Here is a 121896-nt window from a genome sequence, read left to right as displayed (position 1 = left end):
GCCAAGAGGTAAAGAGGCTCACCTCCTACTTGGAAGGTTGAGGGTTCAATCCTAGGTAGCGGCAGATGTTTATCAGGACACAGAAAAAATATCTGCTGTGAACTCCACATAGGTGTCAGGAAGGGCATATGGTCAGTAAGCGCCCAGCTCCACTCCTTCACCCCGACTCCAGGGATTAAAAGAGGAAAAAATGGGCTCTGGGCTAGTTTTCTGTAATCCCATCCATCCAACCATTCACACAGTAATATATTTCTCTGTGAACTCTACACATGTAACAAGTACTGTTGATGGTGTAGAAGACTCATTATTTCTCAAGGTGTTGGGGAAATCGGCTATAATAGCAAGAGTTCAAGTGTTTAGGTATAGTTTTAATACAATTGAATTTCTGGTGTGAAACTATATTGGAGGATTTTATAACAGAGCTCATGAAATAAAAACTGGAAATGAGTTTTAGTCTAAAGATGCAGTTTTTAACTCAAAGAAAATATATCAGTCATGCCCTATACTTTGACAAACATGTATGATAAATCAAGAACCAAGATCTATAAAGTATGCCATAGATTTATAGATTCTTTATATCCAATTCTTTCAACCCTTGTATGAAGATAGTTGTGGCCACCAAGCAGTGATAGATAAGCATCAATTTTACTCCATCCTCAGATAAATCAGCTGATACTGTACTCAACAAGGCAGTAGGAAAAATGGCTATTTTTCTGGTTATTCGGGTTTTCTCCAGCGTAAAATTGGAAGTGTCTTGGCGACATTTTGACGAAGTCTCATTCGTCATCTTCAGGCTGGTGTTTTCGGCTTCGTGCTTCTAGGAGCAATGTGTGATCGCAGCTGTTTCTTCCTTTTAACTGCCAGTGGGGGTGTGAACTGATTGGGTGGAAGCTTGCTGTGTTCTGATTGGGTGGAGGTGTGTTCTGATTGGTTCGGGGTTTGGCTATGCTCTGACTGGATGGGGGGTTGGCTGTACTCTGATTGGATGGGGGTGTGTTCTGTTTAGGTGGGGGCTTGGTTGTGCTTGGGTTAGTCTGAGTTGCAGGGGGATTTGAGCTGGTGAGCTGCATTGCTGTTGTTTGGCATTGCGTTCGTGGTCGTGCCACATCTTCATGGTGGGTGTCAGTTTGCTTCATGTATGGATTGGAGGGGTTTAAAGTGGCTAATGATGCAGCTGTGGTCTGGTTTCTGGTTTGTGGTCGTGCCTCATCAGTGTGGGTTTGCTTTTTGCATGGATGTGTGGTGGTGACATCCTGTATGGTTTTCGTGAGTGTGGGTCTGGTGTCATTCTTTATGTTAGGGACTCGTTTGTCAATGAGGGCGGGTTTCCAAATGGCTGTTAGGCTTCGTCGAATGAGACTTCGTCGAAACGGCGCCAAGACACTTGCAATTTTATAACCAAAGACCTACATACAAACACCCGCGAAAACCTCAGAAAACACACACACACACACACACACACACACACACACACACACACATATATGTCCAATTTTGTATAAACAAAGCCATGCAAAATATCAGGGTACATGAGCAAATCTTTTTGCTTGCCTCAACTTTGCCACAGCACAAATAACAGAAATCCATGTTTTCCACTGTTCTGCAAACCATGAAGATTAGGCAGCTCTAATTTTGAGTGTAATTCGTCTTATGACAGTCCACATTCCCTTTCTGTATCCCACATAAACATTTTCTCAGTAGGTTCTTAGAGAGTTCTTCAGTGTGACAGCTATATTTTGCCATTTTTATTAAAAATGGTTTTGCAGGTAACCTCATTGCAGCTGTGATGTTTTAAGAGGGATAGCAGTATTGAAGTCCAAGAAAAATGGTCCTTCTTGTTGTGGGAGGAAAGTGCTTGGAATAATATTGTAAGTACCAGGAGATATATTCTCAATTTCCAGATAGCAAAAGCCACACCTTGGAAAGTGAAATATAGAGAAAAGGCTACTGTAATATAAGATTTCATATGATAGTGACCAAATATGCAGAAATCAGATGAGCTATTACCTGTAATCACCACTATTTTTCTTCTGAAAACCCAAAGATCCCGGATCTCCTATTAAAGAGACTGTTACAACTTCAAGTCCAACACTGTACTGCCTATAAATGAATCACAAGTTGGAAGCTTCTGAGTTTAAAGTAAAATTAGAACTTTTAAAAAGTGGTGTATGATTCCATCTGGATCCATATTTGATCCACAGTTTGTGCCAAGTCATAACAGTGTTTAACTTCTCCCAAAGGTGCCATGCAAATCTAGTCACTGAAGTCTGTAATATTTGTTTATGGATTAATGTGATGTATAAAGGCAGCCTCAGAGTTCGAGGTTGAGCTCAGAATGTGAACATGATAAACAACAATTCTTTTAAAAATTACTATTTAGTTCTAATTGCTGACAATATGGGCTGAAAATTATAGATAGTATAATTTAATTCTAACTAGTTAATTTAAATATTTTTAAATCTGAAACTGCAAGTCTTACCTGTAAGTAGTTAACTGTATTGTTCCAATTATTAAACACTATACAAACCTTGGTCCTCTTAGTTCAAGCAGGAGTGGCCCAGTCTTGTCCACTTGAAACTGGTATATAGGGTTATTCTTGCAAGTATCTCTAAAATTTCCACATCCTCCAGCGCTGCGACCTTTCCACTGTCCATTCACCTGAAAGAAAATCACTCCAAAAGCTTCTTAGCCAGCACATCTGTTTTCTTCTTTCTTAAAAAAACTACTTTCAATTTAATTTCATCTGTCCTATTTAATCAAGCCTCATTATTCATTTCAAAGATAAAGTGGAGAATGTGGAAATTTTAGAGATACTTGCAAGAATAACCAAAAATCACTTAATGAATGTCTCAATTAACAACAAATGTTGGGCTCAATTGTGATCATAAGTCGAGGACTATCTTACCTACATTTAAGGACACAAGAATAAATGTTCCAGAAAGGGGAATTGGATTTGAATCAGCAACACAACATTTTTCTGATTATCGGGCTCCTTTCTAGCTCATATCTCTGTATAATCTGGCTGTAATAATACATCAGAAACAAACTGTGAGGGATCATTTAATTTTGGGAAAAGGATATGGAAGCCTACCACGTTTCCCTGAAAATAAGACCCCGTCTTGTATTTTTTTGAACCCTGAAATAAGCGCTTGGCCTTATCGCCATGCGCTCAAAAGCCCAATTGAGCTTATAATATCAGGGCATGTCTTATTTTGGGGGAAAAAGGGTATTTACTGTGGCTTAATGAGAAAACTACTATGCCTTATAGTAGTTTTCTCTCAACCTGGTGACCACTATATTTGTTGGGACCAGAATTTTCAGCCAGTGAGCTATTCTAAGAGTCTTAAAGGTTCTCCTGTTTGGAGGCAGTCCAAGAGAGATCTGAGCCATTCTGACTAACACAGGATTTCAAAGGTTGTTTGCAATTACATTATATCCATGCTATTAAAATTGGATAAACAATTCCAGTCATGCAATCAAATGTTCTTTTAACTACCATGCATCCCAGTACATCTGAACATTAGGAACGGCTTTTCTATTCAATCTAATCCAAGGAGTAGTTAATGCAATATTATGTAATAAAAACCCACAAAAGAAAGCTGCAAGAAATATTTATCTTACTTTGCATGACTATAGATAACTAACATTTATATAATTTGGTTTCTGTAACATATAGTAGCTAAATTTTAACTACAAAATTTAATTATTTCTTACTCTTTTTGATACAGCATATGGTGTTGGAATCTTAGAAAAGGTAAACTTGCAGGCTGAATACACCTAAGATCAAGAAGAAATTAATCTTTAACCCAGAATGATTCATACTATCAAGAAAAAGAAAACAAGAGAAAACTGGAACTGAATGGAACTATACAATTTTAATTTCTTCTCACTGAACAGCCATATAATTATATAGTTTTTGTGCAAATATTAACTTTCTGAAATATATTTATATAATTTTTTTTATGAAGACCTGAAAATAATGGGAAAACCTTATTTTTAAAGTAAACATAATACTCATAAAAATACTATTTCAGAGGACACTGGCTATTTTGGATCCATGACAGCTAAATCAATAATAAATTTTTATCTGTAGTAATCTTCTTCTGGTAGTCTAGATCCCCTAGTGCCCAACATAGTTATGACCTACTTTTTATGCAAAGGAAGTAATTACCTGAAATAAAACTACTTGATGAAACAGAATTACAGATGGAAATTCTCCTTCTTAAAATTGGCAGTAGGATTTTAAGTATCCCTGAGATACAAAAATTCCTGTATCTCCTATCCATAATCCTTTATTTGGCAATATTTTCATGCAATTTAAACTTGTGGCATTTCTCATATGTTCAGATTACAGAGCCCAAAGAAATGAAAACAAAGTTACTGTGGATACCTTAATCAGTGGCAGACAGATGGTCATTATCAAACTTATTACATACACATGATTTTTTCAGAATGGAGGTCATGGAAGTTGAAGATGTGGCAGTACTAATGATTTCCATTTAATATTTTTAAAAGATTACATATACACTTACCCTGAGGGTGTAATGAATTGTGTTCTGTTTTTCGTACTGAGAAACCACAAGTGTAAATGTGTGAGTTCCTGAAGAAGTGAGTGTTATTTTGGTTAGATAGTGGGGACTATTGATTCGAATCCCATCAATGTATGGTGGAGGATCAGCTGGGAAAAAAAAGCACATCTGTGTTTAAAGATAATTTAGAATAGACCAATGTGAAATTACTCTAATTAAAATGATTAATAAATTAATATTCTACTAGAGCACTATAGTGAAGCAACATAAATACAGCACTCTTAACATTCTAAAATAAATTCTCTGCACTAAAACATGGAGAGATAGGCAGATCTTACATTTCTAGTCCATATTTTCAATTCAAGAAATCAATGAAAATATATTTTAAGATGAATGAGTGAAGCTTTATGATCGCCATGGCATTAGTATTGGAACTCTGACCATTTTCTGTCCAATGTGCTGCTGTGGCCATCAACTTGCCTTTTTTGACATCCCTCTAGTCCAGGGATCTGCAACCTTAAACACTCAAAGAGCCATTTGGACCAGTCTCCCACTGAAAAGAAAACAATTGGAGCCAATAATTTAACAACCGGTGTGACTGAATGGACGTGGCCAACTCGACGTCACTCACTCCCACCCAGTCACATGATTCCCCCCCAGCCACGCCTATCGAGCCAGTCATTATGGCAGAGAACCGGTTGTTAAATTATTTGCCCTGCCCAGCCCTGCCTCACCCCTCCTTGTCACACCTAGCCTGAATGTGTTGTTCGCCTTTTTTTCTCTCTCTCTATGTCTGTCTCTCTCTGTCTCTTTGCCCCCCCTCTCTGTCTCTTTGCCCCCCTCTCTCTCTGTTTCTCTCTCTCTCTGTTTCTCTCTCTTCTCTCTCTGTCTCTGTGTCTCTGTCTCTTGTCTTTCTCTCTTTCTGACACTGATGCTGTTGCCAGGAGTGAGTGGAGCAGGGTCGCATTGTGGCTCCGCATTGTAATGGGCTCCAGGAGGAGGAGGGGACCTCGTCTTCCCCATTGTGAAGCGTGCTAAATTTCATTGTGCTGTGTAAGGCGCTGTGAGAGCAGCGGGCAGGCCATAGAGGTGGCAACAGCTCCGAGGCCGAAACGGCTTACAACTCCGAGATGAAAGCAGTGGGAGATGAGGACCGCCTTGAACGCAAATATACCACGATGAAGACAGAATGATGTTGCTGCACAAAGGAAAGTACAGGGGCGCTTTGCTCCCTCTCTGGAATATGGAGCGAGTCTGACAGGGAGCCGCAGCAGAGGGCCGAAAGAACCGGATGAGGCTCCAGAGCCACGGGTTGCTAACCCCTGCTCTAGTCCTAGTGGATGCTGTGGTTAGCAAACATATTTCTCACAGAAAAGTTATATCCACATTGCCTATCTTTCTTCAACAACAAATCAAGAAGAAAGGAAAGTTGTAGGAAAGATTATGTGCAGGAAAGAAAATTGTGATATACGTACCAGGGTAATATACCTTTTTCCCTTCAGTTTTATAGACCACCATTGTAATGAATTCTCGGTTGTGTGCAAAGTCATCCTATAGAAAAGTGATGGCAAAAATTACTTTAATCCTCAAAACCAAATATTTATATACTATTTATGACTACGATTTCATTCAACATTCTTCCTTGTCTAAATTATAATTGTTTCAGACAGGGGTGAAATGTAAAATTTTTTGCTACCAGTTCTGTGGGCGTGGCTTGATGGGCATGGCTTGGTGGTCATGTGACTGGGTGGTCATGGCCAACTAGATGTCACTCACTGTTAGAGCCAGGAGCGCATTGCCTCCCCCCTCCTTCCACCAATTTTCCATACAAACTGCCCACCCCGTATCTGCAAAGGCAGAGCCCCCTCCCCTGCAGAGCGATCCAAAGAGGGGAGGGGGATGCTGCAGAAAAGGCTGCCTTCCACCCGTGCCGGCTCTGCAGGGCTTGGGGCTCCAAAGCAGCCCACTGGATTCCCACCCCGCCACCTGCCTGCCAGCGCCAATCTGGGAACTCGGCCCGCGGAGTCCAGCACTCCAGGGGAAGGAGGCACAGCCACGGTGGCACTTCCTGGCAACGAAGTAGAGTGAAAGGGGCAGAAGCCACCGGCGGGGCACAACCCCCCCTCCATGCAGGGAGAGGGCCAGGCCCAGCCACCCCACTACAGAGCCCGCGGCACTTTCCCTTCGGCCTGGGCACACTTGTATTCATGCGGCTGGCCAGAGCAGAGCATGGTGCGGGCGGACAGGCATATGCAGCTGCTGCCTGGCCAGCATCACCATGCCTCCACAGCAAGAGGCGCGCCAGTGCCGCCTTCCCCGTGTCCATTTGCTGAGCATGGAAGGGGCAGCTGCCACCACTGCTCTCACCACCCTCCCTGCCCACCTGACTGCAGATGTCCGCCTGCCAGAAGCAACCTCCCAAAGTAATCCGCCGCCGTTTGCTTTCGTTTTGCGGTGGGAGAAGGAAGAAAGCAAAAGGCGGTGGCGTAGTGGCACTCTGAGAGGGCAGGTGGGCCACGGACGTCCTGGGGCTGCTGCACATGCGCACATGCATGTGCCACATCCCCGCCTTTCACTTTCTTCTCCTGCTGCAAAACGAAAGCGAACAGTGGCAGGTTGCTTTGGGAGGACACACACACACACACACACACACACACACACACACACACACACACACACACACACAGGCTTGGAACGGCAGTGCCCAGATACCTTCCGGGGCCTTTAAGAGCTCCTGAACGGACCCACTGCCCCAGAGCGGATCCGGGCGCTGCCATTCCGAGCCTCTGTGTGTGTGTGTGTGTGTGTGTGTGTGTGTGTGTCTTTGTTCCTGGTCTTTCGCAGCAGCCCATGCACGATGTCCCGTCCCCAGCTGCCCATCTTAAAGGCACCTCACTCCGCCCCTGCTGCCCCGGGAAGGGGAGTGGGCTCCTTGGCTGTTCCAGCTGCCCCAGAGACCCCTGCCTGGCCTGCCTGGGAGGCGCAACAGGTGAGGCGGTGGTTGCTCCCAGCAGGCTTGGAATGGCAGCGCCCAGATCCGCTCCGGGGCCTTTAAAAGCAGTGGAAATTGGCTGTCACGCCGCACAACCTCCATGGCAGCTCCCCCAAGCAGACCCATCGCCCAAGGAGTGCGATCTGGGGGCAGCTTCAGCCAGTCCGGCCCGGGAAAGGCCAGAAGGGGTGAATTCCCAAACTCTGGTTAAGCCGGCCGGGGACAAGACATCAGACACTGGCTGCTACGAAAGACCAGGAGCAAACACATACACAACCCGCGCACACATCGGTACTGGTGAGGTTTTTAGCAAGCAGCGCGGGAAGCCAGACTTGCCTTCATAAGTACGAAAACTTCCTACAAATGAAGAAACGGCAGGAGCAAGCAAGCGCTTCTTTTTGCACTTGCTCCTAGCGTTTTTCCACTTGGACAGGAGGAGGAGAAAGAAGAAGACGAGGGCGACAATCCCGGGCGTGTGAAGCAAGGCATGAAAATCCACAACAGGAAGCTCAGGGTGAGTGAAAAGGGGGAGCAGCCGAGCGCTTTGTTTCTCCGGAACCAGTAGAAAAAAATGCTTAAAAAGTAAAAAAAAAAAAAAAAAAAAGTTCCCACGATCGCACATCACTCAGCTGATTGTAGGAACTTTTTTTTTAACTTTTTAAGCATTTTTTACTACCGGTTCTCTGGAAGTAAAAGCAGAAAGTAACGACTGGGTGGGTGGGCAGAGCCTCGGGTTGCCATTGCTATTGGTTCTCCGAACCACCGGCCATCATCACTACCTACTCGCCCGAGCCAGTCCAAACTGGGAGCATTTCACCCCTGGTTTCAGACCTTCCAAAGCAAGCAGACTCCTCATATCTACTGTAACTATCTCTGAATTTATTGGACTTCAGCTTCCATAATTGCCAGACATTAGAGCTAAATGCTGGAAACTAGTAGCCCAACTGATCTGGGATATACCTGATTAATGGATTGCAAATTCTCAATAGGAAAAATGTTTCTTCGTTTTAAATAAGCTTTCTTTTTACAGGATAAATATTAATGCCAAATCTTTATCAACCGCCACTGAATCTGAAATGAGATAAAACCTGGTTATCCTTGTGGGGATAGAAGGCTAAAGAATCCCAGTTTCTTCTTTCTGCTTATGTCTAGTTTACAAAGCAGTTAGTGAACTATTACTGTAACTGGACACAGTGTTGTGTGATCAGGCATAAGAACACAGCAACTTGTGGAAAGTGGAGATATACATCTAATATGTTTTTTATATTTGAGCTATGCTTCTGGTAGTTCAATTGTCATAAGGAACACCTGTATCTTAGATCTGCATTTTGTTTCCCTTACAAGTTATTTGGAAAAATGATGAATACCTTGTCAGTAATGTGTCGACTGAGTAGAACCCAAACTGCAGCACCACCTTGTGGGCACTGAATCTCCAGTCTGTACTGTGGATTATTAGCCAAACTGTAAGCATCTTTCACAGGACCCTGTTTTGCATCCCAGGTACTGTTCAGGAAAGAGAAAAGTGGAAAAAGAGTTCTGTGTATTTAAAAAAATTGCAATCAACATTTATACCGTTTCCCCCAAAGACATCATCCGATAATAAGCCCAATCGGGCTTTTGAGCACATGGCAGTAAGGCCAAGTGCTTATTTCAGGGTTCAAAAAAATATAAGGTCTTATTTTGGGGGAAACACAGTAATTACTTTTCATGAAAGCTACCATTTGCTCTCAATTTGGTCTTGCAAATTGGCATGAAATACTAGGGAGAAATAATAAAGCAAAAACAGCTGCAGATGTACAAGTCTTAGCTTATAAATGCTCAAAAAAGTGTCACTTTTCAACAGTTTATACATGAATCATTTATTCTTGGATCAGGCTTCAAAATGTAAAGAAAGGCACCACAGATTAATACTTGAATATTAGACTAAGGGAGGCTAATAACATGCCTGCTGCTTCCATCTCTACACTCTGCAATAAGTATACAAGAAGAATAAGCATTTTATATCCTTTTCTATTGGACAAACCTGTGAATGCAGGTGGATTCCTTAAAAAGAGCTGGATTCCAACTCAAATAAATAACATCATAATACTTGTATAAATCTTCCCAAGCAATCCAGAAAATTCCTATATAAAAACATGCAGATAAAACTCTTTTAATTATTTTTACCAATGACTTATCATCCAATACCAGTGATTGAATATTAAATTATCAAATGGTAGGAAAAAAGGACTAAAGATACTACAATCTTGGACATTTTTACTCAAAGATAAGTTCTGCAGAATTCAATGAAGCTAACTCCCAGAATGTATGCACACTATTGCAAGACTGTATTATATATTAGTACTGAGAAGTTCCTAAATCAAAGTAGCCTACAATTTCCCACCTATTCAAAAGTGGCAATAGATTTCAGTTTAGTACTTAAATACTATGCATTTCAGTATTTGTTTTGTTTTTACAATTGCAGAAATTATCTGTAAAGTAATTTTATCAAGATCTTTTAAAACTGATGAGCACAGATTCCAATTTTTAATAAAGCAAAATTCATCATTTATTTCTTGCATTGTGTTATTTCCTACATTTATATTTCACCCTAAATCTGAGAGATTAGCAAGTATATATTAGGATGAACGAAAGCAGGGCTAAATCACACATAAGTTTGATAAAAGATAAATGATAAAATAAGCTACACTAGCTCTCACTTACTACCTTCCCTCTGCCAAATCTAAAATGCCCAGTGGAGGTGCTTAACTTCACCCACCCAATCAACAACTTTATCCGGATAAAACTTTCATTTGGAATTACAATTTCTTATTCACAATTACTCCAATGTTAATGTCGCTACTTCAGTGGTATTTATCTCCGTTAAATATGCACTAGTCTGTATCATATGTCATTAACAGCCTTGGTCAATTTTAGTCCTGCAAGGGGATTCTAAACAGTTATCGAGCAGAAGATTCATTCAATGATTCAGACAACTCTGCTTTACTGTCTTGCATCCTTGATAGTAAACCTATTTCAAATTGATGAGAGATGTGATTCCTCTGCCATCTCTGCAGTTTTCCTCTTGGACCACAAAGGGGTACCAAAAGAAACAAATCATTTGTAGCCCTGTTTTTTTTTTCTCTTCAAAAACCATTCTGATCTTTTACCGTTGTCTATTTTTTGAGCTGTTCTGGGATCAAAGTTTAAGTATTTCTGAAGTTCAGGAGTCCAGCTTTTGTTATCATTTTCACTGTATCTCCCTTTCCAACGTAGGTGGCTCCAGGGATTTTTCAACTGGAGGAAGCGAAAACCCTGAAAAAGAGGAGACACAAAATATGACTTTATAATACATTTCTTTTTGAGAATAAAGAAAACAAGTTAAATGTCATTAATTTTATTAATCATGGATTACAATAGATATCTACCTTGTTTCTCTCTCTGCCATTTACAGTAATTCCTAAAATGACCTGGTAAAATCAGATTTTTAATAGCATTATATTGCAATATCTGAAATAAGCCACTCTTTGTATTTGAAAGAATTCAACCACCACAGATGAGAAGGGCTATGGAGAAGTCATGTGAGGGATATGGAGAGGACACATGATATCACAAAAAGCAGGAGTGATGTTTTTAAGATTTTTCTTTTTATGTTCAGGTTTTTTTAAGGACATTCAGTATATCAAAACAACTTGAGGTTTATTTTGTTTCTAAGAAGTACTGAAAATCTATGAACCTTTTTCACCAAATTTCAGGGATGAGATGGGAAAGAGGGCTCCAATGGCTTCAAAGAAAGAACTAAGGTTCTTTCTATGGACTTGTTTACCTCTTTAACATTATTCCATTATTTTAAGCATTTTAATCCCACTTTGGGACCAAAAAGATGAATTGGACAGATTTTTCAAAGTTTTTCTTCCCCTCAGTTTTCGAGTAGTGGTACAAGAGATCAGATTAAAAAAAAAAAAAAAAAGTAAACCATGTCAATTTAAGAATAGGTCCAAAGGTTCTTATTTCAGAGTTACCTTGTATTCTCTAATATCCAAAACGGCATAGGCGTGGGTTGGTACTAAACCCCAACGTTCCCCTTCTTCCTCAGTCATCACTCCTGTAGCTGTTGTGATAAGCACATCCCCCTTGTGAAATCTGGCCAAGAACAAAAAGTTTACTTCAGACTTGGCTGCTAATGTTTCCCCATGCAATGCTTGCCTGTTTAATTTTCTAAAGGAAAAAAAACACCACATATAGTATTTTGGAAAATATAACTACATGTTGGCAGAACTGATGTTCCAAAAAATTCTAGGAAATAATGGGGCAATTTTCAACCTCTGGGCAGCAGCCCAATTCCCCCCCCCCCCGGCCAGGCCATCAAGTTACAAAGATTGGGAACTACTGCATTATGTCAATCCATGACAATTGAATCCTGGAATATTAAACATAACACCCCTTTAACTTTACACTTGGAATTGGATTCTTTGATCCTGTTTATAATTCTGCCTCACACTGTCCCATAGATGTTACTTTCAAGACTACATCTCTGGGTCTTGGCTCCCATATATCTCTCCAAAATGGGGAACCACCAGCTGCTTTTCTCATAAAGATAGAATTAGTCAGGCCAGTTCTAGTGGAACAACATAATCATGAAGATAACTTGGAGTCAAGATATAAACAGGTTTAAAATTAACACCAGTCACACCAACTACATGTAGAAGCCAAGAGAAAACCAATTCAAGGACCTGTACAAGTGCGGGTAAGTACAGGTATAATATACTCCACTGAATAACTGCAAGGTAATATGTGGGGTGCTGAATTTTAGGTCAACTGAGTGGTGATAGAGCCATGAGCCATTGCAGCCAGGTTTTCTCATTTGAGGTTGGGCCATAAATAGCACATTACATACAGCTTGACAAAGACTCCCTTGGCCATGGCTTCCATTTCCAGATTCAACAGAAACCACCAGTTCAGGAGGATTTCTGAGTTCCATTAGCAAGTACTTATGCACAGTCAGTTTCATTCTTCAACCATTTACTCTCTAGGCACTGCTTCTCTTGGAAGCTGTGCAAAAATCAGAGGCCACTATGGATTAAAAAAAACCAATCCTTGAACTTTTACAACACTGATTGTGACAACATTTTTGGAAATAAGCAAAAATTACCTTTGGTAAAGCATTCTAAAGGAACTATCCTTGTTAAATGTTTGATTGTCTGAGTGCATGGCAATCCTCTCAGGTATCCAACCAGTCAAAGCATGAAGATCAATATTCTATCATCACCAATAAAAAATGCATAATCCAGATTAATGAAATCCAGGAAACTACAGTTTTTGATAACCATACATTTCAATAATAATTCCACAGCTATGTAAAATCCATTTTTTCTCCAAAGCAGGCATATAAGGAAAACAGAATAGTAATCTTACATTTTATAATAGTTTTCAAATAAGAACTGTATTACATGAGTCAGTTCCTTTTTTCTTCTTTGTTGGATGGCAACTATAATGGTTCTTTGATAAAGAGATTACATTTAAAATGTGATTGTAATAAGGCCAAAAGGATTTCATCACACACACATGTGCACACACACAAACACACACATACTCTCAGAAGGAAATAAAATTTGTTTCTAGAATTTATTTTAAAGCTCAGTATTAGCTATCAAGAATATTTCTCATATTTGCAGAGGGCACCGAAATAATATGGTTAATTCCAAGATACATTATTTGCCATACTGAAAAAAGAAAGAAAACCATAAGAAAAAGTATATATTGTTCACAGGCTTCAAATAGATTAAAGTATTCTCACTACTCTGTGTACATTGAAGCATACTTTTCATGTTCAATCTTTCTCAACAAACTTTTTTGGGACTACAATATTTTTTATACTACAATTTTTTGTATTTTGTTTCTAATTTTACAATTTTAATTATAACTTTCTAACTTGCTTTTTTAATTTTAATTTTTAATTACAATTTTTGTAGTTTTTGCACTACAATCTTTTTGGAGTACAGTTTTATCATCCTTAACCTTGTTGACAGTTGCTCTCAAAATACTTGGGAGGCCAATTCAGTGAAAAAAACTGAACTAGATTAAAAGGAAAATTATCTCCTAAGGGACCTTTGCCAGCCTATTTTTTTCTAACATCTTGCCAAGAGTCACATAATACTCACCGAATTTGAACCTGGAAAATCATAACCTCCCATGACTTTCATGTAAGCTTTTTCTATCAATGATACCCAAAGCTCATTTTTGTTGTTTGAATAGGAGCAGAGAAGTCCTCCACTGTGATCTACTGGTAACAAATCATCAATGACTACCTGCTCAAAACAGATGGAACAAGATCAAACAATATGCAATGCAAAACTGCAACCATTATTCTTTTAGTAAAATCTTTGAGGAAATTACTACAAAGGAAGGTTTGCAGAAGCAAGCTACAAGACTGTTAGAAACCCAGTGGATGAAGGGATAGAGGTCTTGTAAGATAAAGGTAAAGGTTCCCCTCACATATACGTGCTAGTTATTCCCAACTCTAAGGGCGGTGCTCATCTCTGTTTCTAAGCCGAAGAGCCAGCGCTGTCTGATGACAATTCCGTGGTCATGTGGCTGGCATGACTAAACGCTGAAGGCACACGGAATGCTGTTACCTTCCCACCAAGGTGGTCCCTCTTTTTCTACTTTTTACGTCCTTTTAAACTACTAGGTTGACAGAAGCTGGGGCAAGTAATGGGAGTTCACTCTGTTATGCGTAACTAGGGATTCAAACCGTTGAACTGCTGACCTTTCTGATCGATAAGCTCAGTGACTTAGCCACTGAGCCACCACGTCCCCTTCGGGGTTTGTACAACTTGTTAAAAGTTTAAATCTCTACCTTTCTAGGGACACCATTGATGTGCAGCTTGACCATGTATTTTCCACATGGATTATATTCAGGTTCTCCTTTTTTATTTTGTGGGTAAATGATGCTATGTTGAGAAAAACATGTAGACAAAATTAGACTACATTCTGTATACATTTATACTACATATAAATACATCATTTAAACCAACCTTTCCAGCTTGGCAGCGCAACAGGGAGAAGAGGGGATGGCTTCATGTGAGACAGGCATGTGCATGAGCAGTTCCATTGTGTAAGTGGCACATACATACGTTGCTTGCACAAATGGAGTTTCACATGAGTACCAGTACCATTGGTTGCACAAATGGAGCTGCACTCATGAGCACGAGTGCCAGCCATTCATGCAAGTGGAGTTGTGTGATTGCTCGCCTGTAGCTTGTGAAACTTGGTTCTGATCAGACCATGGTCCAGTAATGGGTCCCCTGATTTAAGCTCTATATCATTAACAAAAACTCAGACAGATATTACGCTAGAAGATATTAGAAATGAAAATATTGTATGAAAAAGTAAAATGAAGCATAAAGATAGCACTTACCAGAAGAACTTAATAGCAAATATAGATTATTATTGCTTTTCACTTTTATGGGAAAACTTACTTTTGGCATATTTTTCTTAACAAAATGATAGCATCATCCAATAAAACAACTTAAAAATTAAACAAAGACTATAAATTATAGTGGATTTATCCTGAAGTGTTTTACATTTAGAATTCAAATATTGCCACTGATATGGCAATATCAGGGATGTCATTTTACCAGGGATGTCAAACTAGATTTCTTCGAGGGCCGATCAGCACTATAGTTCTCCTCTGTGGGCCAGCTGAGGGTGGGGAGATGGGATGGATGCCTCCTACAGCACCCTGCCAGCCAAAACAGGGCATGGGTGGCCATCCCGTTTTCAGCCTGGATGGCCTCCTGCAGCCCTCTGGCAGCCAAAATGGGGCACGGGGGGCTGCATGCGCTCCCCCCCCCCGTGTCCCATTTTGGCTGCCAGAGGCACCGCAGGCCGATCTTTTGCTATTTCTAGGCTGGCCCCATGGGCCAGATTTAAGCACCCCATGGGACAGATCCTTGAATTTGACACTCTTGCATTAAACTTATAACCAGGCCAGTGTTTCTCAGTCTTAGGAACTTTAAGATGGATGGACTTCAACTCCAAGAATTCCCCCAGCTAGGGCATTCTATTTTTGAATGATTTAACTCTTTCCTTTTTCACTTGACTAGCAATAAATGTACTCAAGAAATGAAAAAGCAATTTGATAAAGTATGTTGAAACTATCATCTAAAATCAAAGGTATCGACTTCTAAAGTAAATTTAAATCAAAATAAAGTGTATCCCAAGTTAAGTGTTACTGGCAACAAATAAAATTATTAAATAAAACTGCATGTCATTGAGCAGAAAAAAGTGTACCTTGTAATCAATTTCTTGTTGTATCTTCTCTCATAAGCTGCACTGATAGCAAGTGAAGCAACAAAGGAACAATCTGAAACAATTGTCTAAGAACCAAACAGAACAAACAAATACAAATAGAATTCAGGAATTTAGTTCTTACAGTTCAGCATAATAATGGAGACAACTTTGATCCAACCCAAGTCTATTTTTATTTCCTTAGTTGAGTTAAAAACCTGTCAGTTCTCTGACAGATTCAAACTGAATTCAAAAGTATTCTCAATGTGTTTTAATGATAACCCTTATCACTAGTTCTCTTCCCCTCTTCCCCCTCTCCTTGTCACAAAACAAGTGGTTTTAATGGGTGTGACACTGTAAATGGAATAGTAGTTGTACTCTTGGACAATATTCCCAGAACCTATTAACACAGGATGTGATAAGACCAGAGAAGAGATACTGAAGCTGTAGGGCGTGTAAACAGAGAAAAGAGACCGAGTAAGGCAACATCCAATCTTCTTTTTCCAGTAAAAACAAATATAGGTGAAGTTACAGGTACATCTTATCTAGTGACTGCCCTGCTTAGTGACTGTTCAAAGTTGCAATGATGCTGAAAAAGTAACATTACCACTGCTCCTTGTACTTACGACCATTGCAATGTCTCCATAGTCATGTGATTGAGATTCAGTGCTTTGCAAACAACATTTATTTATGGTTGCTGTAGTCTCCTATCATCATTTGATTACTATTTATGCATTTCACAGCTGGTTTTTGAAAGCAGAATTAATGGAAAAGCAGCAGTAAAATCGCAAGTTAATGGTCACATGTTGTCTAACTTAAAAGCCATGTTGATTAGAGATGAAGTTGTAAATTCCAATTTTAACTGTTAAACTGTTAAACTTTCATAAAACTGTAAGTGTACAATATATACTAGAAAGCAAATTTGCAGGCAAGAGATGGAGAGAAACCAAAAAAATAGGCTTACCTGTTTAATGCTGAAGCTTGACACAGTATAGATCATAGTGGGATTATTTGTTATATCGTTTGGCCGCACCCAACGAGAAAACATGGTCTTTTGCTTAGGAGACAACGGCAATGGGCCACATTTATCTCTGAAATCAAAACTACTTGTAACTATATCATCCTTAGCAAACATCATTTCATCAAATATTATTATTCAGGATATTTTTTTTTAGAAAAAAGAAATCTAAGCATTTTCAGTGCATACGACCAGCAACTACATTTTTATGGCTTTCCTCTTAGCTTCCCAGTTCTTAATAAAAGTAATTTAGTTCCTATTCTGAATTAGAGCCTGTTACATTTCAGTCAAACTAGTCTCTTTATTATAGAACATTCCTTATTTTCAATCTGATTTGTTTTTTTAATTTCTGAGGTCCTTGAACATATGTCCTCTAACTTACCCTGGTTCTATTAAGACACAAGCTATTCCCTCATTGGCTAAAATCTACATCATAATAAACCAGGGGTCCTCAAACTTTTTAAACAGAGGGCCAATTCATGATCCCTCAGATTGTTGGGTCCTCCGGACTGGCTGGGTGGGCGTGGCTAGGTGGTCATGTCATGGTGGTCATGGCCAATTTAGCAGTCCATTAAACAATACACACAAATTAAACTTTAATTTGTTTTGCTCCTGGGGGTGTTTTATTTGCTTTTGTTTGCATGTTGTTCTTTTGGTTGATTTTTCTTTTTACTAGATCATTTTTTAAATTGTTTAGGAGTCTAGTGGTCCACTTCAGGAAACTCAGTTTTGCAGCAATTCTTCTCAGCCCCAAGGAGCTTACAATCAACAAGTGTCTTTCTCTCTTTCCCTCCCCTCCATCTCTCTCTCCCTCTTTCTCTCTCTGTCTCTATTTTCTGGAGGCGGGGCAGGAGGGGAGGTAAAAAATGGGGTGTGCGGAGGCCCCAGGAGGCTTCTGCATGCCGTTTTTGGCCGGCAGAGTGCTTCTGGATGCGGGGAGGCCAAAAACCGAGTGCACAGAGGCCTCCTGTGGCATCCACATGCCTGGTTTTTGGCCTCCCCCACCTCCATAAGCATTCTGCTGGCCAAAAATGTTGGCTTTACCTTCCAGTTCCAGCCCATGGGGCTCGCGAAGCTAAGTCCTGTGTTTGGCTGGTGAGGGGCTGGCGGGTGGGTGGGGCAATATGGGTGGGGCAGTCTCATGGTCCTGCGTGGGCTGGATTAATGGCTTCGGCGGACCGTATCTGGCCCACAGGCCGTAGTTTGAGGATACCTGTGCTAAACCAAGACTAACTCTAACACATTATATGCACTGCACTATGTCTAATGCAGTGGATAAACCCTACCACTATGATTTGTAAACCATGACTTATGATCTGATATTATGTGTGAATAAAGCACTATGGCTTATTCAGTAACTTAGCACAACATGTAAACAAGTGTTAGCAGATAGTCTTTGGGGAGATATTTAACTTACAGAAAGGGTGAGCAGAATCTTGGCAACTCAAAAATAAAGTTTATAACTATTATTTGGGTAATTATTTGAGGTAATCCCTCCAAACCTAGAAAGAGTTCTAGCTTAAAAAGAGGAAATAGAGCAGGAATTCCTGCTATACTATTCAAGTCCACATTTCAGATATAAATTGCCTGGAAGAGGTCAAAGGAAGTATGGTAAAAATTCATTATTAATTAATAAATTTTTAATTAATTCATTATTAATTCATTATCAATTAGCACACCTGGCGACTCAACATTTAAATACTTTAATTGAAAATGTTTAGTACGGCCGAGCTCCACGTACTGCATCAAGCCCAGAAACTACTCCTGCCATCAATTAAGGAAATCTATCAGCGCCAAAGCCCACTGTATTTACCAATTTATTTGTAATTGCAGAGACAATTACATTGGCAGAACTGATAGGTGTTTGGCTTTTAGAATGAAGGAGCATTTCCCGAAATGGATCCAGACAGCTTTGAGTAATCCAACAGCAGCAGCAAATCATGGTCAGAAAATGCTTTGGCCATTGCAAGACATTTATTAGCTATGTGCCACCAAGTTGATCCAAACATTGCATTCAGTTTTATTGCACCACAGGAACTCTCATTTTCTGCGGTTTGCCGAAGCAGTTGCCATCAATCAATTGAAGCCTTTTTTGTGTGTGCAGAAACAGCTGTTTGTCAATCTACGCCTCCTGTGGGCGTGAGGTTTGCCATTGGTAGTTCCCCACACATGTTATATGTTTTATATAACGTTTTAAACATTCTTGTTAGAACCTATATTTTATGCTGATTTTCAACCATTTTATTGTAAGTTTGGTACTGATGAGTCAATATGAAATGCTTGCATCTACCACTGTTCGTCTTTTAATTGTACTGTTTAAAAATTCATTAGAAAATACACTGCAAGAGGCCATTGCTTTAACAGATTGCCAAACTGATATGTCAGTTAAATTTGCTGACATAAATTTAAATTATTTTATAATAAGCCTTGGGGGAACATTCCAACAAAAAGAAAACTGGCTAGAGAGTCAGATACAAATGCTTCTCCTCTTGCACATCTGCCCTATTGGCGAAGCCTATCAGAATATCAGTCATCTTGAAAATCGCAATGTCAAAGAATACAGGGAAGAAAGATTGCTTGTGTGTACTACTAATTTCCATGTTTGTTTAAAACATGGTTTATGTACTCATGTGCACCACAGCAATTTTTCAGATTTGCTTAATATTCATATAGTACATAAAATTGTACATATTTTTCCAAATAGCACAATTTGAAAAATTGCTATTGATAACCAAACATAGTGAGCAATTTTTAAAATCCATGTTTGTCCATGCATGAATGGACAACACACACACATATATATATACAGTATGCATACATACATATTAGTAATTGCAGCTTATTACAGTAATTACAGCTCAACAATACTGAAAGCTCTAAATCAGGGCTGTCAAATTCCCTGCCCGTGGACCAGATGCATCAAGTGCTGGCCACACCTCCACCCGGTTTAGCGAAGGGGGAAAAAGTCCCAATACATCTTATGACACCGCTGTGATGATGTGAGTTTGACACCCCTGCTCTAAATAGTGAGCAGTGAAAAAAGTATTTGGTGAGTACAAAGATAAACTTACGAGAAAGGTATTGGAAAAGCAAAACGTTCTCTCAGGTCAACACTCATGAAAGGGACATATTCAATGCCATTTATTTTTGATGTCTTCCTAAATACAAAGGAAACATGTTAGAAAAACAGATCTGTTCAAATTCTACTTCTTTCTCTTCATGCTAGCCGCTTATGAACAAATGTGGATTTGTTCTGCCTAGTATTTGGGTCCCTTCCTGCTATGAGACCTGAATTAAACATATAGGTCTTCAGTGTAATTTTTCTTCAGTTTGCACTGAAAGTCCTGTTTAGAGAGCAACCTATTGTTTTAAAAGTATTCCAATATTCCACCTTTCAAAGTGACAGAGCAATAGAGATATGTGACAGAATAATTAAAACTACATGATGATCACTTTGAAAAGCTTAAAAATTGTGTTTAGATTCATTTCCTGCTGAGAAGACCCTAGATCCCTTTGTTTATGGCAAGTGCTGCCATTAAACAATTTCTATGGTTAAATCCAAGTATTTTTCTTGATTTTACTACAAGGTGGTTCCTATGGTCTTTTTCCAGGAAGATTTTTTTTCAACTTCCTAATCTAAGAGCCCTAGAATTCCATATATAGGTTGTCCTCGAGTTATGAATGTAATGGAGCCTGCCCATTCCATTCATAACTCGAGGATTCGTGGGAGTGAGTCTCATACCTTGAATGGGATCACTCCCTCCTTTTACTCATACATTTGCTAATCAAATGCATGGCTCGTTAAGTGCATGTGAGGTATTACAGGGTGAGAAGACCATGGGAGGGCCTAATGATGAAATAGGCCACCTGCTTAAGACCACCCAACAACTCCCCAACCCAATGAAATACCTCATGCTCCACACAATTGCTTCCCCTCCCACCCAATCTGCCGCATTGGGTCACTTACCATGTGAAGCTCTAGAAAGCTATCTCCTCTCCAGCATCTCAGCTGTATGCATCCGTCTGCAGATCCATTTTGGTATGCGCAGGCCTCACCTGGCATTTTGCCAGCAAAAACAGAGCTCTGTTTAGGCCTGCACAGGCCTCATCTGACACTTTCAGGCCAAAATGGAGGTTCGGAAGAGCGGGCCTGCCCATCCAACACTCCCTTTTGGCCGGCAAAGTGCAGGACGAATGTGGCAGAGCCTCTGTCGTTGTTCGTAAGGGTGAACAATTGCTGTGGTGCTGCAAGAGTCATAGTTTCAGGACTTGTTTGTAAACACTAGGGGGCACTTATTGAACGTTTGCTAAGGAAATGCTCATAACCCGGGGATTATCTGTAGTCTTATTCAAATACTAACACTGCTTACTATTTCAACTAAATGCTTGCCATAGGGTAGCGGTCCTCAATTTTTCCTGCTCTGTGGACTGGCAGCGGTGGGAAGGGGATGATTTCACCTGTATGTAGGCTGCTTGTGCAAATGGAGCTTCCCGTGCTTGCCAACCACTTGTGCAGCTGGTTCCAATAGGCTACAGACCAGTAGTGATCCGCAGACTGAGGGTAGGAGATCTTTGCCATAGGGCACCTTAATGCTTACAGATTTTGAAATTATCTTTTTCCCCCAATAAGTAGACATTTTTACTTCAATTTAAGGTGGAAATGTCTAGTAATAAAGGATTTCTTAAAAAGAAAAACACTTTCTGACAACCAGGCTACTCTACCTCTTTCAACTGAACCAGCCACAGTTCCTGCAGCACTCCCCTTAGATGCTTCCACAGATAGTCCTCCCCATACAACATTCATTTAGCAACTGTTCAAAGTTACAATGGCACTGGAAAAGTGACTTATAACTAGTCCTTGCACTTATGACTATTGCAGCATCCCCAAGATGATGTGATCAAAATTTAGGCATTTGGCAACAGCATGTATTTACAATGGTTGCAGCATCCTGGGGTAATGTTAATTGCCATTTGCAACCTTTCCGCTTGGCTTCCAAGAAGCAAAATCAATGGGGAAAGCCAGATTCATTAATAACCACATGATTAACCTAAAAATTCCAGAGGCACAATTGACTTAATGACCTCCCTGCTTAGCAATGGAAACTGGTGTTCCAGCTGAGGACTACCTGTATTGCTTTAAACAAAATTTTACATTTAATTGTTTAAAACATATAAAAATGTGATGCTAGATCAACTAGATCTAGTCTTTCCCATGCTATTGCTTCCTATCATGCAATGAGTACCAACTCCTCAAATCTCCATGAACTCTATTCTAAATATCTGCAGCCATCACATCTGAAAGGGAGCAGCTTGAAGAAAGCTGGTTCAGTTATTTATTATGCAATATTATAACCATCTCCAAAAAGAGTGGAAGAATCTATCTGAACTTGTTTAATGAAGAAAATTAAGACAGACAATCTGGGAATTTCCAGGCTAATTTCCAGATTAGACCAAGCGTGCCCAACCTGTGGGCTGTGGCCCATTACCACGCTGTGGCCTGTTGACCACTGGACTGCGGCCCCGTTTGTGAAACTCTCATGCTTCACATGTGCACACAGATTAGACAATGGATGAAACCATCCAGAAGGTGGCAGCAATAAACTTCTCTCTTAAGATAGGAAAAATATATGGATGTGTAAATTATCCAGAGCTAAGCTTGGCATGAAGGAAGTTTCAGACCATAATATTAGCAACAGTTTTTCTTCTTTCATTCGCTTCCTGAAGAAAATGTTATTAACTTCCTGATATACACTCATCAATAAGCAAGTCCGCATGCCGATTTTAAGAATTATGAAATAGCAAATTTAATCTATATAGACAATTTGCTGCATTTATCTCTAGGATAGTATTTTTCAGCATTAAAATCTACACTCATTTATTTAAGTTAGCTTATTCAATAAACTAGGCTGTAGCCTAGATTAGGAACTACATCTATATATATATAAGCCAAATACCACTCACTCATCACGAAATCTCCAGAACGGTAAAGCCTACAAATTTGAAATTTGGTATGTATGTTCCTCTTGGCTTCTAGTGCTTGCTAAGAAAGGATTTTTCGAAATGACCATCTGATCATTAGTATTTCATATACAGTATTATATTCGCAGTCTGATGCTAAGGAGTTAGACGTTCTACTCCCACTCCCCACCTGAAAAGAACTCTGTCCCAACTGCCAGTTGTCTTATATTAACACGTTCTGATGTTACCTCTTCGCTAAACTGGGTGTGGGCATGACCAGCGTGTGACTCATCTGGCCTATGGGCTGGGACATTCTACTCCCCTCCCCCTCTGTTCCAACTGCCAGATGCCTTATATTAACATGCTCTGATGCTACAGAGTTACACATTCTACATTATGTTTCAGGCTTTAAGTCTCAATTTATCATGCCCGATCACATAGTTTCATAGCGAAGCATGGGTGTCCAGCTAGTTTTATATAAACATATTGCAGAATATATTTTTCCTCCCTTACCTGAGTACTTGGATCTCCTCCACAGTATATCGCTGACCTTGAGGTTCACTAGCATGAACAGGTCTGATGGACTGTGGCTTATCATTCAAGGAAAAATCAGGTCCCAATGGGAAAAAAGTTCTCACTAGCTGACCTTGCTTCACTGGAGCTGGCTTGTCTTTCTGAGATGCCTTTGAATTTTTCAGTGCTTCAGCTCTACAATTAAGTTAAAAGAAATGGCAACTGCAATATAGCAAAAAGAATGTGTTCATTCTTAAACCTTATATGCTTCCCTATAGACATAAAAACCACAAGGGTCAAACAAAACTCAGCAGAATTGGTGGATTTTGCTCTCACCAATTAAACTGATGAGTACCTGGGAATTAAGTTCAACTCAATTATTCCAAGTTACTTTACACAAAACTTAAATCATATGTATATGAGCTATGATTACATATAAGATTTCTTTTTTTAAAATCAAGTTTTATTAATCCCTCCCCCCATTTTCACCCACATATTTTATGAAGATATGGCATATCATAACTTATACAATTTAACATATTCAAGTACATTTTACTCAGTTACAATTTTTGCCAAAATTTCCTTTTTCCATTTTTTAATCCTGTCTTAAAATTTATATGCTTATTTATATAAACAACATCTTAATTCACCCTCAAATTCTAATTTTTCTGTTTTAACTCATATTTATTCTCTTTTATTTTTTAATAACTCATTCTTTATCCTAGTACATTTATGCATGTTCGGGGTTGCCTTTCTTCCATTTTATCTTTTTTATTGTACAGCAATCTTTCTTCTCAATCTCTCCCTCCCTTCTTCCCTTTCTACTTTCTTCTTCCGGCTTCTCCTACTCCTTCTCTACTTCCCCTTCCTTTCTCCCTCTCCTCCTCTCTTTCTTCCTTTCTAACCCTCTCTCCTACTCTTATTTCCCCTTCCTTACTTCCTCTCCTCTTTCCTTTCTTCCCATTCCTCTCTCTCCTTCTTCCTCCCTTCCATCCCTCTATTCCTCTTTCATCTCTCTCTATTGCTATATCTATTTTCTATTTTCCACTATGGTGTCCAAGCAACCCCAATTTTTTTTTCATTTATTTTCTCAAAATTTCCCTTATCTTTTAATTATTAACAATGTATTTCAACTTATTCCATTTTTATCTTAAATCCTTTACTAGTATAACCTTCCAACCCTTAACAATATCTTTCTTCTATTTTATTTCTTACATGTAGTGTTTTATTCTTACTTCCATCATTTATTAACATTTCCATTTTATTCAATTTTACATTTCAATTTTCCCCTTAATTTCAATTATTTTGTTACTATTATTTCTCTCGAATTTGTATATCTTCCAACAACAAAATATATAGTCCATTCTGTCTTTCACATTGCATCTACTGATCTATTTTATATCAAATAGAGTATTTCTTCTTTTTTACTTACTCACATTTCATTTTATCTTTACTTATATCCCTTTTACAATAATGTGTATTGTACAATAATTCCTTCTAAATTGTTTTTTACATGATTTCTAAAGTTAACATCCTTCTCTTCAATTAGCATATTCATCTTTTAAATTCCTTTTTACTATCTCCTATTTCCTTTTAATTTCTTCACAATTCCATTTCTTGACACTTTCCTCCCTTTCTCCCATTCCCTTGCCTTCTTCTCCTCCTTTTCTTCCCCATTTCTTTCTCTTCTCTTCCTTTTTGAGATGTATTCCCCCTTATCCATTTTTATTCTATCACTATTAATCCCAGTATAATCATCTTTTTTATTCTGTCACTGTTAATCCCAGTGTGATCATCTTTTTTATTTTATCAGTTAATCCCAGTGTAATCGTTTTTTATTTTATCACTGTTAATTCCAGTGTAATCATTTTATTCTGTCACTGTTAATCCCAGTGTAATCATCTTTTTTATTCTGTCACTGTTAATTCCAGTGTAATTATCTGTATCTTTATTTTCATTAATTTCCTTCCCAATTCTCCATGTTATCAATTTAAAAGGCAAGGATTTTTAAGTTTATTATTACTTTACATATAATTTATATTCAAAGTCCATGTAGTGTCTTTTTTTCTTTTTTATCTTTCCAGATAGTGTCCAATTCAAACGTTCCTTTGAGCCATTCCAATTTCAGTCTTTGTTCTCCCTGCTCCTCTTGCAATCACGTTCTAGTTATATAAACAAAACATTGTACAGTACTTCCAGAATTTTATCACAATGATATAAATAAGTTTAGTACGATACTTTCTTTCCACCAGCAGATGTCTCTCTCCAATTCACAAATCCTGCAGCCACAAAATATCCCTTTGTAGATCCACAAAAATGATTATTTCCTCTTCTCCGAATTAAATCCTTTTGTTGTTTAAAGAATACTTCTCTATCTCCCTTTTTCTTGTCTTATTTTAATTTCATCCAAATCCAGTTTTAAATCCTGGTGAAAGGTTCTTTTTAAAGCTTTAGTTTTAGTTTTAAAATTCCTTTTGTTCTTTCGCTTAAATTCCCGAGTGCCAATTAGCCGCTAATTAGTCGTTGGGACTTCTTTCAACCTTTTAAATTTTTTTCTTCTTAGCTGTGAGTTGGCCAATTACTCACCCGGTAACAATACTCTGTTCATTCTCCACTCCTGCTCACATCTTAATCCGGTTGCCCCAGCTTGTAGGGACATAATGGCGGCCTCCCCAACCGTCAGGTCAAAGAGCTGTCTCCGACCTTCTGAGGAGCTTGCCTGCTTCTCTTTGATCTTTCAAGACACCTCTATCTCTGCCCCGTCCCTCCAAGACGGTTCTGGTCCAAAGATCCCCTGACAGCGGTTTGTCTGGCTGGGTTTTCGTGAAGCCCATCGGAGCTTTGCTATTTCCCAGCCAGTATCGCCACGACGCTTCCGGTTCCTCCGATTACATATAAGATTTCTGATTTAATTATTATGTCTTGTTTTATACCAATATTGAACAAACCAGAATGAAAAAATATTCAGCATTATTTTCAAACAGTTAAAATGTCTTCTTGTATACCTCAGACATGTTTTATGCCATAGTTCTGGATCGCTATCTGGATCGTAAGTATAGAAATCTAAGCTCTCCAGACATTGCAGAACAAATATCATAGGGTTCCTAATCAACCAAGTCAACAGTAAATTGCTTAAAACTAGAAAAAGAGACATTTAGAGTGACCCTCATATTCCTGCTTTATATTTTTATTTTGTATATTAAAATAGTAGATAAATTAATTAGTTGTAGGCTGAAAAATAAAAGTGCAGTGATGGTTGTGAATACATTTGAAACTTTTTAGTTGTTTAGTTGTTGAAACTTGTCTCTCCTCTGTTTACCACACTCAGTGTTATAAGCGATGAAATAATGGAAACTATCATATAATATACATGTACAAAATTCCAAGAAGTTTACCTGTCCAATGCCTGTCGAGCTAGTTGCTTCAGTTTGATTTGAAGAACTGTTTCTGATGTTTCATTAGACTGGAATATTGAAAAAATAAGAAGGAAAATAGTCTATTAAACTATCTATAAAATAAATCAGCTCAGTAAATTTTCTTTCCCATTTACTACACAACTGTTTATAGAAAATGGAGAAGGTATAACCATATCAGGCTATTATTAGCACCTTCCGTCACCAATATATAAACTAAAATTGCTCAGATACAACTAATTAGAAGCTAATGTTGTACAGTGAATAAAAACTAAATCCACTACTGTGTTTCTCCAAAAGGAAGGCTGGGTCTTATTTTCTTTTGACCCCTGACAAAACGGCTAGGCCTTCTTTTTGGAGGGTTCTAATTATTGACCCACCTCACGGCGGTGGCACTGACAGCCACGCCCAGCAGGAGCTCACTTCTTCTGCGGCCACTTGCCGCCACTGACACGCATCACCCTGACCTCCTTTTTGCCTTGCGGCAGGCATCTGAAGAGGAAATGGAGGCCGGGGCGATGCATGCGAGTGGTGGCAAGCAGCCGCAGAAGAAGGCAAGTCAGGTGTTGGGGTGTGCGAGGCCTTGTAAGTAGGGCAGCTCCACCCCCCATACCCACCCTAGCTTATTTTTTACCTGTTTGCCTCGCCCCAGCCCCTGCACCCTGGGGTGGGCGGGGCTTAATTTGATCACATGCGCTCAAAAATGTGATAGGGCTTCTTTTCAAGGTGGGTCATCTTTTTGGAGAAACATGGTATTTCCTACCTTTATGGTTTGGTATTCTGAGATGCTGTTGAGACTTTTCCTCATAGTCACTTCACAAGTCCAGTGGTGGGTTACTGCTGGTTTGCCCCTGATCAGGTGAACCAGTAGCAGTGGTGGCGGGAGGCTCCACCCACCCACCTGAATGCTTCTGTGCATACACAGAAGTGTTGCGCATCTATGCGAGTGCCCAGCAAACTGGTAGCAATGGGTTTTGAAACCCGCCCCTGGTTTTGTCTGCTTACCCACAGTTTACCCAATTTGTGATTCACAAAGCACACTATACCATAATTACTGTACCTATGCTACAAAGACATAACAGGTTAAATGAAAATCTACTTGGCTAGTTGTCATACAAATATTTCTATCATGGGTCATTGTTGCTTTCTGAGCTTGGCTGTTTTTTTGCAGACATTACCCAAATTAGCATTGATGCTAGCACGGAGGATGATACAGTTTGGGTAATGAAATGTCTACAAGAAAAGAACCAATTTTAGAGAGCACCAAGGAGCCTAATTCCAATCCTGGGCTACAAATATTCTCCTTTATTGGAAATATCACTACTGTAATCAATCCAACCATCTAAGTAACCATAATTCTCAATTAGAACAAAACAGTTAGGTGATCCTCCAATCCTTGAAAATATAATTATTGTAGACATGTAGAAGGAAAAATATTTCATCTGTAGTAAGTCCAGCTTTAATTAATGAACAAAGCAAAACTACTGATGTTAATGCCAGCAGTTAAAACAGAGAGATTTCAAGAATTTAAGGAAATAAAGCAAACCTAAATTCAATTTTACTCAAAATACCAAGATTCTTTCAAGAAGGCGGAGAAGAAGAGGACAAGAGAGAGTCATACTTGGTGGAGTTACATCATGATTGTGAGCTCTTCCTCTAAGATGTTTTGCCTATAATATTCACTAAAATAGTATAAAAAAATGGTACCTGCAACATTCAAAGTATTATCACTAGACTGAAGTTGCAAATCAAATGTATGCAGCTGTGCTATGCTTTCACCAGAACTAGCCAACTATCCTCCATAACTGCTACCTAATGCAAGGAAAAGAGCTGTTTGGGATTTATAGATATAAATGCTCCTATGTACTCTACAGCTTCTTTTTTGCTTCAGACATGAAACAGTGAAGTTATTGTGAGTAGGTTTTTACAAATTCAAATTCAGTTCAGGGTTGTGTTATAATCTATCTGATCACAAGTTTCACTGAAATCACTGGAGCAAATTTATTATAACCATAGACACGTTTCACTGATTTCAACCACTACTGAAACTTTTTTTTTTGCCCTTAACATTTACCGTATTTTTTGGAGTATAAGACACACTTTTTTGTCTCCCAAAAGGGGGTGAAAATGTCTGTGCGTCTTATAGACCTAATAATGCCGAAGCCCCGCCCGCCCACAGCAATTTTTTGACCTCCACATGCCCCATTTTCAGGCCTTTTTCAGGCCCATTTTTGAGGCTTTTTTCAGCCAGTTTTTCAGAAAAAATGGGCCGAAAAAAGCCCCCAAAACAGGCTAAAAAAAGCTTCAAAAACAGCCTGGAAAAAGCCTCAAAAATGGGCTGAAAAAAGCCTTAAAAACAGGTAAAAAAAAGGCTGTAAAAGGCCCGAAAAAAGGCCCGAAAATGGGGTGCGTGGAGGCCAAAAACTTGTTGTTTTCCTCTTCTAAATTTAGATGCGTCTTATAGTCAGATACATCTTATAGTCCGAAAAATATGGTAACTTAATGGATAAAGAGTAGAAATCAGAGATATTCAGGGAAACGGGCTCACAAACTCTAAAATCTTCTGTTCCTATTTCAGTAATAGTATTGTAACTCATTTGTTGGAAAAAGTACCTAAAATTGTTCTAGAATGTTTTTTTAATATGAAAAATGTAAAAATAACACTGTGGTGAGAAGGGCAGCAAACAATTTAATAAACAAAAATAAAATAAATAAAAAATAAATCTGAAATAAAGGCTCAGGACAATTCATTCTCAGCAGTATTCCAAATCACAAAAACTTTCCTGAATAGAAACACAGGTACCACTTTTTTATCTAGAGGTGAAGGGTATGTGCATACATCATATTTTCTGCTTTAAAAATTAGAAGCTAATTCAAAGGGCTTATCTGATCCAAAACACTGGTTGGTTATTTATCTTATTGAAATTTCCCTCCAGAAAAAAAAAGAGATTTTCTTTATTGCCTTCCATAGTCTTTCTTGTTGGCGCTAACCAGATATAGTATAATCAAGTTTCTAAATCAATCAAGAAAATATGGATGTATGTGCACATCTGCCTGAAAGTCACCTGAATAAAGGGAAGGGTTTCTTACCATAATATAAATCCACCAAGTTAAGTGGTAGCTTAACGTACTGTTTTCAAACAGAGCTCCACCGCTTCCGTGTACAGCTCTATAGCTTCCTCATTGTTGCCTTTTTCATCTTCATCAAAAGCTTGGGTAACCAGGAAATGGGCACGCTCCAAGTCCAGTTGCTGCTTTGATTTCAAGGGATCAACTTTCTGCAATTGAACTAAATTAGGGAGAAAATTATTATCTCGCCTTATTTAGTAACTGATGAACTTTTCTTATTAGAAATGCAATATCTGCATAAAAGGCTAGATATAAATTTTACTAATAGCTAAATAATTAAATAAAAATAATATTCATTAGCAAGTCGGGGGTTTACACATGAAAACTGTTACTGATATGTATTTATGTAAACCATATGCAAGAACAATTTAATAAACTCTCTCAAAAACTGAGAGTTTGGACAACAAAATACAATGGAAGAAACTTCAAAAGGAATAACCACTCAGTTCAAGAGAAATAATGGCATATTTTTGCCCTTAAAAGGAATCAAGACATTTCATACATTACAAAATTCCTTTATCTCCAGAAAAGAAAAAGTGGGACCCCTCTCTGGTAAATTTTGTAAGTCCATGAAAAGTATTCACTTCCCGTATGAAGAGATGTGGTTCTGGATTTGGGAAATGATACTGTATTAGACTGTTGAGTAGCATGGTAGTGAAAACAAAAAGTATTTTTATTATTTACCTGCAGTATATAAAGCTTGAACTCTTTCTAAATATTCACTTATTTTCCCTGGAATATTTTCTAAGGTTGATCCTGCCATTGCAGCATAAATCAAGGCTTGTGCAGCTTCCTGAGGAAAGAAAACATATCCCAAGTATGAAATTTTCTAAAAGCGGTAGCTTTAATGATATCAGTATAAATAGATGTGGCAAGTGGTTTTCAAAGAATTCATTAAAACATGGTACCATTTTAGAATTTTGCAAAGGATTCTCAAAATTTGTATGCTTATACACAACTGCTTTTCTAGTTATGAGTAAAACTCAAATTTTGTTTTTTTTAAAATGAGACTTGAGGGTAGTCAGGTAAATGACATCAGAGAAAGCATGGCCAAAATGTTCATTTAAAAAAAGAAGTTATAAGAACCTCAGTAGATTGTTTAAACTTTAAAGCTTCATTTGAGCCCCTTTAAATATCTAAAAGCAGAGTTTAGATATGCCCCTAAGATGGGATAGTCATCTTAATGAGGGTGCAGCCTCATTAAAGAAGCTATCATGGTTAGGCTTAAAAAGGCATGAACCCAAACAGGATGCTACTGCATTAAGACATGTTGGGCTGATTTATCTTGTAGTAAAAGGTATGTACTCATGCTCACTCAGGGTCAAAGTACTGTAAATAATTTTTATTCCTTGGGGAAGGGGACGAGGGGGATATGGAGAAAAACGTGATTCTCCTCTACGATAGACTGCCGCCAAAACTTTCTTCTTGTCCCTAGTTTCTGTGAGGAACGGATCTAGAGCATCCCCAAACAGTTTCGCTCCCCGAAAGAGAACTGATGCCAAGCGCCACTTACGTCTGGCATCCGCCTGCCAGTGACGGAGCCAGACCAAGCGGCAAGCCGTGACAGAAGAAGCCAAGGACTTGGCCGCGAATCTGGCCGCATTCAGGGTAGAGTCTGCAGAAAATTGAACAGCTGCCACAATCTTGTTTAAGTCCTGTCTGACTCGAGTGTTGACGCAACCAGAGCAGGTTAGTCTGATTGAAGAAGGACGCCGTGGTAGCTGCCCTGATCGCCCAGACGGACCCCTGAAAGGCTCTCTGGAGAACCAGATCCAAGCGACAGTCATCAGGACTAAGACCCTCGTCGGGCTCGCCAGGAACATTAGGGTTAGGTAACAGCGCAACAACAGGAGTGTCAATCAACGGTACCTGAAGGATAGAGTCCAAATCCAAAGCGACCTGTGTTCTGAATTGAGAATGGCGGATAAGAGACCAAGGTAAGCAACACGGTTTATTCACAGCAACAAGCACAAGGGTTAAAATGTAACCTAACATCGGTCGTGCGCAGCCGCTATTTAAATTGCAGCTAGGCTCGCACGGCCAATAAAACACTTTAAAACATTCACACCTCCCGCCGGCCGAGCTATCAGCTCAGCCGATCAGGAAGCCTCCCGTTGCTGGGCGGCCGTTCATCAGATCGTAACACTCCTCCCTCTTTAGATAGTACAATAATCGTCCAGATAACCTGGACGCCTACATATACGCCCGGACCGGCGCAAATCGCCGTCCAAGCGATCAGGGGGTGACGCCATCTCCGGTACTTCCTGAAATGTCATAGATGGAGGTAGCTGGTCTGAAGATGGTGGAATATTTGATGATCGTTCAAGAACATCTACGGGTACCTCTGGCAATGAAGGAGCTGTAATTACAACAGGTGAACGTGAAGACCCCAACGACGGAGCCTCTAGAGTACTATCGTCCACCGGATCAGCCATCGGAAGTGCACCAAACATGTCCGGCTCCTCGTTACCCCAGGTCCGAGCCGTAATGCGACTCCTTAGCTGGTCTATATGGCGCCGCCAGGTCCAGCCATCCTCAAGTTCGACCCTGTAAGAACGGGGCCCCGTGACTAAAATAATACGTCCAGGAAGCCACAAAGGATCACCCCCATAATTCCTGGCATAAACGCCATCACCAATCCCGAACACCCGGGGCTGGCTAGAGGAATCCACGGGTGCCTCAGGTGTATAGTCCGGATGTAGCCCATCTAACACAGTCCTTAGTCGCCGGCCCATAAGAAGTTCGGCCGGGCTACGATTGAATACCGGGCACGGGGTCGAGTGCTGCGCCAAAAGGTACCGCTCCATCTTCTCTTGCCAATCACCGGGGCCGAAACGGGCCAAAGCGTCCTTGGCCAAGCGGACGGCCCTCTCCGCCCGGCCGTTACTGGACGGATGATAAGGTGCCACTAAGGCGTGACGAATACCCAACCCCATCAAAAACATCTGAAACGCTGCCGAAACAAATTGGGGTCCATTGTCCAAGACAATTACATCGGGAAGTCCACGTGTGGCAAATATGTTACGGAGAGCCTTGCTCACAGCGTCCGACGTGGTTGATGCCATATGAACAATCTCCACCCATTTAGAATACGCATCAACCACGATTAGAAAAGTCTGGCCCTGAACCGGCCCTGCTAGATCTATATGCAGCCTGGACCACGGATTCCTGGGTATCTCCCATTCCCTAGGTGTGGCAGCCGGGGGCCCTGGCCGGGATGACTGACAAACTTGACACCTTGCTACCCAATCTATGATGGCCTGATCAAGCTTAGGCCACCAAACATAACTACGGCCTAAGGCCTTCATTCTCTCGATACCGGGATGGCTATCGTGCAGCCGTTTCAGAATAGTTGGCCGCAATACAGGGGGAACCACCACTCGGCAGCCCCACAAAAGGCACCCCCGGGAAATAGAAAGTTCATGTTGGCAGATGGAATATGGCTTAACCTCCGTGGGTAACGGCCCACGCAGCCATCCCCTACGCACCCAATCCATGACCTGTACAAGGGTAGGGTCCTGAAGCAACATTTGAAAAGTTTCTTAGACGCAATTATGAGGATGGATAAAGAGATTAATTTAGAAATAGAGTCTAAAATAAAGGAAGTTGATGATAAAATTGATAATCTGGACAATAAAATACAAAGAATTGAAAATGATTTGATAAATATTCAAGATAATAGCTCAGAAGTAAAATCCAAAATAAAGGAAGCTGATTACAGGACCTATAATACAGATAATATAAAACAAAGAATTGAAAAAGAAGTTACAATGATGCAGTACAGGTCCATGGAATTTGCGGTCAGAATAAGGGGACTACAGGAAAATAACAGAGATGATTTGAGAAAGATGTCTGCTCAAGTTCTGGCTGGGATTTTAAAGGTTAGTCCTGAAGAGGTATCTTGCAAGATTGATAAGGCCTACAGAGCTAATTCTTGGGTGGCAAAGCAAAGGCAGTTGCCTAGAGATGTGGTGATCTACTTTACTGATAAAGAAATAAGAAATGATATTGTGCAAAAGTCTTTTAACTCCACTCTTGAAATGCATGGAAGGAAGATTTGGATATTTAAAGAGCTGCCGCCCAAGATGTTAAAAGATAGAAAGGATTTTGGATTTTTGGTGACTGAGTTAAAGAAACAAAACATCCCATTCAGGTGGGATGTTCCAGTTGGTATAATACTGAGATATCAAGGAGAAAGATATCAACTAAATACTGTTGAAAAAGCAGAATAATTTTACTACAAGGTTCTTAAAATGGGTTCAACATCTCCATGTATAACATATGAGGGGAATGAAGAAAAGCAAAATCAACAAGAGATTGAAATTCAGGCTAAGCAGATGGAGGTGGAGGTAATGGAAAAACAACAAGTTATAGAGGCGTTTGTGGATAAACTGCTTTTGGATTCTCCTTCAGAGGTCACAGTTGGACTACCTATAAATACAAGAGAGGTGGTTTTGGATTCTAATGTGATGACTTATCAAATTACAGACCAGCATGGAAATCAACCAGTTGATATACAACTTATAGAAAGGCAACCAGGATGGAGATTTAAGCCACCAAAAGTTAAGAAAAGAAGAAGCAGGTCCTACAAAAATAAAATTTTTTAGACTAAACAACAGTGTAATGCCAGTTACTTAAGAGACGATTGAATACATGAAAATATAGTTGAGGCAAAGTATTGGTTTATACTATTTTGAGGAGAGTGACAGATCTCTGCAGTGCTGTACTTTTGGGATGTGGAAGATGGCCTTAAATTGAGTGGATTGGAACTTTCTATTTTGGACTCTTTGACAAATGGATTACGTTTATGCTGAGCTACAAGGCAAGAGAACTATGGGATTGGGGCATGCAGAAGATCTGGTTGTTACCCTAACACGGTGGTTGGAATTAATAATCTAGATGAAAAAACATTGCAAAAGACACTATATGGAATATAAATATAAAGTCACTCAGGTGGTTTTTTATATACGAAAACATTTACTATTGATGGGGGCAGATGGTAATTGAAGATACTGAATATACTGTTGGAACTAGAATTTGATGTTACCTTAACATGGGTGATAGAATTAACAATCTAGTTGAAAGACATTACAGAAGATATCATATGGATTACAAGCTTAAAGTTATTTGAGGATTTTATTTACATATGGAAATATTTTTTAGTGGTGTGGGCAGAAGAACAAAGATATTAAAACTATTATGTATGGTAGACCTGTAGGAAAGTGGGTGGAGATAGGTTAGTTTACTGATTGTTTAGTTTAAGAAAAGGGATGTTATGTTATATTAATATACGTAAAAGATTTGAATTAAGAGATATATGCATGGGGGAGGAGGAAAAGGGTAGATTATGAGTTGAAATTGCTAAATTAGGATTTATTATATAATTTTACAGCTGAATGTTACTTTGAAATGTATAGTATAAGGGGGATATAATAATATTGTTAGAAAGAAAGGGTCAGCATATGGAGGGTGGAGTAAAAGGATGGTAAAGTATTATATAATCTGTTATTAATTTGGGTTTTATTTTGGAGAAGCCACAGGGGGAGGGGAGGGGGAGGGGGGTTAGGGAGGAGGGGGAAAAAAGGGGGGAAAATCTGTATTTGTAAAACTTTTTCAATTAAAAAAAAAAGAAACTGCAAAAAATAGCCTTGTAAATAGGTCGCCGCTGCTTGCTGAGTCGCGGCGCTTCCAAATCGGCTGGTAATTAACGGCTCTGTCAGAAAACGGCAGGAAATAGTGGTTTAAAATGGCCGCTTCACAGAGCCCGCAGCGTCTCCAAACAGGCAAACAGCCTGAGCGATCGGTCCGATAACAAAGGGGAAATATCCGAAGGCAAAGGGGCTGAAAGCCCAGCATAGTCCAGCCTTCGAGGATTCAACCCCTAGGGAGACCGAAGGGAGCCGCCAAGGCAGCTAAGGGAACAAAGTCCAAGGCAAAGTAAACTCACAGAATCGAAGTCAGAACAGTCCAAAGTCAGCTGAAAAATCCAAGATAAGAACAAACAGTCCGTAGTCAATGTCAAAAACAGCAAAAACAATCCTGAGTCAAAAACCAGAAATTCCAAATACAAATAAGGTAGATAGCAAAGGGATAGCCAGAGCAAAGGACCCACACGCCCGTTCACGCTGAAGGACTGAGTCAAAAGCTGCTTTACCCTGCAACAAGGGCGTGACTTAGCTTGATTGACAGACTCAGTCCTTTAAGCTGATTGGGCGGTCATACCCCATCCTGGCTGCGGTCTCCACTCTCAATGGAGAACGGACGTTGACTTACCTCTGAACGTCCCTTTTGAGTATGCTGCGACTCCAATCCATGGATTGGGAAGCTCTCCTCACGTTGCTGGGGAACTGAGTGCAGACTTTCTTGGCTGGCCACGCCCCCTCTGTGTCACTCCCGTCAGTCTTTTCTCACAAAGATACAGGAGCGCCAATGTCAACTAGAATCTCAACCAACACAAAAACAACATGGAAAATAACTCCAGAACAGGAAGCCCAAACACGGGCGGCTATGGATTGGAGTCGCAGCGTACTCAAAAGGGATGTTCAGAGGTAAGTCAATGTCCGTTTTCAAGTACGCTGCTCCTCCAATCCATGGATTGGGATATACCCAAGCTCATAGATCCTGGGCGGGAGGCTGACTGTTTCCTGAGCCCCAGGATTCGGCCACTTGTTGCAAAACCCTACGGCCAAAGGATGCCTCCGCAGCAGCAAACGAATCAATTTTGTAGTGTCAAATAAATGTCGAAACAGACGTCCAAGATGCAGCTCGACATATATCAAGAACTGATGCCTGAGTCGCCCAGGCTGCTGAGGTCGCCGCACTGCGGGTGGAATGTGCATAAATACCCCTTGGAATGGTCTTGCCCTTGCTAGTATATGCCGTCGAGATGCAGGCTTTGATCCAGCGACCTATAGTAGTTGGTGTCACTTTCTTCCCCATAGTGGAAGGGTGGAACGAAACGAGCAAGGCCTCAGTACGACGAAAAGACGCAGTTCTTCTGACGTATCTGCGGAGGGCCCGTCGCACGTCTAGAGTATGCCAGTTTTTCTCCCTAGGGTTCCGAGGATCCGGGCAAAAATTCGGCAGAATGAGTTCCTGGGCCTGGTGAAACCAGGAGTTCACCTTTGGTGAGAAGGAAGGGTCCAACCTCAACACTACTCTATCCGGAAAAAACTGGCAAAGGTCGCTTCGAACCGACAAGGAGGTCAGTTCGGAAATCCTCCTCGCTGAAGTTATCGCAATTAGAAATGTAAGTTTGAAGGTTAAGAACTTCAGCGGAATAGAAGCCAGCGGCTCAAAGGGAGGCAAGGTGAGCGCTTGGAGGACGAGGGATAAGTCCCAAGTTGGGAAACGATGGACCACCGGCGGTGAAATATTAGAGGCACCATGCAAAAAACTCTTGATACGAGGGTTCTGCGTCAAGGAACGATGAGGTTCACACACTAGCACAGTTGCAAGTGCTGCCACCTGGCGTCTCAATATGGCAGGCTTCAGCCCTTTATTCAAACCATCCACGAGGAAATCTAACACCTCTGGGATGTCGGCCGAAGTCGGATCCACATGGTGTCCCGAGCACCAAATCGAGAAGGCCTTCCAAGAAGCTTGGTATATACGAGACGTCGAAGGCCGTCTGGCAGATTGGATAATTTCAATGGCCGAGTCAGAAAGTCGGTCCTTCTTCAGCAGCCGCCTCTCAAGTGCCAGACGGTCAATCGGAGCCACTGAGGCTCTGGATGGGCGATGACCCCCTGGCGGAGAGAGACGACGTGCTGAGGTATTGTCCATGGAGGTGACACTGAAAGGTTCAATAGGTCCGCGTACCACGGCCTGCGCGGCCAACAAGGAGCCACCAACAAGATTTCCGCCTGTTCTGACAACACTTTCCGGATTACATGAGAGATCAAGGGAAGTGGAGGAAACGCGTACAGAAGACCGACTGGCCACTGGCACCTCAACGCGTTGTAACCCTCCGCCCCCTGGCACTGGTAGCAGGTGAAATAGTTGTGCGTTGCTGGGAGTGGCAAACAAATCTACGAACGGCTTTCCAAAATGTCGAACTATGTCCTGAAATATGTCCGGATGGAGTTGCCACTCGGCCGGGTCGATGCGTTCCCGGCCGCTTGCACGTTGGAAATTCCGGAAATATGATCTGCTCTTAGAGATGCCGTGTGACGTTCTGCCCAGGTCAAAAGCAATTCCGACTCTATCATGAGGCTCCGGGATCGAGTGCCTCCCTCTCGGTTTATGTGAGCCTTGGTTGTCATGTTGTCCGTCCGGATCAACACGTGACGGCCCTCCAAGACGGGACGGAAATGCCGGCGAGCAAGACGAACAGCTCTCAACTCCAGCCAATTGATGCTGTTCGCCTTCTCCGACGGGGACCAACGACCCTGGACTACGTGCTCCAGAAGGTGAGCCCCCCAGCCCACTAGACTGGCATCTGATGTTAGGACCAGTCGGTCGACTTCGAGGAAGACACATCCCTTGAGAAGTGTGGGAGAGGTCCACCACATCAGTGACGACCGAAGTTGAGGTGGAATCCGAACCGACGACTGAGAATTGCTGCGATTGGTTTTCTGAAATGGGAGTAGGAACCACTGCAACCGTCTCGCATGCCTGCATGCCCAGGGAACGATCTTGATGCAGGACACCATTTTCCCTAAGACCTGGGACAGACGAAGAAGCGAAACCTTCTGGCTGGCTGAAATCCGAGAGACCGATGATTTGATGTCTTTGATGCGATCCAGCGACAGAAATACCTGGCCTTTGGTTGTATCTATCACCGCCCCCAGATGTGGAATCCGTGTCGTTGGAACCAGATGACTTTTCTTGTGGTTTATGGTGAAGCCGTGACTCTGAAAGACTCTTAGCACTGTCTCTATGTCGCTCGAAGCTTGACGCGGAGAAGATGATAGAACAAGGATGTCGTCTAGGTAACATAGAAGACGAATTGGTAGAGATCTCAGGGACGCGGCTACCACGGAGACAAGTTTCGTAAAGGTTCTGGGAGCGGAAGAGAGACCAAAGGGCACTGCACAGTATTGATAATGGTGAGAATTGTATTCGAATCGCAGGAACCTGTGATGCGCCTGATGGATCGGAACGTGCAAATAGGCCTCCTGCAAATCCACCGACTGTAGCAGATCGTTTGGACGGACACATGCCAGAATCGATGAAAGGGACTGCATCCTGAACCTGCGATACAGAATGTACTTGTTCAAGTGCTTCAGATTCAAAACACCTCTGTACCCTCCCGAAGACTTGGGGACTAGGAACAAGTTGGAATAGAACCCTTTCGTCTTTTGGGGCTCGGGCACCGGTTCTATGGCTTTTATGGATAATAGATGAGCAATCTCCGCCTCCATCAGTTGTCTTTGGTGTAAGACAGGAGACACCGGGCAGCGACGAAAGCGGCTGGGCGGGGTCCCGACGAATTCGAGACAAAGGCCATGACGAATGGTGCGCCGGATCCACTCCTCGGTCGTTGAAATTTGCCACTGATGAAGAAACAGCTGGAGACGACCACCAATGGCAACTGGATGTTGCGAGTCATTTGCCACATTTGGTGGGACGGGGGCCGCCACCCCTGAAGGAACGCTTGGAAGATGATTGTGAGCGTTGTCGGTCTCGAAAGGACTGACGCTCCTGGAAACGGTCACCGCCATGACCAAATGGTCGTTGAGCATAGGAACCACTGGATCCCGAATAGGACTGAAATGTCTGCTGATTAACGTAAGGCGTATACTTGCATTCTGGTCTGCGAAAGGAAGAAGGAAGAATTTTATGTTTTTCTTTATCTTCCACCAAAAGAGGGTCTAAGGCGGCGCCAAACAAGGCTGGAGCTTTAAAGGTTGATGACGCTAGCTTCCACTTTGACCTCGAATCGGCTTTCCAATTGCGGAGCCAAAACATACGCCTATTAGAAACTGTAGAAGCGAGAGCGCGGGCTGCGAATTTTGCAGCGTTTAAAGATGCATCCGCCGAGTATTCCGTAGCAGCGACTATCTTAATATCCTGATGTATGAGTTTCTCAGCGGTGGGAAGACGCTCCTGTAGCTGTTTGAGCCAAATTAACGTTGCTCTATTGAAAAAAGATGTCGCTGTTGCAGCTTTTATCGCCCAAGCGGCCGCCTGATGGGCTTTGCGAAATCCCACTTCAGTTTTTCTTTCATCAGCCTTTAAACCGTCCATAGCATCCGCTGACACTACTGAGGACGAAGAAAGGCTGGCCACGGGCGCGTCTACCGTTGGTAAAGCTAGGATATGGTCCAACTCCGCTGCCGCGCAATAAAGCCGCTTGTCCAGGTTACTAGGAGCCGTCAAGGAACCTGGCTGACCGAAAGCATACTGGATGACATCCGCAAAAAGTGGTGGGCAAGGAATGGCGTCTTTTTCCTGCTTAGCCACCTGAAACAAAGCATCATGTGTGGATGAAGACTTGGTAGCTGTGTCAGAAAGAGGAGCAGTCAATAGTCCAATTTGAGTGGTCACTTTAGCTTTGTGCAAAAGTGATTTGAAAACAGACGGACGAAACAGTCCAGTAAACGATGGTTTCTCCAGTGGTAGACCTTCGTCCTCGGAGAATTCCATGTCCTCCGGCCGCTCCTCCTCCTGGTCAGACGCCTCCGAAGAGACACATTCGACTTGGGATAATCCTTTTGCTTTAGGATGAGGTGGGATTTGGGTCGGTGGCTTCGACGAACTGAAAGCTGTTTGAAGAATGCCCATGCCTTGTTGCAATCCGGCCGCTAAGATCTTGGCCAATGCGTCAGACAACATCGACTGTAAGTCCATCTGGCCAGTGTGCTCCTCTGGTCTCAGTCCAGTAACTATCGGGGTAAAGGTAGCCGACGGACCAGGTCTGGAACGATCCGGTTGGGCCATCTGCTCCATCAAGGACACGTTAGGCAAAGACATAGAAACCCCACGCGCTGTTTCCAAATTGGAAGAAGTAGAAGGGTGATGGTCATTGGCCCCAGAAGCCTCCGAACAAGCTGAAGAGGCACTGGAATGGTCTTGATAAGCATCAGACCCTGTTGAAGCCATGGGACAGGTGGTCTGATCCCTGGCTTTCTTTGCTCTGGCGAACTGTTTTTCAAGCGCCTTGTGACGCTGTAATTCAGATCTGTGCCGACTTTCAAGCTTTGCGGCCTGAGATGCTTTGGATGATGCAATATGTTTAGTTTTGGAGCGTTTCTTCCCCCCTTTTTGCTGGTTTGCCTCAGTAGGCGGAGCCACATCCTGTTCCCCGTCGGATGACAAATCCAAATCCGCCATTATGAAAACCAGCTGCAGGAATTGCACCTAACAGCAGTGGCCAGGCAGACACAATAAACGGCCGTAAAAGGGACCCCCGGGCCAGCAAGCAGATATTCCACTTAGTGGGGAATTGTCCTCAAAGCCCTGCGTCCCGGTAAATTCCAGGTCTTATAAGTCTGGCCTTATAAGGTCAGAACAGTCTGTCCCACAAATCGCCATTACTCACGCACGTTTAATGGCGTCAAAATGGCGGTCGTGAGAGAGCGTTCTCCAAAATGGCGACCGCAGCGAAAGGGGCTGGATACTAGCCTTCCTGGTCGTGCAGGGGCTGGGCGCCGACTACTACAGCTGCCGGAGGCTTCGGTCACGCAGGCTTGCTTTTAAGGGCGCCTGGGAAAGCTTGAGGCAGGCGGCGCTGAAAACGGCCAGGTCGCGATGATCGGCGGCGATCCAAAATGGCGGCCAGCAGCCCCGATCGCTAACAAAACGCAATTAACGGCTTGGGGAAGCCTGGACTTCAGAGCCTGTCAAAAGCAGACAGACGCTCCGGAGCCGCCCAGAAATATCGGAGCTGAGGCGCTCGTGGTTATCCCAGCTCGCCAGGAAACCAACGAAGCGCCGGCGGCTAAGGGTGATCGCGGATCCGCCCAACCGGGTCGGAATCCGGATAGCTGCCTTGGAAATAGTTGAAAAGAAGGAACGAAACGCCCTGGAGCCCCAGGCACGTTATCGCTCCCCCAGCAGCCTCACCAATCCCACGCTGCAGCTCCACTCACACAGAGAAGGAATTAAAATAACAAACTAAAATAAAAACAAATTCAAGAATCAGCCAAGAACTTTTAGGAATCTAACAAGAGCTAAGCAAAAAACACAAGTTCCCTCAGTCACTGAGTGAGAAAGACTGACGGGAGTGACACAGAGGGGGCGTGGCAAGCCAAGAAAATCTGCACTCAGTTCCCCAGCAACGTGAGGAGAGCTTCCCAATCCATGGATTGGAGGAGCAGCGTACTTGAAAACAGCCGACTAATCTGCAAACATTAACTCCATCAACTAATCAAGATGTAACAACTCAGCCAACCAACCCGCTTACAACAACAAAGCCAGCACTCCACACTCCCCACCAGTATTTATAGAGAGACGGCATCTCCAATCACACTTTGCTTGCACATGCACGAAGCCAAAGACACCAGCCTGAAGATGACGAGTGAGACTTCATCGAAATGTCGCCAAGATACCCTCAATCTTACACGGGAAAAAACCCGAATACTCCAAGACTTGCATACCTGTACCCGTGAAAATCTACAAAAACAAATATCTTACCTCTACGGGGAGGAAACCTTTCTGCTGACCAGGACCTACGAGAAACTTAAAGTCTGAAGAGCTACCATCTTATGTGACCTTACATTCCTACACAACTGCTAGGACAAAAATGTGATCCTCACATGCTTCCAACTAAAATTCCATTCTAAAACCTCAGCCACCGAAAGGATCCTGAAAAGAACTGAATTAGCCCTAATCAGAAACGAACTCCACAAGAAAAGATTCCTACTAGACCAAACCAACAAAGACCTACTCACTCTTCACCTCCAACTCAGTAACAAAATCCACCCAGCATTCTGGGACAAATCCAAACAACTAGCCCTCTGGAGAGCCGAACAGAAACCTCCCACAAGACAGACACACACACCAACAAACTCCACAGACTAGAAAAACGCCAGAAGCCCAACCCCCCTCCACAGCCGCTCATGAAACAAACAGTACATAACATATCAGACAGGACCCTCACCATAGCAGAAACCAATGTCCTTTCCAAAGGATTCAACTTTGCAGTCACTCCCAAATGCATCCCCACTGAAAACATCATATGCAGAGTTGAAGTTAGCCTAACCAAAATCAACCCAGATGAAGCTAATAAAATCAGACTTGAAGTCACTGTCCTCTGCTCCAGCAATCCACTCAGAAGCAACTTACACAAAGAAGAACAAAAAGCACTCACCAATTTGAGGAAAGACAATAGCAAAATCATTCTCCCAGCAGACAAAGGTAATGCCACAGTGGTGATGAACACATCTGACAACCAAGCCAAACTATCCAACTTACTCCAAGACCCTGCTTACAAACCTCTAAACACAGATCCCACCACCTACCTGGAAAAAACCACCAAATCCGAAATAAAAGCCTCTCCCATCAGCGAAGAGATCCAGCAAAGAATCATCCCCAGAGAGAAATCATCCAGATGCCCCAAGCTCTATGGCCTTCCCAAGATACACAAGAAGGAACACCACTCAGGCCCATAGTCAGCTCCATAGGCTCACCTCTACAGAATCTTGCCAAATTTCTTGCCAAACAACTTCAGCCCTACGCAGAATCCATCACTTCACACGTACAAAACTCATTCCACTTCATAGAAACAATAAAGAAACAAAACCTACAACCCAGTGACCTACTCGTGAGTTTCAATGTCATATTCCTCTTCACCCAAAGAAGGCTTGACAGCTATCCAAAACAAATACAACCCCCCTAAGCACATCCTAGATCTGACCAACCACTGCCTAACCAACACATACTTCATCCACAATGGACAAAGATACAAACAGATAGAAGGAGCACCTATGGAATCACCCCTCTCACTTGTCATCGCAAACCTATACATGGAACACTTTGAAACCAACGCTTTAGATCTGAACACAAACCCAAACTCTGGCTCAGATATGTAGATGACACTTTCGTAATTTGGCCACACGGAAAGAAAAAACTGGACAACTTCTTCACACATCTCAACAACCTACACCCCAAAATACAATTTACTATGGAAATAGAAGCTAACAACCAACTTCCCTTTCTGGACGTCTTAGTCTACAGAAAACCCGATGGCTCCCTAGGGTACATCATCTACCTGAAAAAAACACATACAAACCACTACTTAAACACTCAATCACATCACCACCCTGCACAGATCAACTCCGTAGCCAAGACTCATCTCCAGAACCAAACACCTAGCCGACAAAGACCACCTGAAAACTGAATTACACACTTTCACAAACATATTAATCTCCAACGGATTCCAAAGAAACACAATTACCAACCTAATCCAAAGGGAGACACCCCCCAAGAACCGAGACACAGAACAGGACAACGGCATCGCCCTCCTCCCTTACATCAAAGGCACCACAGATAAAATCAGCAAAATTCTCCACAAATACAACATCAAGACAACCTTCTGCCCTGACCAAAAAATAGCCAACATCTTAAGAAACCCCAAAGACAAGATCCAGCTAGAAAACCAAGGAGTCTATGAAATACCATGCAAAATCTGCCCAGCCACATACATTGGACAAACTAATAAGAGAATAAATGCATGCATCGCAGAACACAAGAACGTAGTCAGAAGAGAACAGGAAGATAAACAATATTATTTGATATGGGAACTATTTTATCAATGGATAGATAATAAAGCATGGAGATTAAATATTATATATGAAATGAAATTTGGATACAATGTTTAAGCACTTGGTTTTTTTTTTTCTGTTAGAGGTAAGAATATCTGTCATATAATTAGAGTTTGAAAATTTTGAGAGCACAAAATGATTTTCACCGATCAAAATACTGTCTGTAAGCGTTTGGAAAGTTGATGTTTTTATGTTGTTTTTGTTTAAAAAATAAAAAAACTTTTTGGAAAAAAAAAAGAATGTAGTCAGAAAAGAAGAAAAACTTCCTCCCTTTTCCAGCACCTTAAAACAACAGGACATGAAATTGATTTTGAAGGAACCAAATTAATCTCCAAAACTGAACACTTCAACAAGAGAATAATTATGGAAGCCATTGAAATAGAGAAACACCCCCATAAAATGAATAAAAGTGATGATACCTCCCGACTACCAGATATCTGGAAACTAGCCCTAGTCAATAAATGATAGAAATATAAATATATGAATATGTATATAAATATGTCACGTTGGTACACCAATAAATCTTGCTAGTAGATGAAATAAAAAGCCTCTGATGGATCTGAAAAGAATTTTTAAAAAATAGATATTTGGTTCCTTTACTCAATTTGACTCTTTAAGAGAGAGAAAGTTCTGAAAATTCTTCTAGGACTCTTATTTTAAATAATTACTATGTCCACTATATCAAGATTTATTTCACTTATGTTTGTTTCTAGGTTTATTGTTAGTAAATATAATCCGTTTTCAATTGGGTGAGATCATCCGTGGCTTTGGGGTGGAGTTCCATCAGTACGCTGATGATACTCAGCTGTACATCTCCACCCCAGGCCACCCCAATGATGCCCTTGAAGTGATGTCCCAGTACCTGGAGGCGGTGCGGGCCTGGATGGGGAGAAACAGGCTCCGACTCAACCCTTCCAAGACCGAGTGGCTGTGGCTTCCGGCGTCCCGATATAGCCAGCTGGTGCCATCGCTGGTTATTGGGGGCGAGTCATTGGCCCCCACGGAGAGGGCTTGCAACTTGGGTGTCCTCCTGGACGCACGGCTGTCTTTAGAAGAGCATATGACGGCCGTGGCCAGGGGGGCTTTTTATCAGGTTCGCCTGATACGCCAGTTGCGTCCCTTTCTGGATCGGGACTTCTTACACCCGGTCACTCAAGCACTCGTCACTTCCCGCCTGGACTACTGCAATGCTCTCTACATGGGGCTCCCCTTGAGGAGTACCCGGAGACACCCCTCCTGCGCAAGCTGCACTGGCTCCCGGTGGTCTTCTGGGTGCACTTCAAGGTGTTGGTAACTACCTTTAAAGCGCTCCATGGCTTAGGGCCTGAGTATCTACGAGACCACCTTCTGCCAATAGCCTCCCACCGGCCAGTACGCTCGCACAGAGAGGGCCTCCTCAAGGTGCCGTCGACCAGACAATGTTGGCCGGCGACCCCCAGAGGGAGAGCCTTCTCTGTGGCAGCATCCGCCCTTTGGAACGACCTACCCCCTGAGATACGTATGATCCCGGATCTCCGGACTTTTTATCGGGCCCTTAAAACTCACTTATTTCATCTAGCCGGGCTGGCTTGATCCCATCTTTCGGTTTTAATTCGTAATTGATTTTATTGGGGGTGTTTTTAAATTGTGGGCCGAAACTATTTAATATTTTTTTGAATTGTTTTAAATTTTGTATGCTATGTTTTTACCTTGGCTGTTCACCACCCTGAGTCCTGCTGGAGAAAGGCGGTATAAAAATCAATCAAACAAACAAACTAATTAATTAATTAATTTATATCTTGTTTAAAAGTCTCTTCTGAAATTTCTGGTACATATAGTCACAACAGTAAAGGTCCAGCACTGTTAACACCGGTTTTCTGTTTTTCCAATATTACTGTCTCTTTAAGTAGCTTTCTTTTTAATTCCAAGATGTCTCCCTTCTATTTCACCAAGTCACTGTTGATGTCAATTTGCAAAGCTTTCAAGTTGCCATGAGCAGGAGGGAGGGAGAACTGATGGAGCTGATTGATTTCCCTAACTGAAACTACATTCCACAGCAATGAGCAGGGGAGTGTTGAGTTTCACAGCCAGCCAAAGTGGTTAATTGGAGAATGTGATTTATGACACGGCCAGGGAGAAGGGGAGAGACAGGGTCATGGGCAGGGGTGAAATGTTCCCGGTTCGGACCGGATCACCTGATCCGGTAGCGATGGAGGCGGGTGGTTCAGAGAACCGGTAGCAAAAATCCCTGCCCCCCCCATGCCCAGCTGAGCCGCAGAATCATCAGAGGCTTTTTTTTTTAATTTTTAAAAGCATTTGTTCTACCTCTTTGGCGGGAAAAAAATGCTTTTAAAAGTAAAAAAAAGCCTCTGATGATCATGAGGCTCAGCTGGGATTGTCAAAGGCTTTTAAAAGAAAAAAAACCCTTTTTTCCTTTTAAATGCCTCTGACAATCCAAGCTGAGTTGCCTGATCGGCAGAGGCTTTTTAAAAAACTCAGCTTGGATTGTCAGAGGCATTTTAAAAAAAAAACCCTATTTTTCTTTTAAACGGCATTGGTCGCGTTGGTGGATGATCTCTGGAGGGCTCGGGATAGGAGTTATTCCTCTGTCCTGGTCCTGTTAGATCTCTCAGCGGCTTTTGATACCATCGACCATGGTATCCTGCTGCGCCGGTTGGAGGGGTTGGGAGTGGGGGGCACTGTTTTGCAGTGGTTCTCCTCCTATCTCTGACCGGTCGCAGTCGGTGTTGGCAGGGGGGCAGAGGTCAACCCCGAGGCGCCTTGTTTGTGGGGTGCCTCAGGGGTTGGTCCTCTCGCCCCTTCTGTTCAACATTTATGTGAAGCCGCTGGGTGAGATCATCCGTGGCTTTGGGGTGGAGTTCCATCAGTACGCTGATGATACGCAGCTGTACATCTCCACCCCAGGCCATCCCAACGATGCCCTTGAAGTGATGTCCCAGTGCCTGGAGGCCGTGCGAATCTGGATGGGGAGTAACAGGCTCCGACTCAACCCTTCCAAGACCGAGTGGCTGTGGCTTCCGGCGTCCCGATATAGCCAGCTGGTGCCATCGCTGGCTATTGGGGGCGAGTTATTGGCCCCCACGGATAGGGCTCGCAACTTGGGCGTCCTCCTGGATGCACGGCTGTCTTTAGAAGAGCATATGACGGCCGTGGCCAGGGGGGCTTTTTATCAGGTCTGCCTGATTCGCCAGTTGCGTCCCTTTCTGGATCGGGATTCCTTACGCACAGTCACTCAGGCACTCGTCACTTCCCGCCTGGACTACTGCAATGCTCTCTACATGGGGCTCCCCTTGAGGAGTACCCGGAGGCTCCAACTGGTGCAGAATGCGGCTGCGCGGGGGATTATGGGAGCGAGGGGTCGCTCCCATGTGACACCTCTCCTGTGTGAGCTGCATTGGCTTCCAGTGGTCTTCCGGGTGCGCTTCAAGGTGTTGGTTACCATCTTTAAAGCACTCCATGGCATAGGACCTGGGTATTTGCAGGACCGCCTTCTGCCGCCGATAGCCTCCCACCGACCAGTACGCTCCCACAGAGAGGGACTCCTCAGGGTGCCGTCAGCCAGGCAATGTCGGCTGGCGACCCCCAGGGGGAGGGCCTTCTCTCTGGCCCCGGAGATAAGAAGGATATCGGATCTCCGGGTTTTTCGCCGTGCCCTGAAAACTCTTCTTTTCCAGCAAGCAGGGCTGGCGTGAACCCCGCCCCCCTTTTTTTAGTTTTTAATGGTTATTAATTGTTTAGTTTTAATCTGTAAATGGGTTTTAATTCGCATTGTTTTAATTCGGGCCAAAGTATATAATTCTTTTAATTGATTTTAAATTTTGTATTGTTATGTATTTTAGTTTTGGCTGTGCACCGCCCTGAGTCCACTAGGAGAAGGGTGGTATATAAATTGAATAAATAAATAAAATAAATAAATAAATAAATGCCTCTGATGATCCAAGCTGAGTTGCCTGATTGGCAGAGGCTTTTTAAAAAAGCCTCTGCCGATCAGGCAACTCAGCTTGGATCATCAGAGCCTTTTGAAAGCATTTTTTTACAACCTCTTCGCTGAAGAGGTTGTAGAAAAAATGGTTTTAAAAGTAAAAAAAAAAAAGGCCACGCCCACCCAGTCACATTACCACCCCCACCAAGCCACGCTCACAGAACTGGTAGTAACAAATTTTAGATTTCACCACTGGTCATAGGGGAACGTAAAACTACATGGGATTAGTTCTAACTGTATCTGAATATTACTGAAATGGTACTCCTAATAAGTGACTGTATTTCTTTTGAAATTTGGCTTGTGGCTCATGAATTAATTAGGGCATCTTTCTGAAACTTCACAGTTGATTCTCCAGCTAGAGTTCTTTTTCCACACCACGTATTTTCTCACAACTTTAATCCAAATTTATCATCAAACATTAAGGTCTTCAAAGCGTGCCTCTATTCTTTCGTACACACCTTCCATGTGATCTGTCCTTTTCAATAACTTTGTCTTGTCTCCGCTCCCACCACTATATCGCCGCTTTTCCACCATCTAGGAGACTCACTCGACAGCTGATATAATCTGTGTTACACCAAATCACTGAGAATCTTTCCAGTATCGATCTCCTTTTCACTCCTTCTCACCGATACTTTACGCTGTTTTACCTCTTTTCTCTTCCAACTCCATTTGAACAGTCAGGTCGTCATGCCTCCGGATCTGCCAGAAAGGCTGATTTATTTCGCGTCTGATCTGAGGGCATCCTCTTGTTGTTGCAGGAGATCGTCCCTCTCTCCGCCAACTCCGAGGATTCCCCTCTACATCACTGCTCCCTCCAAGATCCAACTTTGCCCTGGGGGCCTCAGAAACATGAAAAATCAGACAAACTAAACAGAGCCCCATTTAGTTTGCTCCGCACTAGCACGACGTCATCACCAGAAGTATCTTATAATATAGTTTTCTATTTAAAATACATTAATAATTTAGTTTATTCAGCATGAAATAGAGCTTAATTATGTAGCATGGCACTTTATATTCTGCAATACTAGGACTGTCGGTGAGTCAACAGCAGGTCAGAGGAGAGCCGCTGGACAGAGATGACAGTTGCTCTTTAAAAATTATGATTTAAATCGAGTTAATTTAAATCAAACCTTTTTACTAGTGATTTAAATCGAGTTGATTTAAATCAAATCCACCCTGACAGCAAGTATGTCAAAGATACAGTTTCATCCGTCCAAACCAAATGCGGAGAAAGAAAGAGCAGTTCACAGAAGGGCAAATCCCCTGATCTGCATCTACTAATGGACTTGGCTTGCAAGCAAGAACATTTTCTTAAGGAAGAATGTTCAACATCTCACAGATCCCGGAAGAATGGAGATTCTTCACCAAACACAGAATCTGAAGGCAACCTCAGAGTAACAAGAGCAGTGACGTGCAAGCCTCAAAGCCAAGTCACTATACAGATAACTTCTGACGTGACTTGGGTTCCATTGCCACAGAATGCTGGATATGTATCAAAAGACCTCAGCAAGCCTAAGGGGAAGCTAGCAATGGGATGTTATATTCCGGACTTAGATCACTGTCAAGTTCCCAGAGGCCTCATTGGAAACCGCAATGGCACCACTTCTGTGACAACCATATCAGCAAAAAAGCGATGACAGCTCACCTAAGGCTACCCACCTCAGAACTCAAATAGTGGTATCTGTTCATACCAGGCAGGGAGTATCATGGCACAACAAACAACTTTATATACTGCTGTTGCTCTCTAGCCCCATTTAGTGGCCAGAGAGACAAATATGCTCCAACTATATTGTTTGAAGCTGACTCCACCCATTTACCCATCAGCCCGCACTCTCAAACCAAGTGCACACTGGGAAGCTAGACTCCATTTCCTTTAGCATTTGGAGAATGCAGAAGCACAAGGAAACAGCCATCTTAATCTGTGGCACATGATTATCCAAGGACAAACCTACATCCCACACATAGAGCATCGCTGGTAAGATTCAAACTGCTTGTATTTATTAATTGTTATGTTCAGCAGTAACTTAATACTGTCTATCTTATATTTGATTCTCACTATATGTATCCGGATTTTCCTCAGTTTCACCATATCCTGTTCTCTCAATAAAGCATTCAGATCTACACACATGGTCATTTTATTGGAGGATAGATGAGTTTAGCTGCATGTAGAGCTGCACACAGACTAATGTGTAGTGGGGACAGAACAATTAACTTACATAGAAATATTAACTGTAAAAAACTACATACGTGGAATAAGGAGACAAAGGGATAATTTCCCTTTCACTACACTACATATAACATAACTATACAGGAGGGAGATTAGTTTTCACAATATTTTTTATCTTTGGAAACCAGGTATTTGAATTTGAATATTTACCTTATAAAATATTTACCTTAGAAAAGTGATTTAAGCTGCCAAATCTTAATTAATCCCTGAATTTCTTCAGTCAGGATGACTGAATAAAATTTTGGAAATATTTTAAGAGATTTTTGAGGAATTATATGGTAACAGGAAGAACATATGCTAGTTCTTTGAGCAAGCTGAACCATTATTGAGTACAATATTAATTCAAAATACCAAGAAAGAACACCCACTGCAAAATTACAAACTCCAGATTAGAGCAATAGTATCACGGGGAGGGGGACTATTACCATATCTCCATTCCAGAACCACCAATGTTAATGCCCAATGAGGTAAATATTTTTCTGTAAGGAACAGAATAAATTCTATTCTAAAGGCTGCTGCTGCTACTATGCTAAAAGAATCTACACTGATCCTTCTGAAAATTGAAGTGGAAGTTATGTGGCTTAACTTTATATACCTTCTTCATGCCCCCAATATTGAGGCCAATGAGAATTGTAAATGTTATTAGTAAATTACCTACCTAACACCAGTTTAAGAAATTCACTGATTGGCTAGAGTTAGATCAAAAGCAAGTTTGATCCAGAACAAGTTGATCTACAATAGCTCAATTCATTACAGCATCATGCCAAATCATGTGGCAGAATATTTCTCTTTTTCTAGATATACTTCAGAGATTTGACTCAATCCCCAAGGGGAAACTATGAAATTAATTCATAGATTCACATCAAATTTATCAGACCAATTATGGTGCTCTACAAAAAAGTAGATTATTTGCAGGTGAGATGTATAGTACTTAGATCTTTCAAGCACAATTCTACTGAAGTGAAGTTAACAAGAATATATTCAGATATCTTCTCTATTTAATCTGAAATATCAATTGGACGCATACCTTATCAAATATAAATTTAATCCTCAAATATTCTACAATACTATTTTAATATCAATTTTGCTCTAGAAAACAGGGGTGTCAAACTGGTGGCCTGCGGGCCAGATGCGTCATGCACAGGCCACGCCCACTTCGGCTCTGCAAAGGCAAAAAAGTCACAATACATCATGTGATGCAATTGAATTTGACACCTATGCTCTAGATAGATGATGCTCATCCTTTGCCCTATATAGGAAATCTTCGGTGGAGCCTTCATATTTTAGGCATCAACTGTAGTGAGGAAATAGCAGAAATTACAAACTAATAAGCTGTTTTCCATTTGTGCTAAATTAACAGTAAACAGAATGAGCAAATTAAGTTATTTAATCATAGAAGAATTATCTACTAATGTGTGGAATGAAGAAATAAAACCAACTCATCTCATGCACAGAACTTTCAATGCTAGATTTTCCAATCATTATGGAAATAACTACAATCCACTGTTTGCAATGTAGGGCCAAATTGTTATACCTCACATTTTGCAAGGTGTGGATTTGTGCCTATAAAAAAAGTATAAGACTCATTATACTTAATGAGTATAAGATAATTCTGTCCAAGTTTTTTAAAAACTGTGCTCTCATGCTTTTGGTGCTTTTTAACCTCAGTGCAATCCTGAGGTTAGAGTTCAGCTATATATCAACAAACATTCATGAAAATCACTGGACGGAAATGTGAATTAAAGTGAGTTTATTCATCTAATTATCACGAATAAGTGTTGATTCCCCATGTTTTCTCTATCCAGTTACTATATATACGAATGAAAAAGTTATAGATGGAGAAAAGAATTGGAAATAGAATCACAGACCCCACTAATCACTCACATTAACCTCAGCCAATCGGAGCTACAAATAACGATTTTGAGAAAAAGAAACTCAAGGTAGTTATTATTCCGAGTTCTTAATCCCCAAAGGCTAATTCAGTTAGGAGTCAGGTTTGATGAAGCTGCCGGAAGTAATTTTAGCCCAATAAATAGGCAGCAGAGCAAATACGAATTGCTTCGTCAATCAGCGCTCTATCGTCTCTCGCCACCCGCCTCTTCCGACAGGGTGAGCGCTAAGGCCCCCAGCCACCCCTTGTCTGCACCTTGTAGTAAAACGCCGCTTCTTGGTATTTCCCTTCTTGGTCTTTCTGAACGGCCAGCTGCGCGAACTTCACCGCATCTTGTTCCTGCGCTGCACCGTCCATGGCAGAGGAAGAGCCGCGCGGCCCAGGGACCCCCTCGCTTCAGCGGCCCAGTTACTTTAGGTCTCCGCTTCCTGCTCGCTGACGTCAGGGCAATACCCGTAGCCCCGCCCCATCCCGGAAAAGGGAAAGGCGCGTTTTTCTTGCAGGGATATTTTTTTACTGTAGACGCATGCGAACTAGAGATCCCCGCCTTAATGTCTGGCACCAAAGTGTAATCGATTCTCGTGGCGCTCGAAAAACTCGTCTGTTGATTTTGGCTTGTTTCAGAGGGCAAACATTTTATCACAGGCATTTAAAACAATTTTGCTCTCCAACGCGGAATTTCCCTTATTCTTCCGATTTACAGGAACAGCTGCCAATATCGATTCAAGTTAGATTCACACCTATAATTAACTGTTCCTTCTACCGAATCGTCTTTTTGTGGATCAGATCTAAACTGCACATAAGTGGGCGACCATTAGATGAGTCCCGGAGCTTCAGTTTCCTGCATGTCTTCTGACGGTGGCCTATATATCTTTGCTCCAATTTATGAACTTCCCGGCCCCACTCTCCCAAGAGGCGCAGGCGCAATCGATTTGGACTTTCAGAACTAAATTTCCATGACCCCCGAAGATATGAACTAGCCTGCAACCGGTTTACTTGTTACTTATATCGCTGTTCATCCCCGCTCAAATTCTCTGCCCAATTCTATAATGACGTATCCTTTTGATTTCCAAAGCGTCTCATTATAAAACCTCTTTTGCGCGCGCGCGCGCACGTGCGTGCGTGCGTGTGTGTGTGTGTTGTACAATGGATGAGTAATGAAGAATTTTCATTACTTCACGGTGTTGTATTATTTTGTTTTTACTCTCTGGGCTGCAAATTGGTGTCTAGTGATCATCCGGCTATAAACTGAGAAAAATTTAACCACCACAAAGAATCCTGATATAGCGAAAAGACCACAAATGAATGAAAATTCCAGTACTAATTTATTTATTTGTTTTAATTTGTATACCGCCCTTCTCCAGCAGAACTCAGGGCGGTGAACAGCCAGAATAAAACAGAACATACAAAATTTTAAAACAGTTTAAAAATAATTAAATATTTTGGCCACAATTTAAAACAAACCCAATTAAAATCAATTAAAATTAACCAAAAACTGGGATCAAGCCAGCCCAGCTAGGTGAAATAAATAAGTTTTCAGGGCCCGACTAAAAATCTGGAGGACTGATATTGTACGTATCTCTGGGGGGAGGTTGTTCCAGAGGGCGGGCATCGCCACAGAGAAGGCTCTCCCCCTGGGGGCCGCCAGCCGACACTGTTTGGCGGACGGCACCCTGAGGAGGCCCTCTGTGTGAGTGAACTGGCCGGTGGGAGGCTATTGGTGGCAGAAGGCGGTCTCGTAAATATCCCGGCCCTAAGCCATGGAGCGCTTTAAAGGTGGTCACCAACACCTTGAAGCGCACCCGGAAGACCACCGGAAGTCAGTGCAGCTCGCGCAGGAGAGGTGTCACATGGGAGTGCCCCGTTGCTCCACTAATCCCCCGTGCAGTCGCATTCTGGACCAGCTGGAGCCTCCGGGTGCACCCCAGGGGGAGCCCCATGTAGAGAGCATTGCAGTAGTCCAGGCGGGAGGTGACGAGTGCCTGAGTGACCGTGCGTAGGGAGTCCCAATCTAGAAAGGGATGCAACTGGCATATCAGGCGAACCTGATAAAAAGCCCCCCTGGCCACGGCCATCATATGCTCTTCTAAAGACAGCCGTGCAGGCCCTCACGGCCTCCAGGCACTGGGACATCACTTCAAGGGCATTGTTGGGGTGGCCTGGGGTGGAGATGTACAGCTGGGTGTCATCAGCGTACTGATGGAACTCCACCCCGAAGCCACGGATGATCTCACCCAGCGGCTTTACATAAATGTTGAACAGAAGAGGCGAGAGGACCGACCCTTGTGGCACCCCACAAGCAAGGCGCCTTGGGGTCGACCGCTGCCCCCCTGTCAACACAGATTGCGACCGGTCAGAGAGGTAGGAGGAGAACCACTGCAGAATGGTGCCCCCCACCCCTAGCCCCTTCAACCGGTGCAACATGATACCATGGTCGATGGTATCAAAAGCCGCTGAGAGATCTAACAGGACCAGGATAGAGGAACAACCCCTATCCCGAGCCCTCCAGAGATCATCCACCAACGCGACCAATGCCGTTTCCTTGCTGTACCCAGGCCAGAAGCCAGACTGGAGCGGGTCTAGATAGACAGCTTCATCCAGGTACCGGGGAAGCTGCCGCGCCACCACACTCTCAACAACCTTCGCAATGAAGCAAAGGTTGGAGACTGGACGATAGTTAGCCAAAATAGCCGGATCCAGAGAGGGCTCCTTGAGGAGGGGCCTCACCACCGCCTCTTTCAAAGTGGCCGGCAGGACCCCCCTCACTCAGAGAAGCGTTAATAATCCTCTGGAGCCAGCCTCGTGTAACCTCCCGGGAAGCCAGTACCAACCAGGAGGGACACGGGTCCAATAAACGTGGTCGCGTTCAACCATCCCAGGATCCTGTTCACGTCCTCGGTAGCCACAGGATCGAACTCCTCCCAGATAACACTCTCAAGACCTGCCTCAGTCATCCTGTCCGGACATACCCAGTCAGAGGCCAGCCCTTCCCGAATCTGAGCGATCTTGTCATGCAGATACTGCACAAAATCCTCAGCTCGACCCTGCAAGGGATCATCCCGCACTCCCAGATGGAGGAGGGAGCGGGTCACCCTAAACACGGTGGCTGGGCGATTATCTGATGACGCAATAAGAGCGGCAAAATAGCTAGATTTCGCCGCTTTTATCGCCACTAGGTAGGTCTTAATATGAGACCTCACCGGTGTTTGGTCGGATTCAGAGTGGCTGGTCCTCCAACTGCTTTCTAGGCATCTTTTCCGGCACTTCATCTCCCTCAGCTCCTCGGAGAACCAAGGAGCCAGGTGAGTTCGGTGCTGGGTCAGAGGCCGCAAAGGCACGACGTGGTCCAAGGCCCCGGCGGCCACACTATCCCAGGCGGCCACCAGGTCTTCAGCCGAGTCATGAGCCAGAGTCTCAGGAAATGGCTCAAGCTCCATCTGGAACCTATCAGAATCCATCAGGTGCCTGGGGCGGAACCACCTGGTCAGTCCCGGTCCCGCCTCCCTGCGGCGGGGTGCAGCAGTTAGAAAGTCCAATTGAAGGAGCGAGTAGTCAGACCATGACAAGAGTTTGATGACTATATCCTCTGTATTAAGGCCACTCGACCACTGACCAGAGACAAAAACTAAGTCCAGAGTGTGTCCGCCCGTGTGAGTGGGGTCATGAATTAACTGAGTAAGGTCCATGGCCATCATGGAAGCCATGAACTCTCGAGCCACCTCAGACTAAATCCTTAACATTAATTTTTCTTAAGTTTGAAATAGCAATAACAACTGCGAAGGTTGTTGAGAGTGTGGTGGCACGACAACTGCCTGGGCACGTGGATGAAGCTATCTATCTAGACCCGTGCCAGTCGGGCTTCAGGCGGAGGCACAGCACAGAAACAGGATTGGTCGCGTTGGTGGATGATCTCTGGAGGGCTCAGGACAGGGGTTGCTCCTCTGTCCTAGTCCTATTAGATCTCTCAGCGGCTTTTGATACCATCGACCATAGTATCATGCTGCAGCAATTGAGAGGGTTAGGAATAGGGGGCACCGTTCTGTGGTGGTTCTCCTCCTTCCTCTCCGACCGCTCGCAGTTCGTGTTGGCAGGGGGGCAGAGGTCAACCTCGAGGTGTCTCGCATGGGGAGTGCCACAAGGGTCGGTCCTCTCGCCTCTTCTGTTCAACATTTATGTGAAGCCGCTGGGTGAGATCATCCGTGGTTTTGGGGTGAAGTGTCATCTGTACGCTGATGACACTCAGCTGTACATCTCCACCCCAGACCACCCCAATGATGCCCTTGATGTGATGTCTCGCTGCCTGGAGGCCGTGCGGGTATGGATGGGGAGGAACAGGCTCAGACGCAACCCGTCCAAGACCGAGTGGCTGTGGCTCCCGGTGTCCCGATATAGTCAGCAGGTGCCATCGCTGACTATTGGGGGTGAATCTTTGCCCCCAACAGAGAGGGCTCACAATCTGGATGTCCTCCTGGACGCACGGCTGTCTTTAGAAGAGCATATGACGGCCGTGGCCAGGGGGGCCTTTTATCAGGTTCGCCTGATCCGCCAGTTGCAGCCCTTTCTGGACCGGGACGCCTTGCGCACGGTCACTCATGCCCTTGTCACCTCCCGGCTGAACTATTGTAATGCTCTCTACATGAGGCTCCCCTTGAAGAGCACTCGGAGGCTCCAACTGGTCCAGAATGCGGCCGCGCGGGTGATTATGGGCGCAACTCGGGCCCGTGTGACACCCCTCCTGCGCGAGCTGCACTGGCTCCCAGTGGTCTTCCGGGTGCGATTCAAGGTGCTGGTTACCACCTTTAAAGCGCTCCATGGCATAGGACCCGGGTACCTTCGAGACCGACTTCTGCCACCAGTAGCCTCCCACTGGCCAGTCCGCTCCCACAGAGAGAGTCTCCTCAGGGTGCCATCGGCCAAGTTATGTCGGTTGGCGACACCCAGGGGAGGGCCTTCTCTGTGGGAGCCCCAGCCCTGTGGAATGAACTGCCCCTGGAAATACGTAAGATCTCCGACCTCCGGGTGTTTCGTTGCGCATTGAAGACCCTGTTGTTCCGCCAGGCCGGGCTATCAACATAATGATTTTAAATTGGGGTATTTTAAATTTTTGGGGTTTTAAACCGGCCAAATCTATTTAATTATTTTAAATTTTAATCATTGTTGTGTCTTGTGTTTTTAAATTGGCTGTACACCGCCCTGAGTCCTTCGGGAGAAGGGCGGTATAGAAATAAAATTATTATTATTATTATTATTATTATTATTATTATTATTATTATTATTATTATTATTATTATTATTATTATTCTCCGCTCCTAATTCTATGACTCTGGGAATGGTGTTGAAAATAGTCGGAACTACGTACATATAAGATCCACCCTGCTTCAAGTAGTGGCAGCAAAAGTGAAGCTGCTAGGACCGAGGTGTCAAAATTCAATTTCACTGAGGGCCACATCAGGATTGTGGTTGACTTTGGGGGGGGCGTGGCCAGGGTGTGTGTGGCTGAGATGGTGTGGCCAGGATGGATGTGGCCAGCTCCCACTGCTGCTATGATCACTCTCCTTGGCCAGGTTGCTCATGGTGTGTGGAGGAGGGCAAAGTGTGTAGGTCAGTGATAGGATGGGAGACCACCAGGAGAGGTCAGGAGGAGGGGACAAGGCAGCAGGGCTGCTGGTAGCAAAGTGCTAAAGCAGGGTTTACCTCAGACCCTCACTCTCATTATAATCTTCCTTCCTTTCCCCCTTTTTCTTTTCCTCTTCGTTCTCCTTTCTGTCTTCTTCTTTCCTTCTTTTTCCTTCCTTGCTCTCTTTCTCCTCTCTTTTTTTTTCTTTGTCTTTGTCACTGCGTTATTTTATTTGCCGGCTGAACTCATCATTTCTGGACTGTCAGACTCTCTGTAGTTTGCCAACTTCTTATCAGTAAGCTACGTGTTTCCGTATCCACCCACATTCCTTCACTTGCTTCACACACTTCTTTCCTTTGTTCTCTTTCCAGCAAGGTCTGGCTGAGATAGCCGGCAAGAATTACTTTCAAAAATGTAGCAATTAACTTTTCTTAGTTAGTGTTTTATTTTCTTTATAACAAATAAATGAGTTTTATTAGAAACTTTTCTTCAGGCTTTCTTTTCAGAATATTGCAAACAAGGAGGAGCCACGATTCATCTCCTCTAATTAAACCAGGGTAATTAGTCCCAGAGCCAAACATGGGATTAATAAATGCCCTGACATCTGGTAGCACGAGGACGGTTTGATTTATGGCTTTTTTCCTTGTTTTGTTACTTCTGATAAGAGCGCATAGGCAATTAGTTTTTAGCTACTGAGGTACGCTAATTATATTGCTAAGATGCCGAAACAGAAGAAAAAAGGAAAAATGAAGCACAGAGCTTTATCCTCTTTGGAAGAAGAACAGGAGATAGTAACGCCCTCAAGATTCCAGCCTCTTGCTACGGCTACGCAATTGGAACAAGAAGGTGCCATGGGTGAAGAAGATCTGAAAATGCTTTCGGAAACACATCAAAGGACAGATATCAGAACAGCTGCTTTTGAAGATAATGAACTGCGACTGAGGTTGGTAGCTTTTTCTTCTCAATTTGCATGCTATGAATCTATTCTACCAGAGCCCACAGATTACGATGTGCTTGGTGCCAGGCCAAGAAAGTTTCCACAAACGACAAAGCTTTTTCACCCCCACACAGAGAGAGAAGTAATTAATTATTCTTCTCAAAGCCCTGAGCTCACCCAGCGTGAGATGGCCATCAAATCCTATCGTGAGCATGTAAAATATTATGAAAATGAACTGTCTCGATTTAAGAGAGATTTGTTTATGCTTGAGCAAGATAAGGAAGAATCCCGTGACTTAAATTTTTCAAAAAGCGCCATCTTGTCTTCTTCCTCGGAGCCAAAGACACTCCCCCTGGTGGATTCTGTGTCAGGCCAATTAAGACAGACGGCACTGCATACGTCACATGAAAGTCTCCCTGATCAAGTTACATATAAACCTGCCACGCAATCATTTCTTGTAACTGGGCTGCCCGAAGCTAAAGGTGCAGCACCATCTGCTGGCGAAAGTAATTTACTACAGGAAGCTGAAAGAGAAAGGAGCTTAGATGAACATTTTAAATTACTACAGCAGACCCTGGCAAACCTGTCTCTAACTCACTCAGAGATTCAAGCTGAAATGCCACAAGTGTCTCCACAGGCTCAAACTCCAACACCCCCTGGTGGTGATGGTGCCTTTTTAGATGGAACACAGGCACACTTTATGCAGCAAAGGCAAATGATTGCATCTCCAGCAGGTCATGCCAATATTGCAGCTCAAGCACAAATGGCAACTGGAATACAGCAGATTCCAGTGCATCAGCCACAGCAGCTACAAATGCCTGCATATGTGCCCCAGTCACAAGTGCAAATAGGGCCACCTCCTGGCCCACCTCCAATGGCACAACCAAGACCATTTTTAGGTCCACAACAGGCACAGCAAATACCACAGGCATTTTCTGCCAGCACAGCCAGCATATCAAATGCAGGCTCCTCACCAGGCATTTTCTGTTTCTCCACTAACTGGTGAGTCAAAACTAAAAATGTCAGGACACAATTACAAAGCCTGGGTCAGTGAGATTACACTATTGCTTCTTAGAGAAGGCACTCATTTTATGGTTTTTAATCCTCCTGCTCAACCTTGGACTTATGCAATAAGAGATTTAGAGATAAGGGCTTGCACAACATTATTGATGTCCATGGATACTGAACTGCAGGTCACTTTTCCACCAAACGCAACAGCCCGACAAATTTGGGCTGAATTGGAAAATTGCTACAGGCCTGTCTCAATTGAATCTTCATGTTTACTCATGTCTGAACTCCACGGTTCGAGATTGAAACCTGGTGAACAAATTGGAGGACATTTGACCAAACTGAAAGGACTGAGAACAGAATTGAGAGAAAGAGGCCATAACATTGAAGATATTCAAATGATCAGCATCATTATTAACTCTTTGAATTATGAATGGAAAGATGCTGTTACAAAAATTAACCAAGTCCCAATTGCTCAACGCACAGTGGACAATGTCTGTAGACTTTTAATTGAAGAAGAGGCATTCATGTTGGCCACGCCACATTTGAGAGGACCACCCGCATCAAGAGCTCCAGCTAGACGCCCCTTCCGAGGAAGGACCTACGCTCCAAGGACGCCAAGATGCTACACCTGCAATTGTGTGGGACATGCCACCCGGGATTGTCCCCAATGAGGATTGTCCCCGTCACATACCAGCCTAGAGGAATAGATTCCAGAGGCAGAAGCAGAGGCGGAAGACAAGGTCGTCGTGGTCCCCAGCGTGATCCACAAACTTCACTCGCCACATTGGCTTTAACCAATGATCCACAACCTCAACCAGAGTACGACAGACGACTCCTGTGGACTTTGGACAGTGGTGCAGCATTGCATGTTACCTACAGAAAGGAACTTTTCACAGAGATGCACGAGCCTGAACCTGAGCTACGTGAACTTTATTCTTTTTCAAATCATCCTTGTCAGGTCAAAGGAAAAGGAACTGTTTATGTTGAAGAGCTCGATGCATTCATTCCTGATGTTTATTACATACCAACAGCAACCAGTAATTTGCTTAGTCAGTGTCACTTGTCTAGAATGTTAAAGTTCCAAGTTCACCACCTTGAAAAAGCAAGTTACATAGTTAAAGATGGAGATATTGTTGCTGAAACCATGTTAATTGGTGGTGTTTATTACTTAAAGCCAAAGCCTAAAACACAAACACAGGCAAGTATATAAACTCCAAAAAGGGAACGCACAGGCCCAGAGAGAGATGCTCCAGAGAGAGATCCTGTTGCTACCCCTAAGGCTCCTAAAGCCAACAAAAATAGAATTGGTAAACAGGTTGCTCAGAGCAAGCCTGAGGTTCCGCATAAAAATGTTAATGTTGAGAATTCACTAACTGGTAAACCTTTGCATTCCAGGTGTATCCATAAATGGCATAGAAGATTGGGGCATGCCAGTTTCCGTGTTCTTAGGAAGATGCCGGAGTTCGCAAAAGGTTTGGATCTAAAGGGGTGTAAGGTGTTTTTGGATTGTGCTGTATGCAAGAAGGCCAAATCCAAAGCAGCAGCCATTCCCAAACGCGCTACACACCTGTCAACACGCATTTTTGATTTGGTTCACATTGACATAGTTGGTCCTTTCCCGCCATCATTTGGTGGTAGAAAATATTTTCTAACAATTGTTGATAATTACTCTAGATATGGATATGTATATCCTATGAAAGAAAAATCAGAGACTTTTCAGATCTTTAAAGACTTTGCAACCCTTGTTTCTACCCAACACCAAGTTCGCATCGCCAGAATCCAAAGTGATCGTGGTGCCGAGTTCATGTCTCAGCGTTTCCAGGACTGGATGCGTAAGAATGGAATTATTCATCAGACTTCACCCCCTGACATACCGGCTCACAACGGAGAGGTACTGCAAACCATGATGCGTTGTCTCCTAGAAGACGCCAACCTTGATATGATATACTGGGGTAAAGCTATCAAGTATGCAAATTACATTGTCAACCGTACTTGGAGCAGTGTAATAAATCAGACTCCTTTCTTCATGTTGTATGGCTACAAGCCTGATCTTAAAAACATCCATATTTTTGGTTCATACGCTATGGTGAACATTCCCTTAGCTCAAAGAAGAAAAGGAGGTCCAGCAGCAAAGAGACTGAGATTTATGGGTATTGATAATAATTCAAAATGGAGCAGATTTATTGACTCTAAACATGCAATTGTGATTTCCCAATCTGCTAATTTTGAAGAAGATATTGACTGGTCCAGGATTCATTCCAATGATCCTGGAGTTTATTTTCCTAGAGATGATACTGCTGATGCCACACAGATTGATGATCAAGATTCCACTGATTCTTCTCAACCCGATGTTCTGTCTTCGCAAGCCGCGGATGCTGATGCTAGCGACGAAAGTGAGGACGAGGACGAAGCAGAAGAAGACTGGACAGTTGTTCCGAGACGTTCCAAGAGGGTCACAAAAGGAATCCCTCCACAACGATATTCTTGGCAACTGACAAAAGCACCCTTGCCTTTGATTTGCAATGTTACACTTCCACCTGATAATTTCACACAAATCAAGCAGCTCCCTGATTCGGAGCAAGACAAATGGTATGAAGCAATGCAGGTTGAAATGGACAGTCTAAAGAAACTTAAAGTGTTTATACCTGCAAAACTTCCAGCAAACAAAAAGGTCATTGGCACTCGATGGGTCTACAGAATCAAAAAGAAACCAAATGGTGAGTCACTGTACAAGGCCAGACTTGTAGCTCAGGGTTTCGCTCAACGTTATCCTGAGGACTACACAAATACTTACTCACCGACAGTCAGAACTGAGAGTGTAAAAATTGCTTTAGCAACTGCAACTATCCTTGGTTTAGAAGTTTTCCAGTTTGATGTTGACACGGCTTATCTACATGCAGACCTAGATGAAGAGATCTACGTGAGAAGTCCTCCAGGATTCCGACAGCAAGAAGGGGATACCTGGTTCCTAAACAAAAGTCTTTATGGTCTGAAACAATCTGGTTTAATGTACTTATGTACACTAAATGTACATTAAGTACTTAAGGTACTTATGTCTTACTGACAAACTAAATTCAATGGGCTTTATTAAGTCCGAAACTGATGAGTGCGTGTTCACAAAAAGATCTAACAATGCATATGAGATAGTTCTTGTTTATGTTGATGATATTGTTTATATTGGTCCAAATAAGCAAATGAGTGAAATTTTTGCCAAAGCTTTGCAGAGATACTTCACATTGAAATCATTAGGTCACACTAGCACTTATTTAGGTGTTCAGATTGAAAAAACACAGAAGGGGTTTAGTCTTTCACAAGAAGATAAAATTGAACAAGTTTTGCATCATTGCAACATGAAAGATGCTAACACAACAAAGACACCCATGCAAACAGATTTTCACAACTTGACACAAGAAGCAAGTCCTGAATTCGAGGATCAAACACTTTATCGTTCTGTCATTGGGTCACTATTGTACATTAGTAGTTGGACCAGACCCGACATTGCACTTAGTGTTAATCTCTTATCTCGACACGTAGGGAAGGCAAAACAGTTTCATTGGACATGTATTAAGAAATTATTGAGATACCTAAAATACACCAAACACATGAAATTATTGTTAGAACCAACACATACTGATTATGCAGAATTATGTTGTTATGCAGATTCTGATTGGGCAAGTGATAAGAAATCACGTAAAAGTACTTCAGGTTATATGATGTTCTTAAATGGATGTCCTGTTTATTGGCAAGTACGTAAACAGAATTTTGTTTCTTGTTCATCTACCGAAGCTGAATATGCTTGTGTTTCAGATGCATGTAATTCTCTAACTTGGTTTGATGCTTTAGTCACAGATATCTGGACACACCCGATCCGACCGATCACTGTGATGGAAGACAATGAATCGGTGGTTTATATTTCTGAATCACATTTTACAGGTTCTAGGTCCAGACACATTGACATCCGTTACCAAAACATAAAACATTTAGTGAAAAAAGGTTTTGTCAAAATGCAATATGTATCTACACATGATCAAATTGCTGATATGCTCAACAAACCACTTCCAGCAGCTCAACATGAGTATCTGCGTAAGAAGATGTGCCTTATTTGATGATGTACTGATATTCGCTCAACTGGCAAAGAAGGGGAATGTCACTGCGTTATTTTATTTGCCAGCTGAACTCATCATTTCTGGACTGTCAGACTCTCCATAGTTTGCCAACTTCTTATCAGTAAGCTACGTGTTTCCATATCCACCCACATTCCTTCACTTGCTTCACACACTTCTTTCCTTTGTTCTCTTTCCAGCAAGGTCCGGCTGAGATAGCCGGCAAGAATTACTTTCAAAAATGTAGCAATTAACTTTTCTTAGTTAGTGAGGTGTTTTATTTTCTTTATAACAAATAAATGAGTTTTATTAGAAACTTTTCTTCGGGCTTTCTTTTCAGAATATTGCAAACAAGGAGGAGCCACGATTCATCTCCTCTAATTAAACCAGGGTAATTAGTCCCAGAGCCAAACATGGGATTAATAAATGCCCTGACAGTCTTTCCTGTCCCTTCTTGGATGCTCAAATGCAAAAAGGGAAACATTTCTTGATGCCTCCTTGCCTTGTGATCAAATGCCACTTTTGCTAGTAGTTTGTGGCCACTTAAAAGACTGATAACAAACCAGGCTCAGTTTATCCCATGCTTGCATTTCATGGGAGTATCCTGATAGTTGATCAGAGCAGCAGCTTTAGCATTTAAGAACAGAAGTAAGTTAGTTGCTTTTATATACATAATCCTTAAAAGGGTTGTCCTGTAGGGACCCTGCCATGGTCTAATTCACACTGGAAATATAGCAAAGGAAAATATTTCCTCACTTGCTTTGTCCTGTTTTCTCCACTGGAAATGGTTGTTTGCAATACACAAGGAGTGGATACTTTCCCAAGAGCTCACAATTCAAGAATACCAATGTGCACATGAGGTATCTCAGGGTGGGGAATGCCATGGGGGGAGGGGGGGCTAGTGATAGAACAAGCGCAAAAGGCCTCCTCGACCCACTAAGATGGCGGTCACCAAATTTTCGGACCTCAGGGACCACTAAATTCATAATTTTAAATCCCACAGACCACTAATATGATTTTTTTAAAAAGATAAATGTCAGGGTTCCAAATAACACCCCCAGCAGAAGTAAAACTCCAAGACAGGCATTATCCTCAAAGTTCCATTTTATTAGAGATGTCATATTGGCACATCTGGGAAAAACTGAATCTGAAAGGCCTCTGGGTTTTCCCTACCCAAATCAATATCAAAGTTCCTTCCCCTGCACTCACATGTCCATCATATGGTCCAATCGTCCCTGTCCCAACTGGAGTTGCTTCCCAGTTACACCTCTCCAGGCTGAACATCCTTGACTCCTAGGGAAAAGGATGTTGTTATAGCTATACATCTCACCCTGTCTCCATCCAAGCCCCCTCCTGTTTCCCACAGCATGCCCATCCACCAAGTGTGGCAGCCCTGAAGATCCAAAGTAAAAGATGGCCTCCAGGGCTGACAAGCTGCCCCCACTCAGTTGATGAACGTGTCCTGAAACAAGATAAATGTAGGAGGTTAGGCCAGTCAGTACCTAACTGCCTCTCTCCCCCACCCCAGGAGGACCCTTTGGCTTATTAGGGAATTTATCATGGAATTAGCTATAACATACAGAGGAAAACAGAACAGAAAGAAGAAACAAAATCAAGGAATATTAGAAGAAGAGTATAAGACATTAGAAACAGAATTACAAAAAGATCCACAAAAAAAGGAAATAAAGAACCAAATGGACTTAATGAAACATAAAATGAGCTTAATGCACACAAAAAAATTAGCACAGAAAATTGAAAGTGTTAAAATCTTTTTGAAAATGCTAACAAACCAGGAAGATGGCTGGCGTATAAATTAAAAAAGAGAGAAAAAAAAGAAATAGATAGACAAATTAATGGATAATGAAGGGGAAATTCACTACTGAAATGAAGATAAAAAGAAAGTGATTAAAAATAAGAAATTATATGAGCAAGAGTTAATATCAGAAGAGAAAATAAAACAATATTTAGAAAAAGCAGAAATATCTAAAATACCTAAACAGTTAAAGCAGCGCTAGATGAACGTATATCTATGATGGAGTTAACAAAAGCAATTAAGAGGCAAAAGAATGGGAAGACACCAGGACTGGAGGGTCTACCAGCTGAATTATATAAAGAATTGCAGGAAACTGAGCAAACCAAAGTTGGACATATTTAATGAACTTTAGTTAGAGGCAAAGACACCAAATTCATGGATGGAAGCATATATTTCCCCTATACCGAAAGAAGATGCAGACTTACAACAAATAAAAAACTATAGATCAATATCCTTGTTAAATGTGGATTATAAAATAATTGCATCAATAATTGCAGAAAGACTAAAACAATTTTTAAACCAATTCATACACCCAGATAAAAATGGTTTTCTACCTAAGAGACAAATTAAAGATAACGTGAAAATAATTCTGAATACCTTGGAGTATTATGACACACATCGAGAGAAGCAAATGGCGTTGATCTTCTTAGATGCACAGAAAGCGTTTGACAATGTGAATTGGCAATTTTTGCTAGTACAGTTAAAAATGATGGATTTTGGGGAGAGATTTATTAAAATGATTAAGACAATATACAATAAACAAACCCCAAAAGTGATGGTAAATGGAGATATGACTGAGAAAGTATTAAGAAAGGTACAAGACAAGGATGTCCTCTGTCTCCATTATTTTTATATTGACGTTTGAAATATTAAATAGAAATCTTAGACGACACAGGGATAAAAGGCATGGAGATTAAAAGGGAACAATATAAATTGGAGGCATTTGCAGATGATTTAGCCTTTATTCTGGAAGATCTATCAACAAGAGGGCCTAAACTAATAAAAAAAATAGAAGAATATGGAGAAATGGCAGGTCTGAAAATAAATAAAGAGAAAACTAAGATTTTAGTTAAAAATCTCACTGATAAGAAAAAAAAGAATTAGTAAAGAATGTAGATATTCAGATAGTAAAGAAAGTTAAATATTTAGGGATCCAGCTGACAGTCAGATGTGTAACAATTAAGGAAGATAATTATTATAAGTTGCTGAAGCAAATCCAAGTAGATCTGGAAAAGTGAAAGAATCTGCAACTATCTCTGGTAGGAAAGTAGCAACAATCAAAATGAATATATTGCCAAGATTATTGAATTTATTCCAGACAATTCCGATAAAACTGGAAAAGAAATATTTTGAAGAACTTAATAAAATAATACGTAAGTATATTTGGCAAGGGAAAAAAGCAAGAATTGGTTTGAAAATGATGCAAGAGGAAGCTTTGGACTACCAAACTGGGAATTGTACTATCAGGCTGCAGTACTAGCATGGATGAAAGAGTGGATTGTATTGAGGAATATAAGATTATTGACCTTAGAAGGACACAATTTACAACTGGGGTGGCATGCAGTTTTATGGTATGGAAAAAATAAGATACATGGATATTTTCAGAGACATTATATAAGGAATGCATTATTATGGGAGAAAATTAAAGAACATTATTTGAGGATATCAGTTTGGCTTTCAACAATGGAAGCATTGATTCATTCAAATATTATAAATATGGGAAATATTGTCAGATATAAAGATATTTTGAATGAAGAAGGGGGACTTAAAACAAAAGAAGAAATGAGTGAGCAAGGGATCGATATAATGTGGTACACACGTGCAGATACAGTCTAGATATGAGAAAGATGCTAAATTACAGGGGTTTTACAAAGAATTAATGGAGTTACATAAAATTTTAACAGGAACAGAAGAAAGATTAATAAAGAAACTATATAATTACTTATTGGGTATAAAACTGAAAGAGGAACAAGTAAAATAGACAATGATAGCATGGACGAAAAACTTTGATTATACAATAGAACTAGATAAATGCCAGAAATTGTGGGACAGGAATTATAAATTAACGATGTCAACTGCATATAAAGAGAATTTGTATAAGGTGTTTTATAGATGGCATTTACCACCAGCAAGGTTGGCAAAAATGTTTAAAGATAAATCAGCTAAATGTTGGAAGTGCCATCAAATACCTGGATCTTACTATCAGATGTAGTGGACATGTGGAGAAGCAAAGAAGTATTGGATAAAAATTAGGATATGATTGGAAGAGATGGTACAACAACGTATTGAATTGAAACCAGAAATATTTCTGCTTACCTGGAATCTTACCTGAAATCTATAATAAAGAGAATATATATTTAATTATTCATGTATTAACTGCAGCTAGAATTGTATTTGCACAACATTAGAAAAATGGAGATAATCCTATTGATGAAAAACTGATAAGGAAAATAGTAGAATGTGCAGAAATGAACAGATTAAGGAGAATCTGTTCATCAAGGAGAAAGAACAAACTGAATATTATACAGTATGATATGGGAAATATTTTATCAATGGTTGGAGAATACAAAAGGAGTTTGGAAATGAAGAAGGGTAAAGAACAAGTAGAAAATACATTAAAATAGAGATATAAATAAGATGAAAATTGTTAGTATATGTATGATGGGAATAATGATGTTTAATGTTAATATGGTATCACTAGAAGATATTAAGAAGAAAATGGAGAGCTTTACAATTTTTAAATGTTTAATATATTATAATATTAAGTTTAGAGAAATAATGTGAATGTGAATGTTAATGATGTGGCAAATGGTGAACGATGTTGCACAGAGATGTTTGAACCCACACTGCATAAGGAAAGATGGAATGTTTATCTTTCTAATTGAAAAATAAAAAACTTTTAATATAAAAAAAACAATTGCCGAAACTATATCCTGATTAGTTTGGTACTAGTCCCCATAGCGGTCAAGGTGGAATCAAATTCAGTTCAGGAAATAGGCCAGCTTTCCCAGGGTTCCGTCAAATGTCACCCTGAACCATGGGGGAGGGGTGGCTGGCAGTGCAGGCTGCGGGGCTGGTATAGGCTGTGGGCCTAGAGCTGGTACATCCTCTGGTACTGCACCCATCCCTGGCTGGGGTAAAAGGCCCAGCCAGGAGGGATTTGGTTGGCTGGAGGCAGTCTGATGGCTGACTGGTGATGGGGGGGGGGCGGTTGTTGGGTCTCGGCAGCCCCAACAGTTCCCCCTGCAATCCCGGACTGGATTGGCCTAGAGGCCCTTGCTGTATGGGGCCAATTCCCACAGAAGCTGTCATCCCGGTGGACTGGGCCTGATGAGGGAGGCTAAGGTGCGATCTGCTTTGTGCCAAGTGAAACCAAGTCGGAGCTCCACTCTGGACAGTCACGACTCCTTGATTCAGGAAGGTGAATGTGGGTTGGGTCAAGACCCAGCTGGGCTGGCTGTTTGGGGGAGGCTGGGCAACACTGCCCATACTGAGTTGGTCAAATTGTTCCAGAAGACCTGCTAGCGACTGGCTCCACGACAGCAGCGGAAACTCCATTCCCTAGAATTGCTGGGCTCAGGAAGTCTTGCCGTTCTCCACTTGAAGACCTGTGCACACTCCGCTCTTCCCATTGTGATCCGGGGCTCCTGAAGCGTCACCTCAACTGCCAACTCCTGAGACGGCATGGTTCCCGGGGCTTCACCCCATTGGGAAGGCTCTGGCTGAGCGATCTGCCAGGGTGCCAGCTCTTTGGGCCAGGTGCCTTGCTGACGGTCAGCCTCCACGGTCTCCAGTGCTGCCACCATGCTCTCTGAAGGGGAGATGGTCTTGAGGGTTACCTCTGAGCTAGTCCCTATAGCTCCTTCCGTGGTTGCCATCTTCTCTTCCATCTTTCCTGAGTCTTTATGCCGCCCGGCAATCAAGCTGGTGCCCGGGGCTCAGGATCCCAGACAGCACCCAATAGAGCAGGGAGCTGGGTAGATTTTTTTAAAAGGGTTAATGTCAGGGTTCCAAATAACACCCCCAGCAGAAGTAAAACTCCAAGCAGACATACTCCTCAAAGTTCCATTTTATTAGAGATGTCATAGTGGCATATCTGGGAAAAACCGAATCTGAAAGGCCTCTGGGTTTTTCCCACCCAAATCAATATCAAAGTTCCTTCCCCTGCACCCACATGTCCATCACATGGTCCAATCATGTCCCTGTCTCAACTGGAGTTGCTTCCCAGTCATGACTCTCCAGATGCAGGCTGAATGTGCTTGACTCCCAGGGAAAAGATTGTTATGGCTTTACAACTCACTCTGTCTCCATCCAACACCCCTCCCGTTTCCCACAGGATGCCCATCCACCAAGTATGGCAGCCCTGAAGATCCAAAGTAAAAGATAGCATCCAGGGCTAATAATAAATACATTTGTAAAATAATGGGCCTAGTGAAGGGGGTGGGGGTGGCCAGCACAGGAGGCAGCCTTTCCCTTCCCGGATCATCTCGTGGCTGCTTGGCCCCTTAACCGTGGCCTGCGGATCAGCTGAGCCAGCAAGGGCTGGGAGTTCTGTCTCTGCATGCCTGGAGATGTTTCTGGCACACTCTTGCTAACCCCAGTCCTGCCCACAGCACCAGGCAACCTTGCAGCCAAGGGCCCCTTTCTTCCTCAGCTCATCTTGTGGCTCTGGAGCAAGCAGCGACCTCAGTTTACAGTCCGCCAGGCCTGGAGCTTGGGTGTTGCTTGGGCTGCTGCTACGATGAGGCAGAAAGCCATGCAGCCCATCAAAATTGGCTCCCCCTCTCTACCTGGCTGCTGCTGCTTAAGAAAAGGACGATTGTGAGAAGTGTTTGCTTATGGTAGATGTAAAGTTTCAAGCAATCAAATGTCTTTGTGTATGTGAGAGAGAGAGAGAAAGAAAGAGAAACGATGGAGGGATGTAATATTGTTACAGATGAAAATACCTAACCTGATATCTGTAAATATGTGTGCTTGTTTATATGTCATTGTGTGATGTCATTGTGTCACTTACCATTGGTTAGTACTTACCATTAGCCCCGCCTTCTCTGTATATAAGTTCTTGCTCCTCCCAGATTAGTGCCTGTCTAATTGTGTTCCTGAGGAAGAAAAGAAATAAATATTACTATTACAAGAAAGCCTACAGTCTCTTATATATGGGCCTAACCAGGATAACCAAACTAGCAACAAATTGGTAGCAAGAGGATGGTTTGGTAGGCCCAACCGAACATAAAGATGCAAGACTCACATAACGACAAAAGAAGACCTGCCACCAGATACATAACGAAAAGAATGGCAGCTCAACTAACTCCTGACAAATATACACCACTTGAAAATATTAAGAAACAAACGCAATTACAAGAAAATGAACTGCTAACACCAAACAAAGAAGATGAGGTAAAAAGAAAAATACTAGAATTAATAGAAACAACTACAGCTGAATCAAATCTGCTTGTGAAAATCCGCAGCATAATAAACGACCACGGAACAGCAGCAGATAACGAAAATAACAAACAAGAAAACTGCAAGGTAAGAAATTCAACCCCTGACTTCAAAAATGACACCAAAGATGGCGACAGCTTCCCGCCTTTTTCATGGCAGCCATCTTACCCACCTAATACCTCTAAAATGCCTGACCAATTACTAAAAGAATTCCAAACCTCAAACTACGAAATAAAAAACAAAACCTACCAAGAAGATGATTACCCGAGTCCAAAAACAAATAAAAAACAATTATTTAAACAAAACAAAGCTCAACCTACTGAAGTAGAAATAGACAATGCTATACAGGTGCTAACTGCAGCACTCGGGACTAAACTAACAATACCAAACAAACAACCAGAAAATGAAATAGAAAATTCTAAACTACCATCTACCAAAGGCCAAAAAGAAATAGACTGTCTAAAGAAAGGCCTAGCCACCCGAAGAAAGACAAGCTGGCAATCATACTTACCTACTGAAGAGCAGCTCCCTGAACAACCCGGCTCCATTGGCAATGGCGGCCCGCCTCAAGCTCCACTTACTGACGACCTCAGAGAAGACTCCCCGATGAGCAGAGCAGCACCCCAGGCATTCTTCAGTCACCAGAGGCCCTCCGGAAACAAAGCAGAGCAACAGAAGGCCGTCTGGGACTTCACCCCAGAAGCTGCAGACACAGGAACCTCCCTCATCGACTGCTGGAGAAAAATGAGGACTGAGCATGCCCAGAACGAGCCTGCAAAGAAAGAAGAAGGAAACATAAATACAAGTCAGCGCAACATAGAGATAAGTAAATACAGACATACATCTACCATACCCAGACCTTATTGTGAGTATGCTAAGGTCTTAAATCATGGACAGCTACTAAACATGAATAACACCTCACTACACTCAGGGACAATACCTCCAGACTTTATAAAATTGAAATTAGATGGAAGCAACTTAATGGAATGGGATCAGTGTTTACAGATTGTATATATGAAAGAAAATGTTTTATTTTTTATTGATAACCCACCAAATAAGCCTTGGACCTATGAAATAGACTGCCTCCACCACAAAGCATACTATATGTTAATTGTTTCTATTTCCCCAAGTATACTCCCCAGTATAGAGCATAATTTAACTGTATTTGAAGTATATCAAAAATTATTCAGACTGTTCTATAGCAAAAATGTAGCCACTACCACAAAAATCTCTAGGGAATTCTATTCTGCCAAACTAAAACATGATACATCCATGAGTGAGCATATCTTGAATTTAAACGCTGTAAGAGCAGACCTTATTCAAAGGGGAGAAACCATTTCTGACAACACCATGAAAAGCATTATAATTAACTCACTAGATCACAGCTGGGATAACTACATTACACTAATAGATAACCTAAGTATAGAGCAAATTACTTTAGAAAACCTTACCAATAAGCTTATTACTGAAGATAGACTTAGAAGAGAGCGATATACACAACAAAGAGAAGGTAGAAATCAAAGAAGGACTGATTTCAGGGCCAGAGACAGATACCCACATGAATGTCTCACATGTGGATCTGAAAGACATCAGAGTAGAGACTGTCCCAAGAATATAGGATACAGTGACTCATATAAACACAAGGATAGAAGAATACACTTTTTAGACAGAACCTCCCCAGATTACAGGTATAAGAGAAGAGAATCACCACACTCTAGAGAAAGACAAACATACAGAAATAACCCTAGAGAAAATAAGAAAGGATCACTATATGGAATAAGAAATAATAACACTTTGATATCTGATTCACTCAACACCTGGCTCATAGATTCAGGAGCCACATGCCATACAACTCATAATAGAGAAATATTAAGTAACTTCACTGAAAAGAAATATTATATTAAAGTAGCAAACCAAAATAGAGTCCTAGTGAGAGGAATAGGAGACACGCATATAAAAGGTATAGGAAAAATAGAGGGGGTACTATTTGTGCCCGAAATTCCAAATAACATATTGGCAACCCTAAAGTTAAGCTTAGACAATGCAATAGAAACCACTTTCAGAGGTGGAAAGGTATTCATGACTAAGAACAACAGAAACATAGGTAAACTATTTACAAATGATGGACTAACATACCTACTGCCACAAGATAACGAACTAGTCTATGCAAACTATCAATTAAGAAACAAAAAACCAAATTCAGATAGCCATGATGAAAATAATGATAAGAATGCATCAAACACTGATACTAATATGTCTGAAAATTTAAACAATGGAAAACCTATTCACGATAATTGTAGTCACTTACTCCACAGAAAGCTAGGACACGCGAGCTTTCCAGTCATACGAAAAATGTTAGAGTGTTCCGAAGATTTAAAAATAAAGAACTGTAAAAATTACTTAGAATGCTCTGTATGCAATTCTTCCAAAATTAAAAACAAGCCAAAACCCAAAAAAGCCACCCGCACCACACAATCAACCTTTCAACTAATTCATATGGATGTAGTAGGCCCATTAAAACCTTCAATTAAATACAAAAAAAGATACTTCCTGACCATAGTCGATGACTATAGTAGATTTGGTTTTGTATACACCCTTAACCACAAAAGTGAGGTTTTCAAAAAATTTAAGGAGTTCTTTAAAATGGTAGAAACACAATACAATACCAAAATCAAACAAATAATGACTGACAGGGGGTCGGAATTCCTATCCAACGAATTTTCAATTTGGCTAAAATCACAAGGAATATTGCACTTTAAATCTTGTCCATTTTCCCCATTCCAAAATGGAGTCTCTGAAAGGAAGAATGGTTTGCTACAAACCATGGTTAAATGTGTGTTAGATGATGCTGGTTTAAACCAGTCATTCTGGGCTGAAGCCCTTAATTATTCCAATTACACTATAAATCGCTTATGGTCCAGTACAATCAATAAGACCCCATACGAACTCATGTATGGAAGGAAACCAAAAATTGGGCATTTACACGTATTTGGTGTATCTGCTGATGTATATGTGCCCTCACAGTTAAGACGCAAAGGAGAGAAAGTATCCAAAAGACTGATATTTATGGGGTACGAATCAGGAACCAAGGGATATCGCTTCATTGATAAAAATAATCACTTCATTGTATCCAGATCTGCCGTGTTTCATGAACACATGAACTGGTCAAAATTACATCTCAATGAAATTTACCCAGAATCAAAAAATATTACACACACGCACGCAAAACATCACACATCAGATACGAACCCCAAATCCACATCTACTAACAGAATCAAATGCCCAGTAATAGTTAATGATGAATGGAAAAAAGGACACCCCACTTTGAAAGTAGATCAATTAACCGAAAAAGAAGCTAAGTATATGCATAGCGATGAACATCCCCAGAATAGGCCCATTAGATCCAATAGGGGCATAATTCCTAAAAGATTAGATGATTACGTACTGTCTATCCAAGCTAAACACCTGACTCCTAACACATATGATGACATACTTAAGCTACCCCTAGAAGAAAAAAGTAAGTGGGAGGAAGCAATGAAAAAAGAGATGGACAGTTTGAGAGAACTAAATGTATATACACCAACAGACCTGCCCACTGAGAAATCCCCTATTGGCACTAGGTGGATCTATAAAATCAAGGAGCTAGAGGATGGTAAATTCCTATACAAAGCCAGGTTGGTGGCTCAAGGCTTTGCCCAAAGATTTCCGGATGACTATGAAGACACTTATTCCCCAACCGTTAGATCAGAAAGCGTGAAAACAGCACTAGTGTTAGCTTCTATCTTAAATCTGGAAGTATATCAATTTGACGTGCAGACAGCCTATCTGCACGCTGATCTAGATAAAGAAATTTATGTGAAAGCACCCCCAGGAAAGGATACAAAAAAGGGAGAAATTTGGCTATTAAACAAGAGCCTTTATGGACTAAAACAGTCCGGTAAGCGGTGGTATGAGTGCTTATCAAAGATACTTAAAAATATGGGTTTTGTAGCTACTTCATCTGATTTTTGTTTTTTCACAAAAAAAAATAATGATTCTATTGAATATGTTTTGATTTATGTTGATGATATATTGTATTTTGGACACGACAAAATTAAATGTGATAATTTCGCTGAACAACTAGGCAAAAATTTCAACTTAAAAATATTAGGAAAGGTAAATAAGTATCTAGGAGTCCAAATTGACAAAACAGATAAGGGGTTCAAATTATCTCAGAAAGACAAGATTATGGAACTCATACAAAAATGTAATTTAATTAATTCAAAAATTTGTGATACTCCTATGTCAACTGATTTTTATAGGAATGTGTATAATGAGTACGAACCATTCAAGGATAACACGTTATATCGATCAATTATTGGGTCCTTATTATACATATCTAATTGGACCAGGCCTGATATCACCCTTGCTGTAAATTTGTTGTCAAGACATGTAAGCAATCCTAACTCATACCACTGGGAAGGAATTAAGAGGATTCTAAAATATCTAAAGTCTAGCATTGATATGTGCTTATTCTTAGAACCATTCATTTCTGAAAAACCAACTTTGACCTGCTACGCTGATGCTGATTGGGCTACTGATTCAAAAACCAGAAAAAGTACTTCTGGATATGTTTTTCTTATAAATGGCTGTGCGGTGCACTGGTACACAGGCAAACAGAATTTAATTGCCACTTCCACAGCGGAAGCCGAATATGTTTGTTTATCCAAAGCGGTCAACAATCTAACTTGGTTCGATGACTTGTTAACCAATGTGTGGGATGAACCTGTTTATCCAATTATTATCAATGAGGACAATAAGGCAGCAATTGATATATCAGCTTCCGAAGCAATAGGTCAACGATCTCGACATATCGATATAAAATATAAACATGTAAGACAACTGTCAAGTATAGGATTTATTAAAGCTATCCATTGCAATACTAGTGAACAAATTGCTGATATCCTCACTAAGCCATTGCCAACCAAACAACATATGTATTTGACTTCCAAACTTGATGTGCATATATAATCTTAATAACCCACCATTAGTTAGGTATTTTAGAGGGGGATTTGTTACAGATGAAAATACCTAACCTGATATCTGTAAATATGTGTGCTTGTTTATATGTCATTGTGTGATGTCATTGTGTCACTTACCATTGGTTAGTACTTACCATTAGCCCCGCCTTCTCTGTATATAAGTTCTTGCTCCTCCCAGATTAGTGCCTGTCTAATTGTGTTCCTGAGGAAGAAAAGAAATAAATATTACTATTACAAGAAAGCCTACAGTCTCTTATATATGGGCCTAACCAGGATAACCAAACTAGCAACAAATATGAATTGCAGGTAACACAGGACTTCCAATTTGGCATCGCTGCAGGACTGTTGTAGGTAGCGGGGCTTCATGAACCTCGGCTGAATCCTCGTTGGGGGGCTCTAAGGGGCTAGAGGCACCCTGAAGGATGACGAAGAAAGGAGGGGCACCTTACAGGTCGCAGAGAGCAGTAGCTCTTCTGCTTGATCCGAGGCACCCTCCCATCCAACAACAAAGAAGAGAGGTGGCCATTATGGCTGCTGTGAAGCTGGGACAACTGAAGAAAGAAATGTGCTGGAGTGGTGTGTGAACAGTAGACTGGAACTGGGTGACGTGATTTTCAACTTCTTGACTAGAGATTAACCCCAAAGAAAATAAATTCTGAAAGAAAGATTCTCTAAAGCGATGTGAAAATGGTGAACAATCACATAGAGAAAAATTAGAGACCCAAAAGAAAGTGAAATCTAAGAGGGGAATATAAAGTTTTTAAAATATAGAAAGACTGGGCTTGAATATCTTATTGGTAATACTTTCAAGAGGCATTCTAAAATGCTGGAAATATTTGGTTGACTATTGGGAAAACTGTGAAGAAAACTGAAGAAATTTGGAACAGCAGTAGCTATTAGATTTTGTGTAATGTTGAAATTTAAGCTAAAGGTGCCATCTACTGGTGAAAGAATATACATTATATTTCTACAAAGCTGGAAATAACCTTGGGAATTTGAGGATAGATAAGGCAGAGACAAACAACACCTGGAAGACTGCCTTACTGCATATTGTTTTATACTTATTTGCTTCACAGCTAATGGGGAACAAATTGTGAAACTCTGGAAGATCTCTAAATAGAGTGGATTACAAACACTAGAAATTATTATTATGAAATTTAAGAGTGGACTTTGTAGCCTAAAAAACATGGGGAAATCGGTTAGATTATCTAGGACTATAACTGTTGTCGGATAACTGTTTAAGAGGTAAAGGAAGAAAAAAATGTTTAAAAAGGAAGAAAAAAAGAAAAAGACTTTTCAGAGAACTTAGAAGGAGTAAACTGAGGACTAAAAAAGAACTATAAATATTGTGTCTCCTGAGGAATAATTTTGGGATTGAGAAAACTGTTTAAATATTGGCTCTTTGGTGTTATAGACAACTGAGATTCTGGGACTGTGATAGATTATTGAGTAACTTTTGGATCCATTAAAATAAATCAAAATGCTGCAACAGGGAACAATAAATGTAGTTCAAAAAGAAATATTATTGATGTTTCAAAATATTCATGAAACTATAACAAGGAACCACAGGGAGATAAAGGATCTGATACATGAGATAGATGTGGGACCAGAAAACACTCAGCAAATGACAAGGAAAAATGAACAACCCGCCCCCCCCAGGAAGTAGAGAACATAGAAAGAACAAAGGAAAGGATAGAGCAGATAAAACAAATGAAACAAGAAGACAAGGAGAAGTAAGAGATAATAAATACTTATGAAATAGATTAGGCAGATCACATAAAAAGTGATCAAAAAATAGAATTGGATAAACAGAAAGACATTTCTGAAATGAAGATAGAGGTACTAATATATATATTGCAGGTTTGGCAGCAAGATATATTGCAGGTTTGGCAGAGCAAGATAGAGGAAATAATTAGATCTAATATGAATAATATAGGAAGATACAAAATCACAAGGGAGGAGTATGGGAGACATGCCAAAAAATCAACAAGATTGAAATATTAAAATATTAAGAATTGAATTGAATTGAAATATTAAAACGGACAAGAGATGATGGACAGAAATAGAATACTTTCAGATATAAGATTTGTTATATTAAGAATTAGAATTGAGGTAGAAACTAGAAAGGGGGAAATATTATGCATATTTCTGTATAACATTTTAAAACTAATATATAGAGGTAAAGATTAGAAGTTGAAAGATGATTTTATTATGCATGCCTAAACATTATTATTGTTATTAGTATTGTATATTAAAATATTGAAAAGCTAAATGATGAAGGACTATATAAAGGGTGGAGCAAACACGAACATGTTAATAATTTTAATTTTAATACTTATAATATTATTATAAGAAAATAATCTTACACTCAACACCAAAAAAACTAAAGAACTTATAATTGACTTCAGGAGGAAGAGAGATGTACATCTACCACTTTACATAAATGGTGAGGAGGTGGAGAGGGTGGGTAGTTTTAAATTTCTGGACACTTACATCTCAGAGGACCTCTCATGGACTATGAATGCTAACATGCTTGCGAAAAAGGCACAGAAGAGGCTGTACTTCCTGAGAATGCTCAGGAAGATAAATCTATCTCAACATTTACTTCTGTCCTACTATCGCAGCACCATTGAGAGTGACCTGACATACAGCATTCTTGCATAGTATGGGAGCAGCTCTGTAGTGGACAAGAAAGCTCTACAGAGAATCATTAAAACTGCCCAGAATATCATCGGGCTCCAGCTACCAGCCCTAGATGATATCTTTGAATCGTGCTGTTCGAGGAAGTTGTATAACATTCTCAGAAACTCTTCCCATCCTGCTTACAATCTTTTTGGACTGTTGCCTTCTGGCAGAAGATACAGAACAATTAAAACTCGGACCACACGTTTTCTGAATAGTTTTATCCCAGAGCTATCATTGCACTCAACAATGAACTAAAGGGCCACCATCAAGTGAGCTGTTGGACAGCATTACTTGGTCTGTTGTGTGGATGTTTGGGTGGTTTAGAGGTGGGGAATTGTGGTGGGTGGGAGTGTGTTTGGGAATTGTTATGTGTGTTGGACCTGGTCTTTGGGTGTTAAGTGAATTTTGTTGTATGGTTTTATTTATTTATTTGTTTATTTATTTATTTATTTATTTATTTATTTAGTAAACTTCTATACCGCCCTTTTCCCGAAGGACTCAGGGCAGTGTACAGCCATATTAAAACAAACATATACTCACAAAATTTAAAAACAATTTAAAATAAATATATAAATTTGGCCCTTATGTTAAAAGCTAAAACACCCAATTTAAAATTCATTTTCTAAGCCAGCCCGGCCTGTTGGAACAAAAAGTTTAAGGGCATGGTGAAAGGTACGTAAGTCAGGGATCATGTAAACCTTCGGGGCAGTTCATTCCAGAGGGCAGGTGCCCCCACAGAGAAGGCTCTCCCCCTGGGTGTCGCCAGTCGACATTGTTTGGCCGATGGCACCCTGAGAAGTCCCTCTCTATGGGAGCATATTGGCCGGTGGGAGGCTATCGGTGGCAGAAGGCGATCTCATATATACCCTGGTCCTAAGCCATGGAGCGCTTTAAAGGTGTTGATCAGCACCTTGAATCGCACCTGGAAGACCACCGGGAGCCAGTGCAGCTCGCGCAGGAGAGGTAATACATGGGTGCACCATGTTGCGCCCATAATCACCCACACGGCCGCATTCTGGACCAGTTGGAGCCTCTGAGTGCTCTTCAAGGGGAGCCCCATGTAGAGAGCATTACAGTAGTCCAGACGTGACGAGACGAGGGCATGAGTGACCGTACGCAAGGCGTCCCGGTCCAGAAAGGGACGCAACTGGTGAATCAGGCGAACTGTTCTGTCCCCGTCTCACACACACACCCCCACAGACAGTCAATAGTGAAATAAACCAGCTGACAAAGGTTTCTCTAAGAGCAGAATTGGCAGCAACCCAGTGGTTGGCTGCCAAAAGTCTTTTACTTACGAAGGGAGTGTTTTTCAAAGCCAACACACAACAGATAAAAGAATATTCAAAAGTCCAGCAATGCAGAGAGGTTTGTTCAATATCAGTTTTTGCTCATCACAGAGCTTGAACGGCCACCACACCCCCTTTTATACCCTGTGGGGTGTGGTCCAGTGACTCAGCCTAATCCCTGGCACGCCTCTTCCTCTGCTGTGCGCGCTTATCTCTGCGATGCTGTCGAGGGTCCAGCCAAGACTCATCATCATCATCATTACTGTCCACCTGCGGCTGCGTGGAAGTGCTTGGCCCCGGGCCTATCTCTTGGCCTTTGGAGGACACCGGAGGCATTGCCAGAGAGGAGAGTCCTGGAGAGGGAGGCCTTGCCAACTCCTCTCCTTCACTCTCGGAGTCCTCTCCTGCTGATAACACAGGCTCGGTGATCGGAGCCACAACACGAACCTGATAGAAAGCTCCCCTGGCCACAGCCGTCATATGGTCTTCTAAAGACAGCCGTGCATCCAGGAGAACACCCAAGTTGCGAGCCCTCTCTGAGAGGGTCAAGATCTCGCCCTCAATAGTCAGCGATGGAGCTAGCTTGCTATATTGGGACGCCGGAAACCACAGCCACTCTTGGAAGGGTTGAATCTGAGCTTGTTTCTCCCCATCCAGATCTGCACGGCCTCCAGGCACTGGGACATCACGTCAAGGGCATCATTGGGGTGGTCTGGGGTGGAGATGTACAGCTGAGTATCATCAGCGTACTGATAGCACTTCACCCCAAAACCACAGATGATCTCACCCAGCGGCTTCACATAAATGTTGAACAGAAGGGGCGAGAGGATCAACCTTGCAGCACCCCACAAACAAGGCGCCTCGAGGTTGACCTCTGTCCACCTGCCAATACAAACTGCGTACGGTCAGAGAGGACGGAGGAGAATCACTGCAACACGGTGCCCCTGACTCCTGAAGCCCAACTGGTACGGATTTAGATAGACAGCTTCATCCAGGTACTGGGGAAGTTGTCGTGCCACCACACTCTCAATAACCTTCGCCACAAAGCGAAGGTTGGAGACTGGACGATAGTTCGCTAGTACAGCCGGGTCCAAGGAAGGCTTCTTGAGGAGGGGCCTCACCACCGCCTCTTTCAGGGAGGGAGGGAAGAAACCCTCACTAAAAGAAGCATTAATAATCACTTGGAGCCAGACTCGTGTAACCACCCAGGAGGCCAGCACCAACCAGGAGGGACACGGGTCCAATAAACATGTGGTAGCACTAAGCCTACCTAGAATCCTGTCCACGTCTTTGGGAGTCACAAGGTCAAACCCCTCCCAGATAACACTCTCAAGACCCACCTCTGTCACCCCATCTGAATCTACCCAATCGGAGTCCAGGCCTTCCTGAATCTGAGTGACTTTATCATGCAGGAATTGCACAAAATCCTCAGCTCTACCCTGCAAGGGGTCTTCCCTCACTCCCAAATGGAGAAGGGAGCAGGTCACCCTAAACAGGGCTGCTGGGTGGTTCTCTGTAGTTGCAATAAGAGCAGAAAAATAGTTTGATTTTGCCACCCTTATCGCCACTAGGTAGATCTTAATATGAGACCTCACCAGTGTTCGGTCAGATTCGGAGCGGCTGGCCCTCCAATCGCTCTCCAGGCATCTTTTCCAGTGCTTCATCTCCCTCAGCTCCTTGGAGAACCAGAGAGCCACCTGGGATTGGTACCGGGTCAGAGGCCGCAAAGGCATGACGCGGTCCAAAGCTCCAGCAGCTGCCCTATCCCAGGCGGCCACAAGTTTTTCAGTCGAGTCATGAGCCAGAGCCTCAGGGAATGGCCCAAGCTCCAACAGGAATCTATCCGGATCCATCAGGCGCCTGGGGCGGAACCACCTTGTCAGTTCTGCCTCCCTGCGGTGAGGTGTGGCAGTACGAAAGTCAAGTCGAAGGAGTGAGTGATCTGATCATGACAAGGGTTCAATAACTATATCCCCTATTTCTAGATCATTCAACCACTGATCTGAGACAAAACACAAGTCCAGAGTGTGTCCCCCCATGTGGGTAGGGCCATGAACTAACTGGGCCAGGTCCATGGCCGTCATGGAAGCCATGAACTCCCGAGCTGCCTCTGACACCGACAGATGGCAGATTGAAATCCCCCATGACCATAAATCTGGGGGTATCAACCGCTACCCCGGCTAACATGTTGAGCAGCTCGGGCAGGGCCGCTGCCACGCGGCAGGGAGCCAGGTACGCAATCAGCAGGCCTGTGTATACATGTATAATGACAATAAAGTTATTATTATAATAATTTTGTGAGTATGATAAATGTTATTGTTACTATTATTATTATTATTGTTGTTATTATTATTATTATTATTATTATTATTAATAATAATAATAATAATAATAATAATAATAATAATAATAATCTTTATTCAGCTTTTTTAGTTTTAAAAGGCCCTTTTTACAGCGTTCAGTAATCGGTATAAATTCTAATTACATATTTTCCATTTATGGCCTTTTGTGTTATACATTTATGTAATTTCTGTACTTATACATCTAAATATATGAAACCTTTTACTATGTTATACAGTTATTCACCTTTAATATACATTTTATAAATTCCTTATATCTTAACTATACTTACTAACATTTTTTCTCATATTCATAAATTTATATGGTTTTTCCTTTAACATGATTTCTATATATATTCTATACATTAATTTTACATCTAATTTCTAGCCATTTATACCACACACTCCAGATCTTATAATACTCTGTTTCCTCTCTGTCTTTTAACTCCATAGTTAATTTATCCATTTTGGCGCAATCGAGCACCTTTTTTATTATCATAAATCATTGCATTTGATGGTATGTCTTTCTGTTTCCAGTTCTGGGCAAATGTAATTCTAGCTGCTGTTATGATGTGAAGTATGATTTATTGGTTCTCTTTATTTATATTTCCTTTTATAATACCCAATAAAAATGGTTTCATCTCAGTTTTTTGTTCTGTGATTTCTTCTAACCATTTTTTAAATTTTCATCCAATACTTCTTGGCTTTTGGGCACATCCACTACATGTGATAAAAGGTCCCTTGTTCATAATTACACTTCCAACAGTTTGCTGGTCTATTAGGAAACATTTTCACAAGCCTTGCCGGGGAATATGCCACTGATAAAACATTTTGCATGTATTTTCCTTATAAGCTGCCGACATCGTTAATTCATAGTTTTCCCCTCACAATTTTGCCCAATGTTCCAATTCAATGTTGTATCCAAAATTTTGGGCCCAAATTATCGTTTCTTTCACTATTTCTTCCTCCAATTTAAATTTTAACAAACAATTGTAGGTTTTGGTTATCATTTTTTCCTCTGTCCCTAATAATATTTTATCCATTTCTTGTGTTCTCCTTGAAAGCTATAATTTTCTAAATCTTTTTTATACCTTGTCTGAATTTGTAAGTATGGCTACCAGACTATTTCTATTCCTTGAGATTTTAGGTCTTGGTTAGATTTAAGTTTTCCTTGCCCATCCAATAACTCTTTGTATGTCACTACCTTATTCCAATCTAATATGTTGGGGTAAATCATTGCTTCCGTGGTTCATAGCCACCTTGGTATTTTTGTATAATAATTTCTTTTGATTTTTCCCTCAGACATTTAACAAGGCATCTCTTACCTGATGTCTCTGAAAATATGTATGAAATTTGTTTTTCCTCTTCCAGATGAATGCATGCCAGCCAGGTTGTAAGTCATGGCCTTCTTTGTTAATACTCTTATATTTTTAAGCATTATCCAATCCTTAAACCATGTTACAGCTGCTGCTTGGTGGTAGAATTCCCAATCTGGGAGTCCAAATCCTCCCTTACTTCTACTATCCTGTAAGACTTTAAGTTTTATTCAGGCTTTCTTCCCTAGTTAAATGGGGCTCCGTTTAGTTTGTATGATTTTTCGTGTTTTTGAGGCCCCCAGGGTGAATTTGGATCTCGAAGTCGGAGGCAGCAATGGTGTAAAGAGGAATCCTTGGAGTTAGCGAAGAGAGGGGCGATCTCCCGCAACAACAAGAGGATGCCCTCAGGAGGCATATGTGACACTTATTACCAAAGAAGATACAGATTTACAACTAATAAAAAACTACAGACCGATTTTGTTATTAAATGTGAATTACAAAATCTTTGCCTCGTTAATGGCAAACAGACTAAAAAGACTGTTAAATGAACTTATTCATACAGATCAGAATGGATTTTTACCAAAAAGGCAAATTAGAGACAATATGAGGGTAATTTTGGATACTTTGGAGTATTACGAGACACATTCAGAAAGATAAATGGCGATGATGTTTTTAGATGCTCAAAAAGCTTTTGACAATGTGAATTGGCAATTCATGACAGAAAAATTGCAGAGAATGGACTTTGGGGAGAGATTTATAAATACAGTAAAAATGATCTATGACAGTCAATCTGCTAAAATAATGAGAAATGGAGAAATGACAGAATGTTTGAATTATGAAGGATACTAGACAAGGATGTCCTCTATCACCATTATTGTTTATTCTGACTTTAGAAGTACTAAATAGAAATATTAGGCAAGATAAAGAGATAAAGGGAATGAAAATTAAAAAAGAGGAATACAAATTGCAAGCATTTGCAGATGATCTAGTATTCATTTTTGGAGGAACTGCAAGATACAGAACCAAAATTATTAGCTCAAATAGAGAACTATGGAAAAGTGTCTGGACTGAAAATAAATAAAGAAAAAACAAAAAAATGGTTAAAAATATTACAGAAAAACAAAAAAGAGAGATAGAAGAGATATTAGACATACAAGTGATGAAAAAAGTTAATATTTAGGAATATATTTGACTTCAAGATGTGCAACAATTAAAGAACACAATTATTATAGACTTAAAGAACAGATTGAGAAAGAGTTGGAGAAATGGAAGAATCTTCAATTGTCACTCATGGGAAGGATAGCAATAATAAAGATGAATATATTACCAAGCTTATTATTTTTATTTCAGACAATACCGATAAAAATTGAAAAGACTTATTTTCAATATTTAAATAAGATAATAAGGAAATTTATATGGCAAACTAAAAAAGCAAGAATAAGTTTAAAAATGCTTCAGGATACAAGATTACGAGGAGGATTTCGACTCCCAAACTGGGCAGCTTTGACATGGTTGAAAGAATGGATTGAACTAAGAAATACAAGACTATTAACACTTGGAAGGTCATGATATACAATTGGGTTGGCATTCCTTTTTATGGTATGGTAGAAATAAGATACATTTCATAGACATTATATAAGAAATGCATTGTTATTGGTATGGGAAAAAGTTAGAGATAAATATTATGTGAAAATACCAATATGGTTATCAACAATAGAAGCCTTAATTCACCCAAATGTTTTTAATTTTGGAAATATTGTTAGATATAAAGATTTGTTAACAGATAAGGCAGAATTGAAAGGGAAACAAGAACTGGAAGAACGGGGAATTGAAATGGATTGGTATATGTATATGCAAATACAAACTAGATGGAAAAAGATGTTAAACTACAGGGTTTTTACTCAGAGAAGACTGTGCTGGATAAGATACTCATGGGACCAGAGAATAAATTAATTTTAAAATGTTATAATTTTTTTTACTAAATATAGAACTAGAGGAAGAACAAATAAAAGAAACAATGATAGCCTGGGCAAAAAATGTTGGATATTCAATTGAACTGGATAAATGGCAACAATTATGGGAAAGAAATTATAAATTAACAATGTCCACTGCATACAAGGAAAATCAAAATAAAATGTTTTATAGATGGCATATGCCCCCTGAGAAACTGGCAAAAATGTTTAAAGATAAATCAGCTAAGTGTTGGAAATGCCACCAGTTACCAGGTTCATATTACCACATGTGGTGGACATGCCTGGAAGCAAAAAGCTACTGGAATAAAATTAAGTTATGGGTGGAGGAAATGATACAACAATGTATAGACTTAAAACCAGAACTATTCCTATTGGGTATCTTACCAGAGAAAATTAGTAAAGATAATGTGTATTTGATTATACATGTAATAACAGCAGCAAGGATTGTTTATGCATAAAATTGGAAAGCAGAGAATATACCATTGGAGGGAGAAGTAATTAAAAGTTTTTTAGATTGTGCAGAAATGAATAGATTAACTATGATGATAAAGGAAAGATTCAGAATATTTTTAGATATGGAATAAATTTTATTATTGTTTAGAAAAGATATAAATAAGTTTTAAAAGAGATTGAGAAAAAAATAATTGTAATTAGAATATTATACTAATGGAAAACCTTTGTAATGGACTTGGCAAGATTGAAGGCAGAAGAGATAGAGAAGAGAAGAATTTTCTGAAGATAACACCGAAATGTCACATGGAAGAAATGTATGATGTACTTAATGTTTATTTGTCTTAAAAAATAAAAAAAAACTTTATTAAAAAAAAAAGAGGATGCCCTCAGATCAGACGCAAAAGAACTCGACCTTTATGGCAGATCTGGAGGCGTGACGACCTGACTGTTCGAATGGAGTAGGAAGAGAAAAGAGATAAAACAGCCTGAAGTATTGGTGAGAAGGAGCGAAAAGAAGATTGATACTGGAAAGACTCTCAGTGATTTGGTGTAATATGGATTATACCAGCTGTTGAGTGAGTCTCCTAGATGGTGGAAAGGCAGCGATTTAGCGGTGGGAGCAGAGACCATACAGTGAAAGTTATTAAAAAGGACAGATCACGTGGAAGCTGTGTACGAAAGAATAGAGGCACACTTTGAAAAGCTTAATGATGGTAAATTTGTTGATGTTCTTATTGTTCTTCTTATTATTATTATTTATCAAAACTAATAATATCCAGATGCCACACTGTTCATGCATTCAATACCTATTGAACCTATTATCAAAAAATAAAAAATGTATATACATAAAAAAAATGCAGGCAACGCTGTTTGAAAGGGTTTCCTCTCCGCCATTTCTCTTTCTCTCTCTCTCCCCCTCCCTCTCCCTCTCTCTCTTACACATGATGAGAAATGGCAGAGGGCAACTGGGTAAGGGGACTGACCCTCCCCCGCCTCCAGCTCGGTGCCCCGAGGCCCAGCCTCTGAATGGGCAACCCCTGCCTGGCCAACACTGCACTCCCTTGCAGTGCCTCTGTCAGCTTTGGAAGCCATATTAAGCCAGAAGCTTCCATGCTGCCATCTTCTCATGTGTGGGAAAGTCGGAGGGGGGATTTAGTAGAGGAGTTGTCTTTAGACATAATAGCATTCTTCCTGTCGGTCAAGGTCAGGCCGATCCTGCATCTGGAGAAGGAGTGGTTGGAGTGCTGTCTCGAGATGGGACAGATAGTGATTGGAACATGTGATCAACTGAAGAGTGAGGGGATGGTTTTGGGGTTTTTGATTTACTGAGGGAAAACCCGGGCCTCTCAGATTCGGGTTTTCCCAGATGTGCCAGTTTACCTATTCTAGTAAATAGAACCTTGAAAAATGCTTGCTTCAGAGTTTTTACTTGAAGTTGGGTTTTTTTCTGGAACGCTGACATTAACCCGAATCCCCCTTAAAGAATAACGGCACCCCAAAAGGGGCCTGTCAGAGGTGCTGAGTCCCAGCATCTATCTAAACCTTGGATGGTGCAAAGACTCAGTGAAAATGGAGAAAGAGGAGATCACAGAGGGGGCCGTGGGGATATGTACTCAAGGATTTATCAGCACCCTGTTTTCTTCTTCTGAAGAAATGGTGCGATCCATTGAGGCTGCAGAGGAGGCCCGAAGGCTAGGTGCTCGGCCCAAGGAGTTGGATTCCTGGAAAAGTTGCCTGTCTGATCCAACTCCAAAAAGGGGACTAGAGGAGACCGCCTGGATATCATGATGCTCCCAGCCCAATGAAGTTGCCCCATGAGCCAGAGTGGAGGAGGGGGACAGCTTTGGGATTTGGAGATTCCCAGGACTGGAACCTGTTGCCCCCATCATGAAGCCAATCATTAACTGGGCTCCCTGAATGTTTTGAACAGATGGAAGTAGGAAGTTATGCACCCCCCCTCCCAACCTCAACTGAGATGGAGCTTAGCACAAGGTACATTCACCTTCCCCGATCCAGGACCTAGCAGAGGAATTAGCGGGGTGTAGGCACCGCTCTACCTGGCCAGGGATAAAACGAGGAGCAGCTCAGCGCAGCATGGCTATCCCACAACTGGGAGACATCAGACGCAACTGGCATGGGGAGTACAAAAACCCCCTGCTGGCCCCCCTCACCAGCCTGCCTTTGTGCTACCTCCTGCTGAATGTATCCCCCCAGGCTGGGGATTCTATCCCAGCCAGGGGTGGGTCCAGTGCCAGTGGTATCCAGCATCATCTGCTTCATTTTTCCAGGGATCCCTATGGCCCCAATATGGCCCAACGATCCCAGCACCACGGGGGGGCTAATCTAGCAGCTGGCTGGAGTTCCCCCCTCTCTGCAGCCCAACAAGCTGGCCCCTCTCCCTCAGTAGGCTGCCATCCAGCAACAGCAGGAGCCCTGCCACAGGTTCCAGCTCAGCCACCCATCACCGGGCCCAATCCATCTGCGAGGCCAATGCCACCCCGCTTCAGAGCAACATTTGATGGTACATCTGCCAAACTGGCTTACTTCCTCAGCAGGGTCTGGGCTCATATAGATCAGTATGGAGACCAATATGGGTCAGATTGGGACTTGGTATGATTTCTGATGGGATGAATGAAGGGGAGGCTTCTGAATAGATTAGCCCAGCTGCACAATGAGGGTGCTGAGGAACTAAATGATGCCGATGGGTTTGTTGCGCTGCTCCAGACCAGATTCAAAGACCCAGACTGAATCAATGAAAATGAAGCCACAATAAAGGTGATGAAGCAAGGTAATCAACCCATAAAAGACTTTGTATGGGACTTTAGATGGGTCGCAGGGAACCTGGGCATTGGCCGGACCGCATACTCCTATACTATTTTAAAGAGGCCATTGATCAAGAAGTCAGAACAGCCTGTGGGGTCTGGGGGCTGCCTGAATGACTGCACGACTGGTACACCATGTCCATAGCTCTGGACAGGGAAATTCACCCCAACGCAAAACCCCAGCAGAGAAGCCTCCTCAGAGAACTTTAGCTAGATGGCCCCTTTCAAAACCTGCTGAAGTCTCCCAACCCCTCAACTGGAAGGGGTGATTAAATGCTATTGGTGTGGACAAACAGGACATCAAGCTTCTGAGTGCCTGGCCCCTGCGAAAGGGGAGGAAGTGGATATTTAGCTACCTCCCCTTTTCCGGATTAGCAGCAACAGAAGAGTTGGCCATGTATAAAAATTAATTTTCTCAAAGAATATGAACTGATTTTGAATAATAAATGGAAAGCAGATTGGGCAGAGTGAATTTAGACTAAATACAGATGAATTTTGGACTTTAAATTAGAAACCAGAAAGGTATAAATCAGAACGAATAGACTTTAGATCAGTGAAAATAAGTTGTGAAGGTATACAGTGCCATCTAGTGGTGAAAAAAAATCATTTTTTTTTTTTGGAAGTGTGGAATAAACAAAGAATGACCTTGAGTAACATTTGAGATAAACTGTTTTATGACTTAGTGGGAGTAAAAGAGGAGAAGGGGAAGAAAAAAAAAGATTAACAACTGAATAATAGTTCAAAGACTACTTTGTTGGAATTGTTTTTTTTCTGTCTATACATTATCTGCTGGTATATTATTTTTGCTAACTATTTGGAATGCAAATTTTTGGATCTTTTCTCTTTCTTTCCTCTATTTTTTTCTGTTTAAAACCTGAAATGTGGAAAAGCTAAAATTTGGATATTGTATTTTTCTTTTCTTTTCTTTTCTTTTCTTTCTTTCTTTCTTTCTTTCTTTCTTTCTTTCTTTCTTTCTTTCTTTTTTGATTTTGCATTTCTTGACATTTAATATTTTGGATTTTGGATAATTACTCTTTTTTCTTCTACTTATTTTTTTTTTATTGCATTTCAATAACCGGATTTTTATTTTTTATTCACTTATATTTTTTCTTTACTCTCTTTTTTATAGTTGGGTTTTTTTATATTTTTTGGCTGACCTTTGGACTTCTTGCTTTTGTTTCTTGATTATTAATTTTTTTTGGCAGTTGGTGGTTTTTTTTCCTTTTTCTTTTTTCTTCCATTGCCTGGATTTTCTTTTTCTTTTCTTTTTCTTCTTTTTTCTTACTTTAGTTTCCTTTTAGAGGGAACATTAGTGTTTGGTTTTGTTAATATCATTGTTTAAACATATGGATTAGGGTATCAAGAACCTGAAGATCTGCAGTGACCAGGATGATAAACGTGGATTATAAATATTAATTTACAATATTTGGATTATAAATTGGGTGATTTGAAAGTAAAGATTAAAATGAAGAAGCTACCACAACATTTATCATCACAATTAATAACAGCAGCACCAAGCTCCACAGCACAAAAAGCAGCAGAAACAACAAGACAACAAGACAAAACCAACATGGAATTAAAAAGCATGGTACAGGGAATGCATGACGATCTTAAGGAAATGAAAGAGATGATGGGAAGAAATGAACAAAGATTGATAACAGTGGAAGAGAAAGCAGAAGCAACAGAGAAAAGGGTGGAGGAGATGGACTATAGGCTCACAACTACAGATAAAAGCCAGGAAAAGACAATTATACAGCTCGAGATGGACAAGGCAGACTTCTACTTAAGATTCCAAAACACAGGGGAAGAAAAAGGAGAGAATTTACCAGAAAAAATTGCTGAAATATTAGCGGAAGTTATGAAAAAAAGTCCAGAAAATATAATTAATGGAATAGATGAAATTTGCTGAGTATATACAAGATATGCAATGAAGAATAATCTACTTAGAGAAATACATGTCAGATTTACCAAAAAAACACTGAGAATAGAGATCTTGCAACTTATGAGGAACACAACGATATAATATAAAGGTAGAGATATAGTGGCATTGAAACAAGTTCCAAGAAGAGTGAGAGATTGTTGGATGCTTATCCTACGGTTGGGTAGGTAATATATAGAAAACTATGTTCTGTAACTTTAACTGCTACAAGATGACTAATTGTCTGTGCTAAGCAGACATAAAAGAAGGCAGGAAGTTCATTCACTTCTGCTCCTGCTATTAGAAGGTTGAACTGCTGAAAGGAACTGTGTCTGTGTTACTGAAGAGAACTGGAATTGTAAGCAAACTATGTTTTTGTGTTGAACCGTGATTATTTGAAGAAGTATTATCTTTGTTTTGAGAAGCCAAGTTTTTTTTTTTTTACTACAAGTAAAGACTGTTTATTTTTTTTTAAACGTTCAGAGTCTGTGAGTATCTGTGTGTTTTCCTAAGCAACGTATCTATTCATTGTCTGGTCCATTGCACCACTTTGCAGAGGACAGTTTTATCCTCAACACTGGTTATGGGCCCAGTACCAGAGTGTGTGTACCAGTTACAGCAATAGGAAGGTTGCGACACACATTATTGCTCCAGACGTTCTGATACGTATTTAATATCCTGGTGAGGATGGCACAAGGTCAAGCTCCCAACTTATCGTTGGTTACCCGGCTGGATGGCACCAACTACAAATCCTGGTCCACCAAGTGCAGTCTCCTGTTGCGCAAAGAAGGGCTATGGGATGTAGTGCAGAATCCACCAGATGTGACCTCCTGGAATGCTGACAATGCTGAGGATGCCAGGAAGATAGCTGAGTTCCAGAGGAAGAATGAGAGTGCATTGTGTATTATTGGTTTGTCTCTAGACAATACCCAGCTTGTTCACATCGAGGGTGAACAGTCTGCTGAAAGATGCTGGGGCAATTTGAAACGTCTTTATGTTTGTGACACTGTGGGGGCGCAAATTAACATTACACGAAGGTTGTTTCGCACATGACTCCTTAAGGGTGGTGACATGTTAACATACCTGAATTGCATAAAAAGCATTTTTCGAGACCTACATCAGAAGGAGGTGGTTTTTTTCCAAGCAGCAACAGGTTTATATACTGTTATCATTGCTAGATGAGAACTACGACGACGTAGTAACATCATTTGAAGATCTCACACAGCAGGAACTAACTTTGGCCAATGTAACCTCATGATTACTAGAAGAGGCTAGAAGGAGAGAAGAAAGAAAACAACTAAGGGAAGAACCCGAGTCGATTAATGTAAATGTAAAGGCAAATAACTATGTATATGCTGTAAAACATTGTTTTAATTGTGGCAAGAAGGGTCATATAGCCAGGTTTTGCAGAAGGCTGAAACAAAAAACCATGGTTAAAGATAAAAAACAATGTAATGTAGCTATGTCTGATAAGAAACCGGTTAACCACAATTCGTGGGTTATTGATAGCGGGGCATCGCTATGCATTGTCAGAACACAAAACTATTTTGTGAAAATGTTGCCTAGTAATAATAAGGTTTCTTTAGCAAATGGGTGGAAGCTAAAGACATGTGGTGAGGGAACCGCAATATGTCCATATGTAAAAGAAAAAATGCATATGTTATATGTTCCAAATCTAAACTTTAATTTGATTTCGTATTGGTATTTGGTATTGGTATTTGCAGAGTATTGGTTAAGCTAGGATATATAGTAACGTTTAGAACCAATGATTGTTTAATTGAAAAAGGTGAAACCAAGATTATTGGAAAATTGAAAAATGGTTTATATGTATTATCTAGTAACCATGTTACAAATGTTGTATACTCAAATGTCAAACCATATGATGAATGTGTTCACTTGCTTCACAGACGTATGGGGCATATCAGTTTTAAGATGTTACAGAAAACTGTAAAATTAGTTGATGGGTTGAAGCTGAAACCATGTAACCAGTATTTAAATTGCAATATTTATAATCAGCAGAAAAATAGAACAATCCCTGCTAATAGGTTTGACGGATTTAAAACGAAGAGACCACTGGAAGTGGTATTTGCTGATTTAATAGGGCCAATGAAGGCTAGTTTAGGGGGTGCTTGCTATGTTCTCAGTATAGTTGACCATTATTTCAGGTATGGTTTTTGCTACCTATTGAAGACTAAGGTAGATACTTTTTGGTATTTTGTTCAATGGATTAAGTTTGTGGAGAGAAAAACAAATAAAAAAACAGTTACCATTGTAACTGACAATGGTACTGAGTTTGTAAACACAAGGTTTAAATCAATGTTAGATAATGCTGGTATAAAGCACAAATGTTCAGCTCCATATAGACCACAACTTAACTCATAAGTTGAAAGGAGAAGACAAACTCTACAAGCAATGATGAGATCAATGTTAGCTGATGCAGGTTTACCGGCTAATTTATGGGGAGAAGCAATTATGTGTGCAAATACACTCTTAAACAACACCATAAATACAACCACTAACAAAATTCCATATACCGTATGGCATGGAAGGAAGCCGGATTTAAGCTACATACACACATTTGGATCACCTGCATGGGTACATATTCTAGTGCATTTAAGGTGTAAGGGCCAGAGTAGGGCACAACAATTAATATTTGTTGGTTATAATTCAAACCACAGGTCCTACAGATTTTGGGTAAAAGGAACAGCAATGGTAGTTAACAGTGCAAATGCCAGGTTTATGGAGCATGTAGGGTGGAATAAATTAGGTACTGAAAATGAGGTTATCATTGAAACTCCACCAGCCTATTTCTCTATGTGGAACATTCCGCTACCGTAAAAAGTGGAAGAAATTAAGCAGTCTAATGAGAACTTGGAAAATAAAATGGGGGAGGTCCAGGACAAGATGGAAAGAGCAGAGGCTGATGTGATAATGATACAATATAGAGACATGGAATTTGCTCTGAGAATAAGAGGACTCAAGGAGAGAATTTGAGAGAGATCTTTTCAGAAGCATTTGCACAGATAATGGGAGATCAAAAAGCAAATTTTGAATGGCAAATTGACAAAATTTATCGTGTCAATTCATGGGTGGCCAGACAGAAACATTTACCAAGAGACATTGTAGTTTATTTTACAACAAGGAGACTACGCAATGAAATCCTACAAGTCATTTTTAAAAATAAACTTCAAGTGCAGGGGCAGGAGGTTTTAACACTGAAAGAAATTCCCCCCAAAATGTTGAGAGCCAGAAAGGATTATGCCTTTCTGGTGGAAGAACTGAGATACCGTCAGATACAGTATAGATGGAAAGTTCCAGCTGGTCTAGTGGTGAATTATTCAGGAGAAAGATATCGTCTCAATTCAGTGTGGAAGGCAAGATATTTCTATACCAATGTATTAAAGGCTGGATGCCCACAGCCCCACGAAGCTAGAAGGAAGACGGAAATAGAGGGGGCAAGAAAGGAGGAGAAAGAAGAATTGTTGGCACAGGCCCAAAAGGGTGATTTGATTATTCAAGAAGAATTAATACAATTTTTGACTACTGTTCAAGCTTTGGAGATAGAAGAACCTAAGGATCAAAGACAGATTCGAGCGGCAGCCAAGTGTCAAGAAGAATTAAGAATGCAGCAACTTCAAATGATTCAAGATACTACAAAAACAGAAGCAGTGGGAGGAGCAAGGCCAAAAAGTAAAATGCATGGAGATTTCCAGCAGATGCTCCAAGTGCTTCAGGGGGCCAAGAATGGCAACTAGATTTTTGACCTGGAATGTTAATGGCCTAAATTCACCACAAAAGAGGAGAAAAACAGTTGAAACAGTTTAAAAATGATGTAATTTGTTTACAAGAGACTCATATTAGAAGTAAAGATCAAAAATACTTAATAAATGCAAGGTTAGGTATACATTTTGTTGCATCTACCCCGAGAAGAAGAATGGCATAGTTATATACCTAAAAAAATACTTAATTGCCAAATTAATTGAAGCAGATGATCAAGGAAGATTTATAGCAATTGAACTTTTAATAAAAGGACAAAAATACTTTTAATTGGAGTCTACACACCGAACCAACAACAGGAAAAATTTTATAAGCTTTTACATTCCAAGTTACTACAATGGGACTATAACTCTTGTATTTTATTGGGTGATTGGAATGGAGTTTTGGACACTAAAAAAGATAAGAAGGGGCTCTTGCAGAACATTTCAACATGTGCCAGATTGCCAAAATCGTTTTTTGAAATGATGGAGGATATGGAATTGAGAGATATCTGGCGAGAGAGAAACCCCGAAGAAAAAGACTTTACCTTTTTTTCTGATAGACATCAATCTTTTTCAAGGATTGATTTTATATTAATTATAAATGATTTCTTTTCCAGAGTGAAGAAGACGAAGATTTGTCCAAGAGTTTTAATGGATTATAGTCCAGTTTGGATGGAATTAGAGTATGGAAGGGGATCTAAGAGGTCTTGGAGGTTAAATGAAAATCTGTTTAAATATGAGGAAAATGTAAAAGAATGTAAAAAATTTATGAAAGAATTTTTTATTATAAATATGCATAAGGGTACATCTATGGAAATGGTTTGGGATGCAAGTAAAGCATATATGAGAGGCATTTTGATATATTTGAATAATAAATATAGATGCAAACAGGAAAAAAAAGGAAGGATTTAGAAGAGGAAATCAGAAAAAAAAGAACAAGCTTTGATATTGAATCCAGCAGATAAGAAAATAAAAGAGGCAATTAATTTATTGCGAGGGCAATTTAATGTGTTAATGGCAGATCAGGTCACAACTAATTTGCAATATGCTAAACATAATATTTTTTGTAATGCTAATAAACCAGGGAGGTGGTTAGCATATTTGTTAAGGAAAAAATAAAATCACAGACTATAGAGAAAATAGAATATAAAGGTAAAGAGGTTTATCAGCAAAATATGATTAAAAAACCATTTTTAGAATTTTATACGAGGTTGTATGCTAGTGATAAAATTCAAGGTACAGATATAGATAGATACTTACAGAAAGAGAATATTCCTACAATTACAAAAGAGCAAAGGGAGGGTTTAAATCAACCAATAATTTCTGAAGAGATTATGTTAGCAATTAAGCAGTTGAAAGTGGGTAAAGCTCCTGGGACGGATGGCTTGACAGCTGCTTATTATAAACATTTGCAGTTAGAAATGGTGGGACCACTTAAAGAATTATTTACTAATATACAATCTGGAGATGTACCCGCATCTTGGAGGACAGCTTATATTTCTTTGATTCCAAAGGAGGAGCAAGACCACACCCAGCCAAAAAATTATAGGCCCATATCACTCTTAAATACAGATTACAAGATTTTTGCTAAAATATTAGCAAATAGGTTAATGACAGTCATGCAACAAATGATTCATAATGATCAAACTGGTTTTATAAATGGTAGACAAATGAAGAGTAAAGTAAGGCAAGTTGTTAACCTATTGGAATATTTGGGGAAGAACAACCAAATCCCTGCGATGCTGATATTTCTTGATGCAGAGAAAGCATTTGATCGATTGAATTGGCAATTTTTATTGAAAATAATAGAAAAGATGCAGTTTGGGGAACATTTCACAAAATCTCTTAAGGCAATATAAAAGAAACAAACAGCGCAAATAATAATTAATGGTAGTTTTAACAGATACTTTTAATATAGAAAAAGGAACAAGACAAGGATGCCCTTTGTCTCCATTATTGTTTATTTTGACTTTGGAATTTTTGTTAAGTAAGATACGTGGGACGGACAAAATAAGTGGAATTAAGATTAGGCAGTATGACTATAGATTATGAGCATTCGCAGACAACTTGGTTGTTACTTTAACCCAACTATTACAGTTGGTTGTAGGTCTAATGGATATAATTAATCAATATGGACAAGTATCTGGATTTAAAATAAATGCAGGGAAAACGAAGATCATAACTAAAAATATGACTATAAATCAAAAAGAAGAATTAGAAAGACTAACAAGATTTGAAATTGTAAAAAAAGTTAAGTATTTAGGGGTCTATATTATGACATCAAATGTGAAATTATTTAAGTATAATTATGATCTGTTGTGGCAAAAAATACAGAGAGAGATGGAAAACTGGAAAAAATTACAATTATCCTTGTTAGGAAGAATAGCAGCAATAAAAATGAATGTTTTGCCTAAGTTTTTGTTTCTTTTTCAAATGATACCAATACTTAAAAAAGATGAGAGTTTGAAGATATGGCAGAAGGGTATTAATAATTTTGTTTGGGCAGGGAAGAGACCGAGAATAAAACAAAAAATAATGCAGGATATACGTGAAAGAGGAGATCTCAAAATGCCTAACTTAAGACTATATTATGAGGCAGCTGTTCTATCAGCAATCAGTGATTGGATGAATTTAACAGAAGAAAGAATATTGAATATTGCAGGATATGATTTGGTTTACGGGTGGCATGTTTATTTATTATATGATAATAAGTGGACAAGACTTTTAAAAGTCATATATTAAGGAATGCTCTATTGCGCGTCTGGAAAAAGTACAAGTATAAACTAAACGAGAAGTTACCATTGTGGGCAATACCCAGTCACGCGATAGAGAATATAAGTGTAGAGCAAAGGCAGGATGTGATTACATATAAAGAGCTTCTTAACAAGGAAAGAGGTATACTACAATTAAAATCTTTGAATGAAGATTTTAAGAGAACTAAGAGAAGAAAGGACAATTCGAACATGGTTTCAATATGTATAGTTGCAAGCTAGGTGGAGAGAAGATCAGAAAACTGGTTTTCTGCAAAATGAGGAGAACTTGGTAAAACAGATTAGAGATCAAAGTCAAATGCATATAAAAAGGTTGTATGCATTGGTAGAAATAGATTCAGAATGGAGTTAGTTAAGGACTGTATGATAAAGTGGGCACAAAATATTGAAGAACCAATAATGATGGAAACATGGGAAAAAATATGGGTTAGAAATGTGAAGTTCATGCAAGCCCAAAATTTAAGAGAGAATTTTTATAAAATGTTTTATAGATGGCATCTGGATCCTAAAAAGCTAGCCTGTATGTATCCAAGTGTGCAACCTAAGTGTTGGAGATGTGAATGTGATGATGCCACGTATTATCATATATGGTGGACATGTAAAAAAATTAAGGCATTTTGGATAAAAATATGGTGGATTATTCAAAATATTCTCAAAAAGAAGATTCCACCAGCGTATTTCGAGGTTTTGCTTTGCCTAAAGGATCCAACAGAACTTGGTAAATTAATGGTTTATTTCTGTTATAAAGGATCAGGTGTATCATCGCCTCTAGAGGGGAAAGCCAAATCAGAGTCATCAGGTAATATTTATTTATTTATTTCTTTTTTTTTTTTTTAATTTGATTTATATGCCGCCCTTCTCCGGAGACTCAGGGCGGCTTACAGTGCATTCAGCAATAGCCTTCATACTTTTGTATATTTATACAAAGTCAGCTTATTGCCCCCACAAACTGGGTCCTCATTTAACCTACCTTAGAAAGGATGGAAGGCTGAGTCAACCTTGAGCCTTGGAGAGATTCGAACCAGCAGTAAATTGCAGGCAGCTGTGTTAATAACAGGGTGCTTTAAACCACTGTAGTACCAAGGCTATTTGGGATCTTATTTGATCCCAAATAGTCATCAAAACCTTTTGGATGAAGTGATCCATAAAATATTTATGTTTTTTGGGCCTTTCCTGACTCAGATAATAATGCCACCCCTGTTGCAAATTGTGGCCTTCCAAAATGAGGATTCTCCTCCTCCTCAAAACAATCCAGTCTCTGATCCAATTTAAGACAGCTGCTTGATGGTAAAACTCCCATTTAGGTAGGCCAAATCCTCCCCTGGAAGGGGATTCTTGAAGCATTTTCAATTTGATTCTTGGTTTTTTGTTCTGCCATACAAATCTACGTATATATTGATCTAAAGATTGAAAATTTTTTGTATCTAATAAAAGTGGAGCTGTCTGAAAAAGAAAAACCTATTTAGGCAAGATATATGTCTTGACTACAGCAATTCTACCTAGTAATGTCCTTCCAACATTTCTTTAGTTTGACCAAGTAGTTTCCGGTAATTATCCTCTTTAATGGTTGAGCATTTGGATGAAAGCCAGGTGCCTAAATATTTCAGTTTTTTAACTATCTGAATCCCTAGTTCTTCCTCTAATTGCACCTTTTGATTCTTCATCATATTCTTAATTAGGATCTTGGTTTTATCTTTATTTAATTTGAATCCTGCTACTTTCCCATAAACCTCCAACTCCTGGAGCAAGATTGGTCCCGATTCCAAAGGTTCTTCCAAAACAAATATCAAATCGTCCGCAAAGGCTTGGAGCTTAAACTTTTCCCCTCTGATCCTTAGCCCTCTAATTCCTTGGTTCCTTCTAACCTCATTCAATGACTCAAGGGTTAAAATAAATAAAAGTGGAGATAATGAGCATCCCTGTCTAGTACCTTTACTTATATAAATCTTTTCAGACTCCTCCCCATTAATAAATATTTTTGCTGTCTGTTTTTTTTATTGAAAAAGTTTTTCAAATACAAATTTTCCCCTTTCCCCCCTCCTCCCTAACCCCCCCTCCCCCTCCCCTCCCCCTGTGACTTCTTCATAATAAAACCCAAATTCATAACAGATTATATAATACTTTACCATCCACTTACTCCATCCCCATATACTGACCCTTTCTTTCTAATAAAATTATCATATCCCCCTTATACTATACATTTCAAAGTGACATTCTACTATAACATTATATAATCACTCCTAATTTAACATAATAATATTATTATATCTCCCAATTTAGCGATTTCTACTCATAATCTACCCTTTTTCTACCCCCCATACATATATCTCTTAAGTCAAATCTTTTATATATATTAATATAACATTTCAAAGCAACCTTCCACTATAAAACTATATAATAAATCCTAATTTAACATTTATTCAGTTCATAGTCTACCCATTTCCTTCACCCCCATCGACATATCTCTTAACTCAAATCTTTTACATATATTCATATCTAAACATAATATCCCTTTTCTTAAACTAAACAATCAATAAGCTAACCTGTCTCCACCCACTTTCCTACAAGATTACCATTAATAAATCTTAATATCTTTGTTCTTCTGCCCACTCCTCTAAAAAATATTCCCTTATATAAATAAAATCCTTTTAAAAAGACTTTAAGCTTGTAATCCATATAATATCTTCTGTAATGTCTTTCAGCTGGATTATAAACTCCATCACCCATGTTAGGGTAACATCACATCCTAATTCCAACAGTATTTTCGGTATCTTCAATTACCATCTGCCCCCATCAATAACAAATATCTTCATATATATAAAAAAAAGACAACAACCACCCGAGTGACTTTATATTTGTATTCCACATAGTGTCTGTAGAGGTGTCTTTTATCCAGATTATTAATTCCAACCACCGTAATAGGGTAACAACCAGATCTTCTGCGTGCCCCAATCCCATAACTCTCTTGCCTTATAACTCAGCATAAGCGTAGTATATTTATCAAAGAATCAAAAAAAAAAAAAAGATAGTTCCAATCCATTCAATTTAAGGCCCTTTTCACATCCCAAAAATTCAGCACTGCAGAGGTCTGTCACTCTCCTCAGGATAAAATAAACCAATACTTTGCCAATTATCTTTTCATATATTCAATCATCTCTTAAATAACTGGCATTACACTGCTGTTTAGTTTAAAAGTTTTTGTTTTTGTAAGACCTGCTTCTTCTTTTCTTAACTTTTTGTGGGTTGGATCTCCATCCTGAATTCCTTTCTGTAGATTGTATATCGACTATTTGGTTTTCATGCTGATCTATAACTTGATCTTGTTGGTTTTGCTTTTGTGGCTTAAATCTTTCTGGTTCTATAAATTGTATATCAACTGATTGATTTCCATGCTGGTTTGTGACTTGATAAATCGTTACATTAGAATCCGGAACCGCCTCTCTTGTATTAAATAGTCCAGCTGAGACCTCTGAAAGAGAATCCAGAAGCGGCTCATCTGTAGAGACCTCTGTAACTTGTTGTTTCATTACTTCCATCTCCTTCTGCTTTTCTTGAATTTCTATCTCTTGTTGATTTTGCTTTTTAAGGACCTTGTAATAAAATTCTTCCGCTTTTTCAACTGTATTTAACTGATATCTTTTTCCTTGATATCTCAATATTATACCCACTGGAACATCCCACCTGAATAAAATATTTTGTTTTTTAAGCTCAGTCACCAAAAGTCCAAATTTCCTTCTATCTTTTAGCATCTTAGGCGGCAATTCTTTATATATCCAGATTTTCCTCTCATACAGTTGTGGAGTAGAATTAAAGGATTTTTGCACAATATCATTTCTTATTTCTTTATCTGTAAACTAAATCACCACATCTCTAGGCAGTTGCCTTTGCTTTGCAATCCAAGAATTTACTCTATAGGCCTTGTCAATTTTACAAAATACCTCCTCAGGATGAACCTTTAAAATCCCAGCCAGAACTTGAGCAGATATTTTTCTTAGATCATCTTTGTTATTTTCCTGTAACCCTCTCATTCTGATCGCAAATTCTGTGAGCCTGTATTGCATCATTACAACTTCTCTTTCAATCCCTTGCTTTATATCTTCTACATTGTAAGTCTCGTGACCAGCTTCCTTTTTAGACTTTACTTCTTGAATATTTATCAAATCATTTTCAATTCTTTGTATTTTATTATCCAAATTATAAATCTTATCATCAACTTCCTCCATTTTAGACTCTAATAATTTGATATTTGTATCCATCTTTATAACAACTTCTGAAAAAGCATTAGTCACTGTTACAATCTTTCGTTGCAGATTATCATATTTTAGTTGTATCATTTCTTTAATTTCCTGCCTTAATTTTTCAAATTTCTGGTTCACAGTCTCATGATATTTTGCCATTTCCTCCTGAAGGAATTCTTTTAAATTAAAACCATTCTGCAAAGTCTGTAGGCTCAGAGCTTGTTCAGATAATTGTGGATGGGGGAGCACCCCCCCCCCACTGCTTTTCTGTCAGGCTTTATAAGTTTTAACGCCATCCTGCCAGCAAACTCTTTTTTTTAAAAAAAGAAAACTTTTTCCCAAACAAGATCAAGTACAAATCTCCAAGAAAAAAGGAACTTAAAATAACTATTTTTCTTCCAAATTGTAACCAGCACTATTTATTCCGCTACTTTGTAGCTGTTACGGAAGGACTCTCACTTTCGGCTTTCTTCTGCTTCCCAAGCCTCAGCAGTCGCCATTTAAAAAAATTTTTTTTCCCTTCACTCTAAAATGCTTATAAATTCATTAAGGATACTTGCAATTTAGGGTCCCAAGTCCAAGTCTCATCTTTTTTAATTAATCCATCTGTTAGGTTCATTGAGTAATCCGGTTCCAGCGCCTAGCTCTGCAAGAAGGCAGAGTTCTCCCAATGCCCGGAGCAATGGCGAGCGGGAATAGGGAGCCACAACCTGCTCATCCCCAAGAATTAAAAAAAAACTCTGGGGACTTCGCAGAGGGCTCTACCTGCCCTCGCCTGCTCTGACTCACATTTCCGTCAGGAAATGGAGTTTTTCGAGCCGCCTTTCAGGTGTAAAGGCGGCTCTTTACAGGCAACGGGGCTGGCGGTCACGGAGGACCGTCTGGCGGCGCCAGAAGCCAGACAGGAAGTTCTGTCTGTTTCATGTATACTGTCTGGATCGCCCTGATAAATCTTTCCCCAAATTCCATTTTGCTCAACTGTGCAAAGAGAAAGTTCCAGCTCACTCTATCAAAAGCTTTTTGGGCATCCACAGAGACCAGGGCCACTTGTTTGTCAGAATTACATTCATAATATTCTAATATGTTCAATATAGTTCTCACATTATCTTTCAGTTGTCTGTGAGGTAGGAAGCCATTCTGGTCTCCATGGATGTACTCATTCAAAAAAAAATTTAGTCTCTTCGCTAAAATCGCAGAGAATAATTTGTAATCAGCATTAAGCAGGGAGATCGGCTTGTAATTTTTAATCAGAAGCGGATCAGTGCCTTCCTTTGAAATTAATGTAATATACGCTTTGGACCAGGAGGGTGGCATTTGACCAAAGACCAGAACCTCATTGAACACTTCGGTCAAAAATTCCCCCAAAGTCTCAAGGAGGGCCTTATAAATTTCTACTGGCAGACCATCCGTACCTGGGGTCTTACCCCCCTTTTGTTCCCTTAATACTAACTCTACTTCCTTCAAGGTAATCTCTGCATTCAGTATTTCTTTCATTGGGAGTGGAACCTTCCGGGAGTCCGCTCTAGCCAAATACCCTCTAATCTTCTGGTCCTGTTCATCTCCAGCTGTATATAAGGCAGCAAAATATTCTTGTATTATTTTTCCTTTCCCTTCCTTATCCGAGACACATCTTCCCATTTGGTCCCTCAAAGTATCCTATTTCTCTCCTGTTGCTTCTTCAGTCTATAGGTAAGCCATTTTCCTGCTTTGCAGGAATTTGCATGTTCAAAGTGCCTTTGTTTTGCCCATCTAATTTTAGTAGCCAATTATTCCTGGTTTAATAAATTTAAGTGGGGCCAGGTTATTTTCTTCTCCTCAACTAGTTTTAAATCCCCTGGGTCCGCCTGCAACCTTGCTTCCACTTTCTCCAATTCATACACCAATTTACTCCGTTTCAATCTCTGAGTCTTCCCTTTTCCAATTATATGGGATGATATTACACCCCTGATCACCGCCTTCGCCATATCCCAGATAATCTGGGGACTAGTATCTTCCTTCCTATTGACCCTAAAGAAAAAATCCATCTCCTCCTTTAGCTTTTGAAGTAAATCTTTATCTTTTAATACTCCTGCATCCATCTTCCATCTCTTTATTCTCTGGGCTCCTCTCCATAATATTTTCAATGGGCTATGGTCTGCCCAGTCATTAACTTCAATTGCCACATCTGACACCTGGTCACATAACCCTACAGTCATCCAGGCCATATCTAATCTGGACCAGGAATGATGTCTTGGGGAGAAATAAGTACCCTGTTTCTTTTCCGGGTTTCTGTCCCTCCATATATCTCTCAGCCCTGTTACCTCTCTAATCTGTTTACAAATTTTTGGCAAAAGCTTCCTCCTCTTTTTCCCGGTTTTACCTCTCTCTGGTATATAATCCAAATTTGGGTCTACTACTGCATTAAAGTCCCCGAGCAGACAAATATCGGCAAAGTTTACCTCTAATAGCTTCTGATATAATTTCCCGTAAAAGTTTACTTGGCTTCCATTTGGGGCATAGATTCCAACCAACAAACATTTCCTTTGGTCCATTGTTACCTCTACCATCAGGACTCTACCCTTTTTCCTGGCATAAATTAATTTAAGATTCTAAGTGTCCTTTTACTACTCCCTTCTTTTTCTGATTCACCAAGGAGACATACAAATTTCCCAATCTTTTATTCTCCAGTATCGCTTTCTGGTTTCCTTTTACATGAACCTCCTGCAAGCGTATCATATCATAATTTGCTTTTGCCAACCGGTTAAACACTCTCTTTCTCTTACATGGATTATTTAAACCATTAATATTAGCTGAAAATAAGGATACCCCGCCTCTCCCTTTACCATCCTCCTTACTACTTATTTATTGCTTGCCCTCTGTTTTCTTTCTAGTTTGTCAGGTTTTCCTCGGGGAAAGGGGTTCTTTCCTTCCTCCAGCTCCTTCCCTCTCTATCTTTTCCCCCTTCCCATCTGCTCGTTCCTTAAGTTCTTCATCCTTCTGTAGGTCTTCTGAGCTTTCATTTTCTGCTTCCCCTCGGCCTCCAAGTCATTCACCTTACAATTTAGCTCATAAAAATCTCGTGCATCTCTCAAGTTCTCAATTTTAATCCTCTTGCCTCACCAGGTTATCAGTAAACTTTCTGGTATCAACCATCTATATAGAATTGCATTTTTCCTTAATTGCATTGTCAAAAATTGGTATCTTCACCACTGTTCTCTAACTTTCCTAGGGATTTTCTTTAAGATGATAATTTGTTGTCCTTTATATGATATCACCTGGTCCCTTGCTTTCCTATAAACGTCCTCCCATACATCCTTCTTATAAAATCGAATGTGAATTTCTTGAGGCAAATTATGTCGTTTTGCATATCCTGTAAATATCCTAAAGGCCTCATCAATGTCTTTCATTATTAACTCCTTATCTTTTTCCAAGATTTCAGTTAAGATATCTCCAACTACTTCTCTCACACATTCTTCTTTATCTTGTACCACATTCTGCATTCTTAGGAAAAAGGAGGAGCGTTCCATCTGTAAGAAGATTATTTCTTCTTCCATAGTCCTCCTAGTTGCAGCATGCTCACGTTCCAAGCCTGCCAAGCATTCTTCATATCTATTAGTACGAACTTCCACTTTGTGAAGTCTCCCTTCTTGTTTAACCATTGCTTCTTGCACTTCTGTCAATTGTTCATTTATACTTTAATGTCTCCCCGCACCGCTCCCATTTCACTTCTCAAATTCATCGTTAAGTCCTCAAAATTCTTCATCATTACCTCTTGCATCGTCTGCATCATTCCCTGTAGATTCTGTAGCGAGGGGGACTTTCCCAATGTATTTGCATCTTCTGTAGATTTAGATGACATTTGGAGTGATAATACTGGCGATGATGCCGAGGGGGGCAGCAAAGCTTTCTTGCTCCCTTTAATAACCATTGTAGCCGATGCAATGGGCATCTCTCCTTGGGGTCCTCCTTGATTTTTGTTTGGAGACCAAAATTTCTTCCAACCCAGCATACAAACTAAGTTCTCTCCAATTTTTTCAGTCTTTTACTTAATTCAATTTTTTTACTTAGTCTTTCTCTTCCTCAAGTTCTCTATTTATCAATTAATTTAAATCAACCCAATATATACAATTAATATGCAATTTTTAGCCGATCTATTAAGTATATAGATATATAAATTGATTTCCACAATAACAATAGTAAATCAGTACCCTCTGTATATAGTATAAATATAGTGTAAATCTCTTTAAATTTCTATTCAGCCTAATATATCACTCAGACCTGATCAGCTAATAAGGGTTGGGGGAAAGAAGGGAGAGTGCTGTCAAAGAATAACCAAAAAAAAAAAAAAAAAAAAAGGAAAAAAGAAGGGGGGAGGACCAAATCTTTAAATTTTAGATTTCCTCCGGGTACAACCACAATATTCTTTTGAAATTTCCAAATCTGCCACTGGATGGAGCCGTTGATCATATATTGCCGACAGTTCCAGGCAAAGACGTTTCCAGCTACAAACATAGAGTATCAGAAAGCTAGTAATTCAGCTAGGTAAGGAAGATTATTAATATTTTGTCCCAAATTTATAAGTTTATGATATAAAGAAAAAAAGCCCACAGCAAAGTCCAATAATCCAATCAAGGAGATAACAGATACAAAAAAAAGAAAAAACACATCCCGCTGCCAGATCTTCCCCTATTAAGTAGGCAGATTTCTTCACTGTCCGGATTACTCTCTCTCAGCCGCTGATCAAATGAGGCTATTTCACCTAACAGCTTGTCCCGGCAATTAGAACTTCACTCTCTCTCTCTTCATGCTCTTCACCTCTGAGTTCAGCATTAATTCACAATAAATCCAATAAATCCAAGCTCTCCAACTCTCCAACTCTCTGCAATCCAGCTTCCTCTCCAACATGGTGAGTCATTCCTTCGGGGCCGCCATGTCTCGGCGCCCTCTCCTTGACTTCAGAGACTGAAAGAGGATCAAGCCTTCAGCATGTGGGATTGCCACAACCACACGCGCCCTGCACTCCTCACTCTCCCCGCTCCCTCTGAAGGTGATTTCGGCAGGAAAAAAAAAAGCTGTCTGAATCAGGGAAGAGAAGATCAGACCAGGAGCTCTTTCCCTGTGCTTCTTCTCCTTGTGCTGACGTCACCAGAAGCTCTGCTGATTGAGACCATGCCATCTCTTCTTGTTACGGCCGCAGAAGTGGCAACCCAGTTGAGAAAAGATCAAACGATCATGCAAGTGTTAAACTGGGTGTGGAAGGGATGGCCTGAAGAGACAGGGAATGTAGAGTTTAAGCCATTCCAGGCAAGGCAATATGAACTTTCAGTCCAGAAGGGTTGTCTATTGTGGGGAAATCGGGTAGTGATACCCTCAGGGCTAAAGAAATCATTATTAGAGACTCTACACGAAGGCCACCCTGGAATTGTAAGGATGAAGGCATTGGCCTGTAGTTATCTGTGGTGGCCAAATATATATAGAGATATTGCAGAGTGGGTGATGTTATATTATTTTCAAATCCATCAGTAAGTATTGATTTTTCCACTCCTGTACGCTAATCTTGCTGCAGTAATAATGTTCAATAATGTGAATCAACAAGAACCATATACCTGATTTAACATTCAAAGGTTTTGCCCCCAACAGGAAAATCTTGGGCCTTAATTTCAAATTAATCTGTGTAATTTCCAAAATCCATTGCCGTATTTTTTTCCAATATTTAACCGCCTGTGGGCAGGTCCACCATTGGTGAAAATAAGTACCATTACTGTAACCGCATTTCCAACAGCAAGAAGATGTCCCGGGAAACATTTTAGCTAGTCTCGCAGAGGGGAGATGCCAACAGAAGACCATTTTATATATGTTTCTTTGTATGAAGAGGCCATGATTAATTTCATATTTTTCAGCCAAATCTGTTCCCATTGCTGGAAGTCAAGGGAATATCCAAAATTTCGCCCCCACGCTATCATACAATCCTTCACTACATCCTGTCCTATCTGCAGAGACAATAAATATGTGTAACATTTACATAGTACCCCTTTCCCTCCTTCTAATAAGATCTTATCCAATTCTTGTCTTTTACGGTAAATTCCTTCTTTATATAAATCTTTTTTATACCTGGAGTGCACTTGGGAATAAGACCACCAGTCTATTTTATATCCTTGAAGAGTTAATAATTCTCGTGACTTTGGATTACCCTGAACATCCAAAAAGACTTCATACGCCAAAGTTTTCCCCCCTTTATACAATGTCGGGTAGATCTGAGCTTCCTGCGCCGAAATCCAACATGGAACTTTTGAATATATTCCTCTTCTAATCTTTTCCCAAGTGTACCCAAGAGTCCTACGTAAATAGTGATCATCAAAGTGTCTGGGGCGGCCAGATGCTCCCGGCCATAGAAAATAATACCAGCCATGTTGAAGACCGGCTCCCTCAAATGTCAAAAGTCGTCTCTTTTGTAGGATCATCCATTCTTTCACCCAAATCAAGTTCGCTGCATGGTGATAGAGCTCCCAATTTGGGAGTCCAAGTCCTCCTCTGTTTTTGGGCTCTTGTAACATTTTAAGTCTAATCTGCGGCTTCTTTCCCTGCCAGATAAACTTGGATATACTCCTATCCAAATTTGTAAAAAACTCTTTATTCAACCTTACCTGTTTGGAATAGAAATAGCCATTTGGGTAACACACACATCTTAATGGTTGCCACCCTTCCCAAAATTGATAGCTGGAGATTTTTCCATCTTTCTAGATCTCTGAGCATCTGGTTGTAAAGAGGAAGATAGTTATCTTCCTTTATGGAGGAACATCTGGCAGTCAACCATATATCCAGATACTTAATTTTATTTGTCATTCTTAAACCTATTAACTGCTCCAGCTGTTGCCTTTGCATCTGAGTCATATTCTTCGCTAGGATTTTAGTTTTTTCTTCATTCATCAGTAATTCCATACCTTCCCATACTCTCTAATCAAACATAGTAATTTCAGTGGTTGATCCAAAATAAATACAAGATCGTCTGCGTAAGCCTGGACTTTAACGTCCTCCTGCCTAATCTTCATTCCTCTTATTTCCGTATTTCCTCTCACTTCTCTAAGCAAGGGCTCTAAAGTCAATACAAATAGCAATGGGGAAAGGGGACATCCCTGTCTTGTGCCTCTACAAATTTGGATCCTCTCTGTTTCCTCTCCATCTATGATTACTCTTGCGGTCTGCTCCCGGTAGATAGCTCGAATTGCCCGAATAAAATCCCATCAAACTCCATATATTCCAATTGAGAAATCATAAATTCCCAACTGATTCTGTCAAACGCCTTTTGGGCATCAACAAAAATTAAAGCTAATTGTTTATCTGGGTGATTTTCAAAAAATTCTAATGTATTCATAATAATTCTAAGATTATCTCATAAGTATCTATTAGGAAGGAAGCCGTTTTGGTCTGAATGAATGAATTGGTTAAGGAAACAGCTAAGTCTCGCTGCAAGGACCCCTGCAATTATCTTATAATTGGAATTTAGTAATGATATAGGTCTATAATTCTTAATAGGAGATAGGTCAGTTCCTTTTTTTTGAATAATAGAAATATAAGCCTCTGTCCAAGATACTGGAACCTGAGCCTCTTTCATAACTGCATTGAATAAATCCATCATGTGTTTCCCTACAACGTCAAACATTATTTTGTATAGTTCAACTGGAAGGCCATCTCTACCCGGGTTTTGCCATTTGCCTGTGCTTTCATAACTGTTTCTACTTCCTCCATTGTAAATTCCACATTAAGAATATCCTTCATTGTTTCCGAGACTTTAGGCAAGTCTGTCTTTTCCAAATATTTCTGAATTTCACAAATATTTTCCTCCCTTTTCTGATAAAGCTGTGTGAAAAAATCCTGGGCTACCATTCTCTTGCCTTCGTTAATACAATGAAGATTCCCAATTACATCTTTCAGCCCTTCTATTCTCCGTTGTTCCTGCTCCTTCCTAAGCTGGTAAGCCAACCCTCGTCCTGTTTTGTTCGCCCTTTCAAAAAAATTTTTGTTTACTCCACTTTATTTTATTTGCTAATTCCTCTTGATCTAATAATTTAATTTGGTGTTGCCAGAAATCCCTTTCCTCTATCAATGTTGTCTGGTTAATCCATTTTGCATCCTTTCTTCCACCCATTGTAATTTATTCAAGAGGTTGTTTCGATGTTTCTTACCTGCCCTACGTTTATCAATCATATATTTGATTAACCATCCCCTCATCATTGCCTTAACCGTATCCCATGTATTGTATATTGACGTATCCTCTTTCTTATTTTCCTGAAAAAAAAGATGTAACTCCTTCTTAAATTTACTCATAAATTCTTCATCTTTCAAAATACCTATATTCATTCTCCATCTACCCTTCCTACAATGTGGGATCTTCCAAGTTACCAATAGTGGGTTATGGTCTGCCCACTGGTTGGGCCCTATTTCCACTTCCGAGACCAGCCCCCTCAACTCAAGAGACATCCATATCATATCTATTTGGGTCCACGAGTGGTGTCTAGGAGAGAAATAAGTATATTGATTTTTATTGGGATTTCTCAACCTCCATATATCCTGCAATCCAAATTCCTCCCTTAAATCATTTTTAGTAATGTTCTCTTAATATCCTTCAACCTTCCTTGTATATTTCCCGGGACATAATCCTGCATTCTATCCGTTACAGCATTGAAGTCCCCCACTAGACAGACATGTTCATATTCCAGTTCCCCCAGTTTAATATATAAGCTTTGATAAAAAGTCCTCCGATTGTCATTAGGGGCATAAATACAAACCAATAAAGACTTCCACTGGGCAATTTCTATTTCAAGCATGAGAACCCGGCCTTCCTGGTCAGCAAAAACCTGTTGGGATTTCAAATAATGTCGTACATATACCACTATCCCTCTTTTTTTTTTTTGACCTGCTAATGAGGTATAAGTTTTACCCAATGCCCGGCATTCTAACAAATGGTTTTGATCTTTTTTTATATGGGTCTCCTGCATGCAAGCAATATCATACTTAGTTTTTCTTAATTTGTTCAAAATTCTACTACGCTTATTAGGAGCATTTAAACCATTAATATTTACAGATATCAAACGTACTAATTCCCCCATCTCCTTTTCTCACCTAAGTTTTTACTTTCCCACTGTTGTGGCCTTCTTAGCTGTTTGTCTTGTCTCCCTCTGAGGTGCTGTTAATTCCTCAACTTTTTGTGTCCCCCCCGCTTCTTTCCCACCTTTCCTTCTCTCCGCTCCTCTACCTCTTCTTCCTCTTGCGATTCCTCCAGGCTTCTACTTTCCCCTTCTCCTTCAACATCTAATTCTGACAAATTAAATTGTTGTTCCATGAGTTCTCTTGCTTCTTGAAGACTCCAAATCCTCACTTTTTATCCCTCCATGTCATCAATAAGCCTTCAGGTAACAGCCAATGATACGAAATTGCATTTTTCCTCAGGAAAGTCGTCAAAAATTGATATCTGCATCTCTGTTCTTTTACCCGATGTGGAATTTGTTTCAAAACTATTATCCGTTGGCCTTTATATGTAATAGTTTGATCCCTTGTTCGTTTATAAAATTCTTCACACAAGGCTTTCTTATTAAAATGAACGTGAATTTCCTGAGGGAGATTATTCCTTTTTGCGTAGCTAGTGAATACTCTAAAGGACTCATCAATATCCTGTTGGATCATGGATCTATCTGCCTCCAAAGTTTCTGCAACTATTTCTCCTACAATGTCATCCAATTTTTCACCTTTCTCTTCTGCCACATTCTGTATTCTAAGAAAAAAAGAAGATCTCTCCATCTCCAAAAAGATTATTTCTTCCTCTAAATCCCTATTAATCGTTGTCTCTTCTCCCAACTGTCCATCCGCCCTTCGCATCTCTCCGTCTTCTTCTCTATCTCCTTCATTTTTTCCTCTTGTTGTATTAATGTCTGTCGTATATCTCCCAATTCACTTCGCATCTGTTTAATTTCTTCCTTAACCCCTCTCATTTCTGCTTTCACGTCTGCTCCCAAGTCCTCAAAGTTCTTAGATGTCAACTCCTGATTCTTAGCCATTGATTCCTGGATGGTTTGTAACATATTTTGAAGAGCCTGCATAGAGGGCGTCTTCCCCATCGCCGACATATCTTCCGATGTTCTTCTAGCAACTAAATGTGTCGAACTTGGGGTTACGGAGGTAGGCAGAGAGATGACTTTCTTATTTGTTGTGGTAATAGTTGAAGATGTAGACATAACTGAAGACAACCACTGTTCCTCTACTCTTTATTAAATAAATATGTCAATCAAGTCTTTTTAAATCAAATAAGTTAATTCATCAGCTCTTGATACATCCAAATTATTCAATTTTCAATGTTTACTATGAGGCAGTGTGTATATATCTTTTTCCCCTCTCCTCTCCTTTCTTTTCCTTTCCTTTTAATTGTAATATCCAGATCAACCACTAGGTGGCAGTACAAGACCAACCAAGGGCAGTCTCCGTCTTCAGTAATGGGAAAAAAAAGTGTCAAGTCACGATGTAGCAAAAAGCTCACCTCTTCTGATAATGTAACAAAGAGAGAAGTAAAGGAGAAAATCTCACTATATCTCCAATCGCAAATTCCAACAAGATCAAGCAATTATTCCTCGTCCAACAGACAATATATTCAAAAAAAAAAAAAAAAGGGAGGAGGTGAAGTTTTGATAATATCAGAGTTCAAAGGGAGTTCAATGGCCGCTTCTGAGAGGCGAATAACAGCTAGCAGCAAGAAGTTTACAAAACAGCCGTTTCTTCATCTCAGCAGTTCCCCCAGTAAATGGCAAATCTTGTATGTTTCTTAGGCAGGAGGTTCAGTCAGCTCGGAGCTAACTTAGTAAAACAAAGTTCCTACACCACGCTGGTGGGCCTCCCTCTCCAAGTGGCACAGTCACGATTTCAGGGCGATCCCACGCCGCCCTCTTTCTGTGCTGTCACCCTGAGAAGAAATCTGCCGGCGTGCGGGAGAGCCACCTCCTCACATGCCCCAATGCCTTCCCTTCTTCACGAACCTCTCCATGGCTCACGATGGCACAGGAACAACCACCAGACACAGAAAAGGGAAAACTAGGAACAGCAGCTTCAGCATTCCTAGTCCTCCATTCAGCATGACGTCACCGGAAGCCCAATACATCTCGATTTTTTAGGGCCGATAAAGGGATTGTCCTTCTTAATTGTTGTGGATGCCTATTCCAAATGGCTGGAGGTGGCCATAATGAGGTCAACCACAACGGACGCTGTTCTGAGAGTATTAAACAAATTGTTTGCAACACATGGGTTGCTGGACATGTTGGTATCGGACAATGGGCCACAATTTACAGCAACGGCATTCGAGGTATTCCTAGTAAACTGAGGAATACATCATGTCTTGGTCGTGCCATTTCACCCCACAAGTAACGGGCAGGCGGAGCGAATGGTGTGAACAACAAAAGAGGCCTTAACTCGAATGGGTCCAGGGGACTATCAGGAAAAACTTGATAAGTATATGTTCAACCAACACGTCACTCCCTGTGTAGCTACCGGAAAGAGCCCAGCTGAATTACTTACGGGTCGCCAGCTGAGAACAAATTTAGATAGAATATACCCTGATTATTCGACAGAAACCCTCACAGACTGGGAAAGTAGGGTCAGAACCTTTGAGCAAAGTGATCTAGTATACGCCCGGAATTATACTGGTCAACCCATATGGGTGCTGGCACAGGTTACAGATGTTCGGGTCCCCATTCGTACTGAGTGGAGCTCGAGGATGAGCGCCTGTGGTGCTGACATATCGATCAGCTTCGGAGCCAAGTGAGGGGGACAGCCGTTTGGGAGCTGGAAGAAATAAACTGGGGTGGGAATCCAGAAGAGCGAGAGGGACAACAATGCAGTGAAAGGGTATCTGAAGGGCTGAGGCCAGTGCAGAATGAAACACCTGTTATTGAGGGACCATTGTCATGGAGCTCATCTCATTTTTCCCCATCTCCAACTGAGGGATATGTTTGGGGGGGGGCAGAGAGTATTTGTAAGCCATCTGATGTATTTGAAGAATTGTCAAGAATGCAGTCGATGGGTGAGGGCTCGACAGAAATACAGGAGAGCTGCCAGTCAACGCAAAGCCGCCGTAGACCAATGTATCTGGATGATTATGTTTGTGGTATATGAAGTTTCCCCGAGTAAGAGGGAAGGAGTGAGCAGAGACTTTTCTTCTGCCACGCAGGTGTGGGACATATTTTAATGTTATTGGTTAAAGGCTGATAGTTTTCCTTTAAAAGGGGCTATCAGCCGGAAATTGCATGTTGGTTTTACTGAGTCATTATCTGCAATAAACATGGCTGTTTGAAGTTTGATTGAGCAAAAGAAATTGGGAATACTATATACAACACTTGCCAGTGAAAGTAAAAGAGGGGTAGCATTATATATTAAAAAAAACAATTCAATCCAAATATACTTTTGAAGATGAGGAAGGAAGGACATTAATGGTTGAAATAACTATGAATAAAAAAAACATATGGCAATATATGCTCCAAATGATAATCAAGAAGAATATTATGTGAAATTACATTAAAAAATAATAGAATATGAATACAAAGAGATATGTTTATTAGGGGATTTCAAAGCAATAATAGACAATGAGTTGGACTGTAAACCTACAAAATTAAGTAAGAAGATAAGAAAAACATTGCCAAAAACTTTTTCCACAATGATAGATGAATTAAGTTTACAAGATGCTTGGAGGCAAAGCCATCCAAAAGAAAATCAGTACACATTTTACTCAAATAGACATCTGTCGTGGTCAAGAATAGACATGATGTGGATGTCAACAGAATTAATAACTGAAATACAAGAAATTGATATTGGAATAAATGTAGGGGCAGACCACAATCTAATAATAATGACATGGAAAGGAAAAAAAAGAAAAATGAGATGGAAATTAAATCGAAAATTACTAAATGAAAAAAAATTCCAACAATATATGGAAAAAGAATTGACTTTTTTTAAAAAAAGAGAATAAGAAAGAAGATACATCTTTACAAAATGTGTTGGATACCAGTAAAGCATACATTAGAGGATTGGCAATGACATATTTAAGAAAACAAAATAAACAAATCAGACAAATGCAAAAGAACTTAGAGGAAGAATATAAGAGATTAGAGATGGAACTACAAAAAAACCCGCATAACAAAGAGATTAAAAACTTGTTGGATTTGAAAAAAACATAAGATGAATTTAATGGAAAATGAAGAATTGGCGAATAAAATAAAAGCTACAAAGCAAAACTTTTTTGAAAATGCAAATAAACCAGGACAGTGGTTAGCATATAAAGTGAAAAAAGAGAAAGAAAAGAAATTAATAAGTCAATTAATAGAAAGATATGTTATAGAAGTGAGGAAAAGAAGAGGATAATTGAGAAATACTACAATGGATTGTATCAACAAGAAATAATAGAAGAAGATGAGATAGAACAATATTTGAAGAAAAGGAACTGCCTAGGATCCCGGAAAAGTTCAAAAAATTATTAGAAAAATAATATCTATGATGGAATTAATGGAGGGGATTAAAAGACAGAAAAATGGGAAGACACCAGGCCCAGACGAATTACCAGCAGAGATATATAAAACCCTACAAGATGTACTAAGCAATGTGATAGTGCAAGTATTCAATGAACTATTACTTAAAGCTAAAATTCTGGACTCATGGCTTGAGGCATATATAACTTTAATACCAAAAGAAGAGGTAGATCTGCAACAGATAAAGAATTATAGACCGATATCTTTATTAAATGCGGATTATAAGATTTTTGCATCAATCATGGTTGAAAGATTAAAAAAAATATTAATTTATACATTTAGACCAAAATGGCTTCTTACCAAAAAGACAAATTAGAGATAATATGTGAACTATATTAAACACATTAGAATATTATGAATTACACTCAGAGAAACAAATAGCATTGTTATTTTTAGATGCACAAAAGGCATTTGATAACGTGAATTGGCAATTTATGATAAAACAGTTGAAAATGATGGATTTTGGAGGTTTATAAATATGATCCAAACTATATAGAGAGACCAAGCGGCAAAGTAATGGTGATGGTAAATGATGAAATGACAGAGAAAATAGATATTAGAAAAGGAACAAGACAAGGATGCCCTTTATCTCCATTATTATTTATATTGACATTAGAGATTTTAAATAGAAAAATGAGACAGGAAAAGGAAATAAAAGGAATGAGAATCAAAAAAGAAGAATATAAACTACAAGCATTTGTGGATGATTTGGTGTTTATCCTGGAAGGCCCAATAGAGACAGCGCCAAAACTATTAGAGCAAATAGAAGAATATGGGAAAGTAGCAGGTCTGAAAATCAATAAAGATAAGACAAAAATACTAATTAAAAATATGAGAGAAAAGCAAAAGAAGGAGATGATGGAGAAACTGGACATCCAAATTGTGAAGAAAGTGAAATATTTGGGCATCTATCTGACAATTAGGAAGACAATTATCTTCCTAAGGAAGACAATTATCATAAACTGAAAAAACAAATTGAAACAGACCTGGAAAAAATGGAGAAACTTGTAATTATCACTAATGGGAAGAATAGCATTAATAAAAATGAATGTATTACCAAAATATTATTTTTATATCAAACTATACTAATAAAACTGGAGAAAAAATATTTTGAAGAGTTGAAGAAAATAATGTGGAAATATGTGTGGCAAGGAAAGAGAGCAAGGATCAACATAAAAATGCTACAAGATGCAAGAATTAGAGGTGGATTTGGCCTTCTGAATTGGGAATTGTATTATCAAGTGGAAGCGTTAACATGGATTAAAGAATGGATTTTATTAAGAAATACAAGACTATTGACATTAGAGAGTCATGATTTACAACTGGGTTGGCATCAGTGGTGAAATCTAAAATTTGTTACTACCGGTTCTGTGGGCATGGCTTGGTGGTGGTGGGTAATGTGCCTGGGTGGACATGGCCATTTTTTTTTACTTTTAAAACCATTTTTTCTACAACCTCTTCGGCGAAGAGGTTGTAAAAAAATGCTTTCAAAAGGCTCTGACGATCCCAGCTGAGTTGTCTGATCAGCGGAGGCTTTTTTTCTTTTAAAAGCCGCTGCCGATCAGACAACTCAGCTTGGATCGTCAGAGGCTTTTAAAAGAAAAAAAGCCTCTGCCAATCAGGCAACTCAGCTTGGATCGTCAGAGGCTTTTAAAAGAAAAAAAGCCACTGCGATCAGGCAACTCAGCTGGGATCGTCAGAGGCTTTTAAAAGCATTTTTTCTACAATCAGAGGTAGAAAAAATGCTTTTAAAAGCCTCTGACGATCCCAGCTGAGCCGCACGATCATCAGAGGCTTTTTTTAACTTTTAAAAGCATTTTTTTTGGCCGAAGAGGTTGTAGAAAAAATGCTTTAAATTTTTTTTAAAAAAGCCTCTGATGATTGCGCGGCTCAGCTGGGCATGGGGAGAGGGGGCAGTGATTTTTGCTACTGGTTCTCTGAACCACCCGCCTCCATCGCTACCGGATCAGACGATCCGGTCCGAACCGAGAGCATTTCATCCCTGGTTGGCATGCCTTTTTATGGTACAGGAAACAAAGGATACATGGATATTTCCAAAGACATTATGTAAGAAATGGTTTGTTATCAGTGTGGGAGAGAGTGAAAGAAAAACATTATTTGAATATTCAAATGTGGCTTTCTACAATAGAAGTGGTGACATACCCAAATATTGTGAACATGGGGAATATTGTTAGATATAAAGACATTTTGACAGATCAGGGAGAACTGAAACAAAAACAAGAACTAGAGAGTCAAGGGATTGACATAGATTGGTATACAAGACTGCAAATACAATCAAGATATGAAGCAGATCGTAGACAATATGGCTTTAACTTGGGGAAATCAGAACTGGATGAAATATTGATAGGAACAGATGAGAAAATGATTAAGAAATTATATAATTATTTATTGCGTATTAGACTAGAGGATGAAGACGTAAAAGAAACATTGATAGCATGGGCAGAAAATTTTGGATATACCATAGAATTAGAGAAATGGCAACAACTTTGGGAAAGAAACTATAAATTAACAATGGTAATAGCCTATAAAGAAAACTTGTATAAGATGTTTTATAGATGGCATATGGCACCAGAAAGATTAGCTAAGATGTTTAGAGATAAATCAGCTAAGTGTTGGAAATGTCACCAGTTGCCAGGATCATACTATCATATGTGGTGGTTGTGTAAAGAAGCAAAACAATATTGGGTGAAAATACAAACATGGTTAGAGGGAATGTTGCAGTAACATATAGAGTTAAAATCAGAGATATTCTTATTGGGAATTTTACAAGAAAATTATAGTAAAGGAGATACATATTTGATTAGTTATATAATATCAGTGGCTAGAATTGTATTTGCACAAAACTGGAAAGCAGATAAAATCTCCTTGGAAGGAGAAATTACAAAGAAAATTTTAGAATGTGCAGAAATAAATAGATTAACATTGAGAATAAAAGATAAAGAGGAGTTGATGTATTTCAAGACATGGGATAAATTTTATGATTGGTTAGAAAGGAAATATGAATAAGGATATAGAGATAAAAAGATAGAGAATAGATGGGAGAAAACAATTAGAAAAATAGATACCCAGATGATGTCAAGTAAAAGGAGAAAGGGAAGGGGGGGGGGTAAAAGGGGAAAAAAGTGAGATATTATAAAAATGTATGCAAATGATTAAATAAAAATAAATAATAATTGAATAAGAAATTGAAATGAGAATAAAGATAATTAGAAAATCGTGGCTGCTTGAATACCACTTTAGGTTGAACTGAAAAGGGAAACAACAGGAGAGAGGGGAAGGAGTAGAGAGAGATGAAGGGAGAAGAGAGGAAAGGAGAAAGAAGAAAGGGAAAAGGAGAGGAGGAAAAGGGAGGGGAAAGAGGAGCAGAGGAGAAGGTTAGAAGGAAGGAAGAAGAGAAGAATGAGGGAAGAGAAAGGGAAGTAGGAAAGAGAAGGAGAGGAAGAACGAAGGAAGTAGGAGGAGAAAGAGGAAGGAAGAGAAGAGGAGGACAAGAAGAAAGTAAAGGTAGTAAAGGTAAAGGGTAAAAGCAGTCCTGAAAAAGTAAAAATGAAAAATGAAAGTTAAAAGAAAAGATGAATGAAAAATGATGGAAATGACTGTACATGTAAATGTGTTTATGAGAAATAAAAATAAATAACTTTTCTGGGGGAAAAAAAGGGGCCCCCACCATTAAATGGGAGGATGAATACCAGAAAATCATAATGGGTGTTGGCCCCCTGCCCCCTGTCCCTCCTCCCAAGGAACAGCATATCCATAAGGCCCAGCTGCCAGAAACATCAGCCGCTGGTTCAGACAGGCCTCCAGGCGAACCCAGATTCCTAAGGTATATACAGACTTAGCCAAAGCATTTAGCGAGGAGGAATGTAACATCCTCCCCCCTCATCGGGCCACGGATTGTGCCATCGAATTAGAACCGGGAGCCAAGTTGCCAAAACCCAGGATGTACTCCATGATGCCTGCTGAAATGACGGAGCTGAGGAAGTTCATTGACACCAACCTAGCAAGAGGGTTCATCGAGCCTGCAAAATCCAGGGTGGCCGCCCCTGAATTGTTTAAAGAGAAGATGGGGGGGCTGAGATTATGGATTGCCCTATCCCCTACCACTAATGAAAGACTTGCTGAACCACTTGTCAAAAGGCAAGATTTTAACCAAGTTAGATCTAAGGGAAGCCTACCACTGGGTTCACATAAAGGTGGGAGACACCTTTATGTGAACACCTGACCCCTGGGCAGTTAACAATTCCAGGTCATGCCTTTTGGACTCCAAGGGCCCCCGCAGTCTTCATGCTACTGATCAATGAAGTTTTTCATGAACACCTATATAACAGGATCCTGTTTACCTGAATGACATTCTTATATTCAGTGAAAATATGGAAGAGCATGTCAAATTAGTCAGGGAAGTGCTGAAAAAACTCCTAGCAGCCAAACTATGCAAAGCTGTCAAAATGTGAGTTCCATAAGGAATCCTTATGGAAGTCCCTGTAGCCCAGGACTACCTGGGCTACAGGGTGTCGAATCAAGGAATTAAAATGGACCTGGGGAAGGTGAAGGCGGTGCTAGACTGGCAACCCCCACAAACACGTAAGCAACTTCAAAGTTTCCTGGGGTTTGCAAATTTTTACAGACAATTCATCCCTTTCTTTGCCTAGGTTGCTCTCCCATTGACGGAATTACTAAAAACCGGTCCGTCTCCCATCAAGCCAAAACCTAGCCAACCCCTAGCTTGGACAATGGACTGTCAAAAATCCTTTGAACAATTAAAACGTCTATTCACAGTGGAGCCGATCCTCCAGCACTGTGACCCAAATAAACCATTTGTAGTCCAGGCTGACGTTAGTGATGTGGCGGTGGTGGCTATTCTACTGCAAAGGAACGCCCAAAATGAACTAATGCCATGTGCTTACGTATAATAAAAGTTAACGGACATGGAGCGCAGATGGGCGGTATGGGAGAAGGAGGCTTTTGCAGTGCGATGGGCTTTCCTATCCTGGAGACACTTCCTAGAGGGTGTTAAGGCGCCTTTCTAAGTGTGGATTGACCACAAAAACCTTGAGGTGCTGAAGACCACTCGGAAGCTTTCCCCCAAGCAGGTTCACTTGGCTCAGTATTTCAAACACTTTAACTTCAACCTGAAATACATTCCGGGGGATGGGGGGAACCTATTAGCTGATGCTCTATCAAGGAAGCCCCAGTTAGACAGCCGACGGGAAGAGTAGTTCATGCTCTGATCTCTGAAACCCAACCAGCAGCCCAAGTATGCACTAGAGCGCAAACGCGCCATGGTCCTGACCTTCCTGAAGACAAGTTGATAGCAGAGCTAAAAGCGGCGCTCTCAACTGATGCCTGGTTTGAGGAAAACCAGACGGACCTAACCCTAAGAGAGGGATTAGCTTGGAAGGGGTGTAAGATTTATGTGCCCAGCAGCATGCGACTCCTGGTGCTAAAGTGGAGTCATGCTTCTCGACTAGGGGGCCACTTTGGATTTTTAAAAACCCTCCATTTGACTAGAAGACAATTCTGGTGGCCAAGAATGAAAGCTGATGTAGAGGACTATGTTAAAAGCTGTGCCACTTGCGCCACCATGAAGTCCAGACCAGGGAAGCTCCCAGGGCTTCTCTAGACTGTGGCTGAACCCACAAAACCCTGGGAGGAGATTGCAATGGACTTCATAGTCAAACTCTCTGACAGCAGAGGGAACAAGGTGATTTGGACTGTCATTGATTTATTCTACAGACTACATGGGGTTCCAAGGAGAATAATATCAGATCATGGGGTCCAGTTTACTGCTAAGTTCTGGAAGGAGTTCCTGCGGTCCATTGGATCATCTCAGGGGCTTAGCTCAGCTTTCCACCCATCGATTAACAGATCCTCTGAAAAATTGAACACAGTGGTGGAACAATACATTAGATGTTATGTAAATTATCAACAAGAAAACTGGGCGGAGTTATTACCGTTCACAGAATTAGCTTATAATAATGCAGTACACAGTAAGTAATACAGGGTTGACTCCTTTTCAAATAACTACGGGCATGGATTTTGTCCTGAGTTGCCTAGAGAGCCACCCAATTCCATGTCCCTAATAGAATGGATAGTTTTTATAGTTTTATAGTTTTATTAAATTTAGTTTTATTAAATTTAGTTTTATTAAATTTCTATACCGCCCTTCTCCTGAGGGACTCAGGGCGGTGTACAGCCATATTAAA

The 121896-nt window shown here is 40.5% G+C and overlaps 1 protein-coding gene and 1 long non-coding RNA gene across 5 annotated transcripts; both read right to left on the bottom strand.

The window, feature by feature from the left end:
- Positions 1-347: 347 nt before the first annotated feature.
- Positions 348-53729, bottom strand: CAPN7 (calpain 7). Of its 4 annotated transcripts, none has more exons than XM_060685868.2 (21): positions 52887-53729; positions 30508-30616; positions 29826-29983; positions 26677-26744; positions 23282-23476; positions 19882-19968; positions 16757-16883; positions 15796-15881; positions 14360-14453; positions 13662-13808; positions 12653-12759; positions 11523-11643; positions 10671-10815; positions 9545-9644; positions 8889-9024; positions 6005-6080; positions 4533-4678; positions 3715-3777; positions 2528-2658; positions 2008-2100; positions 348-1917 (listed from the first exon to the last, which is right to left on the bottom strand). In XM_060685868.2, exons 1-21 carry the CDS (start codon positions 52986-52988, stop codon positions 1773-1775), a joined length of 2436 nt encoding a protein of 811 aa, XP_060541851.1. In that variant the 5' UTR covers positions 52989-53729; the 3' UTR covers positions 348-1772. The 4 variants fall into 4 exon arrangements, 3 of the variants coding, with proteins under 3 accessions (XP_060541851.1, XP_060541856.1, XP_060541852.2); XM_060685873.2 differs by having other exon boundaries at positions 29785-29983; positions 52887-53725; XM_060685869.2 differs by lacking the exon at positions 52887-53729 and adding an exon at positions 31337-31355.
- Positions 53730-71142: 17413 nt separating this feature from the next.
- LOC148114269 (uncharacterized) lies at positions 71143-76845 on the bottom strand. Its single transcript, XR_015733948.1, has 3 exons — positions 76710-76845; positions 72066-72326; positions 71143-71211 (listed from the first exon to the last, which is right to left on the bottom strand). It is a non-coding gene; the product is annotated as an uncharacterized LOC148114269 (long non-coding RNA).
- Between the last annotated feature and the right edge of the window lie 45051 nt (positions 76846-121896).

Source organism: Pantherophis guttatus, chromosome 4 (genome assembly GCF_059756535.1).
Source record: "Pantherophis guttatus breed Tessera chromosome 4, ASM5975653v1, whole genome shotgun sequence".
NCBI lineage: Eukaryota > Metazoa > Chordata > Lepidosauria > Squamata > Colubridae > Pantherophis > Pantherophis guttatus.
The sequence above is the reverse complement of the archived record's forward strand: the minus strand, read 5'-3'. Positions and strand labels throughout refer to the sequence as shown.

What these genes read in the sequence shown, in the direction of transcription:
- CAPN7 (XM_060685868.2), bottom strand. Translation starts at nt 52,988, where the DNA reads ATGGACGGTGCAGCGCAGGAACAAGATGCGGTGAAGTTCGCGCAGCTG. An exon ending in AAGCGGCGTTTTACTACAAG is followed by an intron (nt 30,617 to 52,886) that starts GTGCAGACAAGG and finishes TTCTTTCCTCAG; the next exon opens with GAAGCTGCACAAGCCTTGAT. An exon ending in AGCTCAAAAAATAGACAACG is followed by an intron (nt 9,645 to 10,670) that starts GTAAAAGATCAG and finishes GTTTTTATATAG; the next exon opens with GAATTTTCTGGATTGCTTGG.